Here is a 130131-nt window from a genome sequence, read left to right on the forward strand (position 1 = left end):
TATGTTCACACTATGTAAAAACAATGTATTTCATAACAATGCCTGTTGTTGTGCAAACAATGGCCATTGTTTAAAAAAATAACACTGCAACACAGTTTCCAAATGTAAAATAATGCACTAGTGAAGAAGGTAACTGTCTAAGTATCATATTGGTTGTGTTAGTGAAGAATTCAAAAGAGGAGGATTTAGGGGTAGTGAGATGTCGAGAGATGCAATGTCCGTGTATAGCGCATTTACTGCCAGCTGTGTGTTACGTGACCTAGACAAACTTTCAATTCAACTCTGTGGGGTTCAGCGTTGTCGTCTCCTCGTGCGCTCTACTCAGTTCATACTTGTCTCTCTGACGTTAAGTGAAGGAAAAACAAACCACAAAGAACAATGCTGTGTGATATTGGAAATGTTTAAATATCCATTCACATACACACTACAGCAGCTGCAAGAGCTTCACATGGGCTGTCCACCATGCATAGTTAATAAGAATGCTACCAGTTATTAAAGGAGACACACCATAATGTATGCGTTTTTTTTCTCCCACAATGCAGTAGGGGGAAGGGAGAACAAAGCATAGGACCTTCAACAGGTTTATAATTAACTTCTTCAAAGCATTAGCTTTACTATGGACTAACTTAATCCATAAATGCTAAGAGATGCACCCTGCTGTTCTCTGCTTCATCCAATATGGGGCTCCTAATAGATTTATTTAAACATAGTTACATAATTAGTAAGGCCGAAAGCATAGTCAAAAATCATTTATTTTCCTTAAAAAACATGATTTCATTTAATTTCTTTACATTTGTATCTTTGCTATGAAACTCCAAGACAATATGGTTGGAAAAGTAACAGATTTTACCATGGTTTATCATCATGATCTCAGACATCCTTTTTTTAACCCACTAATCATTTTCAGCACTTAGATATAACCCATTTTGTCAATGATGTTCGAAAGCCCAGGGGGCGTTTCCCAACATTGCAAGGGCCCAAATAATCCATTTTAGGCTGGAAACACACACACACACAGCATTTTTTTTTTAAACTGCTACTGCAGTTTTTGGGCCAAAATCAGAAGAGGATCCAATAGAAAGTACAAGTCCTCCCTTTATATTTTCCATCCCATTTGAATCCACTTCTGGTTCTGGCACAAAAACTGCCATGTGTGTTTCCAGCATCATTTTGTGGCTCTTAGTCTAATGGATAGACTGATGCAGGCAGGCATAGAGGCAATTAATCAGAAAACATGGGCTTGACTTACCTGGGCTTTTACAGTGCTGGAGAACATCCCCTGAGCTTTTGAACCTCATTTACATATTAGCAAAAAGATTTATATCATGATAAGAAGCCATATGGGGCCATATGCTTATTTACACCCTTGTTTTCCTGCTGACAAGTCTGCTTCAAGTAATATTAAAGGGGTACTCCAGCATGGGGGCTATTTTTAGCTCTGGCCGGGGAGGAGGTGGCTGAAAGAAAAGACGTCCACTCACCTCCCCGGTTCCGGCGGCGGGTCCCGCATGGGACGCTCCGATGCCCGGCCGCTTCCGGGTGTCTGACGTGGGCCCGAGACGTGACATCTCAGGTCCGCTCAGCCACTCAGTGAAGGAGGCAGGATCTGAGCGGACTTGAAACAGATCCCGCCTCCTTCACCGAGTGGCTGAGCGGACCTCAGACGTATCGTCTTGGGCACCGAGGAGGTGATTGGACATCTTTTCTTACAGCCACCTCCTCCCTGGCCAGAGCTAAAAATGACCCCCACGCTGGAGTACCCCTTTAAAGTATCTAATTGTCCAAGATTGGAAATACATGACTGTTTTCTTCCAGAAGCACCACCTGTCCATAGGTTGCGTCTAGTATTGTATCTCCACTGAACTGAGTTGGCTGAGCTGCAATTCCACCCAGAACCTGCAGAGAGGCGTGGTATTGTTTATGGAAGAAAGCTGCCATGTTTTTATAAACCTGTCCAACCACTTTGAAAAAGACCTTTCTTATCAAGTGATGGAAGCCACACAAAACGTACATTTCTAACTATTTGTCAAACTGGTGAAGCAAAGTGGAACATTCCAAGCATGAGAGAGATGTCCCAGATTTCTTCTCACATTGCATACAAAAGGCCCATTGTTGACTGGCCAAGTGTTTCTCCTGTATCTGTTATTTTTCTACCGTTCAATGATTGGTGATGTGTTTTTTGGTCAGGATACAAAGATACAATTATTACAACACACACAAAATATTCTACAATTAGGGAAAAATTTACAAATATTTTACATATTTACTGCAAGACTTAAATGCACCTTAATATTAGCGTGAATACATATACCACAATACATAGCTACCTTATAAGTTGCCATAGCATTTGGGGCAAGAATACCTTATCCAAGGCAGTATAGCCTGCTGGCCCCAAACAACACATAGGACCTTATTCACATGATATGCCAGAGCTCCAGTTCTGTTTAGGCTAAAAACATAAATCAAAACCACTCTGTGATCAAAGACTAAAATATATTAAAGAGGACCTGTAGTAAGAAATTTTACTAATATTTAATAGCTTAGGGTGTGTATTATAGTTTGACTAGCAGTCACTCCTCTGACTCATTGTGTTACGTTCACACGATTTTCAACGTCCGTTATTTGACACTCAAAACATCAGCCGTTATTTTAAGTACCAAATAACGGCTTTTTATTGTACTTTGGCTGCTGTCATTGCAATGAAGGGCGTTGGTGCATTATTTAAGCTTAAGTTGAATGATGGCCATGTTCAACACCCTTTTGGCTATATCTAGAGGTCCATTGAATTTTGTTGAAAGGACAGCTAAAAAAAAAATCTGTGTGTGAACAACGTCCATTGTTTGCTAAATAATGGCCGGCAATAAATGTCCTAAACATTAATTTGACGGCCGCTGTGAACAACAGCCGTTATTTTATGCACTGTGTGAACAGCCATTGTTTGCATAAATTTCAAAAGAAATAATTGAAAACTGAAAATAATGGCCATTATTTTACCCCCCCCCAAAAAAAAACAAAAAAAAAAAAACTGTTTGTCATGCAAATTATATGCCCACATGTCAGTGGAATAGAAGGGCATGATTAGAAATTGCAAAAAGATATGTAATCAGGACACCCTAAACTATTTAGTGATAAGATATTTTTTTTTATTAGCTATATACCCTCTTTAGTCCTCATCACTGTAATCAACTTCCCCAGACAAACCTACTCAATGGCCAACACCATTGCCTTGTCCCCGTCTCAAGGCTGACTCATTCAGACAATCTTCCATTTGCCTTGATCCTAAATAAAGCGGTTTTATCCATGAGACAAATCCCATATGAGCCAGAAAATTGAAGCTCTACTTAAAGGGATATTTTTTTGTCACCTACTTAGAGCATAGCCACATATTCGACTGTGTATGTCCACCTCCCCATGGAAACCACATGACCAAGAATTAGAGCCCTATGGAGACCAGCTGGTCTGTTCTGTATGCGGTGTAATAAATAAAGTAAATTATGAGAGATTTTCTGGATTAGCCATTTAAATAAGGTTGGGGGTCATATTTGTAAACTTTGTTTAAAAAAATAGCTTTAAAAAGGATTAGACTACAGAACTATAAATGGAATTACAGCTTGTAATGCCAAATTTTCCATGGGCATTTCTGGGTGTGTTAACTAGTGTACAAGTGGGGATTTGTGCAGGCCTTATGTATGAGTTTATTCCGCTCTGTAATTAGATCGTATATGTCTCTTCTTGTGTGACTGTGAGCGCGTGGGAACGCTGGAGGAGGGCTGCCAGAGCTAATGAATGTCTCATAAAGTCAACTTCCAAGTTCACAGTTAAAGAGATTTGTTATTACTTTTTTCTAGAGTTTTACAGATCAATTCCTGATCAGGAAGTGGTTCTTAGGGCTCTATTACACAGGGTCATTATTGACCAAATAAGCGATATTACCCTGTTCCATGGATCTGGCCATCAGCCAATGAACAAACAAACACTTGGTCACCTTACCCAAAAATGTCTGCCCATCGGCTTCCTCTGTGTAATAGCCAGAAAGGGCTGCACAATAGATCTAGCTGTGTGAAGGTTCTGTAGATGAGCACCAATAAAAATAGCTATAAAAAAAATACATACCTTTTTTATACTGATGCTGCTCTATGATGCCTTCACTGCTTCCCAGGGGGTGGCCAAACGGACATGGGGATGAGGGCTCTGGATAAATTTGCCGTATACATTGGTAGAAAATAGGTAAAGTCGCATGATGACTGCATGATACTTTTACTGATGTGTTTTGGTATATGACTTAATGTAGTATATTATCTTCTATTGTGTTTCTGTGTGCTACCGTAGTTTGAAGCAAGCCTGACAATGCAAAGGTCTGTCAGGTTTCTACTGGCATTGTGTTCTTGTTTTCATATCATGAATAGCACTGCAGACTATACTGTTGTTACTGTCAAATACACCAGACACCCACCAGCTAAGATGAGTAAGAGCAAGAGTGAACTAAACAGAACTAGCCTGCCATCTGATATACTGTATAGCCATCAGCTATTGTTAAAGGAGAAGTGCGGTGAAAACTTTTATTAAAGTATTTTATTGCACCCCAAAAGTTATACAAATCACCAATATACACTTATTGCAGGAAATGCTTATAAAGTGTTTTTCCCTGCCCTTACTACTACATCAAGGCTTCACTTCCTGGATAACATGGTGATGTCACGACCCGACTCCCAGAGCTGTGCGGGCTGTGGCTGCTGGGGAGGATGATGGCAAGGGGATGCTCAGTGTCCCTTCAGTGCCCTGTGTCCCTCAGTGTCCCCCTGCCATCATCCTCTCCAGCAGCCACAGCCCGCACAGCTCTGGGAGTCGGGTCGTGGCATCACCATTTTATCCAGGAAGTGACATCACCATGTAATCCAGGAAGTGAAGCCTTGATGCAGTAGTAAGTGTAGGGTAAAAAGAACTTTATAAGCATTTCCCATAATAAGTGTATATTGGTGATTTGTATAACTTTTTTTGGGGGGGGGCAATACAATACTTTAATAAAAAATTTTGCAGGACTTCTCCTTTAATACAGCCAGCTTTTAATAGATTTTAAGAAACCCTGATTAATCCCATTGTTCTGCCGGGTTACTGTTTTTAATGCTATTTCTGCTGTCACAAAGCAACAAAACCCAATGTAGCGGACAAATAGGCACCTTTATGAAGGGAGCCTTATAAGGGACAAAAGGGCAGATTAATTAAAGGGAGTCTATTATCAGGTTACAGCTTCCTAATGTGCACACTGAGAAATAAGCGAGGAATTTAAGAGGAATCCCCTCTTAATTTCCTCTTGACATTCCTCCTGTAAAATATGGAAAGAGCAATGTCCCATTGTGTTCAATGGGATGTCCGCTCTGTTCACATGGCAGAATTTTCTGCCGCAGATCCATTTTTCTGCCCAAGGGCCCTTGCACACAGAGTAGGATTCTTTGTCAATTCTTTGGATAGATTCCGCTAGAGGAATCCTATAAAAGTCAATGGGGCTTCAATTCTGCTTCAGTTCTGTTTGAAATCAACTTGAATTCCGCTTGTATTCCGCTCGAATTCCACTGAAATGTTGCTAAAATTCTGCTCCTATTCTGCCAGAGATGAATAGGTAAGGAATTTCAAGCAGAAAACTTTCCTCTTTAATTCCTCACCTATTCCTCAGTGTGCACATACCCTAACCTGGTAATAGATTCTAATAAGGAACTTTACAAAGAAGTACATGATACCTCAACTATGTAGCTCCGATGCAGCATTTTTATGTAGATACATTTTATAGCTCAGTACATAAGAGTAATACCATGGCACTCTATTCAGTAACACAAACAAATATAGTGATTTATTGTTCAATTCTTATATTCCAACCAGATTAGAAGGAGAAGTTCGGTTAACTGAAAAAGTTGGCTGCGGGAAGAGGGAAACATAATTAGGAAACTCTACTTACCCACCCCTGTACCTCTGCAGTGCTGCATTACCGTTCCCGAATTCCGCCGGACTCATCAATCTCCTGCTACTGGACAAGGCTAGTGAATTGCCCAGTCAGTCATTGGGGCAGGACCTCACAGACTGGCTGAGCGGGCAATCCATCAGCCAGGTCTGATATTTTGAAAATCAGTTCCAGCAGGGGTCCGGGAGCCTATGACGCAGTGCTTCAGAAGCACTGGGACAGGTAAGTAGAGCTTCTTTATTAAGTCTCCCCCTGCCTGCACACAAATTTTCATTTTGGCCAGAGTTCCTCTTTAAATGGATCAATTGAGACAATGTATATCTAGCCTAGATATACGTTATCTCTATTGATCCAGTTAACCTGCTTGAAATATAAGGAAACTTGTACAAATAAAACACAACATTTGTTTGCATTACCAAATAGTGTGCCGTAGTATCACTCTTACATATTGACTACGGTTGAGGTACATGTACCCACAGAGCAATTTGGTACCTCTCTAGGTTGACCTATTCCAATGGCTGCAGGGGGGGGGCCTAGACTCACGGAGGGCGGGGATTACGGCAAGAATTTGGGTGCAAATATGGGGCACCACTGCCCCTACAGCACTGTCCATCAACAATAACATGCATTTTTGAGGGAAGAGACCACCAAGAAATCCTTTATATGGTAAGATATAAAAAGTCCAGAATATAAGATGAAGAAGGGTGCTGAGAACTCCTTATATGCAAAGGGGGTGACAATATCACTTTAAGGCTCCATGCACATGGGGGAAAAGTGTCGGAACATGTTCATTGTCCAGCGTGGGGAGAGGAGGTGTGCGAGCCTCCCATTGACTGTCATTATGACAGGGAGGCTGGTGGGATTCCCCTGCGGAATTCCGACACTTTTGCTCTGTGTGCACGGAGCCTTAGAATGGCAGTTGAAAAAAAGGATTGTTGGAATAACATTATTAAAAGGTGCACATATCTTAATAAGTTTGAAGCATTTTCAACTGCCTTAAAGGGGATATCCAGGATTAGAAAAGCACAGCCACTTTCTTACAGAAACAGAGCCATACCTGTTCAATTTTGCTCAATTTACTTTAATGAAACTAAGCTGCAATACCATGGATATACTGAGGAAAGGTATGGTACTGTTTCTGGAAGACAAAAGGTAAGGAACTGAGCCCATCACATATTGTACATGGCAGGTGCCAGTTGTCAACTTCACCCTCAGTAGCCAGGATCATAGATGTTTCCAATCCCAGCCATTTAACCACCTAGATGGCATGATGTCTAGAAGGTTAGAGGGGGTGTCACCTGAATTACCCAACTGTCCCCTTGTGACCCAATTGCAGGGTGTCGACAAGTTAAAATAGCAATTAGAGGCATAGCAAAAAAACTTTTCAAAAAGAAAAAATATTGCAGTGTATTGTACATGCATTCAAACAATCTTTATTTTAAGCCCCTAAGGCAAGGGATGAGAACCTTTGACACTCCAAATATTGCAAAACTACAATTCCCACCATGTCTGGACAGCCAAACATATGGCTTTGGATGCCCAGGTATGATGGGAATTGCAGTTTTGCAACAGCTGACGGGCCAGCCTTTCCACATCACTGCCCTAGAGACACTAACAGTACAGGGGCGGGGGAAAAATCCCATTTACCCAGTGGCCAAACTCGCAAAATACCAAGCGTGGCTTACATGGCTCTGTAGGTAGAAAAATATAAAAGATATAGGGACAGAATATGAACTGTCACTTTAAAACTATGTTCACAAACACACCATAAAAATTATGTTCGTTTTCAATAGACGACCATTATTTAAAGGAAACTAACAGCCATTCATTTCCTTTAAATGGTGTCCGTCTATTAAAAATGGCTGTCATTTAAAGGGGTTATCCAGCGCTACAAAAACATGACCACTTTTCCCCCTCTCTCTCCAGTTCAGGGGCGGTTTGCAATTAAGCTCCATTTACTTCAATGGAACTGAGTTTGAAACCCCACCCAATCTGGAGACAAGAGAGGGGGGGAAAGTGGCCATGTTTTTGTAGCACTGGATAACCTCTTTAATACTCATCAGAATGACAGCAGCTCAGGTCTTTACACATAGTGACTGTTGCTATATATGAATGGATTTAAAGGTCCTATACAAAACTATAACACAAGTTCCCTTTGTCCTGTCACTTCCTTTTCTTTACTTTTATGTGACTGGTCGAGTGAAAACAAACAAACAAAAAACATTACAAAAAAAACTAATTTTCAGAAGTCATGTCAATGACATATACAACATGTTAAGCAGCGGAATGCTTGGCGTGAACCACTCACGTCACATAAGCATCAGGCGTAGTGCGTATGAGGTATTCAGCACTTGTTGTACAATACAGCACCTATTCACGGCTGCTAGTCTGCCAGTACATGGGCTAGGTGATCATCTCTATGCGTCTGCCTGTAAACTTAATTATGCAAACATTGTTTCTCAATGAACAGTGAAGTGGAAACAAACACCTGTATTCATTCCAGGGTCACACACATATTCTCTTGTCTAGTCACAGGCATAGTGTACAGGGCTGTCATGTAGGCGTCCCCTCCCTGTATTCCTAGACCTGTCCTTCTGGTTTAGCTCCACCTCTGTTTGTACACAGTGAAACATTCACCTGCCATCAGACCACGACCAAAGGCAGTTTAAGTGGTATCTAGCCAAGGGGAGACCCTACGCAGCAAGTGACAACTCTTTTTTTTCTGCATCAACTGGAATTTAAAGGAGCGTGTATCAAGGCACAGGCGAAAAGATCATAGGAAAGTTTGGAGGGTGAGTACCTGGCAAACATCTTTATTTAAAGTAAGTAGATTTAGAACATTGATACAAATACAGGGAGATGAAAAGTAACTGAGAACAAATGGCAAGAGCTAAAAGACACAAAAGATAAAGATACAAAACTAATACGTATATACGTATAAAGTAGTAGTGAACAGAAATATTTAACACAAAGGTAATGACAGAGAATGTCAGGGAGGATAGAAAGTTTAATCAGCTGATAAAGTACAGGACATGGAATGTACCTTTAACTGCAGGGGTATAGTGATGGTGGGGGAAGAGGTTGTCACTTCCTTTATCTGCACCTTAATGGGCCCCTTGGCAGGACTGGAAGTAATGTGAGAGGGGGCCTGGCACTACCTGTGCCCCGTGCTGTTTCTGTTGTGTTCATCACTGAAAGCTTTGGCAGGGTGTTTTGTAACATGATAGTAAAGCCTGGCATCAGTGATAGTTAAAAAAACTGCACCGGCTGGCTATGATCTATGTATAAAAGGCAGCTCTATAGGGCAGAGTAGGCACACAGCATAGAGGAAGGGATTAACAGTGATCTGTGGGTATAAAATGCAGACGGAGGATGAAAAATCCATATTTAAAGGGGTATTTGCTCTGTGTAACCTGTGCTTTATCTGAATGCCAGTGCTCTCAGGTCATGTGGATGAGATTACATGTATTAACATTCTTAGAACAGGAATACAGTAATGCTCTAGGAAGCTGCACAGGTCACTCAAGGTATCTTCATAATGATATATGGCTACTGACGCGACCAAATTGCCCATCACACTTGGCATTATTAACTACTGCAATTTTCAGGACATATTGGATTTTATTTTAAATACCCAGTGTGTTTTAAGGCTGTAATGGTTCTGTTTGTGCCAGTGTCCCCCTGGGTGCATTGACACCACAATTTTTGCCTTCCGAGGCAAACATATCAGTTTGGTTACTATGTCTGAGTCGTTTCAGACAATGTATACAAATTTTTATTAGGACTTCAAAGCATGGTTTACTTTCTGTGTAAAAACCTGCAGGAAATAACCTGGAAATAGTCAGTAGCTTACTACATTCAGGCCTTAGGGTATGTTCACACTGAGTAAATCAACCGCAGAATCCCACCTGCCTCAGTGTGCCATAGCCTGTCTATGGGAGAGTGCACGCTTCTCCGCTGCCGCCACTCTGCGCTCAAAGAAGTGACGTCACGCGCTCTCCCATAGAGAAGCAGTGTTACACTGTGGACAGGTCCGTCACTGAATTCTGCTTGATTTACTCAGTGTGAACATACCCTAAAAGTAAATGGGGTCTATGCCTGTCTGTGCGTCGAAACCAGATATTGGCACGATGATGACGTAGCCGTGCCTTAGAGGGCATAATCATAGCATGACCCCTGCCTAACATCAGTGGCAAAAATCGGTAATAAAAAAGATGCAGCTTCGATATGTTGCACTACATGTGCAGCTTCAGCTGAGGTATTTCTAGTGTAATTTCTTTAAAAAGAAATTAATTTTTTTTTAAAGAAAACTATTTTAAAATTGACATCTCTATGGTTAGTGTATATTGGTACAGTTAGGAACATGATTCCTTCCTTCACCCCATGTGAACCTGACCTATAGAGATGTTAGCTGTCATCAGTAGATATAGATAGGTGTTACATAATAACAGAAAAAGAACCATTTCATAGAACGTAGGCCACAATTGGGCTATTACAATAACTTTATTTTGATTGGTATAAATGAACCTTGGCCTTGCTGGTCTAAGCTACAGATGAACTGGACTGTCCTGTAACAACCAGTGACAATGGATGCTCAGCTCTGGTTGCTATAGGCAGTTTTGATGAATGAGGCTTGTGATGTTGCGTTTATGTGGGTGTAACTATGTTCTTTTACCATCTTCACCTTGACTGATGTTAAATAGTAATCCAGGGCTGGATTATAGGGAGAGTACATGGAAACGTGGGGCTGGGGGCCTCGTTCTCTTTGAGGATCTTCCATCCACTCTCCATGCCCAAGATAGTTAAAGACTTAATAAGATCCGGGACTGTCTCATTTTCATTCATGGTGGACTATCCAGCCAATCTGACCCTTGTTTGATGGCATGTCATAACAGTATATTTTGTATTCCTAAACTCAAATTGAACCTGAATTTTCAGGTCTGACTGGGTTCGGCCTTTAAGACACAATGCACAGTAGTAACCCCGTTGACATGTGAGAGCCTAGTGACATTCTAGTAGATAGAAGAGATACATGTTCCAAGGTAACATTTCCTACAAAGGGGCAAAAGTTATTGCATCTATATATGTATACTTTACAATAGATAGATAGATAGATAGATAGATAGATAGATAGATAGATAGATAGATAGTCCTCCTACAAAAAGACATTTGATGTATCTGGGTTGTTGAAAAGAGTAAAAGCAACACCATTGCCTCTTTGACACTATTCACAACCTAAATAAAAGACTTTTTTTATGAAAACAAGGGGGGGGGGACAGTGTCAACTTTAAGTTTTTTTTTTCACAATTTAAAGTTATCTTCTACCTACATCTTAGGGGATAACTTTGTTATCCCAATTCCTGGGATGAAGATGAAATGCCCCCCACCCCCCATGTGCACCACACATGCAAGGCCAGTGCTTCATTTTCTGGAAGTCAGACATTGCCGAGCACTGCTCCATAACCCCTTTAAATGGTTTCTCTGAATACATTTTATTGTAGGCTTTGGGTAGAAAACAAATACTGATTTACTTACCCGCTGCTGATCCCCCTATGGTGTCACCCAGCCATGACTTTCCCATCCTCTGTACTGACACATAGGAAATTTCTGCTTAGCCAATGACCAAGCCAGCTTACTGTAGTTGCTGCAAGTAGTTGACCAAGCAGGCATTTCCTATGGGTTGGGACCAACAACTAGAACCTCTAAGCAACAGGGTATGGTGATAGTGGTGGATCAGATGGAGTTCATCTGTATTCCCCCCCCCCCCCCCAGCACATTTAGATATAAGAAATATTTATTTAAAGAACCCCTTTAAAGAATGATAAAATGTATACAGATATACAGATACAGATGAAGGGGACACTATAGCGAAGATCTAAATGGGCACTCTATTGTGATGTAAGCATTTGTGACCCAATCCCTTCCCGTGATCCTTGGAACAATTTGCCACGTTTTGGCCATTTTTTCCCCTAGTGTAGTCCTGTACAGATTCTCATCCTCAAGTAGTAGATGGAAGGAGGTGAACCAGGGCTGGGCCCCCTCTCTCTATGGGCCCCATAGCAACCACATGGTCTGCCTCTTTTGTATTTACCCTCTTGCCTGAAGTTATTTTAACAATTAAAATAAATACATAATTGATATAATAATATATAATTTATCAGGTTGTTGTTGTTATTGGCAATGCCAAATTTAGACTAGCATTTTTTATTTTGTTGGTTGTCAGGATTCAGTTACAGCCGGTCTCCTATGTCAATACACAGTGTATGATTTGTGTTATAAGGAAGCTTGAGCCACTCATCTGGATAATATGTCCTGCTCCGTGTAACATGGTAGTAGACTCAGCACCATACAATGGCCATTCATCGAGACATTCGAGAAAAATGCAAGGAACAAAAACACCAAGAAGTCGGAGCTAATTACAGGCTTAGTCACACAAGGCCATCCACGTGAATAGGTTCAGATTCCTGATCCATTATTGAGAGCCCCTGAACGTGCTGTCAGTACAGAGGCTACGGAATGTGAGTGTGGCAATCCGAATGTCACAGCACCACTCTGCCCTGCCAGCTAGAGGTTACATAACTTTCAGGCAGCCACAACTTTAACCCTTTCACCTTTTCCTGTGCTTAGCTTCATTCACACATCTTTTTTTTTCTACTTTTTCTGTTCACATAAAACACCACAAATTACGCTACATATTGATTACAGTTTATTGTTTTCTTATCATTGGTCTGGCTTATCCTTATAATCAATATGGTCATATTGATTGGTGATGGAGAGTGGTTATGGAGTTGCCCTGTTTTTAGGTGAAAAACAGCCATTTTTTGATCATTATTTAAGTCCATTGTTATATATGTTTCGTGGGAACATAGCCTGGAGCAAGATACTGTTCTTTTTTTCTAATCTGTTTCTATTTTCTGATTGTAATTTTTTGTTATTTCTATTTATAGTTCATAACTAGGGATGAGCGAACCGGCTGAGGTTTGGGTTCGTATGAACCTAAACTCTCGGCTTCTGATTCCCGCTGTATCCCAGTTTTCCAGGAGGTCCTCAAGGTTGTATCCTCCTCTCCACGGAGCGGGCAGACAGCGGGAATCAGAAGCCGAGAGTTTAGGTTCATACGAACCCGAACCTCAGCCGGTTCACTCATCCCTATTCATAACCTACTACCCATTACTCCTGTCTTACTTTTTTTTTCTCTGAAAAAAAGCCTTATTTTCAGGGTAAAAAGAAGCACTGAGGTGGGAGGCCTAAAGCTTTAGGGATGTAATCCCCAGGTAATTTTGTTTGCGTGCATTTGCTTACATGTGGTGAATATTTAGCTTATACAGCCTGTGGTTTAGATATTTTAGCACTTGCACTTTATTTTCTTGTTTACAACCTGGCTGTAATGAGTTACTGCATTTATACCTAATATTTGCACTTGCACTTTATTGTTAACATATACCTGTCCTCTTGTATGGTCTCCCACCTCCCAGGTCTTGGTTTTATGTCCCCCCCCCCCCTCCTTTTTTTCTGCGATGTTTTCAATAAAGCTTTATGCATACATATTAAAATTTTCATCTGACTTTTTTTTTACTGATGCCGGATGTGTTGATAGGTGTTTAACAGTAGTACCTTGGTTTAAGAGTAACTTGGATTGAGAGTGTCTTGCAAGAAAAGCTCACAGTTTTTCAAAATTGTAACTTGGCTTAAGAGCATTGCTTTGGTTTAAGAGCTCCCTGTACTGGGTGGGATGGCGAGTAGTGGAGGTGCATGGTCTGCATATCGGGGTCTACAGCACTGTACTCTGACCCAGGAAGTCTCCCTCATCTTCCAAATCATAGCAGATCCACTTCAGGCTGGGGCTTGCATCAGGGGACAGGATTGTGGAGGTAATCTCTGCATAGCTGTAACCCCACTCTTCCTGGACAGAGAGTGCTGCTATACTGTGCCCACATCTGCCCAGCTCATTCCCTCATCCTTCCTGCAGTCTGTCTGCCCTTGTGTTTCCCACCCTCTGCATTTCTGCTATAAAGTGCCTGCACTCACATTCAGCTATACACACTGCTGCTATAATGTGCCTGCACTTACACTCAGCTATACACACTGCTGCTTTAATGTGCCTGCACTCACACTCAGCCATTCACACTGATGTATAGAAAAGTCTCTGTCACTGTCCTCCTGCACTGCTATGTGATTCTCACTTCCTGATTGGTCCATGCTAAACACACACCCCTTCCTCATTGCTGTCATGTGACCAGACAGACCTCTGACAGCAGCCTTACATCTCGATTCTAGCCTGTTGTACTACGCTACTGCATTATGGGGATCTGTAGTTCCATCCTGTATCTACAAACTGCTGCTGTTTTTCAGGTTTATGCACTTACTATACATTACTCTCCACATGCTGACTCCTGTACTGTACAGTAGCTTATAATGTGACATATTAAGTTGTTTCTAAATGTTTGTTACATTAGTTTTACATGTTATTCAGAATAAAAAATGATTTTTGGGGTGTGGAACCAATTGTCTGCATTTCAGTAATTTCTTATGGTAAAATTTGCTTTGGTTTAAGAGTGATTTGGATTACAAGCAGGGTCCCAGAACGAATTATGCTCTTAATCCAAGGCACCACTGTATGTGTTTTTTCTGATCAAAGAATAGATAGCAGATAAGATGGTTGAACTTGCCCTTTTTTCAACTACACAATAGTGGTATAAATTCTTGATGGGCTACAGAACATGAGGGTTACAGAACATTTAATAACTCCTATAGACCATAAGTCTATGGAAGCAATAAAACTTGTGGTGCATGAAACTCCTATAAACATCTATAGAGGAATAACATTTACTCCCCTGACAAGTATGTGTATGGATGTGTGCCCACTGGCAGGTCCATCCCTTTTACTGCAGCTGGTATGCAAAAGTATATCCATTTATAAATAGCAAGTTTATCTACCATGTAATTCCAGAACCAAGCCTAAAAACAACAAGGCTCACAATTATTTGCAACATCAATACCAAAATTTGACAGGCAGGTGATATCCGTATCCAACACAAGTAACCACCAGTAGTCAGGACATATGGGAGTCATGGGGCCCTGTTACTGATTGTGCATTGGGGCCCAGAAGCTACGAGCTACATGATTTAAAATCCATAGCATAGTTATTCTATACACAGATTCCCTGCTAAAAAGTACACATTTGTAGGTAAGCAAAAGGAAATACAATGATATCACATAACTTTAAGAAATGCATAAACTTAACTGTGGTGAGGTAAAACAATGGTTATTGGGATGACTATATCTAGGGTCTGACACTAAAGCCCCTATTACACAGGTCGTTCAGCAGAGCAAGGGAGCGCGGACCTGTCAGATCAGCACTCGCTTGCTCCTTGTCCGCGGGGGGTACTGGGGAGCCACGGGAGGGGCTCCCTGGACAATCTTTACACCATCCGGGTGGCCCATAGCGGCGGTCTGCTGCTGATGCTCCTATTACGTGGAGCGACGGCCAGGCAGACTGTCGTTGTCATTGAAAGATCTTTTGACATGTTGAAAGACAAGGATCAGCTGACATTGTGAATGTCAGCTGATCGTTGCCCTTTAATAAAGTAGCTATTACACCAAACGATTATCAATCAGCTAAATACGGCCGATAATCGCTTGCTGTAATAGGGACTTTAGTGGAGAAGAAAGAAGGTTAAGAAAAGTTTAAGGGATATTGGGTTACATTATGATGAAATAATCAGTATGTACTATCAAGGGGTAATATTTAAAGGGAACCTGTCACCCCCCGGAGATATCCTCGTTGGAAGCCCAGGGCGCGCGCTGCATAGATAAGTCCGATGCCCATAGAGAATGAATGGAGACGTCATTCTCTATGGGCGTCGGACTCATCTATGCAGCGCACGCGCTGGGCTTCTGACAAGGATATCTCCGTCCCGGGACCGGCTCCAGGAGCGGGACTTAGCGAGATGGGGTAAGTAGCTCTAGCGGGGGTCGGGCGGCCTTCACCCCTGCACAGGGGGTGACAGGTTCCCTCTTAAGATGGGACAATACCATGAGGTCTTCCAATTATCCTATGTCTGACAAGCAACAATATACTGTGTTTTACCTCATAGTCATTTCACAGATGAGGGCCATGTTAATGGGATTAAGCTCTTCTTCTACAGGAGGGATGGTAGGCAATTTCCAATATCATAATAATAAACAATATACAAGATAGATGTCTCTCCTTTTGGGGTATGTTTCGGATCCCTACAAACAATAACATCAGTTGTGGAGACCATACTGTGATATGGAGGAGTGTGACCTTATGTCTACAACCTCTCCAGCATCTATCTGTGATTCCCGAATTCATTAATGAAAGTCTGTCTGGGGTGTAGTACCAGCGGAGGATAGTTTTAGTAGCAGATTCCCATTCTTCATCAGGTACTGAGATATTCAAGTGTCTTCCATGCATGGAGAAGGAAAGATTTAGTAAAGTCTCCTAAGTTTACATAAGATATAAAAGGCATTTGGCATGTAACTTCTAACTGAAAGATTTTTATATTGTTGTGCATGAGCTGGCTGCTGATACCCCACCGGTCACTAGGACTAAAGGTGCGTTTACACAGAGAGATTTATTTGACTGTTTTTTTAAAGCCAAAGGGTCCTATTACACGGAGCGATTTTCAACGGTTAACGACTAACCATAAACGATCGCAAACAAGATTGTTTATCATTAACCTAAAATCGTTCACCATATTACACAGAGAGATAATCGTTAGATATGATCGTTATTCTTATCGTTGTTGCGATCGTTATTGCGATCGCTTATTCCTTCTGATCTCAGGAAAACAATGGGCAATGTGCTATTACACTGATTGTCTGGGCAGCCCATAGGATACAGCAGCGTCTGCTGCCGCCACTCCTATCCATCGGAGCGGCGGCAGCAGATCGTTGCTGTATCGGTCGTTTGTTTTTCAACATGTTGCAACGATCAACCAACATGAACGATGTCGGCTGATCGTTGCTGTCAATTCCACAGGACGATTATTGGCCGTAACGGCCGATATCAGCTGAATACAGCCGATAATCGTTCTGTGGAATAGGGCCTTAAATCAACGATCAATGACATACGAACGATTTTTTGATCGCTGCCTGCAATTACACAGAACATCCTGTGTAATAGGGCCCAAAGTCAGGAATGGATTAGAAAAGAGGAGAAATCTCAGTCTTTCCTTTACGACTTGTTCCCTGTTTATTATCTTTTCTGGCTTTGGCTTCGAAGTTCTGTCAGATAAAACTCTCAGGGTAAACGCAGGATAAGGAACAGAAGCGTTCAGCTGTCTAGTGGAATTAAATTAAATGGATGGGTGTGACAGCCTGGGTTAAAAATATTTTAAAAAGCAGTATTTACGTCACCAGTCTATGACTATCCTCTATTTCCTGGTCCCTGTTTTGACAGAAGGAAATGCCATCTTACCATAGCGCCCAGTAAGTGGCCTTTCCTTATGCTGAGACAAGGACCAGGAAGTTGAGATTAGCAAGAACAGGCACCATAAGGGTAACAGCAGAAAGGAATTGGTGAGGTCGGTACTGTTTTTCCCATAATTTTCAGACAGTCTTCCCCCTATTTTTTTAATTTCATTCTGCTGGACAACCCCTCTACCATTGCATCTTCTATAACTTTAGAGCCCTTTAATCATTCATTTAACATTGACACTGCGAACTGTTTAAACATTTCATCTTAAAGGGGTTATCTGGGTAACAAAAACAATATTCTAATATTCTGTTTGTTTTTTTCTCATTCTTATCCACTGTGAATGTGTAAAATCCTCTACTCTGGGTCCACTCTGATCACGCTCAGCTCCCACTACCCCCCTCCTTTTGTAGTCACAGGACATGTCATCTCCTTTCTGGGGGGCAGGTTAGCTGTCTATTGACTTGGTAACCCCACCCCAAGAGACATTATCTGCATCATCTCCATGCACCTGTGCTGCTTCCATAGACTTACCTGTGTACCTGAGCCTAGGTTTCTGTAATATGAAAAGTTATATTTCTATCTATGCTTGCTGTCAGTGAATGCAGGCATATGTACCTGTCTTTGTGTCTCAGCTCTGTATATTGTAAGTGTTATAGATGTTCTTAGTCTGGATGGAACTAGAATTCAGTGAACAAGCAGGGATCTAAACATACTCTACACACCACACCCCCGGTAAACAGATGCCGTTATGCAGCACATACAGTAGCTACAATATGCACGCGTCAGCTCTGCTACATTATCAGCTAGTATGGAATACATATTGATGTGATGTGAATCAAAATCAGTGAAAAAACAGTCCTGTGTTTACTGTGCAATAGTAATGACAGTAGTGGGCAGGAAAGGACCAATCAGGGAGATGCATGATGGGAAATGTAGTTTCCTATCTTAATTATAGATTGGCTTTTAGAAAAACTTGTATCTCAGGAATGGCAGCAGCTAGAAAGACAGGAGATGGCACAAAATACTCAGGGGGAGTTGGTGAGTAAGACCAGCCAGCATTTAATTTTTTGCTCTTAGGTGGATAACCCCTTTAAAATCCTTTCAGTCTAAAAAATGTTATGCATTTATCTAAAATAGATACAATGAAAAGATGATAACCATGGGCTAGGAAAGTGTAGTTTTGGATACTGTATACTTGTCAACATTAAGGCTATTCACACATAGTACTTCTGTCTATGTTTTTTAGCCAAAATCAGGAGTGGAACTGACAAGGCAAAATTATAATGTAAAGATTTTCTGTGTTTTTAACCCATTCTTAGTTTTGGTTGAAAAAAGACTGATGGAAATACCATGTGTGAACGTACAATAGCCTAACATTGCAACACCAAGAAGGAAAAGTAGTGGTGTTATGGATATTACAGGATTGATAGACAGGTTAATGATATGAAGGTGAGGGCAAATCTTGCCCAGGCTTTGGTTGCCTGGGCTGCCCAGGTATGATGGAATATGTAGTTTTGCAACAGCTGGAAGGTTCACCGTCACTGTGATATGATAAGAACGGCAACCAGAAGACAAGTTAAACCTAATAAGACACCTCTGGCAGGTTGCTTTCTCTCCTCTCCCCACTGGAACTACATGCATGTTCACTATGTTCACATGTTCACCTGCATATGTATAAAATCGCTGTCAACAAGCCTTCAGCCAACAACTACTAAAAGTGTACAGACACTTCTGGATAAAGCCCTACTGGAGCCTGGTTAGGGCCGGATTCTGATATCTTTATCAGACATCGTTCGCTACACCCAATATATATTTACCTGTATCTCAATAATAGCCGCCCTTTATGTGAAGTATTAGGTAATTCTTGTGTGTATCTAAAGCCCATTTATACCAGCAAATTATTATTACAGCTTACTTGTTTCCGAATGATTGTATCAAGAATTGAGTAAATGAGGGATGAAGTTTAACAATAAATGATAGAACTATCCTTCATTTCATTTTCAAGGGTGGTGACACTGTAAAATTGATCATTATTGTCAGTGCCATCAGTAAATGTCAATGTAGTGACCATTAACTTTACATTGCGCTCTTGTGAAAGCCTTTAATAAGCAATAGAGATGCTCCCCGTCTAGCAGGGAAAGGTTTGCTTCCTAACGGTACGGAAAAGTGTCCTGATGCCCTGAAAATAATTGTCCATCAGATTCTTATTACATGACCTTGACCACTCATTGTTTGCCAGTTGTTTACGGAGTTGTGCCATGTAAAGTGATTCTATGTGTGATTTTCTGAATATGGTTGGTCCAACAAATCTCTTAGGCTGGATTCACACTACATTTTTGCAATCAGTTTTTTTCATCCATTGTTGAAAAAAAGAAAAAAAAACGGATGGAAAAAACAAATGCATTTGTGTGAATCTGTTTTGATCCGTTTTTCCATTGACTTTTGTTTAGCAGAAAGGCCAAAGTGTTCAGGTTCAGCAACATTCAGTCATAGGCTTTATGCATGTTTTCCAGGACTCCCTATGGCTGCATCCAACTTCTCCGGCCACGTGGAGTCGAATTCCGGGTGTTTGGGCAATATTTCTGAACCTGATCAGTTTCACCCTCTCTTAACACTTGACATGTCTGCTTGACACGTGAAAAGTTTTTTAGAAATGACAGTTATGCTTTAAGGAGCCCGTACACTTTAGATAAAAGATAGATGGACTTGTTGACTTTGTATAAAAAGTATGGTGGTCTCCCAACCCCCATGATGGATGGTGTCGGGCAGAGACAGGTCAGACATGTCAGATTTCAACTGCCTGACCCTATTGTTCTAGGAGAGAGAAGAACTGTCTGGCTGGGGCTTATTCCTCCCCTCTCCAAAGAACACATGAACATTCAGCGGTGCTGAACATTCGTGTATATGGGGATCGGGAGAGATTGTTGTTGGATTAAAAAAATATGCCCAACTTTAGTCTTGTGTTTTTTGTAACTACGACTATGAGTGTTTTATTCTTTACTATTTCTTATTAAAACTCAACCCCAACACATCCTATTATGCTCCTATCACCATGTTCATAGGGTCCAAGAAGCTGAGATATAAGTTAGGGGCCTATTCCACGGAGCGATAATCGGTAGAATCTGCCCGATTCGGCTGATCATCGATCCATGGAATAGAGAGAACGATCAGCCGATGATCGTGTCATCGGTTGAACGTTTGTTTAGGTTCAAACCTAAAATCATCGGGCATACAACGATTTGAAAATATCATACTTTGCCTCACCAGGCTGCAGGTCTTCTCCTTCTCCCGGTCCTGCGTGGCAGCATCAGCTTCGGAGCAGTCTGTCTGAGCTGACAGACCGCTCAGCCAATCACTGGCCGGGACCGCCGCGACCAGTGATTGACTGAGCAGTCTGTCAGATCAATCAGGCTGCTCCGAAGCTGCTGTGGCGCGGAACCGGGAGAAGGAGAAGACATGCAGCCTGGTGAGGTAAAGTATGAAACAAGGGCTGCAAGGACATCGGTAACGATGTCCCTGCAGCCCTTGCTAAATGATTGTCGGGCCGTAGAATAGGTCCAGTAAATGAGCATTGATCTAGCAGATCGGAGCTCATTTACATCGTTGATCAGGCCTTGGTTGGCCCGTTGAATAGGACCCTTACTGTTTTCCATTCATCACACTGGAAGGCTGCTGTAGGTGACCATGCACCTGTCTGTTATAAAAGGGGGTTATTGGGATTGCTGATGATTTTCTTTCCCTGTCTATCTAAATAATGTAATAATGACCCTACAGAACCATCATTGTGTTAGTCAGGGAGAGAAAATAAATGGAAACCACTTACATTGTCAGCCCTAAATTAGGTTTGGGCTTTAGTATTTCTTTCCTTTTTGTTGTATCCACTTCTAACATAAAAAACAGAAAAGAAAAATGTGGAATAAATATGACATTAATGAAGGTTGAGATAACAGCGACATTGAGGTGTTGTGATGATAAACATTGATATCTGGGTCTCTGTGCCATGTAGAATTCAGTATTCAGTTATTAAAGGGGAAAATGACTCTAAGCTGCTGATAGCCCCCTATTAGGCCAGGGGACGCTCAGGAGGGAGGTATTTCATCTGGCCTTATTCGTCAAACTTGCTGATAGTTCCCCTTTAATAATACTAATGTGAACAGAAGCTAAAGCTGCTATTACACCCCAGCCGCTCTGCGTATGGCATGCTTTCTCCTTCATATGAAATTTCATGTTTTCAGCCAAGTTTAATGTTTATATTCCTTGACTAAAGGTCGAGAATAGTTTACAAGTTTCCCTTGTGTCAATTAGGAAGCAGAGTTTTACAGATGACTATTGTGAAGTGGTATTATTTAACCTTAGTGTCTACATCGATCATGGTGTGTAAATAATCACTTTTTACAATCTGTGGGAAACCAAAGAATAAAGGTGACACAATAGAGTCGATGAGTGCAGCATTACAGCCTAAAGCATCATTTGCTGGGTAAAATTCAATAATGATAGTTTTAGCTGACCAAGGGCAGAGCACTTGAAAAGATGGTAACACTTTCTATAGCTGTTTAGCTAGAGATGAGCAAACCTCAATTGTGCTAAGTTTGATTACCAGTGGCTGAAGAAGGTGGATGCAGCCCTAGAAAGTCCTGGAAAACATGCATACACCCTATGGCAGCATAAGCTGCTACCAGATTTTTTTTGGGTGGTGGTTTATTTCCTCTAGATCAAAGGTAAGGGACAGTTGAAATCCAGTATGTCAAATCCTTCTTTCCCTTGACATCATCTGTCAGAAAATAGCCAGGAGACCTCCATACACATAAGACTGTTGCCCAGTCCTGGGAGTACAGCTGATTTTCTCTTATGTGTATGGGAGCCCTTAGGTTCATACACAAGATGGTCATTTGTTCTGTTGTTCAGCTAGCAACCTACCTTTTTCTAATGTCTATAGACACCTTAATGGTCCCTATACAATTTATACTAAAGTCATCATAAACTTAACTAAACATAAACTACCAAAGTCATCATAAAGCTGATGGTGAGTTCGTCTGACAGTATAAGGCTATGTTCACACTACGTATATTTTCGCGGCCGGACATATACGTGTTAAACTCTGGCCGGGAATTTACGCAAGTTGCGGCCGGCTACGTACCGAACTTACGCCCGTAGTCTACTTACGCTTCCCGAGCGCCCTACGTAGCGATCTGACAGCGGTCTTTTACTTGGAAATCTTCGCCTAGCCCCGGACACCCCACAGAACCTTTTGGATCGGCAAAGAAAAGTGGAAAAATGAAGAAATAGCCACTACGTACGGGACCGCATGTTACGCTACGGGCGTAAATTACGGCATTTTCGGCCTCAAACAATGGTCTGGTTAATTTTTTACGCCGCGGTGTACGATCCGGGTGTAAGTTCGTACGTAGTGTGAAGTGTGCAGCCGTACATCGTATACTTTCCATTGTACGCAAACTACGTAAATCTCCGGCCGCTTATTCACGGAACGCGCTACGTCCGGAGACTTACGTAGTGTGAACATAGCCTAAAGGTGTATGGGGGCCTCCCATCTTTCCACAACTGATGATGTTGGTGAAGATAGGGGTTGGACGCAGTGAATTTTCATTGCATGGTCCATTTGTTCTCAGAGGGATAAGCTGACACAAGAGCAGTCTTTCCCTGCCCATAGAGAAAAAAGAAGCATTTGGCCGTGCTGAACAATTATGCCTGTGGGGAGGATTGGAGAGATAACTGTCCATTCGAAAGTCATTGAAGGTGTATTGGCACCTTTAAAGGTAAAAATAATATTTTCCTAAAGGGAGTTTCAAGCCAAAGTAGACCTATAAGCTACAGTATATAAAGGATAACTCACCAATCACTGATCGGTGGAATGTCGCCATTGCTGCCGCCTCCTTGCAGTGAATACAGACAAACCCCATTCACTGAGTATTGCGGATGTACAGCTTCTGGCACGGCTGTCAGCATCACACTGATCAGTGACTGGTGAGCTATACTGTGGATAACATCTATACACATTCAATAACAGTTATCTTTCCCACCCTCCCCATATACATAAATGACTCTTCTCACCACCAATACCATAAACCAGAGGTAGGTTAGTATAGAATATAGAATGTGTGAGCACCTTGAATCAGTGGGTTCAGCCAATAATTAGGCTACAGGAGCTGCATGGAAAAGTAGCCAAATACAACACAACTTTCTGAGAAGTAATTGTTGTACATCAGTGCATTAGTAGAATATTTCCCCCAAATCTTATTCTCTGCACCCTTATAAACCATACCATCTACCATGGGACCCCTATGATTTCATATGAGTGAGCTGTAGGTATTCTCTTAGTCTCTTCTCTTGATACAAGGTATCATCTGCATCACCAGGTATTGTACTGATGTATTATACTTTTTATAGATTATTCTTTGTATTATATTTGTGTTAATAAACACCTCCTACATCACATTTGTCACTATTACACTCCATAGTATTTGGCACTATTACACTCCATAGTATTTGGCACTATTACACTCCATAGTATTTGGCACTATTACACTCCATAGTATTTGGCACTATTACACTCCATAGTATTAGGCACTATTACACTCCATAGTATTTGGCACTATTACACTCCATAGTATTAGGCACTATTACACTCCATAATATCTGGCAATATTACACTCCATAGTATTTGGCACTATTACACTCCATAGTATTAGGCACTATTACACTCCATAGTATTTGGCACTATTACACTCCATAGTATTTGGCACTATTACACTCCATAGTATTTGGCATTATTACACTCCATAGTATCTGGCACTATTACACTCCATAGTATTAGGCACTATTACACTCCATAGTATTAGGCACTATTACACTCCATAGTATTTGGCACTATTACACTCCATATTATTTGGCATTATTACACTCCATAGTATTTGGCACTATTACACTCCATAGTATTTGGCACTATTCAACTCCATAGTATTTGGCACTATTACACTCTATAGTATTTGGCACTATTACACTCCATAGTATTAGGCACTATTACACTCCATAGTATTTGGCACTATTCAACTCCATAGTATTTGGCACTATTACACTCTATAGTATTTGGCACTATTACACTCCATAGTATTTGGCACTATTACACTCCATAGTATTTGGCACTATTACACTCCATAGTATTTGGCACTATTACACTCCATAGTATTTGGCACTATTACACTCCATAGTATTAGGCACTATTACACTCCATAGTATTTGGCACTATTACACTCCATAGTATTTGGCATTATTACACTCCATAGTATTAGGCACTATTACACTCCATAGTATTAGGCACTATTACACTCCATAGTATTTGGCACTATTACACTCCATATTATTTGGCATTATTACACTCCATAGTATTAGGCACTATTACACTCCATAGTATTAGGCACTATTACACTCCATAGTATTTGGCACTATTACACTCCATATTATTTGGCATTATTACACTCCATAGTATTAGGCACTATTACACTCCATAGTATTAGGCACTATTACACTCCATAGTATTTGGCACTATTACACTCAATATTATTTGGCATTATTACACTCCATAGTATTAGGCACTATTACACTCCATAGTATCTGGCACTATTACACTCCATAGTATTTGGCACTATTACACTCCATAGTATTAGGCACTATTACACTCCATAGTATTTGGCACTATTACACTCCATAGTATTTGGCATTATTACACTCCATAGTATTAGGCACTATTACACTCCATAGTATTAGGCACTATTACACTCCATAGTATTTGGCACTATTACACTCCATATTATTTGGCATTATTACACTCCATAGTATTAGGCACTATTACACTCCATAGTATTAGGCACTATTACACTCCATAGTATTTGGCACTATTACACTCCATATTATTTGGCATTATTACACTCCATAGTATTAGGCACTATTACACTCCATAGTATTAGGCACTATTACACTCCATAGTATTTGGCACTATTACACTCAATATTATTTGGCATTATTACACTCCATAGTATTAGGCACTATTACACTCCATAGTATCTGGCACTATTACACTCCATAGTATTTGGCACTATTACACTCCATAGTATTAGGCACTATTACACTCCATAGTATCAGGCACTATTACACTCCATAGTATTTGGCACTATTACACTCCATATTATTTGGCATTATTACACTCCATAGTATTTGGCACTATTACACTCCATAGTATTTGGCACTATTACACTCCATAGTATTTGGCACTATTACACTCCATAGTATTTGGCACTATTACACTCCATAGTATTTGGCACTATTACACTCCATAGTATTTGGCACTATTACACTCCATATTATTTGGCATTATTACACTCCATAGTATTTGGCACTATTACACTCCATAGTATTTGGCACTATTACACTCCATAGTATTAGGCACTATTACACTCCATAGTATTTGTCACTATTACACTCCATAGTATTAGGCACTATTACACTCCATAGTATTTGGCACTATTACACTCAGGGGCTGGCTGGCAAACTTTAGCCTGGGGGGCAAGTACACAGCAGTGGCCCATGAGTAGCGGATATTTGCCAGGGCCGAACCTAAACATCCCAAGCCGGCCGGGGGTGAGGGGAACATAATAAAGAATCCATACTTGTCCCAATGCCTCCGCAGTGCAGCGTCACTGCTCACAGACCGATTCCTGCAGCTCCTGGTCCTGCAACGTCACGCACTGGGGCGAGCGGGTACTTCCTGCCGGACTTGACAATGCAGGAATGGGAGGAGCAGGATAACAGTAGCTGTGAGAGAGGTGGTGAACCTGTACTGCAGGGGCACAGGGACGGGTAAGTATAGATTCTTTTTTATGTTCCTCCAACCTCTGCCGCCCCAGGATTTTTATGTAAGGCCAGAGTTTAATCTGCTCTGGCTTGGATTATACCTTGTATGGACATGGACATCATACTATTACTGACCAAATCCTGTATACTTATATAACCAATAATATCAGTATACAAGGGGCAAATAATACCGCCATACCATGACCACATACTACAATCACATAGTAACTACATTATAAAAGGTTACTTAATACCGTCACACCACGAGCATTACTACTATACTGGTACTACACTCCACCACACAGGGGCCAATATTACCCCATACGGTGACCAAATAGTGGTAGATACCAGCTGTACACAAGCTCTGTATACCATATAAGTACAGTGCAAACACATCCAGTGACTCACAGATGACGTTTTCTGAGTCGGTCAGGTTTCCTTTTCTTTTCGATCATGAATAATTCTTCCAACCACAAATCATCTCAGCAGTATCTGCCAGACAAACATCTTCAGCACCTTACTTTTACAGCACCTTTACCCACTTTTATACAAACTCTCCATCATAGTGCCCCTAAACAGTAACAGGAACTTCTTTAAAGACCAATCTGTAGTCACTTCCCTTTTCTGTGCCTCTTTTTAAAGTTAGGTCCCTTCTTCATGCCTGTATCTGTAATGAGACCCCCTATTTGTTCCCCATCTGTAATTGTGCCCCCTGTCTTTGCCCTCATCTTTAGTTAGGCCCCCCTTTGTGTCCCCATCTGCAGTTAGCCCCACCCTCTCCTTGTGCTAAGTGAATAGCACCCATTTGTCCTAATGAACTGTACTACTGTCCCCTAGATAAACTGTGCCTCTTATGAACTGTCTATAATAAATAGTACCACTGCCCCCCACAACACTGTCCTCTAATGTACTGTACCGCTGTCCTCTCTAATGTACTGTACCACTGACCCCCCTAATGTACTGTACCACTGTCACCTCTAATGTACTGTACCACTGCCCCCCCAACTATCCTCTAATGTACTGTACCACTGTCCTCTAATGTGCTGTACCACTGACCCCCCTAATGTATTGTACTACTGTCGCCTCTAATGTACTGTACCACTGTCCTCTCTAATGCACTATACCACTGTCCTCTATGTACTGTACTACTGTCGCCTCTAATGTACTGTACTACTGTCCTCTCTAATGTACTGTACCACTGTCCCCTCTAATGTACTGTACCGCTGTCCTCTCTAATGTACTGTGCCACTGTCCTCTAATGTACTGTACCACTGTCCCCTCTAATGTACTGTACCACTGTCCCCTCTTATGTACTGTGCCACTGTCCCCTCTAATGTACTGTACCGCTGTCCTCTCTAATGTACTGTGCCACTGTCCTCTAATGTACTGTACCACTGTCCCCTCTAATGTACTGTACCACTGTCCCCTCTTATGTACTGTACCAATGTCCCCTCTAATGTACTGTACCACTGCCCCCTCTAATGTACTGTACCACTGTCCTCTAATGTACTGTACCAATGTCAGTCCTAATGTACTGTACCACTGTCCCCTCTAATGTACTGTGCCACTGTGCTCTCTAATGTACTGTCCCAATCACCCCCTAATGTACTGTGCCACTGTCCTCTCTAATGTACTGTACCACTGTCCCCTTTAATGCACTATACCACTGTCCTCTAATGTACTGTACCACTGTCCCCTCTAATGCACTGTACCACTGTCCTCTCTAATGTACTGTACCACTGTCGCCTCTAATGCACTATACCACTGTCCTCTATGTACTGTACCACTGTTCCCTCTAATGCACTGTACCACTGTCCTCTCTAATGTACTGTACCACTGTCCTCTCTAATGTACTGTACCACTGTCCTCTCTAATATACTGTACCACTGTCCTCTCTAATGTACTATACCACTGTCCTCTATGTACTGTACCACTGTTCCCTCATGTACTGTACCACTGTTCCCTCTAATGTACTGTACCACTCTCCCTGTAATGTTCTGTACCACTGTCCTCTCTAATGTACTGAACCACTGTCCCCTCTAATGCACTGTACCACTGTCCTCTCTAATGTACTGTACCACTGTCCCCTCTAATGCACTGTACCACTGTCCTCTCTAATGTACTGTACCACTGTCCCCTCTAATGCACTATACCACTGTCCTCTATGTACTGTACCACTGTTCCCTCTAATGTACTATACCACTGTCCTCTCTAATGTACTGTACCACTGTCCCCTCTAATGCACTATACCACTGTCCCCTATGTACTGTACCACTGTCCTCTATGTACTGTACCACTGTCCCCTCTAATGTACTGTACCACTGTCCCCTCTAATGTACTATACCACTGTCCCCTCTAATGCACTGTACCACTGTCCTCTCTAATGTACTGTACCACTGTCCTCTCTAATGTACTGTACCACTGTCCTCTCTAATGCACTGTACCACTGACCCCTCTAATGTACTGTACCACTGTCCCCTCTAATGTACTGTACCACTGTCCCCTCTAATGTACTGTACCACTGTCCCCTCTAATGTACTGTACCACTGTCCTCTCTAATGCACTGTACCACTGTCCCCTCTAATGTACTGTGCCACTGTCCTCTCTAATGCACTGTACCACTGACCCCCTAATGTAACGTACCACTGAGCCCCCTAAATCATTGTTTCCCAACCAGTGGCTCCTCAGATGTTCGTAAACTACAACTTCCATTATGCAAGCAGGACATGATAATAGTTGTAGTTTGGTAACACTTGAGGAGCGCCTGGATAGGAAGCAATGATTTATGGGTACAGTTTATTTAGTGTAATTTCTCCAACATCTGACCCTTCTGCAGTTATTAAACTACAACCCCCATTATATCCTGCCAGCAGGGCATGATAGGGGTTGTAGTTTTGTAACAACTGAGGAGCCACTGTTAGGAAGCAATGATTTAGGGGTACAGTTTATTTTGTGTGGTGTTCTCCAACATGTGACCCTCCTGCTGTTCCTAAACTACCATCCCCATTATCTCCTGCTAGAAGGGCATGATGGGAGTTGTAGTGTTTCACTAACTGAGCAGTCACAGGTTGGAGAACACTACCTAAACTCTACCTAAATTATTGCTTCCTAACCAGTGACTCCTCAGCTGTTGCCAAACTACAACCCCTATCATGTCCTGCCACCAGGATATAATGGGAGCTGTAGTTATGCAATAACTGGAGAGTCAAATGTTGTAGATAGGACAAAGCACAATGCACAATGCCCCCCCCCCATATACTTACTTCACAAGCTGGTCCGTGCTTCTCTGCTGCTCTGGCCTCTTCTGGTTAGGTCTGACCAGAGCAGAGAGGAGCAGGCCCGGCTAATCACACTGCAGAATCACGGAGGAAACACTGGCCGGACAGGGAGGTGAGTGTCCCCTGCTCCAGCCAGCGCTAGGCTACTGTATTGTATTGGTGTCTTATAGACCCCAGTACTATACAGTAACCCCCCCAGACCCGCTCCCCACAACCCAGGCCCCCTCCCCAGATACCAGTCGGGCGGTGGGCGGCTCTTCTCCCGGCAGGCGTCCTCCTCCATGGGCTGTGCACTTCTCTTTGCTCAGTGATGGAACAGGCTGCCTGCTCCACCAATGAGCAAAGTGAAGTGTGAGGCAGAGTCAGCGCGGCGTTCTGTCACCGCTGCTGACTGCTAGAGAGTGAGTGCAGCGGCCGCACTTACTGTGGAAAGAATTAAAGTGGCAGAGCGGCCCTAGCAACATCCGGGCGCCGCGGCCCTTAGGTGTAGTGGGGGGACCGGCCTGGGGGGCATATGCCACCCTGCCCCCCTGCCCAGCCCGCCCCTGATTACACTCCATAGTATCTGGCACTATTACACTCCATAGTATTTGTCACTATTACACTCCATAGTATTTGTCACTATTACACTCCATAGTATTTGGCACTATTACACTCCATACTATTTGTCACTATTACACTCCATAGTATTTGGCACTATTACACTCCATAGTATTTGTCACTATTACACTCCATAGTATTTGGCACTATTACACTCCATAGTATTTGTCACTATTACACTCCATAGTATTTGTCACTATTACACTCCATAGTATTTGGCACTATTACACTCCATAGTATTTGTCACTATTACACTCCATAGTATTTGGCACTATTACACTCCATAGTATTAGGCACTATTACACTCCATAGTATTTGTCACTATTACACTCCATAGTATTTGGCACTATTACACTCCATAGTATTTGTCACTATTACACTCCATAGTATTTGGCACTATTACACTCCATAGTATTTGGCACTATTACACTCCATAGTATCTGGCACTATTACACTCCATAGTATTTGTCACTATTACACTCCATAGTATTTGTCACTATTACACTCCATAGTATTTGGCACTATTACACTCCATACTATTTGTCACTATTACACTCCATAGTATTTGGCACTATTACACTCCATAGTATTAGGCACTATTACACTCCATAGTATTTGTCACTATTACACTCCATAGTATTTGGCACTATTACACTCCATAGTATTTGTCACTATTACACTCCATAGTATTTGTCACTATTACACTCCATAGTATTTGGCACTATTACACTCCATAGTATTTGTCACTATTACACTCCATAGTATTTGGCACTATTACACTCCATAGTATTAGGCACTATTACACTCCATAGTATTTGTCACTATTACACTCCATAGTATTTGGCACTATTACACTCCATAGTATTTGTCACTATTACACTCCATAGTATTTGGCACTATTACACTCCATAGTATTTGGCACTATTACACTCCATAGTATCTGGCACTATTACACTCCATAGTATTTGTCACTATTACACTCCATAGTATTTGTCACTATTACACTCCATAGTATTTGGCACTATTACACTCCATACTATTTGTCACTATTACACTCCATAGTATTTGGCACTATTACACTCCATAGTATTAGGCACTATTACACTCCATAGTATTTGTCACTATTACACTCCATAGTATTTGGCACTATTACACTCCATAGTATTTGTCACTATTACACTCCATAGTATTTGGCACTATTACACTCCATAGTATTTGGCACTATTACACTCCATAGTATTAGGCACTATTACACTCCATAGTATTTGGCACTATTACACTCCATAGTATTTGGCACTATTACACTCCATACTATTTGTCACTATTACACTCCATAGTATTAGGCACTATTACACTCCATATTATTTGGCATTATTACACTCCATAGTATTTGGCACTATTACACTCCATAGTATTTGGCACTATTACACTCCATAGTATTAGGCACTATTACACTCCATAGTATTTGTCACTATTACACTCCATAGTATTAGGCACTATTACACTCCATAGTATTTGTCACTATTACACTCCATAGTATTTGGCACTATTAAACTCCATAGTATTTGGCACTATTACACTCCATAGTATCTGGCACTATTACACTCCATAGTATTAGGCACTATTACACTCCATAGTATTTGGCACTATTACACTCCATAGTATTAGGCACTATTTCACTCCATAGTATCTGGCACTATTACACTCCATAGTATTAGGCACTATCACACTCCATATTATTTGGCATTATTACACTCCATAGTATTTGTCACTATTACACTCCATAGTATTTGGCACTATTACACTCCATAGTATTTGGCACTATTACACTCCATAGTATTAGGCACTATTACACTCCATAGTATTTGGCACGATTACACTCCATAGTATTTGGCACTATTTCACTCCATAGTATCTGGCACTATTACACTCCATAGTATTTGGCACTATTACACTCCATAGTATTTGTCACTATTACACTCCATAGTATTTGGCACTATTAAACTCCATAGTATTTGGCACTATTACACTCCATAGTATCTGGCACTATTACACTCCATAGTATTAGGCACTATTACACTCCATAGTATTTGGCACTATTACACTCCATAGTATTTGTCACTATTACACTCCATAGTATTTGGCACTATTACACTCCATAGTATTTGGCACTATTACACTCCATACTATTTGTCACTATTACACTCCATAGTATTAGGCACTATTACACTCCATAGTATTTGGCACTATTACACTCCATAGTATTTGGCACTATTTCACTCCATAGTATCTGGCACTACTACACTCCATAGTATTAGGCACTATTACACTCCATATTATTTGGCATTATTACACTCCATATTATTTGGCATTATTACACTCCATAGTATTTGGCACTATTACACTCCATAGTATTTGGCACTATTACACTCCATAGTATTAGGCACTATTACACTCCATAGTATTTGTCACTATTACACTCCATAGTATTTGGCACTATTACACTCCATAGTATTTGTCACTATTACACTCCATAGTATTTGGCACTATTACACTCCATAGTATTTGGCACTATTACACTCCATAGTATCTGGCACTATTACACTCCATAGTATTTGGCACTATTACACTCCATAGTATTTGGCACTATTACACTCCATAGTATTAGGCACTATTTCACTCCATAGTATCTGGCACTATTACACTCCATAGTATTAGGCACTATCACACTCCATATTATTTGGCATTATTACACTCCATAGTATTTGTCACTATTACACTCCATAGTATTTGGCACTATTACACTCCATAGTATTTGGCACTATTACACTCCATAGTATTAGGCACTATTACACTCCATAGTATTTGGCACGATTACACTCCATAGTATTTGGCACTATTTCACTCCATAGTATCTGGCACTATTACACTCCATAGTATTTGGCACTATTACACTCCATAGTATTTGTCACTATTACACTCCATAGTATTTGGCACTATTAAACTCCATAGTATTTGGCACTATTACACTCCATAGTATCTGGCACTATTACACTCCATAGTATTAGGCACTATTACACTCCATAGTATTTGGCACTATTACACTCCATAGTATTTGTCACTATTACACTCCATAGTATTTGGCACTATTACACTCCATAGTATTTGGCACTATTACACTCCATAGTATTAGGCACTATTACACTCCATAGTATTTGGCACTATTACACTCCATAGTATTTGGCACTATTACACTCCATAGTATTTGGCACTATTACACTCCATACTATTTGTCACTATTACACTCCATAGTATTAGGCACTATTACACTCCATAGTATTTGGCACTATTACACTCCATAGTATTTGGCACTATTTCACTCCATAGTATCTGGCACTACTACACTCCATAGTATTAGGCACTATTACACTCCATATTATTTGGCATTATTACACTCCATAGTATTTGGCACTATTACACTCCATAGTATTTGGCACTATTACACTCCATAGTATTAGGCACTATTACACTCCATAGTATTTGTCACTATTACACTCCATAGTATTAGGCACTATTACACTCCATAGTATTTGTCACTATTACACTCCATAGTATTTGGCACTATTACACTCCATAGTATCTGGCACTATTACACTCCATAGTATTAGGCACTATTACACTCCATAGTATTTGGCACTATTACACTCCATAGTATTTGGCACTATTACACTCCATAGTATTAGGCACTATTTCACTCCATAGTATCTGGCACTATTACACTCCATAGTATTAGGCACTATCACACTCCATATTATTTGGCATTATTACACTCCATAGTATTTGGCACTATTACACTCCATAGTATTTGGCACTATTACACTCCATAGTATTAGGCACTATTACACTCCATAGTATTTGGCACGATTACACTCCATAGTATTTGGCACTATTTCACTCCATAGTATCTGGCACTATTACACTCCATAGTATTTGGCACTATTAAACTCCATAGTATTTGGCACTATTACACTCCATAATATTTGGCACTATTACACTTCATAGTATTTGGCACTATTACACTCCATAGTATTTGGCACTATTACACTCCATAGTATTTGGCACTATTACACTCCATAGTATTAGACACTATTACACTCCATAGTATTTGTCACTATTACACTCCATAGTATTTGTCACTATTACACTCCATAGTATTTGGCACTATTACACTCCATAGTATTTGGCACTATTACACTCCATAGTATTTATCACTATTACACTCCATAGTATTAGGCACTATTACACTCCATAGTATTTGGCACTATTACACTCCATAGTATTTGGCACTATTACACTCCATAGTATCTGGCAATATTACACTCCATAGTATTTGGCACTATTACACTCCATAGTATCTGGCACTATTACACTCCATAGTATTAGGCACTATTACACTCCATAGTATCTGGCACTATTACACTTCACAGTAGCACACTAGATTTCATCTACTACTAATCACTACTAATATAACTTTCCGTCTCCTAATGATATTTTCCATGAATCCCTGAAATATTCCATGTTCCCTAGCATCAGCTTGGACACTAAGATTCTGCCGTACTTGGAAAATGGGGAACCTATATGTTCTATGAATTGTAGGTCTTGTGATCACATGAAAAGAACTAACTTCTGTATTTAAACAGAGCACATGGCAACAAGTTCCAAAGGCTAACATACCGCACAAACACCTCAACTCAAACCAAGCCATGGTCAGAAACTCTTCTACCATCCTTCTTAGCAGTAAATCAACAATGACTATGTACAACGTCCATTGTTTACAGCATGGCTGCAGATGCAACAATGTAACTGTGTACATAACATACACTATATAGCAATTAAATTGTATATATAACACATGACCTTAAAAAAAGGTGTTCCGCCAGGCAGCTTGCACTTTTTTCTACATTTAGGGCAAAGTATCCAATTTACATTTGTTTTGTCAATTATCTATACTGACTGTCTATTGGATTTTATGATTAGAGATAAGCAAACTTCTTAAAAGGTTGGTTCAGCAGGTTCAGGTTTGTCCGAACCTAAAACGTACTGCATTAAAACAGCTGGACGATTGCAGCTATAATAGTAGGACTTTAGGAGACCTATTGCTGTGAAAACTGCATCAAAATTGTGCGTTTTTTGCTGAAAAAAAGCAAGCTTTATTGTCTCATTGATTTCAGTGGGAGAAACATCCAAAACACAAGTTTGAAAGCCACAATTTAAAACCAACATGTCACTTCTTAGGAAAGTTTTCACTTGTTCCAGGCATTAAAAAGCACCTTTGCAGCAAATTCACACAGAAAAATGCATAAAAAAGGCACCAAAAAATGCATGGTTTTTAATAACCTTGTGAACAAACCCTTAGGGTATGTTCACACTACGAAATTTCCGTAGAGATTTTAAGCGGATTCAGTCCGTTCCATAGACTCAATGATATTTGCCAGCGGATTCTGCCATCCGCCCAAAGAATTGACTCAAAGAATTGGCAAATATCATTGAGTCTATGGAATGAGCAGAACTTCAAGCGGAGGACACCCGTCAGAAATTCTGTAGTGTGCACATACCCTCAAAGAGTATTACTGCAGGAATCAGTAGTAGTGGTAACAGCAGTCCTCACAGAGCCATAAACAGACAGGTGTAAGATTTATTTAGACTTTATTTGCCCCATAACAGGTTTGGCCACATTACACACAGTGTAAGGCCATGTTCACACGCTGTAAGAGAACGTCCGCCAATTGAAATAAAATAACAGCCGTTGTTTTCATTCTTCAGTGGTTTCTATTGAAGTCTATGGAAACAACAGCCATTGGTTCGCACATTGTATAAAACAACAGTTTTAAGAAAACCCTGAAGATGTCATTAGTGACTGGTGATTCACAGGGTTATATATATGCAGGAGAGCTGGATGACGTATAAGATGTTTTTCTCTACATGTGCATGTGTTCAGTTCACTGGTGGGCTGATGGTACGCTCCTGCATATATATTGAAGGAGGAAGTGTGATGTCGCATGGGGGTGGCTTGCAGACAATTGGCTAGCTACAAGGAATTATGGATAATGCCTTCCACCCATGCTTTTGATGTGATATAATGTTCAATGTGCGGCCACCATTTTTCTATTGTGAGTATAGTTGCTACTTACTTGTTGGTTTTACTGACCTTTATATTGTTGAGCTTCATATATGTAGCAATGTTATGGTAGCAATGTTATAGTATCAATAATACAATATACTACACAAATTACATTACTATAAGATATAGCATACTCATGGCATATAGAGCGTAATATATTAGAAAAAGTGCATACAACGTACGGTATACCATATAGAATGTATGTAAAAGTAATACTAGCAGATATCGCTTCTTACATTTTTTTTATACATAACCGTGTGCATGGTGAAAATTTGTATACATAATTCTTGTACTATGATAACATGGCTGTGTGTATGATTCCTGAGATGTATTTTTGAGTGGCAATTGGGTAGTTTTGCCCCATATCTATGATATCACTATATCATCTGTGGGGGGCCAATATAACTGTTACATTATGCCGATACTGTCATTTATTAGGAGTCAGTTAGCAGTTTTGACCCTTCAAAAACCACTGACAGTACCAGATAGCTTTGAATGCACTTACTAGGCATTGCCCCCACTAGCCAGAATCCTGCTCCACACTGATGAGGGACAAATACCCCGAAACAGCTGTCTGTGGATGGATACCTTGCTTGGGTATTTCCCAGGTCATGTCATGCTTGACTGTGGCTTGTTGGAAGATGGTTTCCTTAACTGAAGAGATAGATTAAAACTTCTTTTCTCACTTATGCAAATAATATTACCATCAAGCATTACATCTATCACAGTCAGCGATTTGGGGTGGGGAGGGGGTCAAAACAACTGACAGACTTTCATTGTCTATCTGGTGACATCACTATGTGCGTCATTCCTATACTTTGACTTCACCATCTGTCCATACTTCACTACGCCCCATAGGTATATGTTTTGTCAATCAGCTCTGTGACAGGACAAGGAAATCTGTTAGAGAAATAAACTATATGAACAATAATATGGCACACCTATATATTATACCTATGTAAGCTCTTAGGACATCCCATTCTACATCTGAAGGTACAATCTGAATGTAATTCGGCCTTTTCAGTTATAAAAAAAAAGGTTTTGCCCTTTCATTCTTTTGAGCAATAGACAGTGATGTTGGATAAGAGGTTATGGCTCATAATCTCCACTGTACTTCACCAAAAAGGTGTTTAATGGGGTTGACATAAGGCCGTATGGGACAGTTACGTTTTTTTTTTTTTTTTAAACCATACATATGTCTTGGTATGCTAAAGCATCAAAGCGAATGTCCCACTTGTACATCACTTTGCGGTTTTCCACATGAATAGACTGGCGCCAGTGTGGGGATACAGCAGTTTTTTGAACCATGATTCCAGCGCATGGCACCAGTTTATTCGCAAGCGCCGGCATGAAGCACAGGAGGCTGGCCCTCCGGCCCCTAAAGGACAATCTCCCCTCTGTAACACAGCTTCATTAAATCCAATGGAGCTGTGTCACAGAGGGGACGGGAGATAGTCACATTGGGGTCCGGCATGCCATCCCCCAGTGCTTCTTGCTGGGCTGGTGCTCACTAACGGACTGGCGCCGGTCTATTTATGTGAAAAAAACACAAAGTGATGTACTAGTGGTACATTTGCTTTAACATTTCCCTTCAATGAAAAAAAAAAAAACCCATAACATTATCCCCCCTCCACTAAAGTTTACGGCTGGCACTTTAGTCAGGCTGGTAACGTTCTCTTAGCATTTACCAAACCCAGACTCGTTCCTTAGACTTTATCACTCCACAGAACACATTTCCATTGCTCTGGAATCCAGTGGTGGAGTGCTTTACACTGTACTATACTGATGCTTGGAATTGTGCTTGGTGATGTAAGGTTTGCATGCATCTGCTCAGCCATGGAAACCCATGCTATGAAGTTCCTGGCAGGGCACAGTGTTTGTGCTGATGTTAAAGGGGTACTCCAGCGGGGGGGGGGGCATTTTTTTCCTGGGACCGGGGAGGAGGTGGCTGAGGCAAACGGCGTCCACTCACCTCCCCGGTTCAAGCGGTGGGTCCTGCATCGTGACGTCTCAGGTCCGCTCAGCCAGTCAATGACGGAGGTGGGATCCGTATCGTCTCGGGCCCGCGTCAGTCACCAGGAAGCAGCCGGGAACCGGGGACCGCTGGAGTGGCAATTGGGTAGTTTTGTCCCATATCTATGATATCACTATATCATCTGTGGGGGGCCAATATAACTGTTACATTATCCTGATACTGTCATTTATTAGGAGTCAGTTAGCAGTTTTGACCCTTGAAAAACCACTGACAGTACCAGTTAGCTTTGAATGCACTTACTAGGCATTGCCCCCACTAGTCGGAATCCTGCTCCACACTGATGAGGGACAAATACCCCGAAACAGCTGTCTGTGGATGGATACCTTGCTTGGGTATTTCCCAGGTCATGTTATGCTTGACTGTGGCTTGTTGGAAGATGGTTTCCTTGACTGGAGAGATAGATTAAAACTTCTTTTCTCACTTATGCAAATAATATTACCATCAAGCTTTACATCTATCACAGTCAGCGATTTGGGGTGGGGAGGGGGGCAAAACAACTGACAGACTTTTATTGTCTATCTGGTGACATCACTATGTGCGTCATTCCTATACTTTGACTTCACCATCTGTCCATACTTCACTACGCCCCATAGGTATATGTTTTGTCAATCAGCTCTGTGACAGGAAAAGGAAATCTGTTGGAGAAATAAACTATATGAACAATAGTATTGGCACACCAATATATTATACCTATGTAAGCTCTTAGGACATCCCATTCTACATCTGAAGGTACAATATGCAATTGGCCAGTCAGTGACGGAGGCAGGATCCGTATCGTCTCGTCTCGGGCCCACGTCAGTCACCAGGAAGCAGCCGGGAACCAGGGACCGCTGGAGTATCCCTTTAATGCCAAATGAGGCTTGGACTGTCTTTATTGAGTAAGCAAGGCACTGGCTATTTGTATGCCCCTCAGCACTCTGCGCTTCCATTCTGTAACGTAATGTGCTGTCCTAAGTGGCTGAGTAACTGTGATTCCGTAACACTTCTCCTTGCCTTGTTACATTGGCGGCATTCTATTACAGTACCGTGCTGGAATTCAGTAAACTTTTTAGAACAAATTATTCGTTGCCAGATGTTTGTAAAGGCAGACTGCGCTGGTAGGTGCTGGATTGTCATACACCTGTGAGAGTGGCACTGAATTAGGAACCAGAAGTCAATGATTAAGAGGTGTTTCCCAATCCTATTGTCCATATAGTGAATGTACACGCCTCAATAATGTAAGAAGCCACAAAGTAACAATAACCTTTGGTTGTCTCTACATGTTACAATGTTGTTGTTTCTGACCAAACAAATATCAGAATCAGTGCGCGCTACCAATTCCTTATCTTCAGTATTGCAGCAATAGCTGGTCACAAGCATGCTGTTTGTTTGAGAACCACAGGTTCTACCCTCTATAATAAAAGACTTGCTGCAATAAAGAGGTCTGCATGAGGAGGAATAAAGTAGTATTTTTTTCTTCTCAGTATAAGGGTTAACTAACCTGGTCAGGGCGTGGTATGGCTGGAAAGGACATTCTGCTTGCTCCCTGCTCTTTGCTTTACTAATGTCATCATAAAACCACGAACTTTGATCCGCTAAACAGAGCACTAAATATCTGCCCGAGGCATAGCCCTACTACCATAGGTGCTACTACAACAATGTTTAATATGGATATTATACTGTATGCAGTGAGTGTAATCATGTCATATCTAATAATAATCATAATCACATTTATTTGTACAGTGCTAACATATTCGGCAGCGCCTTAGAATTCGTGGGGTACATCCATAGACATAACAGTAATAAACATGCAACCTTTAACCCCTTGGTGCTTCAGCTAGTTTGGGCTTTAAAGGGGAACTCCAGGTAGAGGTTAAAAAAAATGAAACTTCTGCAGAAGCATAAAGCATTACTTACCTGTCTATTCCATTTTTGAAACTACCAAAAATCCATTTGTTTTGGGGGTTTTGTTCGGTTTTGTGTTTCTGCACTTCCTGGTTTATCAGTTGTACACAGTACTACAGGTTCCAGAATGCAATGCTTTCCCTCAGCTGTTCATCACAGTCCTGCCCATTCCTGCCCAAAGCTGTTGCAGAACATCTAGGCTGTGTTCACACATTGCAGTTTCATTGTGTTACTGAATTATTTGCAGTAATTTATGATTTCATTGTGGTCCCACCCACACAGCACGCTGTATTCTCTACCAGTAACACCACACAGCAAGCTGTATTCTCTACCAGTAACACCACACAGCACGCTGTATCCTCTACCTGTAACACCACACAGCACGCTGTATTCTCTACCTGTAACACCACACAGCACCATGTATTCTCTACCTGTAACACCACACAGCACCATGTATTCTCTACCTGTAACACCACACAGCACACTGTATTCTCTACCTGTAACACCACACAGCACACTGTATTCTCTACCTGTAACACCACACACCACACTGTATTCTCTACCTATAACACCACACAGCACACTGTATTCTATACCTGTAACACCACATAGCACGCTGTATTCTCTACCTGTAACACCACACTGTATTCTCTACCTGTAACACCACACAGCACGCTGAATTCTCTACGTGTAACACCACACAGCACACTGTATTCTCTACCTGTAACACCACACGGCGCACAGTTATTACCTGTAACACCACACAGCACGCTGTATTCTGTACCTGTAACACCACACAGCACACTGTATTCTCTACCTGTAACACCACACAGCACGCTGTATTCTCTACCTGTAACACCACACAGCACGCTGTATTCTCTACCTGTAACACCACACAGCACTGTATTCTCTACCTGTAACACCACACAGCACGCTGTATTCTCTAACTGTAGCACCACACAGCACTGTATTCTCTACCTGTAACACCACACAGCACACTGTATTCTCTACCTGTAACACCACACAGCACGCTGTATTCTCTACCTGTAACACCACACAGCACGCTGTATTATCTACCTGTAACACCACACAGCACACTGTATTCTCTACCTGTAACACCACAAAGCACGCTGTATTCTCTACCTGTAACACCACACAACACAGTGTATTCTCTACCTGTCACACCACACAGCACACTGTATTCTCTACCTGTAACACCACACAGCACGCTGTATTCTCTACCTGTAAAACCACACAGCACACTGTATTCTCTACCTGTAACACCACACAGCACTGTATTCTCTACCTGTAACACCACACAGCACGCTGTATTCTCTACCTGTAACACCACACAGCACGCTGTATTCTCTACCTGTAACACCACAAAGCACGCTGTATTCTCTACATGTAACACCACACAGCACACTGTATTCTCTACCTGTAACACCACACGGCACTGTATTCTCTACCTGTAACACCAAAGAGCACACTGTATTCTTTACCTGTAACACCACACAGCACGCTCTATTCTCTACTTGTAACACCACACAGCACACTGTATTCTCTACCTGCAACACCACACATCACACTGTATTCTCTACCTGTAACACCACACAGCACGCTATATTCTCTACCTGTAACACCACACAACACGCTGTATTCTCTACCTGTAACAGCACACAGCACTCTGTATTCTCTACCTGTAACACCACACAGCACGCTTTATTCTCTACCTGTAACACCACACAGCACACTGTGATCTCTACCTGTAACACCACACAGCACGCTGTATTCTCTACCTATAACACCATACAGCACGCTGTATTCTCTACCTGTAACACCACACAGCACGCTGTATTCTCTACCTGTAACACCACACAGAACACTGTAATCTCTACCTGTAACACCACACAGTACGCTGTATTCTCTACCTGTAACACCACACGGTGCACAGTTACTACCTGTAACACCACACAGCACACTGTATTCTCTACCTGTAACACCACACAGCACGCTGTATTCTCTACCTGTAACACCACACAGCACGCTGTATTATCTACTTGTAACACCACAAAGCACGCTGTATTCTCTACCTGTAACACCACACAGCACTGTATTCTCTACCTGTAACACCACACAGCACGCTGTATTCTCTACCTGTAGCACCACACAGCACTCTGTATTCTCTACCTGTAACACCACACAGCACACTGTATTCTCTACCTGTAACACCAAACAGCACGCTGTATTCTCTACCTGTAACACCACACAGCATACTGTATTCTCTACCTGTAACACCACACAGCACGCTGTATTCTCTACCTGTAACACCACACAGCACGCTGTATTCTCTACCTGTAACACCATACAGCACGCTGTATTCTCTACCTGTAACACCACACAGCATGCTGTATTCTCTACCTGTAACACCACACAGCACACTGTATTCTCCACCTGTAACACCACACAGCACGCTGTATTCTCTACCTGTAACACCACACAGCACACTGTATTCTCTACCTGTAACACCACACAGTACGCTGTATTCTCTACCTGTAACACCACACGGCGCACAGTTACTACCTGTAACACTACACAGCACACTGTATTCTCTACCTGTAACACCACACAGCACGCTGTATTCTCTACCTGTAACACCACACAGCACGCTGTATTATCTACTTGTAACACCACAAAGCACGCTGTATTCTCTACCTGTAACACCACACAGCACTGTATTCTCTACCTGTAACACCACACAGCACACTGTATTCTCTACCTGTAACACCAAACAGCACGCTGTATTCTCTACCTGTAACACCACACAGCATACTGTATTCTCTACCTGTAACACCACACAGCACGCTGTATTCTCTACCTGTAACACCACACAGCAAGCTGTATTCTCTACCTGTAACACCATACAGCACGCTGTATTCTCTACCTGTAACACCACACAGCACGCTGTATTCTCTACCTGTAACACCACACAGCACGCTGTATTCTCTACCTGTAACACCACACAGCACGCTGTATTCTCTACCTGTAACGCTGATATTGGAATAAAGTAAAGAACTTTTTAATTTTTTTTTCTTCTCTTTTCCACGCACATTTTATGATCAAGCATCTGTTATCTTTGAAGTTGAGCCCCACAATAAGGCTCTGATCCTCTCTGCCATTTAGCATCATTTACTTGTGTTACTGCATCATTTTTGTGAATACGCTGCAGTACTGCAATGACACTCCAACATGTGTGAACACAGCCCTAATTTCACTGCACACTTCTGCACAATCAGAGAAATCAGTGCAACACCTGCTTCTGGCCAGTCAGAGATGGTGAATCAGTAAGGGGATTGGGGGATCCAGCCAAGCCTCCTGGGACATCAAGCCCCTTGTCCCTTGTCTGCATCATCAGCCTGTCCTCAGCAAACACACACAATGTGAGACAGAGGCATGGAAGATTTTGGAAGGGGGGAGAGCAGAAGGAGCAGAAGACAATGTAGATTTGCAGAGGGGCCATTTTTTTCACTTCCTGGATTTCTATCAGCTACCAGTGTGGCAGAACCATACAGATACGGTAATACATTGTATAGACACATATATTTAATTATTGTACTTTTAATAGAAAACAAGTTTTTCTTATCCGGAGTTCCCCTTTAATGACCAAGCTATAATTTCAAAATCTGACCTGTCTCACTTTATGCAGTTAATGTATGCTAGCGATTCTGAAATTGTACTGATGTGTGATCATTAATTTTTTTTTTAAATATCAAACATACGCTATTCGGCATGCGGTAAAAATAACATAATTATTGTATTCTCTGGGTCACTACGGTTATGTTGATACCAAATTTGCATCTTTTTCTTTTTTATTATTACCACTTTGGCGCAATAGAAACTATATTCCTGAAAAAAAAGGATAAAAACTGTTGCCACATTACAAGATCCATAGCATTCTTATCTTTTGCGCAACAGAGCTAGCTTTGTGCTCATTTTTTGCGGGAATATGTGTAGTTTCTATTGAGACCAAGTATTACATATATATGACGTTTTGATCTCTTTTATGACGTATTTTCTAAAGCAGATTGATAAAATACAGCAATTCTGGCGCTGTTTTATCTATTTTTCTTTTACAGCGTGTGTCATGCGATATAATAAATACAATAGTTTTATAGATTGGGTCGCTGCGGACATGGCAATACCAAACATATATAGGTTTTATGTTTTTTAGGTGGTTTTATGTAATGTTTTATTATATATAGGACATTTAATGCATTTTTATTATTGGGGAAGGCTGGGGGGGATTTTTGTGTTTGTGTTTTGGTGCAAACCTTTTTTTTGACCTTTTGCACTAGTATACATTACTGTACACTAGTGTATACTAAGTAGTGATCTTTTGATCACTGTTACAATACACTGCACTACTACTACTGCACTCTCGCATGGCTGTGTAGAGGCTTTACCCTGGCAATCTCGGGGCCTTCAGAAGGCCCCTGGAATTGCCATTGCGACGATCGGAGGCCCAGACCTCGCCGGGGGACTTCCGATCAGGTGAGTATATTACTGCACTTTACCGGAACCCATTACATTCCATTTCACATTTCACATTCCATTTCCATTTCACATGCCATGACTTGACAGGGGCATATAACAGGTTAATACTACCCGGAGCGGTAGTTGCAGCAGGAGATCAGCTGTCACGCTGACATCTGATCTCCTGCGGTAACGGCGCACCATTTATTCTGCCCCTGCCGTAAAAAGCCGATGGGGACAGAATAAAGCCCTGAAGTGACCGTCGTAAAAAGCCGATAAGGTGATCACTATGGGGTTAAGTCAAATGTGAGGTCCCTGCTTGCAAGAGCTTACAATCTAAAGTATCTTATAATGAAATTTTTGTGACTACTTTATGTATTTGCATAAATTATTGTAAAGCAATATACTGTTAGCTACAGAGCTGATGCAGAGCTGGGCAGATGTCAGGGCCTATTGGGCTATAGGTCTACTCTGATATGAGTAAAAACTGTGCCTGTCTAGCTAGGAATGGTTTAGAAGGATGCCCGGCTATCACAGGTGCCCAATGGACCATATGTACCTGAAGCTGGTAATTATTATAGAAGGTCACCCCTAAAATCTTAAAATATACTTTTGACTCATGTGCCTTTACAGCCCTATTACCAAGTGTAGGCGCCTATGAGAACATACAAGGTTCTTGGTATAAGAAGATAAGGTCTGGCAAAGGGCCCGAAGGCCAATGACTCTGAGTAGGTGCTTGGCAAAGACTTATAACAGGATAGACCATGAATGTCTGATCTGTATGGTGCCTCCACCAGGTAGGGTGCCACCTTACTACACAGTAGACGCCCTGGGTGTCTGCCACTATTTGCTGTATGTATAAGTGTGGGTGCAGCAGCTACCCCGAATAGCTGATCAGCGGGGTGATGGGTGCCTTGACATGAGATCTTATTTGGATCATCTTGGTGAAACAAGTGAAAGCTATTGCAGTAGTCATAGAAGTTGTCGTCAGATTTTCCAGGGGCCCCGAATGGCAAACACATCCGCTTTGTCCATTCAACAGCAAAACAAGTTTACTGTACATGGTACTATAAGAACTCCCTATGGGCTCTCTAGTGATGTTTTTAGTGATAGCAACTAAGAACCTACTAGTCATATAGAACAATATCATGTTATTAATTTAATGGAAATGCCTTGTACCACTAAAGGGAGTTTTAGGGAGTTGGGAACTGCACATGTCTGAAGTGTTTGACTAGAAGGTTAAAATTAACATTTTTTCCTAAATAATGCTAAAAAGACTAAAAACGATTGAATCTTGAAGCTTTCCGATGCATTACAGGATTTCTTTGTTGTCTTCATTTATTGTGTCTGCTTCTGTGGCTGCAAGATAAATACAGTAGCTAAATACATTTTCATTAGGAGCCAATAGATTGTCCCCAGCACGTGCTGGGCACATTACCCTGGGAAGGTGTTATTTACACACTACATCTTATTTACACACTACATCTGCCACAAAGTGTGGAGAAAACTCATTGTGTGTCACCATCTTCATTACTAATAAAAGAATAAGTCTCATTGCATTTGGTAATGTTAAGATACATAGAGGTAAAATAAAGGTAGAATAGGCAAATGCCAAGGGGTATTCATCCTCCAGTTCCCTTTCAGCAGCAAAATATTTGAAGAACATGGATCGCCCATGCCTACCTCGAAAACCAAATTTAGTTGTTGTCCTATTGCATCTAATATAATTGAATCAACGTTGCAATTGGTCTTAGTGTAAAATAGCCAACATCTTTGTACTGACAGCTCCTATGCAGATCTAGATGTTATAATGGTAACAAACAGTGAAGAAACAAATCATATGGTCTGATGCTGTGGTCATACCTCCTTCTACCCCCTTAAAGGGGTTGACCAGGCAAAATCAGCTTCAGTGTTATGAATAGAGCCACGGATACGGCATGTGACCTGCGATTCTTTTCATTCTTATGTAGCCACCGGAAGAGGCGGTAGGGTACATATAAGTGTTTTTTTTTATTGTACTCATTACTTGCTGATTTTGGCTCAAAAACTGCAATGGCAGTTTTTAAAAAGAAAACGTGCCATGTATGAATTCAGCATTATGGGCCACACATTGCTATACAGTAAATGGAGGATACAATAATGAAATAAATGGCCATAGAAATGATTGTTTGTGAGGCCTAGCCCGATAATTGAGGTGTGTGAAGGCTTATTAAAGAGCGGTCAATCAACAAGAATGGTGCTAGTATAGGAACCTGCTCGGCCTGTGTAAGATGGCCTTTACGTCATGGTAACCTACTAAATGTAGAGGACTGATGGGAGGAAGTATGAGTGCAGTAACATAGGTTCCATGCTCGAGCTCTCCTCATGATCTGTCCTTAGTCTTCATGGACTCTATTCAGGTGCTTGAATTTTAACCCTGCACTTTATATGGAGTTATGCCATGCTGCAAGGGCTTCTTCTATATGTGTCTGTATGGAAAAAAAAAAGTTTAATAAATGTTTGCAAACTACGTATTATGTCTGCAGCTTTTGCTTTTGTGGTGTCCCACTGTGGGTGTTGCTATTCTCTACACCCCTCGCAAAAGTCTGTACTTGTTTGCAGTCTTGTTATAGCTGTAGTATTACCAAAGATAACAACTAGATGTCACTGTATAGGTCCAGAAGTGCAGTTCAGATAGCTCTCCACCGTGGTTCTACCTGGGCCCTGGCCCTCTCCCAGGTCCCCTCTACAGGCTAGTTCTTAGTCAGCACTCCGCAGGGGTAGGACGCAGAACAGAGCTCTCTTACAAACTTCTTTCTCGAAGCACCACACAAGCTGTGTGATGCACTGTTAAGCCCTTCAAGAGAGGACTAGCCCACAGATCACCTCAACCCACGCCGAGGACCAGGAGTCACTACAGTGCAGGACAGTCTTCGCAAAAGAGCCAAAGAGCTAGGAACTGATCCAGGTGGAGAAAAGTTACTAGAGGTCTATGAACTCCATCTCGCAGCGCTGGTGTACTTAGGAAACCCTAACCATTCCGATCATCCCAGGTAACAGGGTCTGCGGCCTATGTCACCCATCAGTACGGTTCAGGCAAAGCTAGTGGGCATCAGGTGGTGTGAAGACCATAGGAAAGGTCAAAACACAGGCACAGGTTGTTTCTTCTTCTTCTACAAGTAATCTTCTAAGCACTACTACCTCCTCCCGGCAGAACACATTACTACTTGGGTTGAGACTCTCACGGCACTCTCCTCTCTACAACCTCAGTACAACTCTATCAATTCTACTACATCCTACTCAGCACTCATCAAACAGATCTGGTGTTTCTATGTTCGTGTATTTATTGGAACTGTATCAAGTGTATTTCAAGATTCGTTGTATTACCTGGCACACATTTACAAGAAGTAAACCCAGTCAATGTTATCACCTGAGTCTGTGATTACTCGCCACTACCTGCACAGCACTTACACTGCAACCTTGGGAAATTTCCCCTTTCTATGGGTGGCGGGTGCTACCACTATTCGGGAGGGTTACTACAACACTCTGACCACCTGTGACATAATCCCAAGGGACCCGGCAGCAACCCGATAGGACACCGACCACAGGGGAGAAGGGTACAACCAGCCTTACTCTTTAAAAGCAGGCGTGCCATCACACCTGTGTGCCCCCCAGGCACTGGCATCACGTGACAAAGCCCTTAAGGTCCGGCTGTATCTCAGCAATCCACCTCAAGGAGTGGCTTCACACTTCCATCTAGCAAGTGACCGGCCGTCCCATCGCTACAACATAATCTGGGGGTTACCACACTTTTGAGGTGTATGGGATGATTGGCGGACGCAGAGTTCTGAAGACCCTGATGGCGGTATAAGTCCAGGTGCTTGTGTGCTGTTGCTCAGACAGCAGTGCCTGGTCGTGGTTGTTGTTGCCACATCTAAACCTTTATGGGCACTCAACATAACATAAATAATTTTCTATAAAAACAATTGCTCACATTGAGGGTATGCCCTTTTGCTTGCCCATACCATGAATACAAAAATATACAATAACGCTCATTCGATCTGGGCCCTTAGCTTTCATGGATGTAACCAGACATGGGCTAGGCTTACAATGAGCAGTCTTAGCTCAAGGAATTCTTTATGTAGGTCAGATAATGATTAGATCTGCTGGATCCGGACAATTTTTATAATCCCTAGGATCTGACATTCCCAGTTGGATCATGACAGTTCTTATAAAAGGATGATTAAGCGTTCCCTCTTTAATAGGATCTTCTCATGACAGTGGCACAGAATACCTGATGGTTAAAATTCTCTTTACAGCTTGGTGGTTGCAGTTTACTGCAGATGGTGCTTAAAACGTTCCAGAATATAACTTGAACAGTTCTAAAGTCAACAGCTCTATCCCTCTTCTTCAGATCACTGTTGACGTCACACAAACCTTAAGGGGCCATACACCTTCAACAACTGTTGTCCAAATGATCATTCGACTGTCAGTTATCTCTCCTCCCCATGCACATGAACGTTTGTCAAAAGCTCCTGTGTTCTCTATGGGAAGGGGAGGGAAAAACTGCAGCCAGACAGCTCTGGCAGTGGCATCTTCTTTCGAGTCTTGGGAGACCCCCATATACTTTATACTGAAAACTTGGCCGCCACAAGCAGCCATTAAGTGTATGGTTTTGGTAATTTCCCACAGACTACGCCTACGCACCATTGTTGAACCTATCCTATAAGCCTAGCTAGAACTAACTGTTTCTACTCTTTCATGGTGTTCAGGTCCACTCCACACTTCCAGTCCACCATCACTGCATATATGTAGAAAAAAGGAAACTTAATGGCACTGCATGGTCAGGCAAATGAAACTGTGAGATAGATGTGCAAAGATCAGGCAGATGTACACTCACCTGGCTAGGTGGTACAGGTTAGGTATGACTTTAATGTACGCTTGTAGGTAAGAAAGGGCTGCTGCCATCCACCTTCCAGTCTCCTTGGATATAGGATTGGTACAGAATCATAAAAGAGTTTCCAACTATGGTGGATTCCTTCCTTGGCGCTAGACCCCCAAACCCAGGCTCTGTCACGAAGCTTCAGTTAGGAAAAGGACAGAGACTCGGTTCAATAAAATACATTTTTCAATAAAATACATCTGATTTATTCAAAAATGGGGAGTCTCTGTCCTTTCCTTAACTGAAGCTTAGTGACGGAGCCTGGGGTCTAGCGCCAAGGAAGGAATTCATCATTGTTTGGAGCTCTTTTTTGAGTCCACCATCACTGCCATGAACAAGTGCCTTCAGCCATTGATACTGTATAATGAACATGCCCACTCTGACCTCTACTTCACCTTTGTTGTCCAATCCCCAGTTCTAACAGTTTTCACGGGCTAATAATAGATAACATTTTTAACATCATATGCATTGTGTTCACCCTTATCCCTTTGACATCCCTATACTTGGTATAGCCTGGTAGCACTGCTGAGTATTGGGGCCTGCCAGTCCAAGCAATCCAAGGAACAGGATGCACAAATTGCATATAACAAAGCATCATATGTATGAAGTATACCATGTTTATATATTTTAGTGAATGAAAATCAATACCATACACATGGAGTTGCTATGGTGCAAGCACATGGATTTCAGCAAGTTCTATTTAGATGCATGAAGCACTTGTAGACATTTGTGTAAATCACCCCTTATAGTGAAACATATATTCTCTTTACCTGTGGAGAGGGATTGTATGCTTATATCCAATACATACCTGCTGCCCTTTTTTATATGTTTCTTTCTTTTTGCTGGTGGTGCCAGGGCGGAGGTATTGAGTCTGGGTGTGTTTCATTATACAGATAATACATGTATTTTTTTCTGTACTGTTAGGAAATGCTGCTGTCTGAATCCATGGAGCTCACAATATAGCAGAAGCCTAGGGGGTAGAAAATGTAAATCCGACCTGATTAATAAGTGAGAGGTTAATACAACCACAAGCATTAGGAGCTATAATAGGAGCTAAAAGGTTTCTGGGTGTAGCTCAGGCTTCTTCATGTTAGGTGTTGTACAGTAAGTTACTTTTTCCTGACTTGTCATTTAGAGAGAAGATAAACCGGATCCATTGCACAGGTAGCACAGCCTCAAACCAGAATTTCAGCCCTGGCAGAATAATATCAACTCTTCTCTTAGACTCATTTATGTAAAAGCCAACACAGTAACCAATATACAGACGAGTACACTCCCTAATCTGATAGAACAAATAAGCAAAAGATATTCCGCAGCAGACACCCCTACATTCTTTATTACAGCAAAACAGCGGTCAAGAAGGCTTTTATCACTATTTACATAGCAGACAATTGGGGGGGGGGGGTTGTAAGAAATAAATTTAGCATCCGATGAGAGGGAGGTCTTGTGTGTTTTTCACATACTTGTCGATAAGGATTGTAAACCTACCTAGGTTACAATAGATGAATGTACAAGTCTGGCCTCAGGGATGTACAACTTGTGTTGTCACTAAAAAGGAAACATTAATTTATATTGGACAATGAATAAAGGATAAAAGGAGGCACTCACCAGCAGTGTATTCAGACCATCCGGCTTTTATTGCTGTGCGCAGGGGGAGCGGGGGAGACAAGGTGGGTACCCACCTTGTCTCCCCCGCTCCCCCTGCGCACAGCAATAAAAGCCGGATGGTCTGAATACACTGCTGGTGAGTGCCTCCTTTTATCCTTTATTCATTGTTCATACAGCATGTTTATTTCGGATTGAGCACCACCACATACCGGACCCAGCCTGAGATAGTGCCATCTAGTGGAGAGCCAGGCAGTGCCATCACTTTTTTCTTTCTTGTTGGTTAATTTATATTGGGCACCTGGTACAGATGAGTGAATTTCTCAAAATTAGTTTCAGATCCAATTTGGTAAAATTGGCCAGATTTAGGCTACATTCACACAATCCGTGACGCGATCCGGAGGAGGATTGTGGCATGGATCCCCTAGCCAGATCCCCTCCACCCACCCCCGGCAGCAGAGATGACAGGAGCGCATGATGTGGGCTCCTGTCATGGTATCTACTACTCACCTACTCCCCCCATTTAGGCCAGCTACACACGCTCAGGGCCGGCCTTAGGGTAGATGGCGCCCTGTGCGAAACTTTCTTTTGGCGCCCCCCCCCCCGCCCCTGTTGATACCCCCTAATGGTGACATAGACTAAATCTCACAGCCTCCCATCCCTCCAGACAACCCCCCACAATAAAACCACAAACGGGACAGGAGGCTGTAGGATTTAGATACAATATACTAAATCCTACTACAACAAGCTCCACCCCTAAACCCCAGCCCCCCCAAACCCCGATAGAAGTACCATCTATGTATGTATCTACCAATCATCTACCCCCCCCCCCCCCCCCCCGTTATATATGTGACCTTTTAATCACTTTTTGAATTTTTCTCTGGGATGTGACTTCACTAAAAAACAGCAAATTTGGACTTGGCCTATTTGGCAATTACACTGTTTACCGTGGGGGCAGTAGTTATGCACTGTTTAGCTGTTGGGTATGCTGGGGGCAGTAGTTATGTACTGTTTAGCTGTTGGGGTATGCTGGGGGCAGTAGTTATGCACTGTTTAGCTGTTGGTGTATGCTGGGGGCAGTAGTTATGTACTGTTTAGCTGTTGGGGTATGCTGGGGCAGTAGTTATGCACTGTTTAGCTGTTGGTGTATGCTGGGGGCAGTAGTTATGTAGTGTTTAGCTGTTGGGGTATGCTGGGGCAGTAGTTATGCACTGTTTAGCTGTTGGGTTATGCTGGGGGCAGTAGTTATGTACTGTTTAGCTGTTGGGTATGCTGGGGGCAGTAGTTATACACTGTTTAGCTGTTGGGTATGCTGGGGGCAGTAGTTATGCACTGTTTAGCTGTTGGGGTATGCTGGGGGCAGTAGTTATGCACTGTTTAGCTGTTGGGTATGCTGGGGGCAGTAGTTATGTACTGTTTAGCTGTTGGGTATGCTGGGGGCAGTAGTTATGTACTGTTTAGCTGTTGGTGTATGCTGGGGGCAGTAGTTATGTACTGTTTAGCTGTTGGGGTATGCTGGGGGCAGTAGTTATGCACTGTTTAGCTGTTGGTGTATGCTGGGGGTAGTAGTTATGTACTGTTTAGCTGTTGGGGTATGCTGGGGGTAGTAGTTATGTACTGTTTAGCTGTTGGGGTATGCTGGGGGCAGTAGTTATGTACTGTTTAGCTGTTGGTGTATGCTGGGGGCAGTAGTTATGTACTGTTTAGCTGTTGGGTATGCTGGGGGTAGTAGTTATGTACTGTTTAGCTGTTGGGGTATGCTGGGGGCAGTAGTTATGTACTGTTTAGCTGTTGGGGTATGCTGGGGGCAGTGGTTATGCACAGTTTAGCTGTTGGGTATGCTGGGGGCAGTAGTTATGCACTGTTTAGCTGTTGGTGTATGATGGGGGCAGTAGTTATGCACTGTTTAGCTGTTGGGTATGCTGGGGGCAGTAGTTATGTTCTGTTTAGCTGTTGGGTATGCTGGGGGCAGTAGTTATGCACTGTTTAGCTGTTGGGTATGCTGGGGGCAGTAGTTATGCACTGTTTAGCTGTTGGTGTATGATGGGGGCAGTAGTTATGTACTGTTTAGCTGTTGGTGTATGCTGGGGGCAGTAGTTATGCACTGTTTAGCTGTTGGGTATGCTGGGGGCAGTAGTTATGTACTGTTTAGCTGTTGGTGTATGCTGGGGGCAGTAGTTATGCACTGTTTAGCTGTTGGGGTATGCTGGGGGTAGTAGTCATGCACTGTTTAGCTGTTGGGTATGCTGGGGGCAGTAGTTATGTACTGTTAAGCTGTTGGGGTATGCTGGGGGCAGTAGTTATGCACTGTTTAGCTGTTGGGGTATGCTGGGGGCAGTAGTTATGTACTGTTTAGCTGTTGGGTATGCTGGGGGCAGTAGTTATGCACTGTTTAGCTGTTGGGGTATGCTGGGGGCAGTAGTTATGCACTGTTTCAGCTGTTGGGGTATGCTGGGGGCAGTAGTTATGCACTGTTTAGCTGTTGGGGTATGCTGGGGGCAGTAGTTATGCACTGTTTAGCTGTTGGGGTATGCTGGGGGCAGTAGTTATGCACTGTTTAGCTGTTGGGGTATGCTGGGGGCAGTAGTTATGCACTGTTTAGCTGTTGGGGTATGCTGGGGGCAGTAGTTATGCACTGTTTAGCTGTTGGGGTATGCTGGGGGCAGTAGTTATGCACTGTTTCAGCTGTTGGGGTATGCTGGGGGCAGTAGTTATGCACTGTTTAGCTGTTGGGGTATGCTGGGGGCAGTAGTTATGCACTGTTTAGCTGTTGGGGTATGCTGGGGGCAGTAGTTATGCACTGTTTAGCTGTTGGGGTATGCTGGGGGCAGTAGTTATGTACTGTTTAGCTGTTGGGTATGCTGGGGGCAGTAGGTATGTACTGTTTAGCTGTTGGGTATGCTGGGGGCAGTAGATATGTACTGTTTAGCTGTTGGTGTATGCTGGGGGCAGTAGTTATGCACTGTTTAGCTGTTGGGTATGCTGGGGGTAGTAGTTATGTACTGTTTAGCTGTTGGGTATGCTGGGGCAGTAGTTATGCACTGTTTAGCTGTTGGGGTATGCTGGGGGCAGTAGTTATGCACTGTTTAGCTGTTGGGGTATGCTGGGGGCAGTAGTTATGTACTGTTTAGCTGTTGGTGTATGCTGGGGGCAGTAGTTATGCACTGTTTAGCTGTTGGGGTATGCTGGGGGTAGTAGTTATGTACTGTTTAGCTGTTGGGTATGCTGGGGCAGTAGTTATGCACTGTTTAGCTGTTGGGGTATGCTGGGGCAGTAGATATGTACTGTTTAGCTGTTGGTGTATGCTGGGGGCAGTAGTTATGCACTGTTTAGCTGTTGGGTATGCTGGGGGTAGTAGTTATGTACTGTTTAGTTGTTGGGGTATGCTGGGGGTAGTAGTTATGTACTGTTTAGCTGTTGGGGTATGCTGGGGGCAGTAGTTATGTACTGTTTAGCTGTTGGTGTATGCTGGGGGCAGTAGTTATGTACTGTTTAGCTGTTGGGTATGCTGGGGGTAGTAGTTATGTACTGTTTAGCTGTTGGTGTATGATGGGGGCAGTAGTTATGCACTGTTTAGCTGTTGGGTATGCTGGCGGCAGTAGTTATGTTCTGTTTAGCTGTTGGGTATGCTGGGGGCAGTAGTTATGCACTGTTTAGCTGTTGGGTATGCTGGGGGCAGTAGTTATGCACTGTTTAGCTGTTGGTGTATGATGGGGGCAGTAGTTATGTACTGTTTAGCTGTTGGTGTATGCTGGGGGCAGTAGTTATGCACTGTTTAGCTGTTGGGTATGCTGGGGGCAGTAGTTATGTACTGTTTAGCTGTTGGTGTATGCTGGGGGCAGTAGTTATGCACTGTTTAGCTGTTGGGTATGCTGGGGGCAGTAGTTATGTACTGTTTAGCTGTTGGGTATGCTGGGGGCAGTAGTTATGCACTGTTTAGCTGTTGGGTATGCTGGGGGCAGTAGTTATGCACTGTTTAGCTGTTGGGTATGCTGGGGGCAGTAGTTATGCACTGTGTAGCTGTCGGGGTCTGCTGGGGGTAGTAGTTATGCACTGTTTAGCTGTTGGGTATGCTGGGGGCAGTAGTTATGTAGTGTTTAGCTGTTGGGGTATGCTGGGGGCAGTAGTTATGCATTGTTTAGCTGCTGGGGTATGCTGGGGGCAGTAGTTATGCACTGTTTAGCTGTTGGGTATGCTGGGGGTAGTAGTTATGTACTGTTTAGCTGTTGGGGTATGCTGGGGGCAGTAGTTATGTACTGTTTAGCTGTTGGGTATGCTGGGGGCAGTAGTTATGCACTGTTTAGCTGTTGGGGTATGCTGGGGGTAGTAGTTATGCACTTTTTAGCTGTTGGGTATGCTGGGGGCAGTAGTTATGTACTGTTTAGCTGTTGGGGTATGCTGGGGCAGTAGTTATGCACTGTTTAGCTGTTGGGTATGCTGGGGGCAGTAGTTATGTACTGTTTAGCTGTTGGGTATGCTGGGGGTAGTAGTTATGCACTGTTTAGCTGTTGGGTATGCTGGGGGTAGTAGTTATGCACTGTTTCAGCTGATATATAGATAGATAGAGATAGATAGATAGAAGGGAAAGAGGTAGAGAGACAGAGGAGAGAGAATCATCAGACTTACAGCAGGGGCCCAGGATCCTGGAGGCTGCAGCATTGCTGAGGAGGAGGAGGGAGGACGCACATGGCTGGGCAGAGGTCACAGGTCAGCACACTGATGGGACCTGAGCACCCTGCAGGCTGCAATGTGGCAAGAAAAAAGTCAGCCTCCCACATGTGGTGGGTGCCGGGGGCGGGGCTTGTCGGCGGGGGGCGGAGCTTACCGGGATCAACCCGGAACATTACTTTGCCAGGTCCCTAGCCAGTCTATCTTCTGGAGCGCCCAAACCAACTACTATGTAAGGAGGGCAGGCAGCCAGCTAGAGGGGCGCTCTGGCAGACAGACAGAACGTCTGTCTGCCAGACCAGTTAAGTGTGCAGCTGACTGCCAGAGCGCCCCCTAGCTGGCCAGGAGTGATGCGCCCTGTGCAACTGCACAGCTCGCACACCCCAAAGGCCGGCCCTGCACACGCTCACCGGAAGTGGCCATGACTACGCTGCTGGGAGAAGAAGGCAGCATAGTCCAGGCCACTTCTGGTAAACATAAAGCCGGACGGTCCAGGTAAATGAGTAGTCGATGCGATGACAGGAGTGTACATCATGCGCTCCTGTCATCTCTGCTGCTGGGCGGCGGAGGGGGGGGTGATCCGTGCCACGATCCGCAGTAGTATTTTTTCGCGGTGCGGGTCGCAGCACGGATCATGTGAATGGCTGCCTTCATTTTAGTGGTCCGTAAAATTGTCCGTGGTCGTGGATCTGCGACCATGGACAATTTTACCGGACGTGTGAATGCAGCCTTAATTTGGTTGAAATTTGATCCCTGCTTGTCTTGAAAAGTCATGTGTGACAGTCTGTAGAACTGTCCTTAAATGTATCTAAGCTCTTTAAACCCAAGACAATATAACTTTAACCCTAAATTACAGTTAGCATTATTAGGATTATGGTCTTTAACTCCCAACGCTTCTAAAATGGTGCCTGCCATTTAGGCACTTTGCCTGGTAACAATCTCCAAAAATTTTTCACTGAAATCCAAATATTTGGAGTAATGTTGAAATAATTTAATTTGTTCTGAATAAATTCTCTCCAATTTTACCAAACTGAACCCCAAAATTAATTTCTTGAAATTCACTCACCCCTACCAGGTTCCCACCGCAAGATCACAGCAAGCAAAAGTGAAACCTGTAGTGGGAACATAGCCATAGTGGTTGCATACGATGTCTGAATTAATGTGAACTGGATCCAGCTGCTGTATATTTTCTAGTTTACTGTTTGGCTGGTGTTATTTAGGCAACAGTCTAGTGATGTTATGTGAGCACTGTATGTTTGGTCACTATGATACAACAATAACGGTACAGACATCGAGCCTAATGCAGTACCTGAGAATGTGCCGTGCCTAAATAAACCAGCTGGATATAGAACTGAGGAATTTATTACACTTAAACAGCTTATTTATTACACTTAAGTCATAGAAAATATATCTGCATATCCCCACGCTCAGTGTCTCCCAACTACTCAGCACGGGAGACCAAAGAGCTGTAAAGGCTTCTTTACCTAAATCACAATATTCCAGTAATAGAAGTATATTAAGCAATTGCTATTTGTGAAACTTTCTACGGCTACACTTTTCAATATGGCTTTTGGGAAAGCTGAGTGATGACACTGTGGTGCATGGAGGTGTAATAGAGATGGCTGAACATTAAATCTGCCTAGATAAAGCCCCCTTTCTATAGGCAGATTAGATTTTCAGGAACCCAGAGAAGCTAGGTAATTCACATATCTGCTAATACTATCTATATAGACAGTATGTATAGCTCCACAAAATTTGAAATCCATCATATATGTCCCATTTGCCTGAACTTTCAGTGAATAATTCCTCCCGCCTAAATAGGCACTGTTCAGGTAGGTATTGAAGCGTAGGGGCTCTAAATCCTTTCCCTGCATTTCCAGTTTATGACCCACAAACCCCCAACTCCCAAGCAAAATGAATGAACACAAAATAAAGAAACAACACATTATAATCAGGTGTCAAATGGTCACAATTTTATTTAAAACCACATGACACTGTAAACAACAGCAGACCCCTGACTCACGAAGAGTCATCCTCCAGCACTCAAGTAAGGAAAAAACCCATGTGGAGGAAACCTGGAGGGACCCAAGGCTGAAATTCCTCATCCATTCAGCTCTGGAAGAATAGGAGCAAAATTTGAGCAGAATTCGAGTGGAATGCAAGCGGAATTAAAGCAAAATTCAAGACCCATTGACTTCTATAGGATTTCTCTAGCTGAATCCGCCCAAAGAATTGACATGTCAATTCTTGAGGCTGAAAGTAGACCCATGGAGGAAAATTCCGCACGGAAGTTCCGTCGTGTGAACAACATAGCGGAAATGTTCATATTTCACAGGCGGAATTTGAATCGGAAATTCTATTGCTCAGTGTGAACGTACATAAATGGGGACATTGTTTCAGCTGCATTCAGATCGCAAATGTGGGAATGCGGCTGAAATACAAGTGTTGGTTCACTGTAGTTGTCTTTTCAATAATCACCTTATGACAAACCTACTTAACCTGTCACAAGAATGTCAGAGTTTAGGAAGAGGTAGTAGCCATGAATCACTATGTGTAGTTATGACCATTGCAAATGCTGCTTGACCCAGTGAGAGATGTGGGACGCTGACAACGTCCCTTTCTGTCCGCCCTTTAGCAAAGTGGTGACGGCTTGAGGCATCCTGACTCCACATTGCAGCATAATTAATGGTATAACAACCATATCTTCTCCATGGCAATACACAACAGACAGTGTGACCTGTAAAAATGTCACATAGCTGGAGACATTAGCAGATGTTATAGCCGCACAAAGTCACATTCCAGACTATTAAATATTCACATAAACTAAAGAGTAACGTCCACCCAAACATCAAGGCCTGCTTAGTGGTTCATGCTCTGTGGGAGCACATAAAAGACTCTCTCTGAATTGCTGTCTGTAATCCCTGGATTTACTATTCAGGTGCAGTGTTTAGTATTCGATTGTTGGTGTATTGTAATAGTATTAACATAGCACACACTGAAATCCTGACAGCAGACATTCTTATAAGGCATGCAAATGTCAACTCGATCAAGTTAACTCTTTACAGTATCATGAGATTACTATAAAAAAAAAAACTGCCTTATATATGCTCTTTATCGAATGTATGAATTTGACACAGTTTATTCATTGTCACTGTCAGAGGTGTGAAATCTGTCTGAGTTTTATAAGAAAGTAATATGCCTAACACATAATATGCATTTGCATTTACTTTCCTTACTGTTTGAACTATGTAGACAGCTACCTCTCCTGTTTCCACTATACACCTGAATGCAGGACTGACTCCAGGTTTTTGTGGACCCTCGGGCAACAGAGCCTCATGGGGTCCCTCATCCATTCACTATGCACCCATCCTCCACACACTATGCAAAATCACTTGAGACACCTCTAACATACACAAACACATATTATTGACAGACACTGACTAACACAGACATTGACTGACTGACACTTACTGACACAGACACTGACTGACTGACACAGTGACACACTTAGACACTGACAACAGATCACTCACAGCTCAGCCTTCTCCCCCTTCCTCTCTGTTGGGCTGCTCACCACACTGTAAAGTTGAGGACCTTCGGGTCATGTGATCAGGTCCTTCACCTTTTTCTCTCCCTGTGCAGGTCCTGCTCTGTCTCCTGTGTCTTCTGATGTTCAGCTGCTCACCTTGCACTACAGTAAGAAGGCTGAACATTATAGCACCAGGCCCCTCTCCTTTTCTGAGCCCCTAGAGGCGCTGTGTGCCCAGCACTTGCCTAGGTAAGCCCTGTGCTGATGCCGGCCCTGCCTGAATGTTTGGTTTGAATGAGTATTCATATGCTCTGAATTAATTGTGTCGGCCACAAACTCACCTGGCAGGAGCTTATCTTTCCAAGAAAAAAGGGATGAAGAAATTGTAAACCGACATGCCCATTGCTTATTTCTCTGACATTATCTGTGAGTGGAGATTCGGGAGGCCCCCATAAATATTAAAGAGCCAGCCTTTCCTGGTAAAATTATCAGATTCTACTATAGCAGAAACATTCTTAAATGGGTTATCCCAAGATTGTAACATATAACTATCCACCAATCATAAGAACAGGGGCCCTTTGTTCCCCCAGTAAATGCAGTGTGGATGCTTGGCCACTGCTCCATTCACTTACAATGGGACTTGCTGATATTAATTTAGTACAGAATATATTAGACTGGCAGCTACATGCACTGCTGCTTCATTAACTTAGCGAACAACTTCCCCCCCGTTCTCGTGACAGTGGTGACCCTGGCAGTCAGGCCCCATCATCCGATGCTTATCTCCTATCTTGTGGATAAGTGATATGCTATAACCTTGGGATAACCCCTTTAATGTCTTCTGAAGGCTATTGTATTTCTGGCTTCATATTTGACTTCCTGTCTGTGAGGACTATATTAGTACCTGTATGCAGACATTGAGGTAGTAAACTGTTATTATATATTGTTCTCTATAAGGATCTCAGACTGGGAGAGGCTGACTGTCAATGAGATTACTGACAGGTGAATAGGCGTGAATTATATATGCAGCTTCTTTTTGTAGTCAAAAGTGTTTGTCCCATATCATATAGAAGCCATCATGAAGACCAGCTGATCATTGTGGGTCCTGTTCCCTTGATGAGTTTGCCAGGGAAAGCTTCTGTCACGGTTAGTTAGATCTGCTATGGATTAAACCATTGGCATTATAGTTAGCAAATTCATTTAGTATATTATTGGATCATCTTTTTATAGTATAATTTATTACATATTATAGTATTATTATATAATATACTGGTTTGGGCTTTTATGGAAAATGGAACATGATTTGATAATATGTATATGTGAGCTCGGCATATATAGTATGTAGTAGAGATGAGCGAACCTGGAGCATGCTCGAGTCGATCCGAACCCAAACTTTCGGCATTTGATTAGCGGTGGCTGCTGAACTTGGATAAAGCCCTAAGGCTACGTGGAAATCATGGATATAGTCATTGGCTGTATCCATGTTTTCCAGACAACCTTAGAGCTTTATCCAAGTTCAGCAGCCCCCGCTAATCAAATGGCGAACGTTCGGGTTCGCTCATCTCTAGTATGTAGGTTATATACAAGCTCTGGCCCTATTCACACATCTGTAGTCCTGTCCGCAGATGCAGGTCCACCAATATAGAGCCAATCGATTTCAATGACCCCATTACCACGTCCGTATGTACGGGGCAAAAAAAAAACACAGGTCCTAGTGGGGACCTGACTTTGCGGCACAGATCGCTCTATCTTCAATGTAGTGCTGTGTGAAGCATGGAGCACTACTGATGCACATCAGATGTGTGAATGAAGCCTAAATATATATATTTCTATTGGCCAAAATATACAAATAACCAAGTGAATATACAAAAGATGCTTTGATAACCTGCAGAAATCCCCCAACTAGGCAGGTATATGCTAAAGAAACCTTATACCCCTCCACCTAATGTCTCCAGCAGAGGATCTCTGGCAGAGGAACAGAAGGACACCTGCATGCTATAAAATATTAACAGAGCAGGGGCGTGGGGCACACGGCACAGAGCAGGCGCTCAGGTGTAGGGTTACCGTGCCTTTGTAATCCACACAGGATTGTCTTGAAGTTTGTATATGCCATTAACCATTTCATATTGAGTTACAGCCATGGCAGTATGGAAGGTAGCAGAGCCAATATATTGCTTGATATTAGGTTTTCTTCACATTACTTACTGATTTACTGTAGGCAAGTGATGGCACTGTCTATGAGAACCATGCAACACTACTTCACTGTAATGAAATGGTCTCACAATATGATAATAAAAATAACATTGAGAACAATTCTATGCAGTAGACATTTATCATATTGGTGTAACTCTCCAAGGTCCCATGTGTTCATTTTGGTAAAGGCTGGAGGTCTGAAGACCTGGATACTAATGGGGTTCTCCAGAGCAAAAGTAGTTAAAATGAACTGGTGCCAGGAAGCTATACAGAATTGTAAATTACTTTGGTATAAAGAAACAAGCCTTCCAGTACTTATCAGCTAATTGATGCCCCGAAGGACATTGTGTAGTTCTTTCCAATTTGACAGTGGTGCAACCTCTATCCTTATTGGGAACTGACCAAGCAGGTGATGCTCATTCTGGGGCTCTGCACAGTTTCTGATGTGGACATAGGTTACAGCAGGGAATTCTATGCTAGATTTTATAAAACTACACAACTTCCTGCAGGGCATACATCAGCTGATAAGTGCTGACACCAGTGCTGCGGAGTCAATGTGTCCTATACAAATAAACACATTATTATTATTACCTCTTTGTGCTCCCCCAATGTCCTCCTGTGGTGTCACCAGAGTCCAAGACTAACTTGTCTCGGGAGGAACAGCCTCCTCAGCCAATCACTGACTGAGACAGGACAGCACCATGGCCAGTGATTGACTTTTGGGCACTTCAGTGAGTCCATTTGTCCTTTCTTGGACCACTTTGGGTAGGTACCAACCACTGCATAACAGGAAGACCCGCTGTTTTAAAGATACTCTAAACTTGTTATTTAGCCGTCACAATTTGGCCTGTGTCTACATTACTCAGATCTATGTGAATTTAACCATATAGTCCACAAGTAGCAGTTCTATCAGTGCAAAAGGCTTCAACCAAACCGGAACATGTGGCCTCAACCTTCTAAGCTATGAGCTAACATAATAGACATCACAGGGGGTAGCCCAGACTATTCCCTTACCTCGCTTGTTCACCTCCCCTCTTCCCACCCTGCTGGACCAATTCCCGCATCCCCGAATAAAACACGGAAAACTGTTTGGAAAGAATTGGCCACAGCAGCCATTTATTAACATAAATTAACATACAAAATAAACAATAATGTACAAAATATTTAAACCTAACTATATATACATATACAACCACAAAATATGTATTGGATATATATATATATATATATATATATATATATATATATACCCCCTTCCCCATACCACCTAAACACAACGATTTCAACCTATAAATGCGAAGGGTCCTTGGGGCTCCAATTTCCCAACCAGTCTGCTCCACCACCGCTCGCTACTGGCTCAAAGGCCCCCACCCTCTATAGAATGACCAGCAGATGGCTAAATAAACCAGAATATATGACTCCGCTCCCCGTGACACCACACTGGCAGGAGCCCAGAACTTCCCCTGATGATACCAGTACACCAGAGGATTGTTACCCATGTACCCCCAAGTCAGTATGTGAGACCAAACCCAAGGACCCTCCACACCCACCACCGCTGTCATGACAAGGAAAAACGGACCCCCCCCCCCCCCCCCATACACACACAACCCCTTGAAAACACAATAGGGAGGGTGGGCAGGACTCTGCTCACTGCTCTCTCCTCCCGAGTGTTGCCCTAAGGAGAGAGCAGGGGACCTATATAATCTCAGCCCCCTCCCCAAACCCCTCCCCTAGCAACTCCCGCTCTGCGGCCCCCGCTTCCCTCATTCACCCCTTCATGGCTGGACACCCCGTCATGGCGGCTTACCGCTCACAAGGGTCGCGTGCAGCCTTTCTTCACATCAAATAAGACTTTCTGCTCATAATACATTGAGCACTAGGAGTATCTGTCTATCTATCTATCTATCTCTTATCTATCTCTCTATCTATCTATCTACCTATCTTCTATCTATCTATCTATCTATCTATCTTCTATCTATCTATCTATCTATCTATCTATCTATCTATCTTCTATCTATTATCTATCTATCTATATATCTATCTATTGCCTATCTATCTATCTATTACATTTATCCTGATCTGTACCATACAATGGGAAACAATAAAAAGCTGGTTTAGATTTTGACGATGAGGCATCCATTCCTTAGGTATGTGGATATAATATTGGTGATAATGACAGTCATAGAGCTAATTTTTCATTGTGTTGATCATTATTTTTAGCTTGTAATTCATCAGTAATTTGCTAACATTTTATTAGCGCGGTGTCAGGAGGATGACTTTCCTGGGCTGATTCCAGAGTGCTTATTTGGCTGCATGGTGTCACCACAAATCATTATTGGGTGCAGTGAGAAATACTTCAATAAAACCAGTCTGAAAAAAAAAATTGATACACTGGGCAAACAGCAGTTGATCTCAGCTTGGACCACATTTATGTCGTCTGGGGTAACCCAATGATAATTATGCATTATAATTATGTATATGATGAACATATATACATGATAGTGTGTAGCCACCCAGACAGCCCTGCAAAGTTTTGCAAATAGAAAAATACAAGACAGAAAATAGTATGAAATAGAACTAGTATGACATCAGCACAATTAACAGACTAAATTAAATGTATAGGATGGGTCCGCAGGGGGGTGTATAGACAGTAGAGCCAGGTTGTATTGCTCACAGAAGCAAGAAGGTGCAGTGTTTCCGGACCAAACAGTCCTGTATTATATATCATTGTGTCATGTGTAATATTCAACTAGTTTGCTCAGGTTCTGGCACTGTTATGTGACTGATTAGTAGGTCCAGAAAGCAAAATCTAATAGACTATCTATAGTCTAATCTATTAGGGCAGATATAAACACAAAGTTAAAGATGCAATGAACACTATTCAGATATATTCTTTATGAATGGAGAGCTGACTTCAAAATAATTTCCAATAAAACTTTAAATCAGTCAATTTGTTGTAAATTGTCCATGAATCGTCCGTCAGTTCAGTTTGGATTGGGTGGACGGTTTGGATTCGGCAGCACACAGTGAATGTAAGGGGAGCTCAAGCTAAGTAGATAGTAATGCATGCAGCATTGCTACTGACTGAAGAGAAGCAGGGACTACTGTATATTTGACTGGAGTCCTTACACCTCTGTGTAATTTCTATGCAGCCCTTCAGTGTATGACTCGCTTGCCTGGGCTTAGAGCAAACCCGCCAATTTCAAACATCTAATATCTGAAGAGGCCTCCTCACTCTCTCCTAATGGCAGATGTCAGGGGGAGAAGGATCTAGTAGCTGGATTCCAAGTTGTCTGATTGTTTTATTAGAGGTGATAAGCCACTGCCTAAAGAGTCTGGCAGCGGCTTACTCCCCTCTGCCCATTCAGAACACTTGTATGCTTGGGGGGAGTTAGGAAGGGTAGCTGTCAACTTAAAGGGGTTATCCACCTAAGAGCGAAAAAATTAAATGCTAGCTGGTCTTACTCACCCCCTGAGTATTTTAAGTCATCTCCTGTCTTTCTAGCTGCTGCTCCTGAGTTACAAGTTTTTCTACAAGCCGATCTATAACCTAGATAGGAAACATTTCCCATCATGCATCTACCTGATTGGTCCATTTGTGTGCTCACCCCCTTAGCTTTCTTAGCTATGTTGTGCATAACGGGCATCTGTTTACCGGGGTCGGGGGATGTAGTGTAAGTTTAGATCTCTGCTTGCTGACTGTGAATGAAAACATTCTAGTTCCATCCAAACTCTAAGAACATCCATAACACTGTAACACAAAGAAAGGTACAAATGCCTGCATTCACTGACAGCAAGCAGAGATAGAACTATACCTTTTCATATTACTGAGACCTAGGCTCAGGGACACATGTAAGTCTATGGAAGCAGCACAGATGCATGGAGATGATGCAGATAATGTCTACTGGGGGTCGAGTTACGAAGTCAATAGACACCTAGCCTGCTGCGCAGAGAGGAGATCACATGTCCTGTGACTACAAAGGAAGGGAGGAAGAGGGCGCTGAGCGTGGTCAAAGTGGAACCAGAGTAGAGGATTTTACACATCCAGAGCAGATAAGAATGAGGAAAAAAAACAGGGAAAAGGTGCAAGATAGGTTATACATGTATATTAGACATAGGGTGGTATTGGGAGGGGGCATTATTTAGAATATTGTTTTTGTTACCTGGATAATCCCTTTAAGGAACATATGAAGTAAGGGGGCCAGCTTAAAGGAGTTATCCAGGGCTACAAAAACATGGCCACTTTCTTCCAGATACAACACGACTCTTGTCTCCAGCTTGGGCAGGGTTTTGCTGCTCAGTTTCATTGAAGTGAATGGAGCTTAATTGCAAACCGCACCTGAACTGGAGACAAGAGTCATGTTGTCTCTGAAAGAAAGTGGCCATGTTTTTGTAGCTCTGGATAACCCCTTTAAGATACTATAAATTGCCCTTTTTTTCTCCTTTGTGAACTTTCACCTTTGTGTCATCCTGCTTTTATTGCCTCACATTCTGATTTGTAAGTAGAGGTGTGGATATTTGTTTTTATGTGAAGACGGGAATGATAAGTGTAGCCTGTGTTGACTCACTGGAAGATGCATTGAAGGTGCTGTATTATTATTCATACGGAGGTTCTCCCTGTGACAGCTTCGCGTTGGGTAACGCTGTGCAAGATTTATGACATTTGGATAGCTTTAATGTGACACATGAATTGAAAGCGAAACCGAGGTGCCAGATAAGGACGTGTCCAGGGTGTGCTAGCTTTTCTTATTCTAGAGGAATAGACACAAATAAGTAAAACATTGTAGTACTTTAAAAGAACAACTTTAGACACAATACAAAAATGACAGCCTTACCAGAGACTGGTGGCAGCAGCTGTCTAATGTGTATGGGGGCCTTCAGACTCTCCCCAACATCAAAAAACAGCATGTTGGGTTTTAGCATGGATGATCCTTTTGTTCTCAGGAAGATAAGCCACCATCAGAGGAGTCTGGCGGTGAACAGAGGAGTCCAGCAATCATCTCTCCATTGAGAACAAATAAAAGTTTTGCTGAATGAATTTGTATGTGCCACCTTTGGGCCCAGAATCCTTCTTGCCCCATGCCAATGAGACATTGGGAGCTGTTTGTTAGGGTCTTTACACTAGTATAGGGTATATGGGATATACACTAGTAGGGTATATGGGATATACATGAATTTCGCATCAAAAACAGCACAGTGTTACCTTAGAAAACCTTAGTCCCATTCACACGTCCACAAAATGTAAACCCAATAGGTTTCTCTGTGCCTATTCACACATCCACAAGTTTATAGACATTTGAATAGGCCAAGATCTGTGCCGCAAAAGAAAAAGGACAGATCATAGTACAGACCTGCAGATCTCTAACTTCAGGAGCACTTTCATAATGTGGTCCATTACGGAAATGTGAATGAGGGCTAACTATAATGGAAGCTGTGAAAATATATATAAACTTATAATGACACAACAATCCCTGCCATGGTCAATAGCAATTGTGGCATCTAGGTGGTCAGACAGCAGGTGGCAGCCCCCTTTCTTTTATGTCATAGCCCCCTCCTTATGACAAGACTAAAGGCCTCCCAGCCTGCCATCTTAGTACCTCTAGTATACCCTGCCAAAGTGTGCATGCAGCTCTGGACTATAAAACAGGCTTTTAAATCTACGCACATAGGTGTGTTAAGGGACGTTATCTTCTATCTTCTTAAACAGAAGCACGCTTGTCCGCAGACTGCATCAGGTGCTGTTTTAAAAGAATTTTTATTTTTTAAATCCTAGACAACCCCTTCAATATCAGTGAAGAGCATATGTCCACACTGAATGGCGTCATAAAATCAAACAAACACTGGATCCTTTTCCATGACTCATTGGCCTGTAGGGCTCACATTCAGCCTTAAACTTGGCTCAAGCTAGCTGAAAATAGACAGAAAAAGAAACTCCTTTGTATAGCATTACATATGTTTCTTTGTTTTAGAAAGTAGCATAGAAAATAAACTGGAGCTATAAATAGAATATATTATCCCATTAATAATTTACCCTTGGAAACTCTAACATGTATTAATTATTAATATGGCTTTATATATTTTACCTAACCAGTGTCAACTTCTGGGCGTATGTTGTTGAAGACATATGTCATTACATTGGATTATATAAGAGACACCATCTCTTTTGAGAAGATGCATTCTACATAGAACCCTGTATACTGTTATACTGTGTATAGGATTCATACCTGCAAACTGAGGAACAAGATGGAACTGACAATATGGTCTTTCCGTTAGGAGATATTTAAGTAAAAATTAAAGGACATAATGCCTGGTAGTTGTAGATGCAGGAAAGTGTCAACTGGTGCCAGAAAGTTATATAGATTTGCAATTTACTTCTATTAAAAAATATCCAGTCTTCCAGTATTTCTCAGCTGCTATATGTCCTGCACGTCTCCAGTCTGACACAGTGCTCGCTGCTGACACCTCTGTCTATGTCAGGAATTGTCCAGAGCAGTAGCAAATCTCCATAGAAAACCTCCCCTGCTCTCCATACTGGAAAGAATACACCACTTCCTGTAGGACATACAGCAGCTGATAAGTACTGGAAGACTCAAAATGTTTTAATGGAACCAGTTTATTTTAAAGAAAAACTGGTGAACAACCCCTTTAAATTAATAGACTTTGTATATGTTTAGTTAGGCTATAAAGGCTATGGCTTATTATTTGCTGTGGGTAAAGAATAAGGTTGCGGACAGTTCTGAACCTAATTCATTGTGTACCAAAGCTATAGCTCTTACTTTGTATATGTTTTATACTATTCAATACATGGGAAATTCATCCATTTTCTAAGTTTCTAAGTTATGTTTTATCAATGTCATTCTTATCATATAGTATGTTTGCAAGCAACATAAACAAATGCCAAGTATACTGTACTTGACATTATACTGTATACTGAGTTTGCTGCACTCAATCTGACAATGGGATTTGCAGAAGTTTGTTTAACCTGTGAAATCATCTATGGTTTATATTTATTATATGATTGTAGAACTTCATCTTCACAGCACTGCCCCCTAGTGGTGGAGCATGTATATACAACTTCAATGGTTGCAGTGGATCACTGATACCCAAGGCTTGTTACCACATCAGACCATGAAAAAAAAAACCAAGGCGATGAAAGAAATTAATAACTAAAAACACAGAATTTAGCTAACAGACTCCTCTTCTTAACATCCTTTTCAGCTGGTGTAAAGTGGGCATGCTTGTTTAACCCTTTGCGGGTATTTTATAGTTATCTTTAGTCTCTATTTCATGCAGCAAATGATTTATGTAAACCAGCTCACTGGCCTAAGGGAGCACTTTGGTGAAAAAAATATTTTTCAGATCCACTGGTGTCAGAAAGTTATTCAGAATTGTAAATTATTACTATTTAAAAATCTTAAGCATTCCAGTACATATAAGCTGCTGCATGTCCTGCAGGAAGTGGTGTATTCTTTCCAGTCTGACACCGTGCTCTCTGCTGTCATCTCTGTCTGTGACAGGAACTGTTCAGAGCAGGAGAGATTTTCCTGTCACAGAGAGCACCGTATCAGACTGAAAAGAATACACCACTTCCTGCAGGACATACAGCAGTTGATAAGTACTGGAAGGCTTGAGATTTTTAAATGGAAGCAATTTACAAAGCTGTATAACTTTCTGACACCAGTGGATCTGAAAAATATATTTTTTTAAATGAAGTACCCCTTTAGGCCAGTTTTCTATCTATTTACAAACTAAACTTTTTAAACCTACAAGCCCTAGTTTACCCATGAGCTGTCTATAAGGGCTCTGCATTTCACACATTGGTCTGTAGTAAAATCCTGCGGCTTTTTTTCTTTCTTTTTTTTTTACTACTTTCTCCTTTTTTTTCCGCCTTTTTTCAGACATACTGACTTCATAAATTCTCAATATCTGGATAGAAATATAGGGGGAGATTTATCAAACATGGTGTAAAGTGAAACTGGCTCAGTTGCCCCTAGCAACCAATCAGATTCCACCTTTCATTTTCCAAAGAGTCTGTGAGGAATGAAAGGTGGAATCTGATTGGTTGCTAGGGGCAACTGATTCAGTTTCACTTTACACCATGTTTACTTTACACCTCCTCCATAGGGTTGTGTGAAAGAGCCCTTTTAGTGAATTTTTCTGTTGCTTTTGCCTGTGTATTTTGCCTGAAAAATGCTGAGGTCAGATGTTAGCTGGTGTCACATACAGTGTTTTTTTTTGGCATAGGCTTCATCTCTAATTAAGGGTAGCATCACACGTACCGGATCCGCAGCGGATCCATGTAGTGTGAAGGTAAATGGGGTTACAAATCCGCAGTGGAATTTTCATTCCACTGTGGATATGTAAGCCGGCCCCTTTAACCCCCTGCCGCCCGCAGCCCCCAGCCAGAGCCTCAGGCAGTGCTGAGCAGGTAATGTATGCTCCAGGCCAGGGGCTGCGGGTGGCGAGGGGTTAAAGGGGCCGAGTCACATGCTGGCAGCTAAATGAAAATTCCGCTGCAGGTATGTGACCCATTCAACTTCACACTACCAGGATCCGCAGCGTGAAATCCGCTGCAGATCTGGTACGTGTGAAGCTACCCTTAAAGTTTTCCATGAGCATCAAAAACTGGTGTTTGTCTAAAAAAACGCTGTGTGCCTAGCATTGCACTAAACAACAAGCAAGAAACCAATAAAAATCCATAAACTATGTAAAATGAAGGTCAATGTTCTGTATAGAAAGTCCTTTATTGCCTTTAGATGTATATAATGTTGTTCTCATTGTCTGCTATAGCTGTAGTCTGACACTGATGGGCTCTATGTGATGAGACATGAATGATGATAGAGCAGTAACGTGTGACTTAGGCTGCATTCACACATTCAGTGTTTTTCTCGGTCCGTGATTGTGGTCCGGCAGCTACCTCCGTGATCCGTGCAAAACAGTCAGTTTTTCATCCGTTTTGCATCCGTGTCCGTTTTTTTCATGGATCTGTGTTAAAGCATTTTAAATTACATTGATTACATCACATCCGTGTTTTTCACGGATGAACACGGATGTCACATCCGTGTACATCCGTGAAAAACATGGATCTCATTGATTTCTATGGCTAGTCTGTACTGCAATCACAAGCCACTATGAGACATGTCCTATTTTTAACATAATTGATTGAGGAGCTGTGAAAAAGTGGAGTGTGTGAATAGCAAAATAGAAATCAATAGCCAATAAGTTGATCTGTGATTGTGGATCCACAATCATAGACAACTCTGCGGGATGAAATAAGGCCAGAGGGCCAGTTAATTGTTAGACCAAAGCTCCCATTTTCTGTAGTTATACAGCTTAATCATTGCAGAACGGTCTCTATACAGAATACTCCTGAACTCATGGGTCAGCTTCAGCTATGTTCACACAACATCAAAAATTGAGAAAAGGCCCCCGATTTTGATATTTAAAAAAACATCAGTTTTTGACGCGATTTAACTAACTGCTATGGCAATGCATTAAAGTCAATGGGAAGATGGACATCCAATGCACACAATGCATTGATCAAGGAACGTTTTTGCCGTGGACGTCAAAATAATGAACATGATCATTATTTTTGGACGTCTTTTAAAAACAGTGTATGGTTTTTATTAGTAGTTCACACACAGTTTTTCTTTTGACACCGTTCTTTCTCCGTTTTTACTATTAAACTCAATGGACTTTTCAATTAAGCCACACCCAAAGGTCAGTTAGTAACCCAAACTAGAGTAATGTTCCTTCCTACTGTAGATTCACTCATCTCTAGATACATATCCTTTTAACCAAATACACCTTGTTTTACTAAGGCTAGGTTCACACTACGTTTTTTTCATGAGAGGTAAACCAGCTCGCTAGAAGGATTTAGATGGGTATTGTCTACCACTGTAAAAAGGATATGGTTTAAAAAAAATAGTTGTTTTTTTTATTTTGTACAGGGAAAAGCAATTCAGCATTTTGCAGTTCAGATCTGCATACATTGTAAAGAGCTGCTCTGGAGCACAGAGTGCTGCTCTATTAAGTGGAAGGCTTCCTGCACACATCTGTATTTGGCTTCATAGGGCACTGGCGGCCCATGGACAGTCATCTGATCGTGTACTTGTAAAAGAGGTAATAGTCTATAGAGCCCTGGTAGAACAACAGCTCCCAGCATGCTCCTGTGTGGCTGTGGTAGAACAACAACTTCCAGCATGCCCCTGTGTGGCTGTGGTAGAACTAAAACTCCCAGAATACCCCTGTGTGGCTGTGGTAGAACTACAACTCCCAGCTTGCTCCTGTTTGGCTGTTGTAGAACTACAAATTCATCATCCTAAGCCACCCCCAATGCTCCTTCCCCCGGACCAGAGACAGATGAGCAGTATGATCCTGCACTCCACCTCCTCCTTATGGGCAGAGACAGTGTCCTCCTGCAGCACCAACAGCTCCCTGCGGACCAGATATAGCGGCAGCATGTAGTCCGGCACTCCACCGCTCTGAGGGACAGTGAACTGGCCCCCTGAGTAAAAAGTTAGGGGACACCTGGTGTAGGGTATATATGTGCCTACTTGTATGTGTATATGTGACTGTATGTGTGTCTGTGTTAGCAGGATATATACACTGTGTGCCTGTATGTGTCTGTGTAAGCAGTATATACACTGGGGGCGGGGGGGAGGGGGGGAGCAAAAGAATATTCTACACGGCGCATTTCACCCTAAGGCCGTCCCTGTGCTTGCTGTATTATGGAGTACTGTACCTTCCAATGTGTAATACACCTTGTGGAGGCCACATACTGAGGCACCGTCTGTGAATAAAGCCTTGTCATGCACAGGAGCAGTATAAAAAGGTGTATGTTTAATTATTTGGGCGTAGAGATGCTCTAACTAGGATAAAAGCAGCATTACAAAGATTCTTCTGGGCAAACCTGGTGTCTGGTAAATAGACACAACCTTCTAATAAAGCTTCAAAGCTGAAGTGAGTGCTTCTAATCTATATTTCCCTTCCGTTAGTACTGACTAGTTCATGTTGTTTGCATAGTAGCTGTCAATTGTTCTGTTTGCATTACAGACCTGCTCTGCTGTTTATTACATATAGGCATATTTAACAAGGGGATCATAAGTGCATGTCACTTTTCTTAAAGGGGTTGGCCACTTTATAACAACATTGCACAGTGTACAGTATTAGTAACTGTCTACACTGTACTGACAGCATCTACCTGTGTACCTCATAGAGGTAAAAGCAGATTCCCCTCCTCCAGGCTGTGCTGCCCTGCGTTGTGGTAAGTCTGTCCATAAGATGGCCAACATAGAGGAACATGTGACCATGCCCCGCCCCCGGTGTTCACCACTGAGTCTGTATATGCCTATGGAGGACAATGGGGGCAAGACATGGTCACATGCTTCCCCATGTCAGTCATCTTATGGACAGACTCACCGCAGAGCAGGACGGCACAGTCTGATTTTAGCTCTATGAAGTACACAGGGAGCTGCTGTCAGTATATACAGTATGAGTATACTGAGCAATTTTGGTTAACCCCTTTAATCTACAAAAGTCAAAAAAAATTGTTTAGTTTAAGCAGTTTCTAAAGTGACTGTCCAGTCATGAGTGACATGCACATTTAAATACAGATAGCTGTCAATGCCGGACCACCCACTTGACTACTTAGCCCAAAGGATCCAACTTCTGCAGCCACCGGTAATCAAACGCTGTACGCTCGGGTTCAGATGAACCCCAGCACGCTCAAGGTTTGCTCATCTCCAGAAACGTTGTCATGCTGTCCTTTGTTGCTGTCAATAATCATCTGGATATTATGGAACATGTTATATATTCTAGTCCTTACACAAATGGCTTTTATCTTTCTGCACTTGGAATACGCCTTGTATCCTTTGATCCTCAGTATTACAGCAAATACGTCAAAGAAATACATAAACCTATTTTATCTATCACCCAGGTACAAAAGGTTGAGTAATGGTAGACTGCAAGGGTTGCTATGTCTCATCAAGGTTAATAGGACGCCTGGAGGTTCCATAACCTAAGAATGAGATTGTATGCAGTTCATATGTGTAAAAACTGGGTGATGACAAAAAACGGGTATAGGCTATGATTAGGTATAGGTATAAAAATTATAGTGGATCCAAAAGCCACTCTGTTATACAAAAAGACATCAGTATTATAATCACACATTGTAGGTTGGGGGGGGCATAGATTTTGCATAGGGCTTCAAGTTACATTTCTGCACAACATAGTACTGGGACATCATGAAATCTAATATACCCGAACCTCATTTCCAGCAGATCCAGACGTTATCAACATTTCTCTAATCTGTTAGGACAGCGTTATATCCTGTGATATTTACACTAAAAGGCATATCCAATTGCGTTCTTGGTTGCATGTGACCATCTACATGGTATTGAGGAAAATGATCCAGTCACAGATGTCTAAGTGTATATTGTCTTTTCTCTATATAGCTCCTGAAGCACTTCACAAACATCACTAAAGGAACAATAGCAAAAGCAAACAGACACCAGACACGAAAACAAATATTTAATCTCTGGATAGGCAGCTCCAAGTGACTCACTTACTAACATCTAGTAGGATACTTTAATATTATGGATGATGAAAAAGATCAGGCTGTGACTGCTTGTATTACAACAATATATATATTTACAGTGTTCATTGGTGGCTTCCAAGATTTATGGGATTCTTTCACCACAGCTGACCTTATCCGGGGCAGCTTGGGCCACCCAAGCATTTTGTGTTGGAGTAGCATTACATGACTGCTATTAAAGGGGTTGTCCAGCGCTACAAAAATATGGCCACTTTCTTCCAGACAGCACCGCTCTTGTCTCCAGTTTGTTTGTAGATTTTGTAATTCAGTTCCATTGAAGTGAATGGAGCTTAATTGCAAACCACACCTGAACTGGAGACAAGAGTGGGGCTGTCTCTGGATGAAAGTGGCCATGTTTTTGTTGCGCTGGATAATCTATTTAAAAGAAGCTTTCCATCCTGGCTCACTGAGGGTGGCCCCAAGATGGCAACCCAATTCTATGACATCAAGATGCCATACACTGGGTTCACACATGATGTGTAATTTTGTTGGAGAAGAACAACAAAAACAATCTGCACCAGTGGATCCTTTACATTTTACTGGACAAAGTAGCACAGCATATTGTATCTAATATTTTTGATAAAATTTGTGACAAATCACAAATTATTAGGGCCCTATTACACAGCCAATGCTCTGTGTACATAAGTACCTATCTTGTAGCCTCTGCTTCTATCAATCCCCTACTACACAAGGAGAAGGCAGCTGACATACAATAGTTTTTAAACAGGCTAAAATTATGTAGCCAGATCAATTTTTGCCTATTTATAAGTTAATCGCAAGTCCCATTACATAAAGCCATATTGGCCTATTCAGTTGATAGATGCCCCCCTGTAGTAGAGATGTTACTCACCTGCCAGATCCCAGATGTTCACCAGTGATCTCACCATCCTAGAATAGAGGAAATGAAAGGAAAAAACACATTCAACCAATCACTGGTTATATTGATGACCCATCCCCCTGAGCCTTCTGTAATAAATGCCTCCCTGCGGCTCACCACTGATTGACAGCTAGAGCCAGGGAGGGTCTCATTACAGTGGACTGACCAATCAGCTGCTGGCATGCAAAGTGCTGAAACTGATAAAGAGGTGAAATAAATAAGATTTTTGGACAATAGCATGAATCGGCGGATTAACTTTACCGTAGTCCCCGGGCTGTTCACCAAACCTGGGCCCCCACACCCCGCTGTAACTGTATATAGTACAGGATAGTTATTGTCATGATGCCCTGATTTGTGCAAAATTTCAGTAAAAAAGCAGAGATTGTTTGCAAATCATGGCAGAACTGTAGCCAAGAGACAATACCCTACTAAAAGTATAATTTTTTTGGGTGGCCATGGGCCCCCCAGGAGCTCAGGGCCCCGGGCTGCCGCCCGAAAAGGACCTATTATAATCTGCCACTGTATGCGGCTCCTACCAACAAAAGGATTAGACACGCTAAAACCCATCAGCCCAAACCTTTTATCCCCCAACATCTGCTATTGTTTTATTTCTGCCATATTTTTTTCTGTAAAAAAAAACTATGGAGAAAATGATAGAAACTGGTTACAAATCTTTTTACCCACCAATGCACAAGTGGAAATTAAAGGGGTTATCCAGCGCTTCAAAAACATGGCCGCTGTTCCCCCTACTGTTGTCTCCAGTTCAGGTGCAGTTTGCAATTAAGCTCCATTTACTTCAATGGAACTGGGTTTCAAAACCCCACCCAAACTGGAGACAACAGTAGGGGGAAAGTGGCCATGTTTTTGTAGTGCTGGATAACCCCTTTAAGAGCGGATTCCGCTTCAAATTCCTTGCCTATTCCTCAGTGTGCACATACCCTTATGGTCAGTTTTTTAAACCATGTGTACAATAGCAGCTGCTTTTCTATAGACTTAACTACAGCACATTATTATACAAAAAAAGACAATTATTACACATATTTTACAGCCATTTTACTGTTAAAAAAACGACAATGGCTGTTTTAGCAAATACACACAAAACCCATGAAATAAGAATTCTAGATCCCCTATTTCACATTTCTGTGAGGTGCTGTTCCTCTGTTATTCCTCGGCTGTGGTAATGCCCATACACCGCCTGACACTAGTTTGGAGTGGTGACAGAATACCTTGAAAGAGAACTTGTGGCCCTTCCTGACCTACCTGTTTTCCTTGTATTTTCCAACTCTGGATAATCTTTTCTTACAGCTCTGCGTTGTGCCTTTCTTCTGTTATTCCTACCAGAATCAAATGCTAAACTGCCAATTGGGTTTGACTAATTGAAGACGTTTTCCAACACTGTTTAACACCTTCCATTCAGATTTGATAGGCAGAAAGTGTAGAGACACGCCCCCAACTAGCCACCCCCAGTTGGCTATTTACTCATATGCTCATGCATTTGTAGTAAGAATAAGCTATACGAAAAGATGCTCCATATTTTTAGTTATTTGGAAAATACTTTCCTCTTTAAAAACTTTTACAAATACCCTAGTGGGGCATTTTGTGTTAATAGTAGGGCTGGCTGACTGTCTTATGTGTAGGAGAAAGATTACTACTAGGGATGAGCAAATCTACAGTATTGGCAAAGCGAAGCACTTCATTAGGCTCGGCCATCGGCTTGTCAGCCGGCTGCCTTTGAATTCTGTGCCCCTCCACTCTAGGCGCCTGGAAAAACTGAATTAAGTCCTGGGAAACCTCTACCAGTTTCCCAGGACTGGAAACAGCTTTTCCAGGCACCCAGAGAGAAGCGGTACGGAGTCCAAAGGCAGCCGGCTGACAGGCTGATGGCCGAGCCTTGCCGTCAGCACTCACCGCTCTCTTCCCCCAAGACTATAGTCTTCAATGTATTCAAACTCATTCAGCACCTCTTCTTCTTTATTTTCTCCTGAAAAAAAAGTTTGATATTATTCACCGTGCATACAAAGTGTGATACTCATTGAACAGTGTCAGATGGTTTATTGCTCCATGCTTCAGAATTTTTTTATAGACGTATTTAATAAAACACACATGTCGGGAGAGATGATCCACTTGCACATAATCTAATTTGACCATTGTAGCGCTGTAGAGGTGAAACTTTAGTGCTTTGGCTCTAATGGAAATGGTCTTTTTGTATGACACCAACACAAATCTAAGAGAAAGAGATAATAATTCTAACAAAAAACAAAAGAGCCTTCATCACCCGGCCTGTCCAAGCTCACAGTATTGTGCTGCAGTGTTGGAACAGGTGGCCCCTTCAGAAGATTAATATTTGCACTATGCAGGTAGCAAGAGCTTAGTGGTAGTAGCTGATACATGAATTTTGGGGAGTAATGTAACAAGTAGCCTCCTCTGAGGTTGTTACTATACAGTCTTCACGCCACAGGATTGCATATGTACAGCCAAGGTGCTGCATGACCTGTACATGTTGACATGATGAATATTATATCACTAAGTATCAAAAGGGACTGATGTAAGTGACACAATCTGTGTACAGCACTATAGGATATACTGTAATAAATTAGCTATAAGTAGTTATATGACGCAGCACAGATTTCTGATCATCCTGTTTAATAAAAACCTTATTCTGTCACCCATAAAATCAATATGAAACTGTACTCACAATCTGACCCCCCCAACCACTTGTACCTTCGGATAGCTGCTTTTAATCCAAGATCTGTCCTGGGGTCCGTTCAGCAGGTGATGCATTTATTGTCCTAAAAAGCAACTTTTAAACTTGAAGCCCCGTGCCAAACGGGAGTATCTGTGCCCTAACTTTGCACAACCTCTCTGTCCCTCCTCCTCACCTTCTTCATCATTAGGAATGCTCCAGGCAGATTGCCTCCTATTCCCCACCTGTGGCAGCCTGGCACATGGGCTGGATTGTTAAGGACCTGTGCAACGTTCAGCATGGAAAAAATGTTTCAGTGGCATTTCTAATGCTGAAGAGGGTGTGGAGGAGGGACGGAGGGGTGGTGCAAAGTTAGGGCACAGATAACCCTATTTGGCACAGGCTTCAAATTTAAAAGAATTTTTTTAGGATAATAACTGCATCACTTGCCGAACGGACCCCAGGACAGATCTTAGATTAAAAGCAGCTATCCGAAGATACAAGTGGTTTGGGGGGTCAGATTGTGGGTACAAAGTCGCTTTAAGCTATGGTACCATGTTGTTAGTCCTTAAAAACAAAATGTTATTTTGTGTCCAAGTGTCAAAGAGGCGGGGCCTAGGTTCAGCAGTGCCCCAAGCCCACTACAACTCAATGTTTGCAAATTACACGCTTCCACTTATTTTGTACACAGCCAAACCCTCATTTAACCCAGTGTGGTGAGAGCTACAGGCAGTTGCATTGCATTAGGCGGTCAGCATGCTTGCGTTGCTAGGCTGAAGAACTACACAGGATTTGTGGAGGTTTCAGCCCTGTAAGCTACGTCCTTTTTGATTTTCAAGGAGCAGGAGGGCGAGGTTTGTGAACACAGAGGCATAGCAAACCTAGGGTACCAGTTAAGGAATAATCCTGATTTATAATTTTGTACAGTGTATCACTTCTCAGGGCAGCAGTTTGTGCTCCAGAGCTGCCCTTCCTACTCTAATTTAGAGGCTGGCCTTCCTACTGTAATTTAACTATAGAGGCTATGGAGCCCTGGCTGTCATCATCTAGACTACATGCACATGTATACAAATACTTCTCCACCTCTTCCTTTGCCTAATCTATATATGTGAATCTACTGTATATTTTCTTTGTAGACCCAATCCTCTTCCATAATAACTTGCTCACATTAATACACCAGGTAGGGCCCTTCTACACAACTGTAACTCCACCTTCTTAAATTCCCTGTGATTTTCATGGTGGGAACATGAAGGGAAATTCAAACTGTAGCATTTCCATAGCACATGTGGTAGAGCCACTTCTCCATTGAAAGCTTTGCATAGCTGGAAATATTTCCTATAATACGTAACATAAGAGTACAATGTACTCTCATTGCACAACCTTGGTAAATAAGGATGATTGAGGTTCTATAAATAAAACCAAATAAATCACAAATTGACTATGCCCATAAAAATCATGACTTATCACAGCTGTGTGAGCAGATAACAAGAAGGGAACACTGCAAGGCATAATGACTTATTTACTATGTTGTAGTATGGGCCAGGCCAGAACTTTGTACTCTAAGTATCAGACCCATATTATCCAGCTTGTTGGAAGCTTCAGGAGCACTGACAGGCTTTGCGTATATCTTTTCCACTGCCAACAATGTTGTAGATACATTATATATACATTCTACCACTCTGCCATTGTCACACTTACATACTACCCTTCCTTCAGACTTTAAAAAAAAGAGTGATCTCCTTGACTAGCAATGAGCCAACAAATCACCCAGGCACCCCTCATACCTGGAGTATTCTTTCAAAGATAATTGTATATTTTCCCTCCTCGCTCCTCCACCACCGTTCCTGCACAGCATCGATCGTGCAGGCGTTTAAATACAGTGGTTTACTTTGGTTTAAAAGTAACTTGGATTGAGAGCGTTTTGCAAGAAGAGCTCACAGTTTTTCAAAATTGTCACTTGGATTAAGAGCATTGCTTTGGTTTAAGAGCTTCCTGTACTGGGTGGGAGCGCAAGTGGGGGAGGGGCATGGTCTGCATAGCACAGGTCTACAGCACAGTACTCTGACCCAGGAAGTCTCCCTCACCTTCCAAATCATGGCAGTTCCACTTCAGGCTTGGGCTTGCATCAGGGGACAGGTCTGTGGAGGTAATCTCTTCATAGCTGTAACCCCTATATGTGCCCACATATGTCCTGCTTATTCCTTCAGGCTTCCTGCAGTCTCTGTCAGCCCTTGTGTTTCCCACCCTCTGCATTCCTGCTATAATGTGCCTGCACTGACACTCATCTATACACACTGCTGCTATAATTTGCCTGCACTTACACTCAGCCATTCACACTGTTGAATAGAAAAGTTATTCTCACTGTCCTCCTGCACAGCTCTGTGATTCTCACTTCCTGATTGGTCCATGCTAAACACACACCCCTTCCCCATTGCTGTCATGTGACCACACAGACCTCTGACAGCAGCCCTGCTTCTCTATTCCAGCCTGTTGTACTACACTACTGCATTATGGTAATGTGTAGTTCCATCATGTATCTACAAACTGCTGCTGTGTTTTCAGGTTTATGCACTTCTTATACATTATACTCCACATGATGCTTGCTATACTGTACAGAAACTTATAATATCACATACTCAGCTGTTTCCCATTGTTTTATTAGTTTTAAATATTATTCAGAACAGAACAAAAGACCCTGAACAATCAAAAGAATGAGTTAGAAGACATATGTGCTGCATACATTCTCTTCAAGCTCTGTTTTTTGTGACATGGACAGACTCAGTGTAAGGGCCCTATTCCACAGTAACGATAATCGTCCGGATCGGCCCCATTTGGCCCGATTCGGCCGATTATCGTTCGGTGAAATAGAGAGAACGATCAGCCGATGATCGTGTCATCGGCTGATCCTTCATTTAGGGCCAGACCTAAAATCATCGTTCCCCCACCGCGCATCGCTACGGTTGAATAGCGGTGCGCGGCAAGCGACCGACAATTTGACAGCAGCATCATCATACATTACCTGTCAAGGCTTCTTCTCCGCGCTGTCTTCATCCCCGGGTCCCGCGCTCTCTGAATGGCCGGCCAGCTGACGGAGCGCTCAGCCAATCACAGGCCGGGACCGCCGCGGCCTGTGATTGGCTGAGTGTGGCCTGTCAGCTGACCGGCCATTCTGAAGATAGTGCGCGCGGGACCCAGGGATGAAGACAGCGCGGAGGAGAAGACCTGCAGGTAATGTATGATGCTGCAAGGGCTGCAAGGACATCGGTAACAATGTTCTTGCAGCCCTCACTCAACGATCATCGGGCCGTGGAATAGGCCCAGTAAACGAGCGGCGATCTAGCAGATCGCCGCTCGTTTACACCGTTGATCAGGCCCTCCTCGGCCCGTGGAATAGGACACTAAGTCTACAGGACCGTCCAGGTGTCATAGACACAGAGCGACATGTGGCATGTCGGAAGTACACCTTAATATCTTGCTCTAGGGAATACGGAAAGAAACATATACATTATACATTTATATACATTTTCCTATGGCCACAATAGTACAGTTCACCCTACAACAACTAAACTACCACATTACCAATGCCATCTGTGTGAGTATAAGAACAGTGCCAGCAGAGTCCAGTCAGGTGTATATACAGGAAGGGTAGTCTGATCTGCCATCTGTATATCATGGGGTTTCTGATCTGTGGTCTATGTACACAGTTGGTGTAGACAAGGGTCTTTTCTAGTGTTTTGGGCAGGGTCTAATATGTGGTTCTACGGACCACTGTTTTGAGTACCAAACTCGGCCATGATTTACCATGTTCCAAAAGCTGTCATTGCAATAACGGCTGTTGGAACATTGTTCTAGTTCAAAGATGACCCTTTTGGGTGTGTTTTTAATGAAAAGGTCCATTGATTTTAATACAAAGAACAGTGAAAAAACTTAAAATAATGTCCGCTGTTTACACAATAACAGCCACAAATTATTGACAGGAATATCATTTAATGCAAACAGCGGCCGTATTTTTATTCAGTGTGTGAACTTACGACTGTTGTTTCCATAGACTTCAATGGAAATCATTGAAGAATAAAAACAATGGGTGTAATTTTAAATTCAAATGGCGGCTATTATCTTACAGCGTGTCAACATGGCCTGACAGTGTGGACAAGTTTATAGCTTGTATATTTGTACCATTAGTTTTCTAGGTTTAGCTTTCTTTTAAATATGATATTGAGCATCTCCACTAGTTAGAATTGAGTATTACTTCCTGAGAAGATTTCCTATCATGCAGTGAAGACAATTTTTCTATAAAACTTTCTTTTTTCTTTTACTTTCTATATCAAGAGTTAAAAACTCAGAAAGAAAACTTGTCAATCCACTGCGATGGTGATTGAAAAGAATGGAAACTTAAACTTAAAGGGGGGAGATTTATCAAACATGGTGTAAAGTGAAACTGGCTCCATTGCTCCTAGCAACCAATCAGATTCCACCTTTCATTCCTTACAGACTCTTTGGAAAATGAAAGGTGGAATCTGATTGGTTGCTAGGGGCAACTGAGCCAGTTTCACTTTACACCATGTTTGATAAATCTCCCCCTTATTCTTTAGTTACACCTTCCTTGTTACCTATGGGTTTGGATTTCATATATTATCAGTAGATAAAGTGTGAGAAAAGCTGCAATGGTCCATGTGGTTTACACAGTTCAAAGCATATGTGAAACTGAAATACACATGTTCCTACAATGTAAAAACAAGGTAAAAAGTGTTGGTTATTTGCCCTTATTTTTACATTGTGGGAGCATAGCCTTCCTAAGGCTTTTTTGTTGTGGATCAGGTTGTTAGCTTTGCTGTCTTGAGTACATTTTTCTCATAATCTGACATGAGGGGTGTAGCCTGGGTGAGAAGCACTGGTGGTCATGGGTGGGGTTGTAGATACTCGTAGATAAGGCTTGAAACATCCACATTTAATACCAAGACTTGGCTCTGCAGTAATGTTACCTATATAATAATATTTGATATCATCTTGACATGTCCATAATGCCCTACTTACATGATGATTCACACCACAGGTATATGTCAACAACCCACAAAAAGGTTTGCCAATGTATACTGCAACATGTTGCTTGTGGGCCCATTGACTTTAATGGACCAAACTGCATCTAATTGTGACTACATTTAGTCTATTTCCCAACTATATACTAGTTCTGTATGTGACTCAAAAGTGTGGCAAACCTAGCTAACATATACATTCAACATAGCAAGGAAAGGTAATGTGAATGGGGCTTCATAGTGGGGAAAAAAGGATCACGCTAACAACCTGCCCCATAATTGTAGTGATATGTAGTGATATAGAAGCTATATGAAATATATTTGAAGACCTATTTCCTATTTCTATATTTTTTTTTATATCGGCTGCCATAGATTTTGTCATCATCATCACAAAAATCTGTGACATTTATGACTGGCTATAAACAGTGTTCAAAGTTATTGCCTGCCTTATTATCAAGTATCATGCCATGACCTCCTTCAGTTTTCCTGATGGTATGCATGGAATGTGAACAGTGCCCTTTATTATACAGTGTATAAAAAACATAGTTACATAGTAAGGTTAAAAAAGACACTTTTCCATTGAGTTCAACCAAGGAGGGGACATATTGCACGATGCTGGCTGATCCTTGTCTTTCAACATGCTGAAAAAAACTAGAATGATAGCAATGGTCTGCAGGTGGTCACTCCATGTAATAGGAGTGGCAGCAGCAGAACGCCAATCTAAAGCCCCCCCCCCCCCCCAGATACCTGCCCCCACATCCCCCGACTCCTCCCTGGCCCCTCACTGTCTGTGTGTGTTATGGCAAGCGACCTGACCTAGCTTAGGTATTATTTTTATGGTGACAGGTTCCCTTTAAAGCTGAAAGTTCTGCTCATCCAAGCGTACATCATTACATAAGTATTAGAACATTCATCCTCTGCTGTATGCAGCTACCCAATCCCCAATCAATCATTTTACGCATATTAAAAAAGTTAACGGAACAATCCCAATAAACTAGATGCACTAGGCGCACTTTGTTATCAATAATGCACACCTTGGGATGGGGGCTGGTGAATGACACAAGGATTCAAAAAACCTATATAAGCCTATACACATAACTGTTTTATATAGCGACCTGTACATTTATACTATCTATGACTGGATTGTTGCACAAATGCTTCCTCTGTAAATATATTTTATGTAAATGAGTGAATTCATTCTATGTATTTGGCTGGTGTCTCTACCATCCCATGTCATTGTTCCTTACCTGTCTGCTCTATAAAGGATTTTCTATGATCTTTAAAGAATACACCATTGGTCCTTAAGGCTAGACACTTGTCATATCAAAAGAGATATACAGTATTCATTGAGAATGGATATAGTTTCTTTTCTCAATAAATATATGACAAGTGTCTAGTCCTTAGGACCGCTAGTGTACTCTTTTAGTCTTTTTCTTTACTTTCAGGGGTATATGAAGGATATTTATTTTAATTGTTAATTTGTATAGCGCACACAGATTCCACAGCACTTCACCTATTGGTTAACCTCAGCAGTCACCCATACCCTCTTTAGCAGTTGAACTCACACCATTTTCTGGTTTATTTTGTATGATCTTTGCTGTTTGTTCAGCTTTGTATGTGGTCAGATTGTAGGCCTCCTGCTGAACAGGTTCAGAAACAGATTTTTCACCTAGCAACAGATAATAGATTATACGGCCTGGAACTATTCTGTAAATGGGTTGGAAAAACATAGCTGCTAATTTCTAGAAACAATGCCCCTCAGTTGTCGTCAGTTGGTATGTGGTATTGCAGCTCAGCATTGCCAGGTGTGGTGCTGTATTTGTGAATGCATTTTTTTGTAGTTATTACTAAAAATAATATGTGTATACACTATTGGGCTATGTTCACACTATGTAAGTTCCGTGGAAATCACGGCGGTTGTTTCAACGACTGTGATTTTCACGGAACTTACGTAGTGCTGCAGGCTGAAGGGATCCCGGCCGGAGTATGGTATAAACTCCGGACGGGATCCCTAGCGGCGCAGTAGAAAACTGACATGCCAGACTTCTCCTTTAAGGCTCTGCTGCAGGTCAAGATTTCAGGAGTTGCTTAGTATTAGATATAATTATGGCCATTGAATCAGCACCATGAACATTCTCTGTATAGAAAATCCTCAAATAATGACTGGTTGAGAAGGAGTTGAGAAGTGACATTTCTATGTTTTGGTCACTTTTGCAATCCTCGACTATAGGGTTATGAGGTATAAAATAGGCAATGCAGTGCTACCTACTGTATTTCCAGAGAAGGTAAGTGGTGATGCTATTTCATCACCACTTAACTGCTTACACTCTGAGGACCAGGCTCTCAACGCCTGACCCATTGAGTGTAAAAACCTAAAAAACAGATTTACATTATTGTCTATAGGAAAACTCTGCTTGGTTCTCAAACTTCTTGGTTCTGGAACTGCTTTCCAGAACAGATTGTGTTTGAGAACAGTGATATGAGTGTATTAGACAATTTGATAGATTTTGAGCAACTGAAAAAGAAATAAAAAATGTCAGTATGAGAGAAATAATACATCTTCTTTTTTCTTTTTAGCTGATGCAGCGATGAGTCAGTCAGGATCTACTGGGAGCAAGCATGGATCCTCCAAGTAAGGCTTCAACACTATACATTATACTATGTAGGTTGTGACCCTTTGGGGGTTACTCACTTGCTGGGATCACCATATGCCAGGTAAAGGATCACTGGCACAACAAAAAGTCCACACTGCAGTCCACACTGTGCTGTATGTTTCAACCTGGCCGCAGTCAGCTTTATTTTTCCATCCAAAGCAAAAAAAACTAAAGACAACCCCGTGCAGATACACAAAATAAATCCTAGGCCGTCTAGCCGCTGGCTACACAATACAGCTTCCGTGGTTGTTGCTTCTGAGCCAAATGCTCAACATTCCCAGTTCCACTGGTCTCACCAAGACTTCTTAGCTGCCGCTCCCACAGGCCTACCACTGCCTGTGTTCTTCCACACTGGGAGCCATCACCTGCAAAGCTCTGGAGTCTTTAAAGGGGTTATCCAGCACTATAAAAACATGGCCACTTTCCCCCTACTGTTGTCTCCAGTTTGGGTGGGGTTTTGAAACTCAGTTCCATTGAAGTAAATGGAGCTTAATTACAAACCACACATTAACTGGAGACAACAGTAGGGGGAAAAGTGGCCATGTTTTTGTAGCGCTGGATAACCCCTTTAATAGAGCTCCACCAGGTGGATTCCTGCTCATCAGCTCTTGGACTGTATTGGAGCATATGGACCAGGAGCTCCACCTGAACCCCCACTCCAGAGGCATAGAACTGCCTCTTCAAGCTGCACATTGCTACAAGGTACAATGATGATGCTTTGCACTGGATGTGACACTACTTGGCTATATCGTGGGAAAGTTGTGGTTACTTAAAATTTTCTAGAGGCTATTTCCTACAAAGCTATCCCTGTGTATTCTGTGCTGTTATTGTAAATGACCCCAGCCAATACCTGACCTGACCTGTATACTTGACCTCAGCTTAAACTTGACTTCTGAACTTGTGCTCTCTGACCTGACCTGTTGCCCCACCATTGACTGTGATTAAACTGTGCCAGTACAGACCTTGACCAGCACCCAGACACACCTCTTGCCTGACTCCTTGATACTTTGCACCAGTGTCTCTCTTGACCTGAAAAGGCCAAACATCACAAGGACCACTTCTAGAGGTAGCCTTCTGGTGGTCCCCTGTAGTGAAGACCAGACCCCTGTATAGAGGTTAAAGAGTGAAAAACAGAGGAACACATAGGGGAACATTTATCAGGACGGGCATACATGTAAAGCTTGTCCCCATTCACATCTTCAGGCGAAATGCGTCTTAGTAAGTCCAGTGGGCCCTGTAGCACGGTGGGCGCAGAAATCTAAACCTGCTTCAGAGCAGGTGTATATTTCTGCCATGATTTACACCAGTTTTCAGTTGTAAATTATGATAAATCAGGCGCGGAAGGCCATGCCCCCTATCCACCTCGCCAGGTGAGAAAGGCTTACACCCAGGAAAAGGCACCTATTTTTGCACAAACTAGTTGGTTTGCGCAAAAATCTGTGCCTTCACCGTGGTGTACGCCAAAGGCCCATTGGATCAATGTACCCCATAGACAGTGTCTTCAGGAGTGGACCAAAGCCAAGCTGATTACGTGGCACAATGGGTCCATACCCACTGGTCATTATATCAGCTTGCTGTCCCAGAGTTTGACAACCCCTTATCTTTGGTTACTGTACATTAATTTCATCATTTATCTCAGGCTTAAGAGTCAGGAAACGGTAACATACATTTTTCTTTTGCCACTGTCAATTACTATTGGGAGAATGTATACTTCTGAAAATTGCTAGATTGTTACATACAGATGAGACTAAATGTTGCAACCATTATGCATCTGCAAATGTGAATTTAGAAAACGTCATGCAGTTTTTCTTAAATCCATTGTGTGTGTTTGGATTGCAAAAACAGATACACAAAAGGACCCAATGTGTGGCCTTGTCCCAGCACAGTCAACTCAATAATTAAAAAAAATACTGTAATATACTATGCACTATATATGCATCAATTAGTAAACAGATATTCCTGTACTTTTACCAGGAAAGAAAAAATGAGTACAAGAAGCCAAATATATTAGGGAATGTAATCTTTATTATTTTTGTTTTTCAGTGGAGGACCAAGCAAAATGAGTGCAAAAGAAATATTTGGTAAGTTCAGTATTCTACATAGATATAAAGAATATCGTACATTTGTATATGATATTAGGTTTCATATACCTGTACACCCAAATTCTTATATCTCTTGTATATATTATGTATCATGTATAAACATACAGTGGCACCTCGGTTCGCAAGTAACATGGTGTACAAGTGTTTTGTAAGACAAGTTAACGGTTTAAAAAAAATTGTAACCTGGTTAACGAGCAAGTTTTAATAATACAAGCATCCTGTGTGTCCACATCCAGATACTGTCCTGCCATATCCTCCAAAATATCGACCTAGTAACGGTGCACCTTGAGCACTTGTGCACACAATGTATAACACCAGCTGTTCTGTGACCCGGCCAGATCACAGAACTGCCGGTGTTACTGAAGAGTATCCCGGATGGTAATGCAGTACTAGCCAGATGATCTTCACTTCGGCCAAATTCAGATGCGCCCGCTTCCGAATTTCCCACTGCACACAATGGAGCGTGCGGCCGGAGCATGCATGCTCCATTGTGTGCACTGACAGGTTCTCTGCGGCAGCTATTCAATGAAACTGACGTGTTGCAAATCGGCGACAACGGCTGTGATTAAAACTTAAATTACATTGTGTGAACATGGCCTGAAACTGCAAATCCCCTTCACCTTCTGGGGAAGCCACGGATTCATTTCTGCTCGGCCACAATCAGCTGGGTGAGATGCCAGGAGTCGGGTGAATATGCGGCACCACATATATAATCAGAGGTAATATCAACTAGACTGAATAATCAGCCTCCATTCACAGCCAGATGAATCCTCTCACTATATAAAATGACCATACTGGTCTCACCTGGTAAGAGGCATCATAAACATGTGTCAAACAACCATAAAAACATCATAAAGTTAAAGGTATTGCAGCAAAGTGGTTAGTCGGAGCCTGTCAGGAACCCAAGAGGGTGTAGCCAGTAATCTGGGGTTAAACTACACCAAGGAGGGTCGATTGGTAGCAGTAGGTGTGTTCAGACATGATCGGGATGCAGCTTCCTGGAAGGAACCTAGTAGAGAGAACAGCTGACCCTGTTTGGAAGTGCGGTATACAGTTCCAGATATAATAGCCATATCCCCATATCGTCTGTAGAATTTTTTGATCAATGAATCAGTTTCAAAATGCACCATGGGGACACTCGCCGGTCTTCGGTAAGTCTAAAGCTATGTGTCTTGGAAGTGTTCTGACTGACCTTTAAACTGTACAATGTATGTAATAGGATTCTATAATATAGTTATTCTATCATTCTAATTCTATGCTTTACCTTACAGAACAGAGGAAAAAATATTCCAACTCAAATGTCATCATGCACGAAACATCTCAGTACAACGTGGAGGTGAGTGTGTGGATCCTATATAGCAAATAGAGAATCAGGCACGGTTCACCATAAGGCACTGTGGATTCTGTGCCAGGGTGGGGGCTATAGGGTGTGGAGGTAAACAACCTGCTATGTAGCAGGAGATACCAGTATGACCGCTGCATATACGTGCTTAGTTGTTCTACAAGTGTCTAGAGATCTGATATTGTATCAGTAGATTAGTTGTGTTACTTTAAACAGTAATGGTATGTTACACAGACTTTGTTAACTTCATATGTTGCATTCTATTCCTATTGTATAACAAGAACCTGGTATTTTGCATTGGATTTGCATAGATAGATAGAAAAGGATTTATCATTGCACTCAAAAGATTCAATGTGAACAGAAGTTTATTCCAGCAAATGTAAAATCTTTTAGTGCACTTCTAATCTGTTTGGGTTGTGCTGCTTTTTCTATAGTAGATAGATCCAGTCCTGGGAAACTGGGAGAAGCTTCCTAGGACTGTATCCAGCTTTTCCAGACACGGAGTGGCACCGGGTTCAAATGAGGCTGGCTGATAACCCTATGGATCTTCTAGCATAGTTAGATTACACAGTAGAATGTACAGTAGGTAATGTTGTATAACCTGTGCATAGATAAAGTTAGCATGTTGTAGTTGCCATAAGTTGGTCATAGATAATTTCAGTCTCTGTTTATTTAGGACAGTTCTAATAATAGGGAATGAAAGCTGAAATGCAGGTAGCTAAATGCCGGATAGTACGCAGGTGACATTAGGCAGCTCTGCAAAACAAGGTGTGCTTTCCATATCCTCCTGTCAAAGAAAAGCGTGTCCAGCTCAAAGGTTGATTTCTGCAATAGAAAGCCACTCCTTTCAATGCTACTGCATTGTCCAAAGGTAATGAGTGGAGAAGACCTTAGTAAGGAGGAGCAAGGAGGAGGGAAGAATCACGGATAGAGTGACAGAAGGATGGCAGAGGACTTGTACATACAGAGCGACGCTTATCAAGAGTCAATACAAGGCCATTTCCTAACAACCCGGCCATCAACCTCCTTAGCAATAAATCATAAGCGGCTATTTGCTCCACCAGTTTATTAGCCTTAATCAATAAACCCCAGATTTCCTTGCTCCTCAGCTCTTATTCTAAAACTAAGCTGTATTGTGTAAATGTACCAGGGGTAATGATGGGCACTTCCGTGTTTGCACAACTGTCACATCTAAGTCTTGTAGCCACTTACCTGCAATTCCACACTATTTCTCTTACTTTTATGACATCCTGCCTGGACTCGGGTCTGGGTTTTCATTTGGATTGGGTTTTATAAATGACAAACATGAGCACGATGAACTGGTTCAGGAGGAAATTCGCATTAAAATGTAGAAGTTATCTGAATCTGGATACTATAAGTGACAAAGAACTGGATTACTATTTACCAAGATATATTCACACCGTTTGCTCTAAGATGTAGAACATACCATAGGATCCCACATTTGCCAGAAAGTGTTCTATCGTCATCAACTGGGTCAGTATGTGTCAGTGTACATCAGAGCCTTTCTTTAGAGGTATAAATGGTTTGCTGGTTTGGTGGAGCTCTTTAGATCAATCCTCCATTGATTTTTATTTATTTTTACTTATAAAGCCTCAATCCATTTATATAAGCCTTAATAAGTGTGCCATCATCAGTCGCCCATTACAAAATCTTACTTATAAAGCAGAAATAAGCCATGTCTTCCCATCTTCTTTCTTTTGTGTTAATGTTCAGTAGGCCGCTTGCTGAGATGGTTTTCTGGTTGTCAGTTTGAAGGAGTCTGACATCAGTATGAGTCTATGCAGGCTTCATTTGCACCAAGGCATGGCTGTGTAGGTAGGGACAATAAGCAGGGAATATTAGGCAGATGAATTGAGAAGCAACATGGATGGACTGAACAGTGAACGGATTGGCTAGCTGTCCTGGATTCAACTACAGTGTCAGTCCTACAAACCATACACAGTGAGTGGGTAAAAAGGACAATCTCAGGGTGAAACTCCTTCTCCTGCTATGACCAAAATTGGGTGGTACCTGAAAGGAAACAGTACCCCAAAATAAAGTTTTTGGCCTAGAACTGTGTGTGATACTATTGGCTTATTGTCCTACTTCAACACTTGCCAAGAGTATATTGTGGCATACATGGTGCACTCTTTCAGCCGATAGAGGTTGGGATCTGGGAATAGTAGTGGCACCAAGGATCCATAGAGATGTAGAGCAGACCTCCACTAAGGGTCCTAGTACACAAAGCAAAGGTCACATAAACAGGCCGATATTGCCCTGTGTACATCTCTCCCTGTAATAGGCCCATAACAGTACAGAAGGGCAGGTCGTGAGTCAACAGTCCCTTTTGGTGGCAACTCCTGTGGACATTGACATCTCTGTCTCCAGTTTGTGGACTACTTAGGAGGGTCATGATGTTGTATAATAAATCAACTTAACTGCAACATCTGTGTTTTTCTGGATTAAATAATCCTAATCCTATAACGGAGAGATTATTTCTGCACCAATGTACTGTCTCGAAACACAGGACTAGCCAGATATCCCTCCGGGAGCGCTTTCACTAGCAGCCAGCAGTGTTATCGTTTGGCTGGTCTCCCTGAGATTAGCAATTTGTTTCTCTTATTGATCATTTGATGGCTTTCAAGTAGGGATCATCCGAACCTGATTCGGACGGGGTTCGTACGAACCCGAACCATCCGCAATGATTACCTCTGTCTGCCCGCTCCGTGCAGCAGGCGGATCCAGCAGGAGGAACGCCTGGAAAACTGGGATACAGCCATAGCCATAGGCCATAGCCATAGGTCCTCCCGCTGTATCCGCCCGCTGCACGGAGCGGGCAGACAGCGGGAATCCGATGCCGAGCGTTCGGGTTCGGACCATCGCTACTTTCAAGCACAGACTAGAGCAGGGATTTTTAAACTTTTTCTACTGGACCCTCATCAAGAGACCAAAGTAATGCATGGACCTCACCATCTGTGGTTGATGTCTGTGGAAAATACTTCTCAGTCTACCTTTCATTTGTCTTCTTAAGCCAGCCTTAAGAGTATCCTAGGACTATTTCCAGGCATATTTACCCAAAAATGGTGGATGGGTGGTCAATGAGCCAACGTGATAAGCATTTTTTTTAAAGTAGTAATATGTAGTGTACCATAGGAGGCAGTGGTGTAACATGAAGCCGATCAGCAAAATCTGTCACAAGGCCCCTCAACTATAAGGCTTTATTATTAGCACTAGGAAAGAGAAATCTTATGGGCCCCCTAAGGCGTCTGGGCCTGGTTGCAGCTGCACACCTATGCATCCCATATAGCTATGCCCCTAATAGGAACCATCAAAGCTTTCAGCAGTCAGAGCCAACATAAAAAGCTGTTCTTGAAGGGAACATGAAGTGTTTGGTTTTTTTTAGGATGCGCACAGAGGACTTTACTCACTGACTCATCCGAAAAATATTGTGGCATGTTCCATTGTACAGTATGTCATATTATTGGAGTAGTCACTCCTCAGTTTTTTACCATTTGCTGGCATATGTCTTATGGACCTATAGCGACAACTTGTACAGGTCTGTTTATCAATTTATTATAGGTTATAAATTCTACCCTTTTCCCCTCTGCTATAATTCATTATTTAGTACTGTGATGTTCACTATACAAACATAACTTTTATTACGTCTTGAAGTCTTACAATTGATGACAGGTTGTGCTAAAGGTGTTGCTATAGGCATGTACATACCTATATTTTGCTTCTGTAATGGTTGTATTTTGATGACCTACCTAAACCTAAAGTTATTTATTCACCATTGCATTGCATTGAGGTCATCACAAGCTACAGGATATCATATGAGCATTTGTTACCTGAAAACTGAAAAGTAACAGAAAACACCTCAACCATATAAAATATGCATACTGATACCTCATGTAAGCCCAACTCCATTCCCAGTCACTAAAGCGAGTGGTATTTGGAATTGCCAAAAATCTCATAGACTTGGATTGCAAGTGTACTGCAATTCAAGTTTATGGGAGTTTTGGCCATTCCATGTTCCACAACAGAGTTGAGAATGGGGTTTTCAGAGGTTGCAGATGAAATCCTGCCACAGGGTTTAAATGATAGCTACCTTTTAAAAGCTGTAGAACTGTTTATTATACATCGCTTACATGATATTCCATGTATTCTAGTATAGTATAGTCCTGTCATTGCTGTGGTCAATGATTGTGGTCATCCACATTGGTCACTTTTTCTATGGGGGCTCACAACTTAATTTCCATATTAAAGTATATGTGTATTTTATTTTTAAATTAATTAACATAAAAACCGAAAATCCCCTCAAAATGTTAATACAATAACAGTAAATAGGGTTTTCCAATGATACTTGTAGTCTACAGTTACATTCCCATAGGTATAGTATGTACACTCCCAAGCTTGCAATTTCAGTTTGCAGAGTCTGGGGGCCTGGGAACCAGAAAGAGATGGGAAAGTGGCTGTAGCTGGCGGCTCTAGCCATCCTGGATTTGTTATACCTGGACATTGTTCTGTCCTGTTTATGTAAATGAAACCATGAAGATATATAGTATGTACATATGATTCATGTTTCCAGACAGGCTGGATAGGATTTCTGAGTTATGTGACCAGCAGATGTATAACGAAGAGTTAACAGGAAAAAAATATCAAATGAGTCAGGAAGATGCAATGAGGGAAGGTATAATGGATATCTTACTGTAAATAAAGTCTGGTTATGGAAACTGTATTCATTTCATCATCTTGTGTTATATTATTATCTGTATCAGGGGTTCAGGAGATAAAGGTTAGCAGCTGTATTGTACCATGTTAGGCAATAAGAAATTATACAAGAGCAGAGCTATAGTAGTGTGGAGGTAGCAGTCACACCCAGGCCGTAGTGCCTGACAAGGCCCAATGTTCCCTCTGCCACAAAAGAATAATAATATACATGACAGGCAACTGGACCCTGTGGCTTAAAAGAGTATTTTCATCTCATAAACTTTTCTTCCCAGTCCCCTACACCTGTTCGTGGCTGCCAAAGGTGGTTGGAAAGCCGAAAGCAGCCGAATCAGAAAAATTACGTAAAATACATAAAGGCTGATGCACAATCTGAATTCCCCCGGGACATACAAATAGCAATATATATATATGGCTAAACCCAAGTATTTTGGTAGGCACTGGCATCCATGTAATTTGTATGGGGGCCTGGACACTCATCTGCCATAGGGGTAGAAAAAGATGAGCCTTTGAGATTTTAGCTGCCCAATCCTTGCTCCTGGGGAGGCAAGCCACCACCAGAGGAGTCTGGCAGCAGCTGTCTCCCCATCTCTGTTTAGAACATACAGTATGTACAATAAGCTAAGCAGAACGTGTATGTGTATAGGGGGTCAGATAGCTGATGGCTGATTTCATATGTGTGGACAACCTTACACATTTGCCATACTGGGGTAGAAAAAGCTTTACTGTTGAAAAAGGTTTTATAAAAATTAACAAGCACAGACTATAAATATGTTCTGTATGTAAGTATGCCTACCCCTTTTATGGCCCTGTGGTGACCCTCTAAGGTGTCAAGTTGACTGACAGGACAGCAATCCTTAAGAGAACACTCTTTGGCCTTCATAATACATAGGGTACAGGGGATGCCGTGATGTAAGGTGGAAGGGGAGCCCGAGAGCGCAGGGGCTACTTACCTGTTGAGTGTGGGGGCCTGGACATTACGCAGGACCCCAACTCCTATTAATGCAAAGGAATGCGTTACTTCCAGTAAATGGAATAAGTGGTCTCAAGAGGTGAAAGTGAATGTTCTCCCCTTTTTACTTCTTTGCCCATAAGTGCTAGTTGACACAATCTACTAGTAAAAAGGGTTGGTGGAAGAGATAAAGGGGAAGAGCTGAAAAGAGTTAAGTACCAAAAAAGGGGTGTAGAGAATGGGGTATTCAAATAAAATTGGAAGTAGGAAGAGTTAAGGTAGGAAGGAGTTTCCACAGTAACAGGGAAAAGAGTTAGAGGTATAAAAGTGTTGAATGGATGGTGACCTTCAAGACCATTCCTTTATTCCTTGGGGCAGGTAAACCATGTAAGTTGAATAAGTACTTTTACTCTCTATGTGAAATTTCAAACTTTCTTCATTATTTTATAATGCCATAAAATGGCTTTGTGTAAATTGAGAAAAAATTTGAATAAAGGTAAATTTATTTTAAAAAAATAAGTCTGGCTGACAACCACTGACAACTGGCATGGCTCATTCTTATTGGTTAAAGGTTAATGGAAGGAAGTTCTTTTTGCAGGATGGAACTCGTGGGGAAGTTTCCTCCTCACCCACCCTGTTATTCATGATGACAGTCTGCTTTTTATATTAGGTTGCACTTGCACTTTTTTGATTTTGGTTAGTTTGGGCTGGTTAGTTATTGTGTTTACACTTGTGATGCTGTTATTGCATATTGTTTTACTACAGATTATATGGGGGTGAGTGGGGTACACTGAGCTTTATCAGAGCCAGTGATGGGATGATTTTGTACATTTTTTATTGATTTGAATCCATTGAATGTTTTCTTGTGTGTAATGAATAAAGAGATGCACATGGTTGAGCAGTCTATATATACCTGCTTGTCTTTTTCTTTTGGGTTCATTGTACAATGTGTAAGCAGGTTGACTAGCACCATAGAGTGCATATGTGGTGCCCGCCTGGGTTTCTATTGTTGCAAAGTACAGTATTATGAAAGAACAATTTTACTTCATAGTTAGGATTTGGTGAGATCCTTATTATATAGTTTATTATATAGTTTATTTTGTAACGCCAGGAGCTGCATAAAAAATGTAACTTACAATCTTTGCTATTTGCGTATCCCCTATTAATGTAATTGGAACTAATGCAAACTGCATAAGCTGTCGGCCTTGGCTGTTTCCATCCTCCTGACCTGGTTGCTGTAAACTGGTTGGAAAGGGGCAGGGAGTCCTCGATCTGAACATAAGAACGGACCCACATCTAGGGGACACTTATAGCATGTCCCATGGGTACACCATAGGAGTCCTAAATTGGTGTAACCCTTTTAAATAAGACTGATTGTAGCCTATTGCTAATTCAGTAATCCAATAGCCATGGTTTAATCCAGCTGTGCCAACCATTTGATCCAGTGATATGGTACTTCCCCCATATATCCTCTGGGGGCTTCCAGTGGAGTAAAAGAGTTTTTCTTGCATAGAATAATAACAGTCTGTACAATTTTTGTCCATATTTAGTAGGAATAATATCCACAACCAACACTAATAAGCTGTTGGAAGGTGCACATACGTTTAGGAAGCCTAACTCCTCATTGCCCCTCAGACTAATAGGTTTGATTCAATGGGGCAGTCCCACATGTCCCATATTGAATAGCATTTCCCATTATATATCATACAGATATTGTTAGAGAGGCTTATACGCACCAGCAGACTTGAGTTAGGTTCACTCATCATCCACCATGCTGTGAATGACAGTTGTTTGACAGCATTATAAATAGAGTCAAACCACTCTTCTTATACAAATTTCAACGTACAACGGCAGATCAAGCCGAAGGAAAAATTGTAGAAAAAACTATGAACTGGAGGATCTGACACTGTTTATAAAGGCCCTGAAATAGCTTTACTTACTGCGTACTTATGTTTTTAGTTTAAAAAAAATAGATCAAAAAGTTCTCAATATAATACTATGAAATATAGGAAAATAAACCTTACAGAAAACTGCTGCAAACTTAGTTTATGCTTATTCTCTGTTGAAGTCAATAGTAGGTCACTGAACTATGCCATAGCAGTGTCCATTTACATTGACTTCCATGGATTGCAATTGAATCATTGACAAGTCATTTAAAATCCAATTATTATTTCCTCTTCTTTTCCTAGCATCTGGCAACATTTCTGATGGATAAGAATGATTCCTTGGGCACTGTGGAAGATTCTATAAAACAATTATTCCAGCTGGAATCAAAGGACAAAATCTGGGCCCAGGAGATGGTTCTCCAAGTAATGAACACATCGATCAGCCTTCTAGACTGTGCCACCCAGGTATAATGCTTTCTACACACGATACACTACACATCATATACTACACACCATACACTACACATCATATACTACACACCATACACTACACATCATATACTACACACGATACACTACACACCATACACTACACATCATATACTACACACGATACACTACGCATCATATACTACACACCATAGACTACTCATCATACACTACACACCATACACTACACACCATAAACTACCGATATAGGTAACAGCAGCTCAGGATCTGGAAAGCTGTTGGCTGTATAATAAGATGTCTACTGACTGACACTGTTCTCTCTCTCTCTATGACAGGAAGAACTGGAAAATTTTCCCCTCTCCATAGTCCACCACTGCCGTTGCCTTCAGGGTCCTCATCGATATCCTCACATACTTCTTCTAGTATGTCAGGATGATGACCAAAGCAAACCGGATATCCATTTCTTCAACTGTGATATGGAAGTAAGTAGAAAAATCATAGTCAGACTTGTCCTGTCCTCAGTTATGATGAGCAGAGACCCACAGTCTCCTCAGTGTTTACTAGCATTCGTATGTGCATCGCCAGGGGAAGATTTACTTTACCATAGGCCCCGGGCTGTTCACCAAGACTGCCCCCCCTCCATCCCACTGTAACTATGGCAGCACTAGCGTGGTGCTCATACTACAGGATAAGTAATGTCATGATGCCTTGATTTGTGCAAAATTACAGTAATAAAGCAGCAATTTTTTTTGCAAATCATGGCAGAACTGTAGTCAGGGCAGGCCGCCCAAAACGGACCTATTATAATCTGTGCATCACCTTTCTACTACTAGCAAAGGTTGACTGCACTGCAACTTTGTTAAATTTTATCATGACTCTATTTAGATTCAATATAAGATGTATATACATGCAGATAAAACTAGTCGCCTATGTTCTTTCCCACCAGTGGTCAATATGTAAATTAATAAACAGATGGATAAAAATATCCACAAAAAGAGAAGTTCAACATGACTCAGGAAATACCATTTTTGACTTCCTTCTGACATCCCACTCCCCGCTCAGCCAATCACAAAGCTGAATGGGACATTACCGGAAGACAGCAGAACAGAAAACACAGCAAGAACCAGAAGATCGCACAACAGGATGGCTCCTTTGTTGTTTTATGCCACAGAAGGCATTATGCATCGTATAAGATTCCTCCAGAAAACCCCTTTATAGTATGTGTTTATTAGTTGCTGCCTACATGTAGTTGTAGAGGCCTTAGAAGTTTAGGTACAAATTTTCATGAAAATTTCAAATATCAATTTTTTTTAAAGGGACAAATTCATTTCTGAAGAGGATTTCAATATGCTAGCAACCCCCATAAATCATTCCATTTTAATAACTACACCCCTTAAAGGATTCAGCAACAGAGTTTTGGAGCTTTGTAAATGCTTTAGGTGGTTGACATGTTTTCATTGTAATTTTATGTATTTAACTCATAACCCCTTATTTTTACGTTGTGTGAACTAGGCCTTACACCACTTTCACACAAAAGCATATGTACAAGTTGTGGACTGTAATACAGAAGTAATATTAACCTATGGAGAATAGCATGTGCTACTTTTATCCATTTTGTGAATAGAAAATTCCCATTTTCTATGTGTAGGGATTAAAGGGTTTGTCCAGCGAAAATCTTTTTCTTTCAACACAACTGGTATCAGAAAATTATATAGATTTGTAATTTACTTCTATTTAAAAATCTCAAGTCTTCCCATACTTATTAGCTACTATAAGTCATGCTGGAAGTGTTGTTTTATTTTCAGTCTGACACAGTGCTCTTTGCTGACCGAGACAGGAACTGCCCAGAGCAGGATAGGTTTTCTATGGGGATTCATAAAAAACCTAGACAGAGTTCCTGTCTCGGCCAGAGATGTCAGCAGAGAGCAGTGTGTCATCCTGAAAATAAAACATTTCCTGCATGACTTATAGTAGCTAATAAATATGGAAAGACTTGAGATTTTTTAATAGAAGTAAATAACAAATCTTATAAAGTTCTGATATCAGTTGATTTGAAAGAAAAAGATTTTCGTTGGACAACCCCTTTAAAATACAGACGCATGAACAGATATAATACAGATGAAATACTGATGCAATACAGATCACAGTATAATTCAATTTCCTGCCTAGAAGACAGCAAATTAGATGACATGCGAAATTGATGACATACTGGTGATTTACATCTGTACATCTGTATTTCTGATCCATATTAATGAAGTTTACTCATATGCTTGTGTGACACCAGCCTTAGACTTTCTGATCCATATTAATGATGTATATTCATATGCTTGTGTGACACCAGCTTAGAATCACATTTATTCCCTTGCAGTCTTAGAAATCTATTTTTATACTTTGGATAGCTAAGTACACCTGAAGAGACTCACACATAGAGGGAAACTGATATTGAGACCCTCCTGTGGCTCATAACAAGCTCCAATCCCATACAACACCCATCATATATCTTCTGAACACTGCCACTGTTTCCCAAAAGCATGGTGTAAATTGTAGAAACCCATATCCCTATCCTGTGACAGGACTTGTCTGATAAATGTAGATACAATTATTATTAGAATTGCTTTAAGCAATTGTTCAGTACTAAAAATCCCAGAATGCATTGCTTTTCCTTAGCTGTTCACACAGATCTCCCACCCCGCCTACTCCCCTCCTACAGCACCCCTGGCACCCCCAACACCCCCCTTTTCCCAAAGCTGCTGCAGAACATTGCTCTACATAGCAGACTATATTTTCACACAGCAACTTTGCAAGAGCTGCTGTATCATTCCCTGTCTGCTCTTTCTGTGGCATCATTCAGCACAAGGCAGTGTGCTGTAACCCACATTCTCTTTAAGGATAACTTCACACGTACCGACTCGCAGCGTTAATAACGCTCCGAGTCGGCTAGGTCCTGTCAGATCACTTTCACTACATACACACTGCGGTCTGAATGACTGCTGCGTGTATGTAATTCTGCAGGCCGCTTAACCCCTTCAGCTCCCGCCCGGCTCCCCCTGCACGGGGTCCCGGCGTACTGCTCTCCCGCCCGGCCAATCAGTGTGTTGCCCTGCCGCAGCCACTGATTGGTCGGGCGGGAGAGCAGTACGCCGGGACCCCGTGCAGCGAGGACAGGTAATGTATACAGAGCGGGAGCCGGGCATGAGCTGAAGGGGTTAAGGGGGCGACAGAATTACATACACGCAGCGTCCGTTCAGACCGCAGCGTGTATGTAGTGAAAGTGATCTGCCAGGACCTAGCCGACTCGCAGCGTTATTAATGCTGCGAGTCGGTACGTGTGAAGCTACCCTAAATGTATAAATAAAGATGTGTCATTAGAGCTCAAAGACAAAATCCAGCCAAGCCTCCTAAAACAGCATAGGATGATCTTTTAAAATAATTATTTTAAAAACTTCTGTGTTGTACAGCTGCTAAGAACTTCAACTATATACAGTGGTGCCTTGGATTATGACCATAATTCGTTCCGGGACTGTGCTTGTAATCCAAATCCACTCTTAAACCAAAGCAAATTTTCCCATAACAAATAATACAAATGTAGACAATTGGTTACCCACCCATTCAGAAACAGCAGAATATGTGATCTTATAAGTTACTCTTAAACCAAGGTACCACTGTACTATAGTAAAAAAAAAAAACAACTAAATTTATTTTCACAGGCTGAATTGGTTCACGCAGATATAGAAAGTGCACTTGCAGACATTAAACATGGAAAGAAAATGCGACTACAGACCCTCAAGTGAGTATTGCATACTGCCTTATCAGTCATTGTTGTGATTATATTAGTTATTTGGCATGTGCAGCACCACCTGAAGCACTACACATGTTACATGCTGTATGTCTAAAAAAAAACACGTAAAAAAGCAGATATATAGCAATATAGTGTGTGATAGAAATTCAAAGAATCCCATTTTATAACATTACAGTAAAATCTCACATGCAATCCCAAGGTATAGTCTGATGACACATGATGTAGTCTGCTCTAAAGGTTTTATGAAGAATCAGTAAATTTATGCAGTCACAATTACGCTATTAGGCCATGTTCACACGGTGTAAAACACCAGCCGTTCTGTGACCTGGTCAGGTCACAGAATGGCCGGTGTTTGTGAAGATCATCCCTTGCAGTACCAGCCGGATGATCTTCCTTTGTGCTGAATTGGGATGTGGGCACATCCGTGCTCAGTATTTTTGCTCAGTATTCTACCAAAACCAGAGTGAAAACACAGATAGGCTATGTTTACAAACGGTTGGATGGCCGCCATTTAATGGCAAATAACGGTGGTTGTTTTAAAATAACGGCAATTATTTGACAAATGACGGCCATCTACTGACTTTTTTTTTTCAGCGCCACTCTTTTCTATGCATGGTATTGCAGCTGAATCCCAATAGGGTTGTTTGATTACATATGACAATGGTAGAGATATTTTCTATGTCTTGTACTAAGGGGACATCTATTTTCATAGTTTTATCATGGAGACCATACAATACTGATGCAGGTGTAAAATTGTAAGTTATTAGAGCCAAATCAATTGTGACACGCTGTAAAGATAAAAGGCTTTTTGCATGGACAGGTCTGTGCCTGACATAGGTCACCAAAAGGTCCCTGCAATTTGTGCCAATTTTTGTAACTGTTGGGCAATTTATCACCTATCAATTGTGGTTTGTCTCTGAGGGTCTTCGCCTATTATTTACCCCTGCTAGCAGGCATACATTGTAGAGGAAATCTATGCCAGCTCTGATCTGACGTAGATATCTGAGGCTCTTGTAGATTGAGGGTACATTGGCATTGGGGGAAGGAACATAGGAAAATCCACCCCATTCCATGAAGCAGTTTCACCCGTGGTTGTGTATCACTTGCACAAAAGGACTTTAGCACAGAAGAAAGCTGTAAAATTCAGGTGAATATGAGACATACAGTACAAGGTCAAGATTTATTACACACTGTTATAACAAAGTAATGGAAATATCACAAAATAAAGGGAATACAAAGAAAGCACATTAATATCATTTTTTTTTTAATTTATATTTCAAAAAGTGCAAGTTCCCAACACTGATTATTTATATAGAGCAGTCCATGGGTTGAGAATAGCCAGACAAGGATATACATATGCTGTATACTGTATATCGTTCATATGGACAAGCATATAGAATTTATATATTTTTGATTGGATTCTCAATGCATACTATAAACTATATAACTTGTAAGTTGAAACAGTCAGAATGACAGCACTCTAGAGGTGCGTCCATAACATCATCACATTGTAATCGGCACCACCACAATACCACAGATTTCTACTTTAGCATGGAGTAATAGTCAATGTAGTTGTTAGTCATATAAACTGTACTTATAAACCTGTTACCTTATTCTATAGGTTTAACCAGGAGAGGATCAAGCAAAGAGAATCCATCCTCCCTCCTGCCACAGCCCCCAAGCCAGTGCACAAAGATATCAAGAACCGTGTCATCAGCCCGTCTTCAGGAAGTGACATTGGTAAAGTTTTATGTTCAGGATGTGGCCGTTCTCTGGGAACCACACTGTGCCAAAGTAGTAGTGACACCAAACAGGAGTAAAATGTATTTTCAAAGCTGTTGCCACATCTTCAATGATTGTTGGTTTGTCTTTTCTCTCTCCCATCCTGTCTCCGTCCCCCCCCCATATACAAGAATGTTCAGTGTGGCCAAGCGTTTCTGTGTTCTCTATGCGGATGAGAGGGGTAAGCTACAGCCAGACAGCTCTGGTTGTGGCTTATATTTACGAGAACAAAGGGGTCAGGCAGTGATTTTTCATCACGTCTGACCCCTATCACCAGCAACATCATCTATTTGTGGTCACTCGGTTAAATTTGGCAAAATTTCTTTACACTCATATCCTATGTTCACACATAGTATTTCCATCAGTCTTTTGATCAATATTTTTTCAACTAAAATCAGGATTGGAGCTGACATGGCAAAATTATAATGGAAAGATTTGCACACTCCTGGTTTTAGTTGAAAAGAAGACTGACCAAAAGACTGGAAGAAATACCTTAGGGTAGCCTTAGGGTATGTTCACTCTGAGTAAATCAGACGTAATTCAGCGGCGGAACTTTTCGTCGCGGAATCCTGCCTGCCTCAGTGTGCCATAGCTTGTCTATGGGAGAGCACGCGCTCCTCCACTGCCACCACTCTCCGCTCAAAGAAGTGACAGGCTATGGCACACTGAGGCAGGTGGGATTCCACCTGATTTACTCAGTGTGAACATACCCTTTCAGTGATGTATCCCAAGCCACTATTGATACACTTCCCCATTGTGAGTATCCACCTCTTAGTTGCTTCTTCACTTTTTTGCTCTTTCTCTCTCTCTCTCTCTCTCTCTCTCTCTCTCTCTCTATATATATATATATATATATATATATATATATATATATATATTTATTTATTTATTTATACTCTTTATTGATTTTCAGAGTTTGATCGAAGAAGTAACATGTCCCAAGAACATGAAGAATCAAGGGAGGCATTGGCAAAGAAGATTGAGAAGGAAACAGTAAGTTAATTTGAAATATACTGCTCATTCTGGGAACACTGACTTATCTGTGGTGACCCCGTAGCTTACTTGATTTCATCAATAAAGAGGGAAAAATTCGGTATGCAAACTAAATTTCCCCCTGAAGTTTTGGTCGATACTCAAACATTGCTCGGTATCCGGAACAAAATCAGGGGAGATAACTGTCAGCTGAACTATTGTTTAGCTGATAGTTATTGAGGTGTTCAGGAACAGGAGCAGGGTCTCCCGTCATAAAGACAGAAATCCCGCTCTGTGTGCCCGGCAACAGAGAGAGAGGCAACAGTGGGCGGCTGTTTAAACTTGCTGCCGCACTCCTGCTTCTCGCAGCTGTGGGAAACACCCTGTGGTCCGGGTTTGTTTAAACATGCATATACATCCTAGTGGAGTGTGCATGTTAATTTCAGTATCAAAGAGAGAATATCCAACTACAAGACACGTATGGCAGCTCACCTCCTGTAAAAGTTGAACATATAACATTCCCAATGCTTCTTTCCTCTACATTTGCAGTTATTGGAGAGTTAGGTGGTCCTTTACACATTATATAGTAGGCCAGCCCTACTGAAACGGTCTGTGTAGTTGAGTTCTGTCTATATATACAGTATATGACACTTTTAATGGGAAAGTTGGTTAGGTCAGATCCTGAGTCAAAGCTGGGTTTAACTGGACTAGTATTTTTTTTATTATTCTTTATATTATTGATGTGTTGTGCATGATATTAATGCTACTTTCTATGTCTATCACCATTCTAGCAATGCTTAAACTGTACACTGGATGACATAGAGTTTTTTGTGGCAAAACTACAAAAAGCAGCTGAAGCTTTCAAGCAACTGAACCAGAGAAAGAAAGGCAAAAAAAACAAAAAGAAAGGACCAGCAGGTAATCTACCTGTATATCAGGCAGCATTAGGCTATGCGCAGACTACGTATTGGACTCCGGCCAGTACTGCAGTACCGACCGGATGATCTTTTCGGCCACAGAGTTCTGATGCGGGCGTGCACACTATGGAGCGTGCGGCCGGAGCTGCTCGCTCCACAATGTGCACTGACAGGGTTTTCTGCGGCAGCTATTCAATGAATAGTGGCCGCAGAAAACTGACATGTCAGTTATTTGCGGCGCTGCTAGGGATCCCATAGACGGTAAGGTAATGTATATTTTCATAATATACATGTTTTTTATGAAAATATAGAACATATAACATATATATATAACATTGTGAGAACATAGACTTGTGTGAACTGTATATGATATTTTCTACACACGTACCTTTAAATTGGGCAAATACTTGACAGTTACTGTCAAATATTCCTATACTGTATTCCTTATATAATTAAACTCAAATTAGCCAACATTCTTTTGACGCAAGCCTGTTGTTTCACCCAATAATGAGCTTTGTTTTTTTTACCTCACAGAGGGCGTCCTGACATTACGATCTAGACCACCAACTGAGCTAGAGTTCATAGACTGTTATCAGAAGATCAAGCTGGCCATCAACCTGTTGGTAAGGAACCACTCACGCTGGAGCTACAATTATTAAAACAAATGCTTTATATTGCAGCTCTAGAATGTCATAGAAGCGTGGCCAGAGCACCAAAGTACACTGACATGCCCTGGCCACGCCCCTGTGACAATTAAGAGAGGAAATAGAACACTTTTTAATATATCATAATGGTATGGATAGTCTTGCTGCGTACATAGCTTTGTAACTGTGTAGGCAGTTTGGAAAGTCCTTTTTAGCCGACAGTTTCACTTTAAATACATAGCAAATATAGGATTCTGTCATCAGAAGCATTATTTGCCTTCTATCTTATGCAAAAATATCACGCCTTAAATGTTGAGGACTTTTACTGTAATAAAGACTCTCCACACACAAAGCCACTATAAATTCTTCTGGCTGCTAATACATTGCTGAGTCAAAGTGGTCAAGGTCCAAACCTGGTAGTCAAAGCAGTCAAAGTCATAGCTGTAATTGCAGTTTATTGCTCTTCCATAATTTAGGAGAGTAAATACCATATTCTTTAGAGGAAGAACATAAGTATATACTAGCACTTACCCGAACGCTTGGCATTTGTTTACCAGTGGCTGAAGAATTTGGATGCAGCCCTAGGGCCATAGGCTGTATCCATGTTTTCCAGGACTTCCTAGAGCTGCATCCAACTTCTTCTTCAATTGCAGTGTGTTTGGGTTTGGAAGAACCTGAGCGTGCTGGAGGTTCGCTCATATCTTGTTCCTACCCAAAGATGTATCCACAGCATTCAATCAACACTGTCCTTAAAAAAGTCAAGGGACTGAGTTGGATATGATTGCACTGAAATACTAGGGAGCTTAAAGGGGTTATCTATGTTGGACTATGAAGACTTTTTTATAGTAAAATAAATATAGTGCCTATATTTCTTCATATCAGTGTCCCTTACTACTTACTTTAATAGAAATCTGTTATATTCCTTTTTAGGCCAAGTTAAAAAAACATATTCAGAATCCCAGTTCATCTGAACTCATCCACTTTCTCTTCGGACCACTGGAACTGGTAATTACTTTCACTACTGATCTATAAAAGAGTATTGTATATATAGCATTGAATACATTCATGATTGTATATTTTTCAGGTGTTTTAGGAACGGATTGTACAGTGTGTGCATCGTGCACCTTGCCATTCATCCATGACAAAACCATAGCATACATTTTTGTATGAATTGGCCAAAAAACTTAACCGTGACAATTATTTAGGACTAAATAGCATATTAACAATGTAAGAAAATCTGATTTTCTTCCATCATGTTAATACTATCATAGGAATATGTCAGAATACCAGCAAATAGGTATTGAAACAGACTATGTTTACCCTGTTGAAGCCTATGGATCTAACGCAGGTACTGAGTATATGTTTCAATAGCCCTCTGAGGTATGACATAGAGTATTAACATAATGTGAATGGGGCCTTAAAAGTCCGCCAAATTACTTGGACCACCAAAACTTTCATCTCAGAGGCAGAAAAACTATAGCTTGTATACATAGATCCAAGTATAGGGTCCAACATATAGATGTGTGTCTTGTGAACACGTTACAATCTGCTTGATGTGCTTTCTTGTAGATAGTTCAGAGCTCTGGAGGTCCAGATTTAGGAAGATCTATCACCTGCCCTCTCTTGTCTAAGGATGCCACTGACTTCCTTAGGAATCATCTAACTCCAAAGGAAATGCAACTTTGGGAGATTTTGGGAGACAGATGGACCAAATCAAGGTAAGCAGACTTACTATTTTACCTATACCAGTATGAAGTATGTAACTTGCCATTTCATTCATCATCAGCCATCAAATTTAGCTTTTGTTAATACAGTCCATTAGTCCTTGCATGACTAATGCATCTAATTCTAATACTGCTTTTACAATATTTCAGGGCGGAATGGCCAAGAGAACCTATAATTCCTCAATACATCCCAAAATTTAATAATGGATGGATTCCCCCAATAGAGATCTTCCAAGGAGCACCATGGGAGCTGGATATGGGACACCCACCAGAGCCTGTTAAGCCCCTTGTCCTAGAAGAGGTATGTCAATCACTTAATGCTGTTCATTATTCTCCACCTAAGGGTATGTGCACACTATGGAATCCGTCGGATTTCCGTCGGGTTTCTGTAGTGTGCACATATCCTAATTCCTTCTCTTAACTCCCTCCATTATCAGGACAAAAGTCTACCCAACCTACTTACAACAGCATTTCACATAGAAGTACCACTGCTGCTATAACAGTGAAAGAAACCTGCAACCATAAAAATGCTCTTTCATCTATTCACATTAGGCCGCAGAGCCAGAAATGCTAAACAGATTGGTATATACAGTTTTTTCTGGCGTATAAGACGACCCCAACTTTTTCAGTTAAAATATAGAGTTTGGAAAATACTTGCAGTATAAGACTACCCCTCTTCCAACGCACACCGAATAAGAATGAATAAAAAACATCAGACAGCTGTGACATCTAAGAGTCAGAGATTGAGGTACAGTAATACCGATAGGATACAAGGGCGGCCAGACGGATGAAAGAGGCAGCTTGTTATGCCCTTCATACGGTCACTACATACGGCGGGGATGTGGCCGCTATTGAGCTCCCCCCACCATATGTAGTGCCAGCAGATTCTCCAGTCCAGTTCTAAAGTTTTTCAGCACCCGCCCTATGAGATGACACCCAGCGTATAAGACAACTGCTGACTTTAGAGAAGATTTTCTTGGGTTAAAAAGTCATCTTATACGTCGGAAAATACTGTAGTTTTATGGGAAAAGATTGAGTATAGCTTACTGATTCTGTGCTTACAAGTCTAGTGAGCAGCCTCGATGATTATGTGTGAATACAGAGGTAGCAGTCAATATGGTAAAGCATACATGTCTGTCACTAAAAACAATTTTGACATTGTCCTTGTTTTTTATTGGTGTTCAGACGCCAACCGATCCGTAAAATCAGCAGAGACAGCCGCACCCTGTCGCATGCTCTTTTTCTTATTCTGTGTCTATGAGCCCTGGCCCTATTCACTTAGATTATGAGTTTGTCTAGGTGGCATGACACAAAGCCAGGAGCAAATGTGCTAGGCGCAGACTTCTCCCAACACATCGGTTAGAGTCTGAACTTTCAGTATGTCTCTGTGGCATCAAAAGGTTTTTCTGGTTCAATATTTTTATTGAAATTTTCACAAAATTTTTAAACGTACAACAAAAATAAAGTGTAATTATACCAGGTGTACAAAATATATAGAATGTATATAACAAATTTGTACTGTTATATCAAATATAAAAGATTTTAGAGACATGAAGAACAAAAAAAAAAGGAACAAAAACAGTTACGCTTTAACCTTGTTATATTTCTAGCTTTTTCTATTTTTTGCATTTGAACTTTTTAAGCAAATGTTGTTTTTGCTCAACTAAATGCTATTATGCCATTTAAGCAAACCAATCTTTTGTGGGAATATAAACAGACTAAAAAAATGCAAAAAAAATTCCAAAAACTGAAATTTCTTTAAGTTATGAACAGCTGAATAAAGGATCCTTGCACTTTATGGCTATGTTCACACTACGTAAAACTACGGCCGTTGTTGCCGATGGCAACAACTGCCGTAGTTTTTGCACAGCGGAACACTATTGCCTAATAAGCAATGGGATCCCGGACGGAGCGTACACACATCGTATACGCTCCGGACGGAATCTGTGCAGCCCCGCAAATAACTGACATGTCAGTTTTCTGCGGCCAGAATTCAGCGAATTCCGGCCGCAGAAAGACCTGTCAGTTCACACAGTGAAGCGAGCGGCTCCGGCCGCTCGCTTCACAGTGTGCTATGGCAAGCTCTGATGCGGGCGCACGCTAATGCGCCCGCATAAGAGCTCTGCGGCCGGGCGGATCATCCGGCCAGAGACCGGCCGTTCCATGACCCGGCCGGGGTCACGGAACGGCCGGTCTCATACGCAGTGTGAACATAGCCTATGGCTGAATAATTATGACCGTGAAATTTCACAGAAAGGGAATTACCAGCCTTTATCCTTCGACTTAATACAAAGCAACATTCAAGAAACGGCCAAAAACAGAGAAATGGTATAATACATAGGTGAAGAAAACATACAGCACATACTGTAGTCACGGCACAGAGCCACTATAGCAGATGACAGGTCCTATTTAGCTATCAATATCACCACTACCAATGGCACAGCTTAAATAGCATTTTTTAATGAATACTTCTTTATTTCCTTCTTTATTTTAGCCGCCAAAGCCAAAGGAAAATCTTGGACCCAGGACCAATGTAAGAGAGAGGTTTTTTTTTTTATGTTTTTATTTGTATAGAACTAACTGATTCAGCAGCACTTTACACAGTTCTGTCAATTTTGGTCCCTGTCACCATTAGGGCTCACAATCTAAATTCACCTATCTGTATGTTTTGGGTATGAGAGGAAACCCATGCAAAGAAAGAACATACAAACTCTTTGCCCTTGGTGGGACCCCAACACTGCAAGGGTACAAATGCTAACCACTGAGCCACCATGCTGCCCCTAAAAGGGATGTCTGGTTCTTATGTTTCCTTTTAATGAGCCGGGACAGAATATTAAATAACAAACAAATAGTACTTATCTGTCCCAATCCTGCTGATCCCTGACCTTGTTGTTTGCAACACTTACCAGGTTACAACATTCACTAGTCGAGGAGAGTCTCAGCTGCAGCCAGTGATTGGCTGGATGGGCAATTCCTTCATGTCTACATAGTGCACAAGAAGTGTTATACATTGGGGACCTGGTGGGTGTCGGAATGGAGGGGCAATTGGGCATTTGACTATTGTTTCTTTTTCAAACACAGTTGAAATTCATTGAAATTCCTTTCCTAAAATATTGTCTTTCAGCTTCCTCCACCGAATGGAAATCCTTACAGGACACCATCATTCAAACAACAGACCCTTCCAGTAATGAAGCCAGAGTATAACGCTCCGGCTGGCCAAAAACTGTCCAGGTGGGTGGTGACGCAGTCCTTAAGATTAATGTTCATATGCCAATATGTATTTTGAGCACATAACCATCATTATTATGAGCTAAGAAAATGTAAAAAGTAAAAATGGTTATGTATTTCTTTATTCCGAACAGTTATGATGCACCAGTGCCGGCACAGCCACAGAAATGCGCCAAAATTCGCTATGACTTCACCGCTCGAAATGCCAATGAGCTGTCAGTGCTGAAGGATGAAATCCTGGAGGTAAGCTTGGTGGAAAACCACAGGTTTCTATACAACTAAGAAAACAGATTAAAGGGCAACTCCCATGAAAAACTTTTTCCCAGTAATTGAAGCACATTACAAAGTTATATAACTGTGTAATATGCTTCAATCACCTATCTGCCTCCCTTCCCTGTCTTTTCCCCCCTCCACCCCCCACCAGGAAGTGCACTAAACCAGAGGCGGATTATAATGTGGGCAGTTTGGGCGGGGCCCATGCCACACCGCCCACATTATAATCCGCCACTGACTCTCTTGTACTGTCCCCCGCGGCTGCCGGGGTTGTCCCGTCCTATCCCCGACAGCACACGCATCAGAGAGCTCCCCGTGCGCCTGTGGCTGTGACTTCCGACGCACGGGGAGCTCTCTGATGCACGCGCTGCCGGGGATAGGACGGGACACCCCCGGCAGCGACGCATCAGACGGGGACAGACCAGAAGGCGAGAGGCTCAATGGGGGAACGAATGGTAGGTGAGTTGTGGTTTTTTTTTTTTGTGTTATCTGCTGACTGCTGTGTACAGGGGGGTAAGAGAGTGACCATCTATAAGGGGGGGAGGAGGGGGACCATCTATAAGGGGGGGGAAGAGGGGTACTCCCATACTCTCTCCTGCTGCCGAGTGGACTCAGTGAGTGAATGAGTCATGTCACTAGGGTAACATGTCACTAGGGTGCTTATCTTATAGGGGAGGTCACAGCAGCACAGAGGATGTCAGGAGAGGAGGGTGCTAATCCTATAGGAGATGGTCCCCCTCTTCCCCCCTTATAGATGGTCCCCCTCTTCCCCCCTTATAGATGGTCCCCCTCTTCCCTCCTTATAGATGGTCCCCCTCTTCTCTCTTCCCCCCTTATAGATGGTCCCCCTCTTTCCCCCTTATAGATGGTCCCCCTCTTCCCCCCTTATAGATGGTACCCCTCTTCCCCCCCTTATAGATGGTCCCCCTCTTCCCCCCCTTATAGATGGTCGCTCTCTTCCCCCCCTGTGCACAGCAGTCAGCAGATAACACAAAAAAAAACAAAAAACACAACTCACCTGCCATTTGTTCCCCCGTCGAGCCTCTCGCCTTCTGGTCTGTCCCCGTCTGATGCGTGGCTGCCGGGGTTGTCCCGTCCTATCCCCGGCAGCGCGCGCATCAGAGAGCTCCCCGTGCGCCGGAAGTCACAGCCACAGGCGCACGGGGAGCTCTCTGATGCATGCGCTGTCGGGGATAGGACGGGACAACCCCGGCAGCCGCGGGGGACAGTACAAGAGAGTCAGTGGCGGATTATAATGTGGGCGGTGTGGCATGGGCCCCGCCCAAACTGCCCACATTATAATCCGCCTCTGGTTTAGTGCACTTCCTGGTGGGGGGTGGAGGGGGGAAAAGACAGGGAAGGGAGGCAGATAGGTGATTGAAGCATATTACACAGTTATATAACTTTGTAATGTGCTTCAATTACTGGGAAAAAGTTTTTCATGGGAGTTGCCCTTTAATATTAACTACATGGAAAAGAATCTGTATCTGAACTTTACTCTCATTATTGTGTAGGTTCTGGAGGACAATAAGCAGTGGTGGAAATTGAGAAACAGGATTGGGCAAGAGGGATATGTTCCATATAACATCCTTGATGTAGTAACTACTGAGGAATTGGACCAGCCAGATGGTTCAGTGGTAAGTGTATCCGCCAGAAAATAACTCCAGTTTTGTAAAAAGTGTTTGCCATGAAACCGCAGCAATGTGCAATAAAAGGTTAACGGTTATCCGGATACACTAAAGTCGCAAGAAGCGAACCCAGCTTATCTTGGGGCAAAAATCAAAATGTATTAAAGGGAAGCTGTCATCCCTTTCTAACTGCCTGAATAAGGCTGAGTTCACACTGACGTTTTTCTCTCCGCCACAGTTCCGTTTAGCTGTTCCGTTTTTAAACAACATAAAAGGAATCTGACGTATCCATTAATTTCTATGTATTTTTATTGTGCTCCGTTTGTCATAGTTGTGCTCCGTTTGCATGTATTCCGTCAGGGTTCCGTTTTTTGTGAATGGAAAAAAAAATCCTGCATGCAGCTTTTTTCCCTCCGTTTGAAAGAACGGATCACGAACGGAAAGTGCACTTCCATTTTTTTTTTTTTACATTATAGTCAATGAGGACGGATCTAAACAGAAGGTATTTCAGTTGACATCCGTCTGCAAGTTATCAGTTTTCATCAGTTTTGTCACTGAGCATGCGGACAAGAAGTGAGAAACCAAAGAAAATAAATAAACTGATAGAAAAACGGATGCTGACTGATGCAAACTAATGGACAAGAGTCAGTTTTTTAAAGCCAAAATGCAAACGGACAATGAAAAAAAGTGAACACTTTGCAATCAGTTTGCATCAGTCTGCTCATCAGTTTTTTGCTTATCCTTTTAATTAATATGGACGGATCCGTTAGCAAATAAGAAAAACGTTAGTGTGAACCCAGCCTAAAATGTCATCAGGCTGCTCCCCAGTGGCTTCTGCCTGCCCCTCTGTGCTTGACCTACCCTGTTTCCCCAAAAATAGGACGGTGTCTTACATTAATGTCTTATTTTCTGGGGATGTCTTATTTTTCCATGAAGAAGAACCAAAAAAATGATCATTTATTATATACTGCGTAGTAGTTGTCACCACAAAGACCCAGACAACCAGCCACCTCGTGTCACCCCCCTCCCCTTAGCGGCTTGGTGGCGGCAGGGGGTCTTACTTTTGGGGGATGCCTTATTTTCAGGGGTATTCCTTATTTTAAGCTATCCTGAAAATCCTCCACTATGCCTTATTTTTGGAGGATCTCTTATTTTCAGGGAAACAGGGTAGACCCAAACAGGAATTGGTCTATCAACTAAAGCTAGTGGGGCAGGAGAATCCACGAGAACCACCCCATTAACTCGTAATTCAGGCAACATAAAAGTGATACAATTAAGTTTACTGAACTATTTTTTTTTCATTCCAGTCCCTACTCCTGTTCTTTATATACAGACCTCTAAAATACTGAACAATTTCTATATATCTCAAGAACTTGCATCCAAGTTCAATGCCATAATGAAAAATAAAAAAACAATGCATTAGTGTAACTTTATTTGCTGTGTTTAATACATCCCTGGTTTATGTTGTAGACTGGACCCAAGTACAAAGGAGAGGTGAGCCCCAGAGGTCCTGTCAGCCCAGCATATAAGATTCCTGGTAGTTATGCTGGAGATAAATGGGGTAGTGAAACGGCAGGATGGTCAAACAACAAGAAGGAACGTAAGTTACCTCTGTTTTAGCCGTCTTTATAATATATGTAATTAATACATGATATATCATGATAAATCCTTAAAGTGAAAGAAAGTGTAAAAATCAGATGGGCAAGGATTGGTACAGTCTTACTGCATTTTGCTTTAAAGGAAACCTGTCACCCCCCGTGCCGGGACAGAGCCCGGCCGACCCTCCGCTAGAGCCCCTTATACTCACCTCGTTCCTGAAGTCCCGTTCCTGGAGCCGGTCATTTTAAACATACTCCAGGCCAACCAACTATGCAAATAATAATTTTATTGATTTATTGATTGTACTATAAAAACTGTGCGATAATATATCTGATACATGATGTTCACATGATGATGATGTTCACATGATGTTCATGATATCTATTCTCATTGCCATCTGTAGGCAGGAATCATAGACTTTATAAATTTACAGTTAAAGGGGTACACCAGGGAGTAATGAGTTTACTTTAATACATTGCTTTAATTACTGTGTAATATATTGTCGTTAAAATGAATGTATACTTTTACATCAACTTTTGTTGAATGGCAGCAGTAAGGGGTGACACGGACTGTCACCAAGCATGTGTTTGGGGTGAACAGGAGAGATAGGTGTTTGCTGACATCTATTGGAGGTTTATAGGCGGCTTAATGGGCTACCAGAAAACAGGAGGGTTAACTATATAGACCCCCCCAATCATCATATTCACTTGTGTTTCCTAGACCCCAGCTACCTAAAGACCCTATTACATGAAACGATAATCAGCTGCACTTGTGCATCTGTGCGTGTAATAGCACAGGCAGTGAACGGGGAACAAGGCGGAAGCAAGCGCTGATCTGACAGAACTGCGCTTGCTTCCCCCTCATTATTGTGCTGTATAACACGGCCTTAACCCTGTAGGGGTTAATCCAGGGGCGTATCTAGGATTCATGGGGCCCCATAGCAAAAAAACTGTAGTCAATCGCTGCTTGCTCTGTCAGTCCTCTGCATTTAACTATAAGGGCCCATTAAGAGTCGTTATGGTGAAATACATAGGTGCAGGAGAAGGCTACCTTCTGCTTAACCCCTTATGTACTGAATTGTGTAAGTGACATAAACCTCACCTACATGCTGCAGCACAAAAAAGGGTTAAAAGCAGAAGAGAAGGAGATGGCTCATGCACTAATAACCCCTGACCTCTGCAGGGCTTAGGAGAACAGAGGTCAGGGGTTATCAGAACAGTAAAGATTGCCTTGTCTTCTGCTTATTAACCCATTTTTATGTTGCAGCATGTAAATTAACTTTGAGTCACTTACACACAGCAGTACATAAGGGGTTAAGCAGAAGGACACAGGTTGGCTCTTATCTACCCTGTGCATCCTCGGGCCCCCCTCCCCCATAGGCCCCATAGCAGCTTCCTACCCTGCCTCTATGGTAGCTACGCCTATGGGTTAATCAGAGTCAGAGTCAAAATAAAGGTGGAGACTCTGGATAACAGATTTGTTCTTCTTGCAGAGATAATTCACAATATGGATGAACTGAATGATGAACTCCTGAAAAAATTGACAACGCAGCAGCCGAATAAAAGAAATTTCGTAACACCAAAGGCCCAACAAGTCCATGTACCGTTAACTTTCCAGTCGGAGCCAGATGAAGTCAAGGCTTGGCTCGATGCCAAGGGCTTTAGTAAATCGTAAGTGGGGAAAAGTACACGTATAGTGCTCCATAAATACGCCAGATATGTATGACTATGGACAAGGGCTCCTACTCTTTCCTAGGATTTGTCCTATCACTGGAGAACTGGTGATATCTGGTAATTACTAAAAAAAAAAAGGCAGGATCTACTAAAAATAAAGGGGTACCCCGGAACGCAGATTTTTTAAATTAATACACAGCTTTAATCAAATGTATAATTTTTTTTATAAATGTATGCTTTTCTGTTTAGTGGCAGCAGTGAGGGGCGACACAACCACTGTTTTTGTCCTGTCCTGTCCTGCCCTACAAAACTGCTGGGCTCCAATTCCCTGCTCTGTTCTAGTGCCGAACAGGACTATCGCTATTCAGAGCAGGGGGACTGTGTATTCTAATATACAGTGCACAGGGAGGGAGGGTTTCTAGTACAGAGTGGTGATAGCTGTCACTGCTCCTACTGCAGAGGCTGCCAGCACCTCTCTCCCCCCTTTTACTGTATATTAGAAAATACAGTCCACAAAGGAACAAATGCCCTCCTCTGCATAGCCATAGAGCTGTTTGGCAGGGCTAGAACAGAGCAGGGGATTGGAGCACTGCATCTTGTGTTGGGAGCTGTAGAGCTTGTAGCCCTGTAATTACCGATCAGACAGTCAGACGAATCACTATATTTCAACCTAATCCTTTTGCACTCACAGAGAGAAGCTGCCGCAGTGGCTAGACTCTCTTCTCTCTATGCAGAACACATGAACACTTAGCAGAGCGAATATTCATGTGTATGGAGAGACTGGGAGACCAATCATTCAGCCTACAGCTATTCCATGTGTATTCCACCTTGAGTGAAAACAGGCTATGTAATGATTCAGGATCCAGCATTGTCTCCTTTGAAGTGGAGTAGTTACCATGGAGGCAGACCATGCAACTGCTACCTGGCCCACGTGGCAGGGGGGCCCACCCCAGCAAAGTGTGGTCTGTCTCCATGGTATTATCCTGCCCCGCCCAGACAGCGGCTAACAGCAGCTCACACCAGTGCCTTGCCCGGACCAGCATACTCATAAGGCCTGGCGTTGTCCCCTGGCGTTTGTTCTTCTGGCTCCTGAGTGCACAAGTGATGTAATTTGTGTGCCGGGAGCTGGAAGAATGAAATAATGCTCTGGGACCACACCTGGCTGGGTGAGTATGTAGAGAAGGGGGCCCTGTACAGTTGTTTGCTATGGGGCTAAATGAATCCTAGCTACGCCCTTGCTCATTCATTAGGGCAACATGTAATACAGTGTTAGAAGCCTGTCTATAGAGTAAAGATGTCAAAATCATCTACCTTTATCAAAGTTTATATACAGGGCGTGGCGAATAAAGCTTACGGATTTGGAATTGTGGCCTCACCCAGATCTGGAGTGTAATTTCGCTGAATACACAATTTTATTTCTTTTAATATGGGTTTCTTCTAAGACTGCATTAGACTGTATAATGTAATGATCCATAATGATCCCTTCCCTTATTGACTCGTAACTGATCCATCAGCTAAACCATGGAAGAACTAATGCAAGTGTGAACAGAAAAGGTCACAGGCAAAACTTGAACATTTAAAAGGGGTAGTGCAGTGTGAAAATTTTTTCACTAAATAACACACATTACAAAGTAATACAACATTGTCATGTGTTTTATTTAACTGAATGGCTCCCTTCCCCATGTTACCCCCCCCCCCCCCTACCGTGGACCCGAAAGTTTGATACAGTATACTCACAGAATGACTGTCGACCCCGGCTACCATCTTCGGAAGATCACATCATCTTTAGGAGGCCGGCCTTGGTGCTCCAGCCCTCCCTCATGCCGCCCCCCCCCCCCTCCAGCGCGTCATCAGCTGCTCAGCCGTGATTGGCTGCGCATAACAGAAGCCCCAGATGTCTTATGTTATGCTTAGCCAATCCCGGCTGAGCAGCTCAAGAAGCGCTGGAGGGGGCCGGCATAAGGGAGGGCTGGAGCAGTCAGGCCGGCCTCCTGAAGATGACGTGATCGTCCCAAGATGGCGGCCGGGGTCGACAGTGATTCCGTGAGTGTACTGTATCACACTTCCAGGTCCACGGTCGGGGAGCACATGAGGAAGGGGGCCATTCACTTAAATAATACATATCACAATGTTGTATAACTTTGTAATGTGTGTTATTTAGTGAAACACAAGAAAGGTTTGAGACAGAAAGAGTTAATATTGGAGAAAACAGGGCTGTAATATATCCCTGTACCACCAGATGTCACTCTATCCTATGCACAAACAACCCATTCACAAACCAGAAATACAAAAAACGCTATGGACATAGTTTATAGTCAATAATGTTTCTTTTATTCACAAGATTTACTTAAAAACATGTTACATATAAAATATAGTATACTATTCAACAAAACAATAATATCTCAGTTTGTGCATAATTTGAACACTGTCCATAAGTAGTTTTCAGAGACAGTAATAATAATTTTATAGGTACTAAGTAAGATAAGAAGAAATCCGAGTGCACTCACCGGTGGGTGTAGAAAAAGTTTTCTTTATTCGCGCATGGGGGCGCGGTGCAAGTTCATGGGGAGAGGGACGCCAACACCTTCCACCAGGGATGACAGCTGTTTCACGCCTACTGATCGGCGCTTCTGACTGAAGGGGCGGGATCTGAAGAAGCGCCGATCAGTAGGCGTGAAACAGCTGTCATCCCTGGTGGAAGGTGTTGGCGTCCCTCTCCCCATGAACTTGCACCGCGCCCCCATGCGCGAATAAAGAAAACTTTTTCTACACCCACCGGTGAGTGCACTCGGATTTCTTCTTATCTTACTTAGTACTTTTTGAGTTACTACTGAACCTTACCCGATTGTTGCACCACACAAGTAGGTGGATGTATGAGTGAATACTTGCTATGCACGCAGCTGGTGAGGCTATTTATGTATCAGAAGCCGTAGTAGTGCCGACTCCTTCTATCTATGAATTGATTGCAATAATTTTATAGGGGTCACTTCAATGGACGTTTTGTTGTCTCTTTACAGAACTTCAGGACAGCTGGGCATATTAAATGGGGCACAACTTTTCTCTCTCAATAAGGAGGAGCTGAAGAAAGTTTGTGGAGAAGAGGGTGCAAGGGTATACAGCCAGCTGACTGTCCAGAAGTCTCAGTTAGAGGTAAGTACATGCAACATTTACATGTATTATTGAGATGATCAGTCAGCTACCTTATATGAGACTTATGACTATTTCTGTGGCTGCACAATACATGCAATGCCCTAAGTGCACTGTTTGCAGCAGAGAGATAGCCACACAGAACCCTTACCACTAGACTCCCATCTCCAACATTACCTGCAGTTTATAGTACTGGTATCCTCTTATTAGGCTTAGGAGCCATTGGGCCACAGCACGAAAATACTCAATAATGTAATGTCAGCACAGGACCCAGCTATTGCATGCAATGTTATTTTGCACAGGAATTAAAAAAAAAAAAAGTTTAAAGGTAATCTGTCTCTAGGTTTATGCCGCCTTAAATGAGGGCAGCATAAACTAGTGACAGAAATGCTGTAGAGATCGGTGTACTACTTACTTCGTCCTGTTCAGCTGTTCTCCTAATATGCAGGAGAATAAGATTCTTGCCACACCCCTCCCCTGCCCTCCAGCTTCTGATTGACAGGTGACTGCCTATATACAGCATCGATAGGTAACTGCCAATCAAAAGCTGGTGGGCGAAGTTTCATGCTTCCCATGAATATTGAGGACTACTGGGCTCAAGCACATAATGGAGAGGACTACTTATTGTTCATTTTATTCAGGGCAATATCTCATCATTCTGTTCAGCTTCTATCTCACCAGTTTATGTTACCCTTAGGGCCCGTTCACACTTAGCAAACAGGTGGAAATTCTGAATTAAACCCACGCCGCAGATTCCACTCAAAATCCCGCCTTAGTTAGGACAGCATGAACGTGCTGACAGAGTCTCTTTAAGGTGTATAGTGGCCCCTGACTCTCCCCTGACAAATGATGTTGCAGAAGGAAGAGGTCAGGCAGGTTGGCACCATTTAGGATTCAGGTGCAGCTGCAGCCTCTGCATGCCATATTATGCACCAGTCCATGCATAAGGAGCCTCTTGATTAATCCCCTTTTTAACTTTTTCCTCTTGCAGAAAAGTCGGGGTGAATCAGAACTTCAGGAAATCATGAAGCGACGTCAAGAGAGGATTGAGACCGAGGACTAGCAAAACATCTTCCATGTCCGCTTCTCTACCCACGTAGCCTTGCAAAATCACTTGCTGCAGATATTTATGCCTCTAGCTGCATAAGGTTTATGGCTTGACAACCATAACTTGTAAAAGCAAGGGACATAAGACATGGACCTCAGCAGAAAACATATATATAGATGTATACATAGATGTCTGACAGGTTTTAAGTCCTCTAGTAGAAACTGTGGTACACTGCAGAGTTTTCCCAACCAGACACCATTGCCTCCAAGCAGAACCTGCTAGAGGATATCTGCATGTATGTATAGATATATATATTATTCATATATTTATGTTTGTATATCTCATGGCTATATCTCTTTATATACTTTGCTTGTTTTCTCTTTGCTGCCTATGAGGTCGGCTGTCCTGCTACCAGTTAAAGGGTTAAACAGGGTGAAGAGCTATAAGTATTGCATGAAAGTATTATTTTTATATGTATGTACTTTTATTTTATAAACTATTTTTTTTGCAGAGCCATTAGAGTCAGGCAAATGTCTTACCAAAGGTCTTTGCAAGATGCATAGAAAAATCTCCATTCCATTGGAAATGAAGGGCTCATATAGTTGGTTGTTTCATTTAGTAGATAAATACGTAATATCCTGTGATTTTGCCTATTCTCTAGTATACCGCACCCATAGCAGCTGCTACAGAATTCTGCTTGGACTAAGCAGAACCAATCATATCTACTAGATGAAATGAAAGAGAAATATCTAGATCTAAGATGAACCATACAATGAAATCTGCAACGTTTGTGTACAAAAATGTCAAAAAGATCTATTTTCTCCTAAAATAATAACCTCCAGCTGGCCTGAAAGGAACGTTTGTAGCCAACAAACCAATAAAAGTAATCTACTGGTGTTTTTTTTTTCCTTTTATTAATTCACTAGTTATGGTTTTGATCTGTATTTAGCTTGGTTGGAATATATAACCTTTTTTCATATGACATTTAGATCAGAAAAGCTCCCGGCATGTACGGTAAAAATAGTCATTACCTGACGATGGCTAACGGAGTGTCATTTTGGCCGTTGTTCGGGTTGGAGCCGTAAAGGTTTCAATTTATTTGCTGGATTGAATAACATACACTTCTGCATTATTCCATAGTGTAGAATCTGGAAAAATCTATATACTGTATTTTAACATGGTGGTCTATGAATGATGTAGCTGTATGTTGGAGGAATTACTCTAAGGTCCCTGAACATCTTCTCATGTAACTTCATGACTACATGTAGGGTGTTTGGAGCCCTGCATCAGAACACTGACCTCCAACCTCCACAGACTGAACAGGAAACAATAATGAACTTATTTAGTAAAAAATAATATGGTTTAGAGGTGGACATTGACTTTAATGTCAGGTAGTTGGAATGAAAAGAGTCATGTTTTCCTATATATTAGGTCCGCAACATGAAATATCTACTCTGCCTAAAATAACCATAAACCATAAACCTGCCTGCCATGATCTGACCACTAGACTATAATACAATTCTGTTACACTTTGGAAGAGATACAGCATGACTGGAAAGGGTAAGCTGGCCGTACACCTCAGATATCTGTCAGCCGACATATCGTTCAACCCACAGCTATCTTTCTCGATACCCCATATACACACATGCCTTCTGAATAGGAAGAGAGCTGTTAAATTTCAACATTCCCAAACCTTCTATCCCCCAATATCTGCTGCCGGGGGAAAGCTGGGAGGCCACCATACACATTAGATAGTCAGCTGATCCAACCAAAAGCTGCAAGGGTGACGGACATTATTGGAACATGTATGGCCAGCTTTAGACTCTGTAGGAACATTGTGCAATTCTATAAAATTATAAAGACTTTAGAGCTACTTTTATCTAACATGAATTGGCCACTACACATGAATATAATAAAATTCTATAAGGATGGCTCAACATCTGCAGTGGCCGTTTTCCCCCCAAAAAAACAACTACCATGTTTGACAGCCCTACAAGTGAACGAGCACTGTACCAACCAACATAATCTTACCACTGCATAGTCTTGCTTTGTATACACAAAGTCTTCTATTGTATACACAAAAAAAGATTTGGATAATGCTACTCACCATAAAAAAAAAGAACTAAAAAAAGCACCATAGACAAATAACTATATTTCCAAAATTCTGAAATATTCCATTCTAAATTTCGTAGAGCTCGGTGATCAATGAAAAAACTCTCACGGATAATAAACTGCTTATCTATAACTTGAATATTTTATGTGTGAGTGTGTATTCCAGGTATATAATGTATATGATATCAGAAAGTTGTAAATTATTAGTTGAAAGGGGATTTGGCTTCACACAAATACCATCATTCACTTAGCGCACCTTTGCCTTCTGTTGTTCCGGATAGATATTACTCTGAAGAAAAAATATGGAAAACAATGATATTTCCTGACATTCTATGTGACAATGTGATTCATTTGAATATATTATAATACATTAAAGAACGCTCCTAAATTTTAAGGTTTACTTTTTAGCTATTTTATTTAGCATGTCTCAGGAAAAACACAATGACTATTTCATTTTCTTTGTATATCTGTAGTTTTCTCCCACCCTAGGCCCTACATTACAATGAATATTAGCTAGTGATGAGTTTTCATCTCCGTGTGGACGGTCATGTGGGTATTCCTAATGTAAAAGTGCCTTTACTTTTCAAGTACAAGAACACTGAGACGTGACTATGCAAATTAGCCTGGGTTCTCACTGTGTTAAAGCAGTACTATATATTAGCATCTCAGCATGAAAGGAATGCCAATGAATAAAGTGGTGCCCCATTCACTTCAATGACCCGAACATAGCCATCTAGTGAATACACTTAGATAACTTCCCAATAATATATGCTTATTTTCAAGTACTCAATATCATGGTCCGCTGTGCTATTCTGTGGTGGAATAAGCAGTGAGAAGAGGCCAAACAAAGTCACCAAAGTCAATAACTCTATTTGGACCATTGAAGCAAATGGACAGGACGCTAGAGTATACACTGACAGTAGGCTGATGTACTATACAGCTGGGACGTAGTGCTTTAAAGGGGTTATCCAGCGCTACAAAAACATGGACACTTTTTCCCCTACTGTTGCCTCCAGTTCAGGTGCAGTTTGCAATTAAGATCTATTTACTTCAATGGAACTGAGTTTCAAAACCCCACCCAATCTGGAGACAACAGTAGGGGGAAAGTGGCCATGTTTTTGTAGCTCTGGATAACCCCTTTAAAGGGGTAGTCCACCAAAAAAAAATTTCTTTCAAATCAACTGGTGCCATAAAGTGCCAGAGATTTGTAATTCACTTCTATTAAAAAATCTTAAGTCTTCCAGTACTTATTAGCTGCTGTGTGTCCAGCAGGAAGTGGTGTTTTCTTTCCTGTCTGACCCCGTGCTCTCTGTTGCCTCCTCTGTCCATGTCAGGAACTGTCCAAAGCAGGAGCAAATCCCCATAGAAAACCTCTCCTGCTCTCCAGACTGGAAATAATACAACTTCCTGTTGGGCATACAGCAGCTGATAAGTACTGGAAGGCTTGAGATTTTTTAATAGAAGTAAATTACAAATCTCTGGCACTTCATGGTAGCAGTTGATATGAAAGAAAAAAAATTTTGGTGGACTACCCCTTTAAGAACCCAGTCTTTCATACACAAGATTGACAAACATGGAAGGAGACAGTTGGAGGCAGTAGTACAGAACAGGATACTAGTACACCGACTTGGTGGTGGAAAAATACAGTCCCATACGACTTCTATAATGGGTGGCCATAAGGAAAAGCTGTGTCCTTATGTTTTATTAGGGCATATTTACATGAAGCATGAATGGAGCCTATACAAATACTTGCACGGACAACCACATTCAGTTGTAGAAACTTATGTAACCCATCTGCTGCATGGAAATATTCCTTACAATATAGGAACTTCCACCCACTTTAGATTCCCCTCTGTTATGCAGAACTGACTAGTTCTGACTCCAATGACTTTGTAACTATCAGATGGTTGTCCCTTAATCTCAACTGGCTCTGTGTAGGGTTATGTTCAGACCCCACTTTTATACTACATCCAGCTATATACCAGAAAGCATAGAGCATCAATGTATGCCAAGCAGTCGCTTGGCATACATTGATAAAGCTGTTATTGGTTGCACCTTGTGTGTTTTTCACACAGTTAGACCTAACTGTGTACTATGATAGAACATCTAATGTGCGGCAGTAAGATTGCAATTGATGCTTTGTACTACTAGACACACCCTAGTATAGCACGTAGAAACAAGTCATCACAGGAACTGGTGGTGGTGTTGGCAAGCTCTGAGACTGGCTGCCCTCTTATCAACACTCCTTCTGCCTGGCATTCAGAAAGCTGTCAAACATCCATGTTAAACAAATGGCTTGCAGTGTCACACAGAGGCCTTTCTATCTGTTTCTTGTTCATATGTAATAACAATATATTGTAATTATTCCATTACATATCATTTGTACAATGTAAAGTGCAACAACAAATAAACACATAAAATGTCACGTGTACAGTCTATGCATTTTAGTATATCTTTTTTTTTTTTTTTTGCTGCAACTTCTCTGAAAAACAATGTTATTCCTTACATATATGTAATCATGACTCCTTGCCCAGGGAAACAGCTCTTAAGTCTTGGCCACTAGGTGTCTCACTAGGTGTCTCTATTGTGGCAACCCAGGGGCGGCAGGTGGTATTCGCTATGGATAGTTGTGGTACCTCTAAGGCACTTGTCTCAGGGCCTGAGTGGTTTATGTCCTCACTGGGTCCAAAACTCACACCTGTTAGAAGTAGCTGGTCCCTGTAGTGTGGTGCGTTTGAATGAAGATAGAGTCTGAGTTCTTAACCACTTGAATAACTTTACTGAAATCTTTCTGAAAAGGACAGTACAGTCTTTGGCACAAGTTTGAATACTGTGGTTTGATACTTTGATACTGGTGATAGTTTTACAAGTTTAGAGATGCCTGTATTCACAGCTTTTTAATACAGCCTCTTACTGGAAGAGATCACAGAATGCCAGATCAAGGAACACAGGTCCCGGGTTTGGATATCTGGGGGGACCTAATTCTTCAAGGTTATACAAGGTCGATTGAGCAATCATCAGTGGGGTAAGTCGGCTTTACTTGCTGCTTTTCCAACCACTGACGATAGTTCTCGTCACCTGAAGAACATCCAGAGAAAATACTTGAGAATCAGTCCCCTGGAGGTAGGCAGATGTAATCCCCTCTTCTGGTAGCTGCCCTTGCTTAAAGGGAACCTGTCACCCCCCGTGCCGGGGTGACAGGCTCCCGACCCCCCGTTAGAGCCCCCTATACTTACCTAATCCCGCCGCGTCCCGCTTCTGGAGGTGGTCGGGTGATGAAGATCTCAGCCGCTGCAGCCCGGCGCGCGCGCTGAGAGATGAGTCTAACGCTCATAGAGAATGACGGAGCGCTGGACTCTCCTGTCATTCTCTATGGGTGTTGGACTCATCTCTCAGCGCGGGCTGCAGCAGCTGAGATCTTCATCACCCGACCACCTCCAGAAGCGGGACCCGGCGGGATTAGGTAAGTATAGGGGGCTATAACGGGGGCTCGGGAGCCTGTTCCCTTTAAGGTTTAGTAAGGCATAGTGCTGTGAGCCAGGTTCCCTTTAAGGTTTAGTAAGGCATAGTGCTGTGAGTTACATGCAGGAACAAAGCTATATACTAGACCGCACTCTCTACTCCACAACAAGTCTGACCCACCAGGAACTAACAGTGCCTTTTTGTACAGAGAGCTGTGGCTAGTCTCCAATTAGTGGAAGAACAATTGAGGTACTCCACATCCCATAGGTGGAAACTTTCTAGAAGCCACCAGAGATAGGCTGAGGAAGTGTACAAAAGCTGGCAATCATTACCTTGTGCTTACAATATGGAAAGATACATTAACCCCCATTGTCCGTGCTTCCCCGGTATACTTCTGGCTTGTTTCTCGGATTTCCCACTGGCTGCAGCTACTGTGATGTTTTGGAAAGTGTCTCTGCAGTGACAGGATGCTCAGCCAATCAGTGGCCTGTGAGGAGGACAAGCCAGGAGGACACGAGGGGAGTGTGGACTGGTACTGGTGGACTGATACATCTTTATTATCGGTTCAGGGAAGAAAAAGAGCGCTGCACCTCACACCTATGGCTGATACTAGTGCCCCTAGGCTAAATAAAAAACACCTCAGAATTTTGTGTATGAATTGATCAAGCCATACTGCCCCATTTCTTCCCTGAACCGTACATCTTTATTATGTTCTTTACCCTATCATCAGCCGAGCATCACTATTACACGTAAGGATGTGAAGCCAGTAGCCAATGATTTTATAATTTATTGAAAGACAACGATCAGCCAATGATCGGCCCTTGAATATATTCCATTAAAAAAGAGTAAGGGCCCTTGCACACTGAGCAATTCTCGAGGAATTGTAGCTGAAAGTTTTCAGGCAGAATTCAAGCAGAATTTAAGCCCCCCATTGACTACTATAGGATTCCTCTAGCAGATCTACAGCAGAAAATTCTGCTCGGAAATTCTGCAGTGGGAACAACAGAGCAGAAAACCCATTGAACACAATGGGACTTTGCTCTGCACATTTTTTACGGGAGGAATTTCAAGCTGAATTTTGAGCTGAATTTCAAGCTGAATTCCTCGCCTTTTCCTCAGTGTGCACATACCCTAAGTCTGTGATTTCACACAGTTCAGTTTCAGAACCTAAAAAATGTGGTCAGTACTACCAGGCTTGTCAGGTTCTGTTGGGTAATGCATTGTAGGCCAGACCTTTAAATATATAGCCACGTCATACCAGGCAGCTAAATAACAACATACACCAGAAGAGGCCCCAACATTAATTCTGACCCCAAACTCAAAATAAATACACAGACCCAGGCCAGGCCCAAAAATTAATTAAGATTTCAGACGTGACCCCTAAATGAAAAAAAGACCCAAAACCAGACCCTCTAAATGACTTAGACTTCTGACCAGACTCTTTTAGGTTCAGACTCTTTGGATACCTGAGTAAATAATTTCACCTAACAGGCCTTTGTTCTGTCCAAATCAAGCAGGGTTGATGTCCATTTACACAGAAAGATTATCTGCAAAAAATTTTAAGCCAAAGCCTTAAACAGACTATAAACATAGATCAGGTCATAAAGGAAAGCCTGAGATTTTTGCTCTTTTCAAATTCATTCCTAGCTTTGGCTTCAAATCTTTGGCAGATAATCAGTGTAAATCTTTGGCAGATTTCTGTGTAAATGGACCCTTAGTCCCCAATTGGCCTAGGTCCCCAATTTGCATATAATAGAATAACTAGTCAGATCTGTTATCCGAGAGTCAGGAAAAGCTGAGCAACAATCCCTGGGAAGCTGTAGTTGACAAATCTACCATGTTATGCTAAAACTTCAAAATTCTAAACCTACCTAGTTAGGCAGATTTGCATTTCAGGGTCCTGGGAAACAAACAGCAGGGTGGTGTAATAAAGACGTCTGAAAAATAAATCTACCTACATTTTCCATTGGTCCCAGCAGATTAGCCTTTTAGAAACCCAGGTCAATCGTACACAAACTAACACTATATATAGAGAGAATGGGGGAGATTTATCAAAGGGTGTAAAATTTAGACTGGTGCAAACTGCCCACAGCAACCAATCACAGCTCAGCTTTCCTTTCAGCGCTGCCTAAAGCTGAGCTGTGATTGGTTGCTGTGGGCAGTTTGCACCAGTCTAAATTTTACACCCTTTGATAAATCTCCCCCAATGTGTATAGCCTCACAAGATTTGGAATCCATCATTTATGTCCAATATGCCTATACTGTCACTGAAAAATCCCTCCTAGTGTATAGGCAATATTGACATTTAGGCACCTGGGAAAGCTGGGTTGCACTTTCTGTAGGCTTGCACTGGATGCCACAATAAGTGTAAGCAAAATGTTGCACTAATACTATATAGCATATATACTCACTTACAGATAAAAATGTACTGTATCCTAAACAGCCTCCTCCACACTGTACCGTCCAGGCAGGTATTAAAATAAATTGGCTCCCCTGGAAGTTACAATTTTAATGGTGAGCTCATGGATATCAGATGGACTCCTGCTAAGGATGAAATAAAGGGAGGTATTTATTTGGTGGGCAGACGTCTGGCTTTATGACTCTGTAACCTGTAACGTGATGCACCCCCAACTCCAAAGCAAAAGTCAAAGAACACACAAGAAAGACACAAATCATTGTAATCAGATGTTTAACAGTCATAATTTTATTTAAAATCACATGAGACTGAAAACAGCAGACCCCTGACCCACAAAGAGTAACCCTTCAGCACTTAGGCGAGGAAAAAACCCCTGTGGAGAAAACCTTTGGGGAAGCCATGGCTAGAGGATTGCCCCTCCCTTGGGCTTAGAGGGTAATACTTATATAACATAGTTTGAGAATTTGTACATTTTATCTGTTTTACAGACAATAACAACATAACAAAAATAGACTATAAATATACTAAACGGGATGAGAGAGATCTGGCTTCAGCATCGACATATCTGTCACCCTATTAATGGCTGAGTGTAAGTATCTCATGTCTCTTACAGATCCAGGTCCATGTCTCAAGAAGGTGGAGACTCAGTGGAAGGGGGAGTCTAAAGCAGACAATTCCCTTTCCTCTGCTAAAACCTCCAAATTACATCAAGGGTAGGAGAGGGTACAGTAGTCAAACTCAAGGTCCTCTGGCGTATTCAAGATGGCAGTGATCTAGGTAGCGTGCCTTTCTTTTATGGAACCTTCTTTATGACATAAGCGGTTGTCCTCACAGCTTAAGGTTGCTATGGTTACTACAGGTGCCCACAGTGACCTGAAGCATTAACCCTTTAATGACTGGTGATCTGCCTTAGTGCAGGGGTCATTAAACACACTTATGACCAAGCAGCTTATAGTTCGGGCACTAAGGACAATGAGATTACACAGGTAGTTGTAGATGTGATATGTCTAAGACCAGCCCTGTAACCAGCACAGACCTCCCAACTTTTTGGACGACCAAAGAGGGACAAATATGGTCACAATACTAACATAACCTGCACACGTCCTACAACGGCTGTGTAACTGTCAGTGACTGCGAATTTGTGGTTGTCATGGTGATGCTGCCACAACTACATTGCCGTTCTATAGGTCATTACAGGTGCTGTTAGTGCTGCCCCTACATGATATTGCAGAAGCATGGCGGCTAGATAGATATTTGATAGATTAGCTAGTTAGTTAGTAAGTGGACCATGATCAAGGGTGCAAGCCTGTGTTTATCCATACTCTTGGAGTCAACTTTTTTCCCTTTTTATGTTGCGCTGCTCACGTCACCTTGCACTGTGGGTTTTGGTTGGTTGCTGCACTATGCTGTACATTACAGCTGGTTAGTATTACCAATACCTCCACACCATGACCACTGTGATTACCACTGTTACTTAATAAAATCCTATAATATACTAAGACCACTATTCCCCCTTACAGTGACCATATACTGGTAGATACCAGCTCTGCACAGGATTGGCAGACTGTACAAATTACAGTAAATTATATTCAGTGACTTGATAGTCAGGTCCCCTCTGTGCACCCATATAGTTGGGTCCCTTCTAAAACCTAATTTCACAGTAAAGCTGTTATTGGTTGCACCTTGTGTGTTTTTTACAAAAAGCTTTAAACGGATATAGTATTTACTCCCCTTGGTGCATCCATATAGTAGTTAGGTGCCCTCTATGCCCCTTAATAGTAGTTAGGTCAAACTGTGCATCCATATAGTAGTTAGGCCCCCTCTGCCCCCCCATTTAGTAGTAAGACCATCCCCTGTGCATACATACAGTATTTAGGCCCTTCTGTGCCCCCATAAAATAGTCAGGTCTTCTCTGTGCATCCATGTTGTAGTTAGGTCACCTCTGTGCCCTCATAGAGTAGTTAAGCCCCCCCCCTGTGCCCCCACATGGTAAAACGCCCCTTTGGGTTCTACCCCCCCCCCCCCTTCCCCAGTAGGTAGTGCCCATCATGCAGGCTTTTCCCCGTAGGTAGTCCCACCCAGTAGTTAGCCTCTGGGCCCCAGTGGTAAGCTTTTATCAGTAAATAGCATCTGCCATGCTGGTAACCTTATCTCCACAAAGGCATCCCCCTCTATAATATTAAAAAAAAAAAAAAACAACAACACATACTCTCATAGTCTTTATCTGACTCCCGTGCAGTCTGACGGCCCCTCCCCTACATCCTCACTCTCACAAGCCTCTTATGACTGCAATTATAGCGCTGCCTGCGTCGACAAGGTTGGCTGGCAGGGTGGTGAGCCAATGGCTCCTCGTTCCATCGGAGTGCTGCATTTACCTGTAAGTACTCATTACAAGCGCCTATAGTTAAAGTGATAGGTGCAGCACTCAGCAGCCAAGTACCCCAACCCCCCCCCAAACCTGCCAGGAGCAGGGTACCCTGGAACCAGACACTGCCGCCAGCCCTGTCACTAACAGCATGGATGGTGGAAGAGCTCACCTATCCCAGGGTCACCCCCCTAATCAGTCTGGTGAAGAGCGGACATGGCTCCAAGCGATTGGTTTCCTACCGCTTCCATTCTTTTTCTCCTTAGTCACGTTGTACTGGTATTATCCAGTAGCTGAGCCACCTGCTGGGTAATAAAGCACGCTATACTGGTGTACAGGATCATCTCCCATACAT

The 130131-nt window shown here is 42.0% G+C and overlaps 1 protein-coding gene across 2 annotated transcripts; it reads left to right on the forward strand.

The window, feature by feature from the left end:
- The first annotated feature begins 8574 nt into the window (after positions 1-8574).
- EPS8L2 (EPS8 signaling adaptor L2) lies at positions 8575-120317 on the forward strand. 2 transcript variants are annotated; one of them, XM_069965600.1, is made up of 22 exons: positions 8575-8745; positions 85451-85505; positions 87571-87608; positions 88901-88965; positions 96841-97002; positions 97323-97469; positions 100695-100774; positions 102408-102526; positions 103482-103561; positions 104332-104458; positions 104992-105080; positions 106032-106106; positions 106671-106819; positions 106976-107126; positions 109320-109358; positions 109950-110056; positions 110188-110296; positions 111841-111963; positions 113425-113554; positions 115046-115223; positions 118244-118376; positions 119365-120317. In XM_069965600.1, the coding sequence occupies exons 2-22, from the start codon at positions 85462-85464 to the stop codon at positions 119434-119436; spliced, it is 2217 nt and encodes a 738-aa protein (XP_069821701.1). In that variant the 5' UTR covers positions 8575-8745; positions 85451-85461; the 3' UTR covers positions 119437-120317. The 2 variants fall into 2 exon arrangements, with proteins under 2 accessions (XP_069821701.1, XP_069821702.1); XM_069965601.1 differs by lacking the exons at positions 8575-8745; positions 85451-85505; positions 87571-87608 and adding an exon at positions 88620-88780.
- The last annotated feature ends 9814 nt before the right edge of the window (positions 120318-130131 follow it).

This window comes from Dendropsophus ebraccatus, chromosome 4 (assembly GCF_027789765.1).
Source record: "Dendropsophus ebraccatus isolate aDenEbr1 chromosome 4, aDenEbr1.pat, whole genome shotgun sequence".
Lineage (NCBI taxonomy): Eukaryota > Metazoa > Chordata > Amphibia > Anura > Hylidae > Dendropsophus > Dendropsophus ebraccatus.

Excerpts from the sequence above, each read along its gene's own strand:
- EPS8L2 (XM_069965600.1), top strand. The coding sequence starts at position 85,462 with ATGAGTCAGTCAGGATCTACTGGGAGCAAGCATGGATCCTCCAA. Across the intron at positions 100,775-102,407 it reads ATGCGACTACAGACCCTCAA|GTTTAACCAGGAGAGGATCA; the intron begins GTGAGTATTGCA and ends CTTATTCTATAG. Across the intron at positions 115,224-118,243 it reads GCCAAGGGCTTTAGTAAATC|AACTTCAGGACAGCTGGGCA; the intron begins GTAAGTGGGGAA and ends GTCTCTTTACAG.